This window comes from Mastacembelus armatus, chromosome 13 (assembly GCF_900324485.2).
Source record: "Mastacembelus armatus chromosome 13, fMasArm1.2, whole genome shotgun sequence".
NCBI classification, from domain to species: domain Eukaryota; kingdom Metazoa; phylum Chordata; class Actinopteri; order Synbranchiformes; family Mastacembelidae; genus Mastacembelus; species Mastacembelus armatus.
The window spans coordinates 3,121,687-3,265,865 of NC_046645.1; the positions used below are offsets into that span (position 1 = coordinate 3,121,687).

General features: G+C 39.9%; 3 protein-coding genes and 1 long non-coding RNA gene across 4 annotated transcripts; all 4 read left to right on the forward strand.

Annotated features, from left to right (window-relative positions):
• The first annotated feature begins 3,931 nt into the window (after positions 1 to 3,931).
• Positions 3,932 to 5,664, forward strand: LOC113135641 (uncharacterized). The gene is made up of 7 exons (XR_003296199.1): positions 3,932 to 3,991; positions 4,479 to 4,527; positions 4,654 to 4,715; positions 4,797 to 4,854; positions 4,950 to 5,059; positions 5,416 to 5,520; positions 5,604 to 5,664. It is a non-coding gene; the product is annotated as an uncharacterized LOC113135641 (long non-coding RNA).
• Positions 5,665 to 5,755: 91 nt separating this feature from the next.
• LOC113134088 (cylicin-1-like) lies at positions 5,756 to 7,742 on the forward strand. The gene is made up of 8 exons (XM_026313319.1): positions 5,756 to 5,764; positions 5,841 to 5,912; positions 5,991 to 6,056; positions 6,347 to 6,457; positions 6,543 to 6,632; positions 6,710 to 6,811; positions 6,904 to 6,948; positions 7,129 to 7,742. Exons 1-8 carry the CDS (start codon positions 5,756 to 5,758, stop codon positions 7,480 to 7,482), a joined length of 849 nt encoding a protein of 282 aa, XP_026169104.1. The 3' UTR covers positions 7,483 to 7,742.
• A 467-nt stretch (positions 7,743 to 8,209) lies between these two features.
• Positions 8,210 to 9,897, forward strand: LOC113125288 (nucleolar protein 58-like). Its single transcript, XM_026298654.1, has 4 exons — positions 8,210 to 8,357; positions 8,654 to 8,745; positions 8,918 to 9,103; positions 9,726 to 9,897. The coding sequence occupies exons 1-4, from the start codon at positions 8,342 to 8,344 to the stop codon at positions 9,729 to 9,731; spliced, it is 300 nt and encodes a 99-aa protein (XP_026154439.1). The 5' UTR covers positions 8,210 to 8,341; the 3' UTR covers positions 9,732 to 9,897.
• A 3,312-nt stretch (positions 9,898 to 13,209) lies between these two features.
• On the forward strand, positions 13,210 to 94,071 carry igsf11 (immunoglobulin superfamily member 11). Its single transcript, XM_026294604.1, has 8 exons — positions 13,210 to 13,760; positions 38,581 to 38,610; positions 81,876 to 82,039; positions 89,405 to 89,612; positions 89,940 to 90,095; positions 91,248 to 91,370; positions 92,154 to 92,301; positions 93,161 to 94,071. Exons 1-8 carry the CDS (start codon positions 13,700 to 13,702, stop codon positions 93,714 to 93,716), a joined length of 1,446 nt encoding a protein of 481 aa, XP_026150389.1. The 5' UTR covers positions 13,210 to 13,699; the 3' UTR covers positions 93,717 to 94,071.
• The last annotated feature ends 50,108 nt before the right edge of the window (positions 94,072 to 144,179 follow it).

A 144,179-nucleotide genomic window follows, 5' to 3' on the forward strand; every position in this document is an offset into this window, starting at 1 on the left:
TTAGCAGCAAATATTCCAAAAACCTTGTCTGTGTGATATTTACCACCCATGTTTATGTGTATTCTAAACATTGCAAAGGGTCTATTAAATCTTACCTTTACCTTTAAACAGGTGATGTATTCACTTGACAGCTCTCTGTCCTCCTCGGAGAGCGAGGATGAGGGCATTGGCAGGAAAGAAAAGAAGAAGAAGAAGCTGACGAAGAAGAAAAAGAAAAAAGTACGTGCCTCACAAAGCATATCTCTAACAAACCAAGGATTTACAGTGTGCGCTCCAGCTTGCAGAAGCTAGTCAAGCAAGAATGGAATTATTAATCATCTAACTGCCATTTAGTGAACTCCTGTGTGTCTTTTTTGTTTTTTTTTGGTTGCTTGTGGAGCTTCCATTGTTGTTCATGTGCCAAAAAGCCCCTCCCTTCTGCTGATAGCTGCTCTACATTCTCAAAAGTGGCTGTGACAACACCTCGCTTCAGGGTGTTTGCAGTGACTCATTCGTCACATTCACCAACAAAGGAGCACATAAATAAACTCGATTCATGTGTCGACAAAGTTGAGCAATAAAGTTCCCTCCTCTTTTGTAACAGGATTCCAGCTCATCCTCATCATCTTCATCTTCCTCCTCTTCGTCCTCTTCCTCTTCGTCCAGTAGCTCTTCAGACAGTGACAGTGAGGTAAGTTGTGGTCATGGGATAAGTAACTATAATGCTTAGGTGCAACTTCTGTCTTCCGTCACACACCCATTTCTGTTATCACATACCAGTCAATGCCACAGGGCTCTGCATGAGAACTACTCATGCCTACTTTGTTTACACTGATCATATTAACAGGTCTTGAGACTTCAATCATTGCTCCGAGGTTATATAGTTTTGATCAAGCCAGAAAATCTGTCTGTCTCATGGGTTTACAATGTTAGTTTGTTTGTGTAAATCCTTGAGAAATCTTCCCTGCAGCATTGCTAAATTTAGTGCTTGGCCAACATCAGCTCATATGTAGATTGATAGTCCCTTCTAAGTCACTGCCATAGGTGAGGACACAGGAATTTTTTGAGAGGAAAATACAGGCTGTTAGGGGCACATTTGGGGTGGGATGGCTGCCAAATTGACTGCATTTAGAAATATGATATGACTATCAAGTCTCTCCAGACCAGTTTTAACTCTAAAATGAGCTAAAAAAATAAATAAATGAAAACTTAATATGTAAAACATTTCACCCTTTGTAACATTTGCCTCAAGTGATAACAATCACATGATGGCCTTTTGTTTTCCACATTCTCTGAGGGTGTGGAGGAAAAATCATGAGACTGAGGAACATTGACAAACTCAGCTCTTGCAAATTTTTAAGACAAACAGACTCCAAGTCCAATTGATAAGACTGAATGGTTCCAAACCACTGAGCAAAACAAGTAAAAAGTAATTGTATTTAACATTGGAATGCATTTCCCTCTGGCCACTGGGCGGAGGCTCTCATTAATATCCTGAATCTGTTATCAGACTGTATCTGACACCAAAGGCACACACCCCATTTTTACCACAGCAAATCATGATTAATAAAGTCATTGTGATTTGTGTAGCTTCTGTGATATGGAGATATCGCATACATCACATACAGTATATGTGGGTGTGTATATTACTACATGCATGATTACACTGTACACTGATTGCACTGTACTGTTTGTGTATGAATCCAGTAATGTGTGTTTCATGCATACACACTGTGCGTGGCTTTGGCTGCATGTCACCAGTAGATGTGGATGTTTTATTACCTGACTGTAGAAATTCCTGAAACATTACATGAATCGAACTAGAAGGGAACACTCAATCATGATCCTGATTATTTTATTTTTATTTGTCAAGCAAATGTAACAAGCCTTATGCATGAGCACACATATAGACTACTGTAACTTGAAAAAAAATCTAAAAAAAACCTGCGGTTATGAAAAATTCACTTGCAGGATGACAAGAAGAAGAAGACGAAAAAAAAGCATAAGAAGCCTAAAAAAGATGAGGCAAAAGATCAAGTCTGGGAAAGCGTCGTCTTATCCCATCCTGGTAAGTGAAAGACAGTAAGTAAAACTATTGTATGTTTTCAGATGACTGCTGATATTAAGTTTCATAATATTAGTACATTTCTAAGTCCTGTGCCTGTAAGCGTATATATGTTGTATATAATATTCCTACCTGAAGTAATATGGTTTGCATGTAAAAAACATTTCTATGGTTCTTTCAAAGAAGTTCTAAACGCATCTTTTTTTTCTCTCTAAATCTCTGAGTTATTTACTTTTCTCAGATTACTTTGCCAATATGCAGTATTTAAGACAGCCGAAGTGCCATAAGTCACAGAGAGACGAAAAGACATTTTACAGCTTGGCACAATTTATTTCAAGTTTCTTTCTTTCTCATTCATTTCTTGGCCTTGAGGGACTGATAGTTTACCTACATAGTTACAGAGAAAAACGTGGGCCACCAGTTGGGTTGTTATTCTAATTTTGACAGGCACCTCCTGATATTTATTAACACCTATAGTGTCTATAAAGCTTTGTGTTCAAAGCAGCTCATGATAACTTCATTGTTCAGATTTTAATTTCTTTCATTTTTATAAAACTTATTTTAGAGGTTAGTTGCGTTTTTTGCACAATAAACAATGAACAATATTTAGAACTGTAGGATTTTCTTGATTTTCTTCCCTTGTTATCAGAAGCAGTAATCATATGCAATCTAAATCAAATATTAAATTAGAGAGATGTCTCAGCTGACAGTGTGTTTATTTTTCTTTTATAAAATACATGCTTTATATTTCAATATGTTTAATGTCTACAGGTCCAGAGTGCCAAGTGGAACATCTGTCAGGAGAAGATCTGAAGGTGATCCAGATGAGAGAAAGAACAAACAACCAAACATTTTAAACATGTGCTTGCTGTCAAACTTAAAATTATAGAATTTGTTTCCTTTTCTTTCTTCAGGATTTGAAATCATCAGATGAGGAGGATGACAAGAAGAAGGACAAGAAGAAGAAGAAGGACAAGAAGAAGAAGAAGGACAAGAAGAAGAAGGAAAAGAAGAAGAAGGTTTGTACAAATTATACAATAAGTAATAGTTTTATGGAACTGTCACACATCAGTTTAGAACATAATGATTCAAGTCATTGTAATGAAAACAATGAAATATTAATTAGCTGATAAATGGCATCTATTTCCTCTGTTCCAGGAATTGTCATCTTCCTCTGACAGTTCATCATCTGACAGTGAGGATGAGAAGAAAAAGAAGAAAAAGAAAAAGAAGAAGCAGAAGAAGAAGAAGAAGAAGAAGAAGAAGGTCAGATTTAAAATGCAATCACTCTAATACTGTTCTACCTCTGTAAATTATAAACGATCAAATCTGAAATGTTAATTCTTTTATTCTTCTTTTACAGGAATCTAGCTCCTCTTCCTCCTCTTCATCATCCTCTTCTGACAGCGAAGATGACAAGAAGAAGAAGAAAAAGAAGAAGAAGGACAAGAAGAAGAAGAAAAAGAAAGACAAGAAAAAGGTATTTATCATTTGTGTATATTTAAGATTGGAAGGGTTCTGCTGAAAGTGAATAGGAATCTCTGGCACAACTTTACCTCCGAACAGTTCATGGGAAAACGAAGACAATCTGTATAAATAAAACTCCAGCAACATTTGATGAGGTATAAAAAAACAACCTTTTTGCTAGACCAACATATTTCATCTTGTGGCATTCAGAAAGTAAACGATAAAACTTTGAGCTATAAAAAAATAATAATAATAATCACAAAGGAAGAAGGTTTGCAGCTCTGTAATTACACTGCAACTATGTAAATATTTTATGTTGTCTTAAAAAATGCATTACAAGATAAATTGTCGCTGTTTTTATTGGCACAGGATTCCAGCTCTTCATCTTCATCCTCATCTTCTGACAGCGACAAAGATAAAAAGAAGAAAAAGAAGAAGGATAAGAAAAAGAAGAAGAAGAAGAAGAAGGATAAGAAAAAGGTCAAATGTTTGTTTTTGCTTAAAGCCTATAAATTATGTAGTAGACTTTCAGGTCGGGCTGCTCATCATGTGAACCTGGGAATCCACTTGTTGTAGGAATGCTGAGTCAGGTCACAGTTTTCTTTTTTGTTTTCTGCAAGCTTAGTTTTTACTACATTATGCATCAAATATTATCAGTAACTGGGTTACATTTTTTATTTCTCGGTTCACGGTCATAGAAAACTGTTTTCACTTTTGTGTTGAAGAACAAATCAGGTTTCATTACACTATACAGGTCCTCTAACAAATGTGCATTATTCTCAAGAGACTAATATTGAGACAACAAATGGGCCTGTACATTCGGTTCTATTCATGATTTGTCAGCATGTATGTTTTTATGTGTGTGCATTTACTCTGTGCTTCCTGGCATATGAGGATTCGTAGGGGAGACACAGGGTACGGCATGTACTGTGAGCACAAGTGTGACTGTGTATGTGCTTTTTCACAGGATGAAAAGCAGAATGAGCTCAGCAGTACTGCTGCTTTTTCAGAAGCTGGTGAGTGTTTCCACTTTTTGGAGACTAGAAATGACAATAACCGATGGAAATTATAGCAGCAGTCCCTACAAACACTCTTGTTTGTGATGCTGATGCTGTATTGTTGGACTTTCTCTACTTCTGCAGGTGGTGAGCTCGCAGGCCCAAGTGCTGATGGGGATAAGAAGAAAGATGAAGATGCTGGCAAGGTGAAATACTCACCCATACTGTAGGCAGTCCACACATATATGCATAAACATACTAAACTTATTATTATTATTTTATAACAGGCCAAGGCCAAAGAGCTGAAAACTGCAGAACAAGGCAAACTGTGTTCTGCCTTGGATGGTATGTACACAGCTGCTCTTAAACAAACAGAACTGTGAACGAGTTTAGAAAAAAAGTATCTTATTGTTTTAGTTGTTATGGTTTCTGTCCCACAGGGGGAGCCAAGGTATTCCCTGATGCTACTGAGGAAGGCCACCTGAGTGATGATGAGGGAGGAGGCAAAGAGAAGGACAAGAAGAAGAAGTTGAAGAAGAAAAAGAAAAAAGTAATTAGTAAACTTTAAAAAAAAACTTATTTTAATGAGCATTGTATTATCAGCGCCCTGTGATGCTGGTGACCCCTGCCTTTCACCCAAAGACAGCTGGGATAGGCTCCAGCAGATCCCTGGGACCCTGGTTAGGAATAAGGGGGTATGGATGGATGGATGGATTATCAACATAATGCACTAATGCACTAATTTACCTGTTGATGTTTTTCAAATCTCTGTTTGTATTGAGGTTTTCTCTTTAAAAGGATGGCTAAATTAAAAAATACAGTTTGAAGTGTGAATACGAGTGTTTCTGTCAGATACAATTAAAATAATCATAGGTATAAATGTTTTTTGTTCGATTTGATCCCTAGGACTCCTCAAGCTCGTCCTCATCTTCATCTGATAGCTCCTCTTCAGACAGTGAAGACGACAAGAAGAAAAAGAAGAAGAAAAAGGTGAAGAAGAAGAAGGCTAAGGTTGGTGTCTTCCTAACATTTCTGTATTTATATTTTATACTTGTGTCTTTACTGAAATCATTCATGGTGTTCTCTTTTTACAGGACTCCAGCTCTTCTTCCTCTTCTGATAGTGATGATGACAAGAAGAAAAAGAAGAAGAAGAAGAAGAAAAAGAAGAAGAAGAAGAAGGTGAAAAATATGTAAACACTTGTAGTTATGGTTGGTGGTGGTTAACTGAGAAGCAGAGTTTATTCATGGGTTTAGTCCACAGTGATAAACTCTGGTTTGCACCAACAGTCTTGTCAGTTTCTCTAACTGACTTACTGATATCTTATCTAGACCTCCAGCTCTTCTGATGATAGCTCCTCTTCTTCGTCATCGTCCTCTTCCTCTGATAGTGATGATGACAAGGTGAGAAAAACACAAATAAACAATTCACTTTTACCCAAGTTTACAAAATGATCATGAGCACATATTCTCTAACTTCAGAAAAAGAAGAAAAAGAAAGATAAGAAAAAGAAGAAGAAGAAGGATAAGAAGAAGAAGAAAAAGAAGGTGAGGACATGTCCTCCTTTGTTTTCAGTACCAGGTGTTTGGTTTTTGGTCAGTGGCAAGTTTGTATATGTGAAATGTCCTGCAAAGGAGCAGGATCAAACAACTGAATCACAATGTCAGCATTGACAACGTTATATAATGGAACAGTGACTAAAATATAAAGTGTCACATCTTCTCCCAAAATATTTTAAATCCATGAAAGTAACAGAAGGAAACACCAATACTGTGTATTTGGTTCTACTATGAACAGAATGTGATGTCTTCTATTATCATTTCACTTCTCTTTATAGGATTCGTCTTCTGATTCATCCAGCGATTCTTCTAGTGATGATGAGAAGAAGAAGAAGAAGAAGAAGAAGAAGAAGGATAAAAAAAAGAAGAAAAAGAAAGACAAGAAAAAGGTAAAGCAACGTGAACATGGGTGTATATTTTTATTTAAAATGGAACGAAAAGCAGTGCTCTAGCTTAACGTCTACATCTACATAGAAGGACTCAGATTCTTCTAGCAGTGATGATGACAAGAAGAAGAAGAAAAAGAAGAAAGACAAGAAGAAGAAAAAGAAGAAGGACAAAAAGGTAATTTAGCGTTTAAAGTTCACTTATTGCACATTTCCTTAAGAAAGATGATGCATGATTGCATCCTTTCTGAACAGGACTCCAGCTCTAGTTCATCGAGTTCATCTGGCAGTGACAGTGACAAGGAAAACAAAAAGAAGGACAAAAAGAAGGACAAAAAGAAGGACAAAAAGAAGAAGGTAAATAACTTATAAGACAGTAATGTCTTTATTATTATTTCCCAGGTAAAGCGAAAAAACTAAATTTTATTGGTTCCATGTTTGTGTCCCAGAAATCAGGCTCATCTGGAAGTGAAACTGACAAGAAAAAGAAAACTGTAAGTCTGATTCTAGTATAAAAAGATTCTGGTCGATTAGAAGAAGTGTTAATTCATCAAGCTGATATTCCCTCAACTTTAGAAAACAACTACCAGAATATTTCGACACAGAAACCTTCCCCCTCTGTAGGTTAACCTGTTCTTATTGACAGTATCCTCGTGGTGTTTATTTTGTTCTAGGAAAACCTTGATGCTGAGCAAAGTGGTGAGCCGAAAGAGGAGTTTTTAGGCACAGGTGGTGGCAGACTCTCTGCCGCCAGTGGCAGCACCTATAAACCTGGTGGTACTACTGTGTCCTTTGTGTCACTTCCCTCTAAACCTGTTCTGAATCTGGATCCGCCAAGGTCTTCATTTTATTACAAGCCCCCTGTCACCAGCTCATCGCTGAGTATGGGAGACAGACCCCCCAATCGCAGACCTGTCAGCCCCATGGAGTTACTGATTGGGAGTCCAAAAGGGTCTGGAGAAGGAGGAACCCGTTCCACCACCCATTTCACCTCTACTGACCTGAGAAGCTCCAAGCCCTACCAATGATGAGATGCCCTCGATCTAAACAGATGTTACTCATTTGAGCAGAAAAACTAATGTTGAATGTGATTATGTTCTAATGATGCTTTCAGTGCAGTCACATCCAAAACCAAAAACAAAATGTTTTTGCTGTGTTTTGTGACAAAAACCTCCAAGCTAAGAAAAACAATTATGCCATGAAAAATGATGAGTTCTTAAATGTCATTCTACAATCACACGAACTAACTCCAAATTCTTGCTCTGAAGAATAAAGCAATGTGATTTTATTGTGTGTGTCTTTTATTACTGCTACACCACAGTACTGTTGTAGACCCTTTAGATCCTGATCCATCGTGCTGCGCCACTAGAGATGTGTCAGATCTGTCCCAACAGGTGGCTCCGGTTGTTCGAGCTCTACCTGGATGTTGTACAAAACAAAGGACAGTGATGTCTCATCCAGCGTCAGATATCACGTCACAACCTGCTGTGTCACGTGACCCAGTGCTCAGAAAGTGAGTGAGTTTATTAGAAAGCCAAACACAATTTAGATCAATCATTTTATTTATTTGGCCTGTTTCTATGTACAAATTAAATAGGGGGGGGGGGTGCTACTTGTGCTACTTAATTAATTAATGATACGTTTTGCATGTTCATATAACACTTCAGTAAACCTTCCACATTGACTGACTGTCGTGTTGAGGTGTGTCGTTACCTGCACAACAGCCTGCAGCTGTGAGTGACGTCACGGCGACACAAACACACCTTCAACTCAGCAGGGGCTGTGGTTGGTTGGCTAAGGTCACGTGGATGCAGTTTACATGCGAGAAAAACAGCCTGTTGCTTCCTGCGCGCACTTGTTTGGCTGAGCATACAACCAGGTGTGACGATGGACCTGTCTGAAGGTACGTTTACACTGAAGATGACTGACTTTAGTGGAGAGACTTTAAATATAATGTCTTTGGTTGACGCGCGTCTATTTTCCAAACCTTGGTACCTAAATTATAAAGCAACATCTGTTTTATGGGCAGGTTTTCCACCTGGCAAACTAATCCAGTGTCCAACACAGCAGACTTGTTAAAACCAAAGTGTCTAAAGAGAGACGGTGTATTTCATTTGGAGCTTATTCTTTGACATCCTGTTCCCTCTCAGTGATTCATATTTTTATGACTCTAATTCTAACTCGGTGTCTCCTGTGCAGCTTTAGGTACAAATGAAGATGTAGTGAAGAAGGAGGAGGCTCAGAAGGACGAGCTGAACTTTCCCTGGAGCAAGAACAAGGACAAGAGCAAGGTAAGGACTCAGTACTGAAACTATGGATGCCTTTCATCTTTGGCCTTTGGTTGCCAGTTTGTTGGCAAAACAGACTGTTCTGTATTGATGGTGATTATTTGACTCAAGTGAAACCTGTAAGACTAAACCAACACAATCAACCAACTATTCAGCCAACCTTTGCTATTTTTAGGGTGACAGCAAGGACAAGTCTGACAAGGACAAGTCTGACAAAAAGGACAAGTCTGACAAAAAGGATAAGTCTGACAAAAAGGACAAGTCTGACAAGAAGGAGAAGTCAAAGGACAAAGACGGCAAAAAGAAAGACAAGAAGAAAAAGCACAAGGAGGGAAGACACTCCTCATCCTCCTCCGATGAGGTAAGCACAGTGCCGCTTGCATTTTGATTTCACATAGCGGTTTCAATCTGGTCTTGTTGGACTTTAACTCGTTAAAGGTACACAGATGAACTTTTCTTATTGCTCAGTATTAGGTTCATGAAAGTTACACTGCAGTTTGTAGTTGTCATGATTTTATTTAAGAGCAAACTACAATAAAAGCAACTCATCAGGTTACATGCCAGTTACACCTTGTTTCAAAGGTTGTCAACTCTAGTATCAGCCCACTGCTGCATCCACAACAAGTCTTACCAGCAAGACCAGTTTTAATCAGATCGGACACACCACACCCTCGTGTGTGTGTGTGTGTGTGTAGTTTTTTCCAGCCCAGCCCAGGGGTGGAGAGAGAAGAAACTGGTCAGATAAGAGTCATAAAGGAGGAGTTGTTATCTGAATGAATGCATGGAAGTGGACATGCCCTGACTCTAAAATATTTTGTCTTCCAACATGTAATTCTGGTTCTTGCTGCTGTTTTTTTTTTTTTTTTTTTTTTTTTTTGCTGCTTGCCAGAACAATTCATACATTAAAGACTCAGAAAGAGTTGTTGGTTAATAAATCATGTATCCTTCCTGCATCAACAGCATTGTCCTTTTCGTCATTTCAGGACTGATGCCTCCTGGGGAACCAGACGTCTCTGTTAGTGCGCACTTATCACTGATCTTGGGTGTGTAGTAGTAGGAACCTGTCACTGATGTCACTGAAACATACTGTAATGGCCTTGTGTAAATGTATTTGCTAATTCCTGTAAGTAAATGCTCTGACTACATGGAAAATGACCTGTTTTGTTTTTCTTTGGTTTATAATATTTTGCTCTGTCATGTACTGGAATAATAGTAAACATTATAATCAAGCGCCCCCCTTTAAGTGAAGTATTTAGAGTACTCCCAGCGACTGCCTTAACATGCAGAACAAAACATCCCTGGTTTAAAGAGAAGTCGCTCAGCTTTGTGTGCAAAAAACTCAACCCATACGTGATGCAGCACTAAAAATAAATGAGTGCCCGTTTACCTGATCTCATCATTCAAGTTACTGTAAAATCCAGCAAGGACTGTTGGGAGATGAGAATTACAGCATTTAGCATCATGGGTCTCCTTCACGTCTTTTGAATCTTTTATGGAGGTGCAGAAAAAAAGAGAAATGGAGCAGTTTCAGAAAGGAATCAATAATAAATCAAGCATGCATCTTTCGGGGGCTGCTGAAGAAACCCAATTTAACCCATCCATCATGTTCAGAGCTTCATTTTATTTTAACCCATGAGGGAATATTGAAGGGAGAAATCGGTGCATGATTTATAGGAACATTTTCTTGGAGGATTGATCTGGTCAAAAGGTACAAATGTACAAGGTTGCATTTATGCCTAAATGTGTGAGTCTTTTCATGGCACCATCTGTCTTCTGTTCTTTTGACATGTTTCCTACTGTTGTCCAGTGTCATGACTTCGTGGATTGCTTCTGTTCTGGTCTCTCATCTCTGTCGTGTGATTTTTGACACACCATCTGTGTCATTTGCATTTGACCATGGCTTTTGGTAAATGGAAAAACACAGATGTCAGTACACATTAAAGAGTTAGTGTTTGTGTTTGGTAATATATCCTCTAAAACTGTAATATATTGGTTTTGGACTGTAAAACCTGCAATTTGAAGATGCCACTTTTGGCTGAGATCGTGAATTAATTCATCACGGGATTCACTGATTTAAAAACAGCAACCACCCAGTCCTGAACAAAAACTGAAGTAAAAAACAAAAATTGAAACATAGCAAAGCGCAAAGCAAAACACAGTACGCGCTAATATCCAGGTTAAGGTTTGTCTTTGATTGTACCTTTGTGCTTAGGATCAGTTTTCTCTATCACTGAGGGACTAAAGCTGCAAATGTGCAGTCTAAAATCATGTACTGTCTTTGGGTGACACAAAGAACTCCAAAGACCGCATACCGCTTCAAACTTTCAAGATCTGACCCTATGCACCGAGGGTCAGATTGTTTTCCCTTTGATGCACATCGGATGAATACAATATCACAAAAGCTGTATGACATTTATAAGAAGGGAGCTGAGGGTGCATGTGAGAAAAGTTTAAAGTTCAGGCAGAAACAAGAAAAGAGTGGGAGATGAACAAAGAGAGCGAGGCCCTCGGGCATCCTTAAAGATCTTCTGCTTGACTGCAGTGAAAGTTAAATGAATCCCTGCCAACAACTTCAGGGCAGAAGAAAGAATGGAAGGATGGGTGGTGGATGTATAGGCCACTGCCCTCACTCCTTTGATTTTTTTCCTTCTCAAAGTCTAATAATCAAATTAAGGAGGGATATTCACAAAAATACTTCAGTCTACACTGTTTCTCTTTTGATGTTTTCATGCTTTTCCAGCTAAGAAAGTGTGTGGAGAAAAGATTTAAGCAGCCATTTAGTGCTGAGGTGAGCAAGGTGTGATCACTAGATCAGGGTGATTAGAGACCTGAACACTGGTTGTTTGATGTATTTTGTCTCTGCGCTGCTTTTACTCCCTTTAACCTGCAGTTAGTCCTTTTTTTTCCTGCTGTGCTTTACTGAAAAGTTCTTGTCTTGAGGTTAATGGAAATTACTTTGAACATGTTTTCACTTTTAAAGAGGTGTCACCTTCTTTGTTAGCTTGCACAGAAATTTGGAGCTTGGTTTTGTGTTTGGGCAGCACGGTGGAATAGTGGTTAGCACTGTTGCCTCACAGCAAGAAGGTTCCTGGTTTGAAACCCATCAGTGGCCTTTCTGTGTGGAGTTTGCATGTTCTCCCTGTGCTAGTGTGGGTTTTCTCCAGGTACTCTGGTTTCCTCCCACAGTCCAAAAACATGTATGTCAGGTTGATTGGTGACTCTAAATTGCCCATAGGAGTGAGTGTGAGTGTGTGAGGTTGTTTGTCTCTATGTGGCCCTGTGATGGACTGGTGACCTGTCCAGGGTGGACCCCTGCCTTTCACCCAAAGAGAGCTGGGATAGGCTCCAGCAGATCCCTGGGACCCTGGTTAAGGACTAAGGGGGTACAGATGATGGATGGATGGATTTGTGTGTGTCTGTGTGTGTTGTGCCTGTACACACTTGGCCTGAGTGACACAGCACCTGATGATGAAAAGGATTCAAAAGTTTAGTCTGAAGCTGGTGAATTGCAATATTATTGCAAGACATAATGTTTTGATATTGATTACATTATTGATTATTATGCATATGTATTATATAATGTTAAAAGGCCATGTATCCATAAGGCATATGGGAGCGTGTATTCTCTTCTCTTCTCTTCTCTTCTCTTCTCTTCTCTTCTCTTCTCTTCTCTTCTCTTCTCTCTTCTCTCTCTTCTCTCTCTTCTCTTCTCTTCTCTTCTCTTCTCTTCTCTTCTCTTCTCTTCTATGGGTCGTTCCGTGAACGCGCCACAGGGGGGCACGAACGTCTCTCTCTGTCGACTGGCGTCAGTTGTCTCCCAGCAACAGCAGCGCTCGAGCTCCTGTCGGTCCTCCGGTGCTGAGCGCACAGACGCAGTCAGACAAACAGGAAACCAGCTGGACTTTGCCTAGAAAATAAAAGCACATTGATTCCAGGTGAGTCTGCTAAGCCTGTAGTAAAAGGCGCCATAAGCTTTTATTCTCCGCTTATTTTCAACTTCATAAAATAAATAATAGTTTACGTAAACATTTGAAGAGATATTTACTCCATGGGTTGTATTCTTTTTGCTTTATAAGGTAAACAGTAGAGGCTTATCATTTGCCAAACTTTTGCATAACGTTACTGTTTACAAATGTGTTTTACTATTTTATTTATTTTTTCGGATATTTGCTTATTTTACTGAGAAAAACTCACTAATCCGGAAAAGGTTTGAGAGCACACAGAAAACAAAGAAGATCCGGATTCAACTGCGGGTTTGACCTTTTCCATTTTAAGCCAATGGTGCTGTCACACCTGTAATTAGTAGTCTCTGTCTTACAGTTTCACACGTACACAGTCTGTTAGGTAACTACTCCTTCAGGAGTTTTTCTCTTTATTTTGAAAGATGTTGATCGGAAGTCGTGTTGTGCCCAGTACTGCCTGACTTGTACCCAGGTTCGCTCAGCTGCAGCAGATCAGACGAGAAACCATGGAGCGCAACAAGACGCGTTGGAGAGACTCACTGAGCGGACGGGAAAAGTGCCAGTTTCTGATCTGTTTTTAAGTCACTTTCCGCGACAGTGGGTGGATTTTCTTTCACCAGCAGGTGGACGCAGAGTTTTTCCATGCGTGCGTAAATCGACTGGAGACGTCTAGGAAAGAAGAGTCTTGGAGTGACAATAGCAGCTACCAAAGAACGGGAGACAAGGAGGAGTGGGAAAAGCGCCCGAAGGAGAGACGAGTGCCTGGTGGATAGAAATGTTCTCTGCGTTATTTTTCCCAACACGTTTGAACATTTCACGTTGTTTTTGGAAATTGTCGCTGGTGTGCGCTGCGTAAAACCGTGGACTGTTTTCATGTCATGCCCCTGAAAGGACCAGTTACTTTTCTTTAAGGCGACACTGAGCTTAGCTGAGATTTCTCAGAGGAGGAGGCACTGGGCTAAAACTGCGAACGGGTCCCCGAACCATTACGAATCATGGTGAAGTTTCATAACTCGGACCTATGGATAGCCTGGATGGTGGTCTTCTGCATGGAGGGTAAGTTGTGTGACGCTTGGAAACTTGTGTACTTATGTGTACTCTAATCTATCTCTACCTGCAAAATCTAATGATGATAATAATATAATACATTTTAAAGGTTAAGGTTATAGATTGTGCAAACAAAGTTATCAGGCTAAAACAGATGTATCTGGAATTAAACTGTGCCACGGGCTCAACCTCTCCTCTCCAAGAGCGCGTGCCACAGCCATTTGCCCCCCCCCCCTCCTTTTAATACTGTATGTTTGGATCAAGCTGACAAATCCTCGGCATTTTCACAAAAACTAAAGCTCCGATTTACCCCCAGTACTAGTCGCCATGTCATCTCTCCCCAAAGTACTTTTGATTGTGTACGTCTTATCCATAATGCGCTTTGCCGTGCTTGGTATTGTTTTTTGCACAACACAAAACCTTAAATGACTAATTTTTCCACACTCGTCCAAACCGCCGCATCAGAACATGGCACTGAAGTGGGAGAGTGTGTGTTTTGAAATAGAAACGAAGCAGACGGCGGAGTGTCGTGTTTAATCCGCCCGATTAACGACAAGCAGGGTGACCAGGCAGCCCAGGAGCAGGAAACTCCCCAGAAAAATCCTTAGATATTCCTGTAATTCTTCCATCGGGAATGATGTGTGTGCTCCTGTGTGGCACTTTGTTACCTTATTTCTTACTGCCAAGTTTCAGGAATTGGCTGTACTTAATATTTTATCTTATAATAAATTCCCTGACTACTGAATTCAGACTGTGATATTTTATCAAGCATGTCTTTCTATATTTTATGCTTCCTGAAGTGTAGAGAGAGAGAGAAGTTAGAGATTACACATCCAAACTCAGAAGAAAACATTGGTGACTATATTAAGTATGAGAAGAGATAATGAATAGAGATGGTTAAATGGATTGTGAGGCTGTGGGTATAAAATGAATTAGTTTTCTGAAACAGTCTTTAAAATAAGAAAAATAGCAGAGCAGTGCTAAATGTCAGCCCGACCCCTCAGAGCCTCATGTCAGAACACAAAAAGTTGCTCCACACACAGGCCTGACATGTCAATGTGGACAAACATGTTGTGTGAAGTTGAATTTGACCCAGATTGGCCCCATGTTTCAGTCTTCTGTGCACTTATTTATCTATTTATGTGGATGTATATTATATATAGTGTATTGTCAACTGGGTTACACACAAACACCTACACACACAATAGACAACATGATCTGATTTCCAGTCTGTCCCTTCAGTTAATAAGAGATCACATGTCTGTCCAGCTAGTGCCTCAGTTATTTTACTGAAGTGAGTGAAAATGACTTTCCAATAAGAACAAACTGTGGATGAGCCCAGCAGCTGAATTAAGAAGCAAACTTAATTCTTCTTCTCTCCTCTTAGGTTTTGGTGGGGAGCAGCCGGCGTTTCTATAAATATATTTCGATGCAGCGTAGTCAATATTGATTGTGGTTGCTTGTTTAGGCTGTGTGTGCTGACCTCTGCTTTTTAAGATTGATCTGATCTGCGTGATACGTTAGTGGACGCTGGTCTGTTTTGGTTTCTAAGGATGATGGTTTTGGCTCAGATGTGATAGACGCTGTGTTTGTTTTGTAGTTGTGGGTGAAAAGTAAACGGTTGAAATGAAAAATGAAAAGTTCTGAAAAACCAGAAATTGTGATTAGCTGTGCTAAGTGACTTGGACATGTGTTAGCCAAGTTCATGGCAGGGCCCGTTGTACTTCAGCACTGCTTAGAGGACGTGTCGTGTCTTTCTTCAACCATCAACCCTCCCCACTCACTCATGAATATTGCATCCTTTCTTCTCAGTTGACTATGGGCATCTCAAAGCTCCACAGTAAACAAAAGTTGAGTTCTTCAGATCTGTAGTGCTTCAAAGTATGGAAAAGTTAGAAGGATAAACAGAAGTGCCTTTCTGCTAATAAACTGATTGGTTCAGCCGTTGTCACAAAGAACCCGCTGGCGACAGCAACGCAGAGCAGCTCTGTCCATGATGCTCTGATTTAATGATTTGCTCGGAAAAACCCTCGACTGTGTGGCGGGGACTGATGTGGAGGTCTAATCAATTCAGGAAATTAAAATCAAGTGGAGGTGGTGGCTCTGAACTTTTTAACTACTGTTTGTTTTGGTTTGCATAATAAATCTTAGGAAACATTTCAAATTTGCATACACTGAAATGCTCAGATCAGCCTCCCTGTTTCAATCCCACTGTTTGTGTTTTTGACATGAGGAGCCCAGTGCGGTGTCAGGAGCGCTCAAGTATAAAAAAGGAAAGACAACATGGAGTGTTTCTTAAGTGCATTGGCATTCAGGGCATTTATGTCTGCATCAAAGCTGAACTTAGACCAGTTCCCTTCTCCACTTTCGCTGTTAGCTTGTTAACCTTTGAGGCCCTGCAGTATGAAATTACACAGCAAGCTGGGTCTGTTTGTTGTTTACATGGTCTTCTTTTCTCACTTTGCTGATTTCATTTCAATCGATTCGTCACTCAAATAAGATTCACTGCACACAGCTGCACTGACTTCACAGCAGCAGCAATTAAAGTTTTGATTTGCAGGCCAAACAAAACGTCCAGTGGCCAATGTGAGATAAAATGGGCTAAATTAGGTGAAAACATGATTTTTTTTGGCTTGATATCCATATAACCATTATTTCATCATCTACCTTCAATCACTACATTTTAAAAAAGTTTTACAAATGAACACAACTATATTTACTGGAATCTTTCTATGGCCTCTCAGTAAATCTCCAGGTAGATATTTTTTTGGCTGGTACTTAGCGTTAATGAGGGATGAGAGAGAGAACAGAGTGACAGGCACTTTGCAAAGAGAGAAATATGTTAAAAATGTTGACAGAAGCACAGATCATCAGGGGTTTTAAATAATAAAAGAGGTTACGGGAACCCACAGGTGATCTTACACATGATTTTTTATTTTATGTGCCTAGGATCCAACTTAGAGCATCTCTCTCTTCCTGCTAATGCAAAACGCATACGATTAAAAAAAAAAAAGTGTCCGTTTTTATCTGATAAGTACCATTTTTTTCCCTCCTCTTTCCGCCTGCTGCTAAAAAGGAGCAGCTGGAACAAGAGTGTTGGACAGATGGAACTTTCCACCTCGATTATTTTTCTCACTAAAAATAGCCTCTCAAAAATTAAAAGACCTCTGGGACCGCTTGCAAAGTGCATGTGCACGCATGTGTATGTTTGAGCGACAGAGGCAGAGAGAACTTCAGACGACGGGGTCTTCAGATGATGGCGGCAGCGGTCATCCTGGGATTGTGAATGAATAAATGATGGGCAGATATTTGGAAGAGAGAGAGTGCATCTCTTAAGCACACATTAAACTAGGTCCCACAGCGTCCACAGGCAGTTGGCCATGCATCTGGGGCAAACATCTGATGTGGTCAGTTCACAGAGGTTTTGAGGTTTTGGAGGTTTGGGCCTTTGAGGTTTTGAGGTTGGTTGTACCTTTATGCAGACTGGCTAATGAGAGAGCCATGAGTGTGTAGGGAGCAGAATCACAGTCAGCTGTGTTTTTAACTGCATTTGGATTAGATGATTTAAAAGAAGAAACTCGTCAATGAACTTGTTTTAGATCCATGTGGCAAACACTTCCTGCTGGAAGCTCATTTCTTTGACCTCGTCACTACTGCATCGCTGTGTGCGGAGGAATTTGTGGGAGAAGCGTCTCAGCTGAGACACTTCAGGTGTTTTATTAGTGAATCAAAGTAGCAATGAAAATCGGTGCTGCAGTACGATGAGAAGTAACTGGTTCTGTCTCAGTGTGTGTTGGATTTAGTTTGATAATTGGTACGCTTTAACTGCATGTAATAGCATTTCTGTCTGTAACATACTGTGACAGATCGTACCATTCGGATCTTTTAGTTTGATTTTGAGTGTGTGTGTGTGTGTGTGTGTGTGTGTGAAGAGCCCTCGGCTTATACATATTTAAAGCGGATGTCTTCCTCATGTCGTGGCACCTTGGAGATCCTCTCCCTGGAAATGAGCAATTTTGCTTTGCTGGCTCTTGAGGCTTGACAGGACCTTCGCTGACAGCACTTCCACATCACATCAGCAACTCTGGAGAAATTTGGTATGTTCAGATAAAACATTAAGGTGGCCATATATATAGAGCAGGGAAATTGCTGCGTATTAAAAAAAATAACTTTTTGTAACTACATTATCACTTAAGTTTTTGCTGCAGTTTACTTTCATGGAAAAGTTAAAGATTATTCAAATATATATTTTTAGTTTAGTTGTTGTGTCTGCACCAGAAGCTCAGCATAAGCAACGAGGGGGTGACTCCAATTCAATGAATGTGAGCAGACTCGTGAATCAGCAGTCTAACTGACAGTCGCTCATTAGGGGCAAAGATTTAACCGTGACAGGAAAATAAAAATTATTTCTTTGCAGACTCTTGCACAGGAACATGTGTATTATCATCACATCAGTATCACACAAGGCTGACCAGTTTAGACGTGTCTTCATGTAACAGTCCACCTCCTTATATACGAGCACTAAAAGTCTCCACGTTATTTTTAAATAAAACTTTTAATTTTATTTATCTTAAAAAACCCTGATAAAATGGTGCTGTTTATCTGCTCATCTTACATGGCTGTAATTTATTTATTTTTGGATGCTCGGCACGGTGGATCAATTGACCCACATGATTGACTTGGTTTTATGCCGGTTGCCCTTCCTGATGCCCTCCTCTCATCTTACACTTTGTTATAATCTATGGTAGTTTATACTTATATTTTAAAACCCACCCACACCATCACAACAGCCACTATTATTTCTTGTTTATGTGATATACTGAGTGTTAGATGGTGTCTGATGGTTACGTTATGTGGTACAACTAAGAATAGTTGGTGTGTTTATTACTGTAATCCTTTATGAAGTCAGATCAATGGTGAGCACATTATTCCCACAGACGTGTGTGTGTGTGTGTGTGTGTGTGTGTTTGTGTGTGTGTGTGCGTGTGCGTATGCTTGGGCTCTCCTGTTCCCCTTACTAATAAATTACAGTGGATCCCCATAGATCAAGGTTTCCCCTGTAGAGTAATGACCTTATCAGTTTGACCAACCAATCACCACAGATCTCCAGGGGTCAACACAGTCACATTGTCTGTTAGGGCCATATAACAGATTCACAATCTCCAGTGAGCTCACTGTTCACTCACTTCAGTCTGTTCCACTTCTAAACTGTGAAACGAGCATATTTCAGATAAACTCTCTGAATCCTAAAAGGTACCAAGGGTTCATGTATTTTGATTAAGTGTTATCTCAAATATCTCCCCTTGGGTGACTTGGTGTCTCTCTTTGAATTCCTTCAGGTTAATAAATGGTGCACTCACATTTCTTTATTTGTTCTCACACTGTTCCTGCTGTCCAAGACATGTTCTCCCACAGCCATTAAAGGATCTAGAGCACTGAATCTCATTGTTGAGGAACATTCACTTAAAGTATTATTTTATATATTAATACAATCTGAACAATGCCCTTAGATAGGCAAATAAGTTATGTCGTTAAAAACACAACCTTGCATCTCAGTTGAATTTTATTTAGAAACATATTTCAGAATAAAAGTGATAAATTAAATTGAATGGACAAGGAGTATAGTAATTTATCATCTATTTGGCTACTAGCAGACTCACAGCATTCAGTGACATCAGTCCAGCTGTTTTAGGTGTCAGCTGCTATTATTACTCTCTGATGACAGCGCTGATTGCTGCTGCAGCTTCTTCCACCACCCCAGCTTCCTCCTTATGACACTGAAACGTTGGTATTGTTGTCTTGTTAAGCTCCATCCATCCATCCATCCATCCATCCATCATCTATACCCACTTATTCCTGTTTTGGGTCACAGGGATCTGCTGGAACCCATCCCAGCTCTCTTTGGGTGGAAAGCAGGGGTCCACCCTGGACAGGTCACCAGCTCTCTTTATGTATATGTATTTCTGCTGCTGTTGCTACCTGGGCTCATAAAGAGTAGAATGTTTTTTTTATTTTTACTTGCTATAAATAGCATTTTTTCAAGTAAATAATGACTATACAATAGGAGAATGGATTATTGTAGTAATGTGACTTAAAATTTGATTATTCCAGGACAGTCCAAACTCCAAACAAATTGACAAACTCAAATCAGAAGGTGTTACGTTTTGTAGTTTAATAGATTTCACAGCAGTCCAGTGTTTCCCATAATATAAAATTCCCAGTGTATTACGACAGACAGCTACGTGAAATGTTGCAGTGGGGGTTATGGTTTACAGCAGGCCTAGAGCAAGGATGTAGCTTCAGCTCCGGGTGGTTTTAGGTCTGAATTTCCTGACACATATGAGCTCAGAAGAAAAACAAGAGGTATTTTCAGCTGTGCTCCCTAGGGTACTGTGGCCTTGCATCACTAATTTGAAATTGACTGTAAATTGATCTACACAACTACTAAAAGACCTTACAGCACTTGATGAACCCAGTGGCTGAACCTGCTGGTGTCATACCCAGCAATAAAGCAGATCCAATGACCTGCTTTGAACGCTTGGTGGTCCATTTACTTTTTTTTTTTTTTTTTTTTGACCAGATAATTGCACAAGCTCTAAAAATACGCTGTGGATAATTTCATAGTGTAGTGGAATGTAATTTAGTAAATTGTTCATTGTTGTACACAATGGGTTGTCTGCGCTGTCTGCTGTTTGGCTGAGAGCACCTACAGAAAATACTTTTATCCTTGGAGTTTTTAAAAGCCTCTGAGGGCCAGAGGTCCTGGACGTGATGTGGTTTGAAAAAGTTTAGAGAACTAGTCAGAATTTTCAAGCTTCTTTCAGCTGTATCTAAAGTCCTTCCTCTGTGTTTATGGAAATTTCCTTAATCATGTTTTATCCCTCTGACAGCAACATGCTACTACAGTGAAATACTTTGCCACTTTCATCTCCAAAGATGAATTAATCCTGCTGCTTTAAAAACAACGTGGTCAGCGTCAGCACATGAACTGAGCTTGAAATGCCTCTGTCTGTTTTCCTGATATATGTTTCCCTGCTAATGGAGTGAAAATGCAGAAAACTGCAAAAAGAGAGAGAATAGAGAGGAACAAAGTGAAAAGGGGACAGATTCTCCTGCATTAAATATGCCCAGGGCTTTTCACAGCCATAGGTAATTCATAAACTGGCTGTTGGGCTAAAACTGTGATGTTTTATTTGTTGCTTTGGTATTTTCAAAACCATATTAACTTTGTAATCAGCACCATCAAAATACAATACTGGTGCAAGCAGGGTAGGAAATAGTGGTTAAAATAAAATTTTAGTTTCATACATTTTATCTCAAAGTTAGTTGCAGTAATGTGGCAATGCAGTGACGTCGCTAAAAATAAGTCAGGTAAAGTGAACACATATGATCAGACAGGCTTTAAGTCCGGGTTGTTCAAAATCAGAAAAAATAAGAGCCTGCAATAAAATTATTATCCAAATGTCTGTTGTTAGATGTGATTGCACCTAGTCAACTGGCCAATGTCCTTTTACTTTGGTGATCCTGGTCCCATGCAAAAAATAACACGCAAGCCCTGGGCATGCAAATAGTGGTGTCTGTGTGGCCTATACTAGCAATGGCATTTTGTGCTTTTCCTGCACACCTGGATCGTCATCCTGCTGACTGCGCATACCAGCAGCACTTGAACGCACCGCCGACACACGTTTGGTGTCACGGTGACACCGGGGCTTAAGCAAAACAAAACACGGGTTTCAAGTCAGGAGAGAAATCAAAAAGTTTGGTTAACTAACCACAGCCCTCACCTCAAGGTGCTCAGAAACTGAGGTAACCGAACTTTAAGATGTTGATTAACACAGCGTCACTTTTAAAGCCAACAGGCTGTTCATAATGTTACGTATTAGCATCTCACAACAATCAGACTTTGGCACATTGCTTGCAGGTTGTGGTTTAGCTTGAAGGTCAATACTGGGCCTGTAGCCAGATGAATAGTTAACCTTCTGTTTAGGACTGAGTGATATTGTTTTGTATGTCCATGCAGGTAATAGGCTGTTGTACAGGATTGTTATTGACTTGTTTTCTTCTTCACACTTTATCTTGCAATGTTAAGATCACAGCTATAATGGGCACCAGTGTTGGGCTGTATTGCACTGGATTTGCTAAAGTTGCTGCATCTTTCTAAATGTCATTATTTTATCCTCTTTCATGTCTTAGATCTGTTTCTTAAATGAATGACATCAGATCAGACACATGTATCATGCAACCTGTCACAACACAGCCTATTTTCATTTCACTTTTCTTTTAGCTTGGATGATTTTTTTATTTTTATTCTGAAAGCACTTTGCTGATTGTTGGTCTGAACTAACACTAGATACAAATGTTCACATCATTTTTTTTTGTCAGCTGATCTTCTAAAAACAACCAATATATCAACTTTTATCAGCTCAAACTAAAATGTTTATGTTTTTCTTGGAGTAAGATGAGACTCAAATGTCCTGGCGACTAAATAAAGAGGACGATGCTGCCTAACCATGGCTGAAGCTAATATGCACTTTTGATGTCCAGACTAAGGCTCCTTCTAAAAATAGCCGACAAAATTAACATTAATGTGCACATCTAACGCCATAGAGCCTTTTGCTGTTGACCCCATTTGAATAAACCATTATTGTGTTATTGTCTGCTTAGTAAGGGTGTCCCAGCAGCAGTGGCAGGTGAGGTCTGTGTGCGACACACCTCGGCTCTCAGTAAATGTGTGTTAACTCCCTGAATCTCCCCCTGTAGCAGAGGTTGTGCAGCAGCTCTGTGGTTTCATTATTAGGCCCTGTTTCGTACAGCACCCTGGGGCCTCACTCTCTCACTGGTGTTATTATTCTACTTTGTCTCACTCAGATGTCATTCGTCCAATACACAACTCCAACTTCACTTTCTTTCTATCATGACCTATATTCCTCTACATTTCTCTCTGTCCTCCTTGAATCCTTATATTTGTCTCTGCCCTTTTCTTGCCTTCACGTCTATTTCACTCTACTTCCATGTCTTTTCTTCTTTACTCTTCATTTTACTTCTCTGTACTTTTCTATCACACACTCAGAAGTGTTATCTTTCTGTCGCTATTTCCTTGTCCTCCTACAAACTCTGCGGACACACAGCTGACTTTCCTGGGATGAGGATGAGACTGACAAGTGGCCTCCAGATATTTCTGTACATGTGTACAATGTACAAGCAGGTTCGATCTCATGCGTGTGAAAAGCCAGGAAGAAGGGTGAGTTAAAGCTCACAGAGAGAGGGAGATGGAGGGGATGCAAGAGATGCCATCTGTGCTTTGTTACAGCAGACTTCACCACAGCATTGTCGCTGTTGTATGTAACAGAACAGGGGGCACAGGTGAGATTTTCACACACTGGGAAACACACACTTAGACAGATGTGTGGACATGTGAAGACATTAAGACATGTCTTTGCCATATGTGCACACGCCTTCAAACAACATCCAAAAACACAGCTTAGTGTGCAGCTGTTTGATTTGTCAGGAGAGTGATCGGGCAGCGTTGAGCTACTGACCTTGTTTATAGGATTCATTATGTTCATTTTTGTTTTTAAAAAAAAGTCAATATATGATGTATGTACATATTGAAAATAAGATAAAAAAATTAGATAAAAAAAAAACTTATAGTAAACTGAGATTACATATGTACCAAAATTAGAAATCAAATAGCAAAATATTTTAAACATTTTATACTTGGTGTTTTTTTTGTTGTCACCTTGTTTTGTTTTATTATGTGGGAATGTTATTAGTTGTACTTTTACATAGAATACAGATTTTTAAGAACTGTCCTGCTTCATCCATTAACTTTGTTGAATTTCAATTTAACAAACATGCAAATTCAAAGTTAAAAATATTCAAATATTATAATGAGCTTTTAAATGTTATAAACTGTGTTCCATTTCATCCATTACACAAAACAAGAATCTTTTGCACATCTAACACATTTGTGTAGTTTATTCTGGTAGCTTTTATTCTTTCGTTAGGATAACATCCATCCATCGATCATCTACTGCTGTTCCTGGAGCAATCGGCATCATGGGGGAGCTGGAGCCAATCCCAGCTGACATTGTGCACGAGGCAGGGCTGATTAGGGTAACAGGAAAATCAGAAATGTAATAATATAGCCCGCCCTAGACTCAAGTCCAAGTCAAGAGCTGAACTGAACCTAATTTACTGTGACTGTTTTGTGATGACAAACAGCTTTTAGATATTTAAGTACAAGTAAAACCTCCAATGCAATGTTCTCCTCCTTTTAGATGTTTTTCTTCTTCTTCTATGTTGAATTTTTTTGAATTTGAATTTAATTTTAGTTCATCTTGATTACATTTTGTACACTTAACGTTGTTGAGAGTGCACTTCAAACTGATATTCTTGCATAAAAAAAGAGAAAACGTGATCTTTTTGCTTACTTTCTGAGAGACCTGCTTTTCGTGGTGACCGTGTAGGCGGTGTTAGTCTAACAGTATAAGGGGCATGGATATCAGGGGGCACCATATGCTGCTTTGCCCCTTCAACCCTTAATCCATGCCTCTACTGTCTTATCTGGCTGCCTTCTCTGACAGCCTGCAGACTGGTGGTGGGGGCAGGGAAACTCTGTCCAGTACACTGCATACTGTTTCGTGTTTTTACTGGGCTCACTATGCAAATCCACTAGGGCCACAATAGTTTTGCCAAAATATGAGAGGCCAAATTCACCATCACACACACGCACACACACACACGCACACACACACACACAAACCATGGTCATACCTACCCACCCACACAACCTGACAGACACACAAAGGTCTTTCACCCTACCCTCCCACTTGTTTTAATATCACATGGATATTGCACAGACTTAACTGATAATGCCAGATAGTAGTATTGTCACAAACCCCACTGACACAGCGTGTGTGTGTGTGTGTGTGTGTGTGTGATGGTGTATCAGTCTGTTAGCGTCCTATTTGCCCACTATCCTACAAAAAGCCTTTTAAGTAGATCCCGGGTATTGGAAAAGCTTTAAATAAGCATAACGCAATAATGGAAGGTTCGTCATTGCACGTTTGCCCCACATGACACCGGCCGTGGGCAGGGTTGAGGGGAGCAACACAGAAACACTCTATTCAGGAAACAAGACAGCCTTTGAATATATGGACACTGACTTTGTAATGACAAAATGATCTAAATGCTACTAGATCATATAAACTGTTCTGTGACTAAAAGTACTCAGTTCAAGCTAAACCCAACTCATCCAGATCGCTGACATGGTGCTAATGAGCATACGCAGCAAGTGACAATGGCTGGCCAGATTACGAGGTGTCTGATACGACAATACAGCTGTTACACAGTCACTAGGTCAAGGCTAAGGTCTCATTCACACCGCTTGTTACTCTGCGTGGGGAAAAAAAGACAGTCCTTCACATTCGTTTGAATAAAGTGGTGAGACGGTGTCTTATCTTTCCAAAACGATCCAGTGTTGTAAAAAAGAAAAAAATTGGATCAACTATTCCTTCAGTGTGTGACGTCAGCCGACAGGGTGCTGCTTTGACCAGTCACATGCACATTCAAAGGCACATTCCCATTCTGCTCTGTACTTCGTCACAGTCGTCATCATTAATGGTACAACGTACATGTCAGGCAATGATTAAGTGTAACAGTTTTTTTTCTGTAGTGTAAAAATAGAATTGATTGCAAACAGTATTTCTCAGCTGAAATAACACCTAGTGTATACTATAATCGTACTGTCAAACATTTTGATCTGGCTTATCATTAGCATAGTGAAACATCTCTCAGAAGATGATTGTTTATTTATTTATCTTAGCAAATGGATTACATCTGCTTGTATCCTCAGCTTTGTGTAATGGGGTCAGTCTTTTTATTAGTAGCATTTTTCATTTTTTTTTTCCTAATATCTTTTTCCCTCTCATATTGCATTTTTCTACTCTGCCGTATTTTATTATTAACAAATTAAACTTCCCTTATTGCTCTTTTGTGACCAAGGAGGCTGTGATGAGCTGCAGCTGCTGATCTCTACCCAGCTTGCCTGCTAAGAGGTGATTTGTGAATATGGAACAATGTGTAAACTATTGAGCCAAGGCCTAAATCATCTGCTAAGATGGGCTTTGCCACAGATTATGCCTGTCATTTGGTCTATGAGCGTGGCTTATAGATTATAGATATCTTTGGCTTCACAGTATGTGATCAGTTTAGTGACACAAGCAAGACCTTGCGTGTGAACACACATCTACATACCCACACAGAGGTTGGACATGTGCATAGGCAATCCATGCTTTACAGGGATTTACACTATCTGAACTACTGTTTGTCCTTTTACGTTTCTGTCTTTCTCAGTGTTTTAACCACGATTTGTCAGGAGCTTTTTTGTTTTAATGGAAATCCACTTGGACAAGAAGAGACTCATTTTAAAACTCTCGAAGTATGTCTCTGCAGTCTGTCTATAACAGGGAACAGTCCACTTCTATTGAGTTATAATTGAGTCCAGTTTATTTCCTCAGCTCTACATCGTAACCATGTCTCTAAGGGCTTCATATCCACTGCCAGGTGAAACCACTGCGTATGAAAGTGTCTGGGCAAGCAGGGAGACAGACACACTGGAAGCAAACATGTTTAATTCCGACCGATAGCAGGATAGTAAAAGAGCATAATGATGCAGCAACAATACTTTTAAAATTAATGTTAAAAGAAGAGAGTGTGTCTTTCCCCAAATAAACAATGGATAAGATTTGACGATTTCCACAGGTTTATCCTCCCAAGGGGATTGTGGTTCTAAAGATATGTAGCTTGGTGGGAAATGCTCTGCTGCCTGCTAATTTACTCTTGATTGTCGGCAACAGTCTGGCAGCCAGCATCTTGTGATCGAGAGGCGTGACAGGGTACATAAGGGATGGTGAGAGCAGATAAATATGATTGTGTGAGTTTATTGCTATTTATATATGAGAAGAAGCTATTTGAAATCAGATCTGGTTCAAACTGGGAGCCAAGGTATGGGGGTCAGAATATTTGCAGTGTGCATAAGTCTCCTGATTTGATTCAGTATTGTTGGAGCAGCATTTTCTGTGGAAGGTAGACCGGAAATTATGACATGGTAGTACAAGAAGAGGCAATTTTGTGACATTCTTGAATAATAATATATATATATATATATATATATATTTTTATTAGCATGTTGATCAGCTTCTTCAAAGTAGAAGCTGGCTCTTAGGGGTCTGGTATCATTAAATTATCTGTCTAAATGAATTATATGCAGTAATGATGGATATAACTGCACAATATCCCAACATGTAATTTGTGCATAAAATAGCAGTGAGCCTGGGAATGAACCTTGTGACACACCCAGAGCTGATATCAATGATTAATTTTAAAGGAGGAAAACTGATTAAAAAGTCAGTTATTTATAAAAGTATGGTGGTGACACTATGAAATTATTTTGATTTAAATGTATTTTATATCACCTTTTAAGACACGATCCTTTAATTTGGTTACTTTCTCATGGATTCAAAATGAAAGAGGTGTTTTGTAATTGTGGGGCAATTATTGAGTCATGGAAAACAAACTAAACAATTAGGTATGATATGACATGTGCCAGTGAAATTCAGACATCAGAAAGGTGGTACGCTTTTGTCCTGCTGTTCCTACATTCCTACAGTGTCCTGTTGTTGTTTCTTGTCAACTTCTCCCATATACATACATTGACATGCACACAAACACATACACACATACGTGTAGACACACGCACACATGCAAAGATGTACACATCCGCATGATGTCGAACAATCCAATTAGCTACAATCTAGTTGATTTGGGTAATTACCCAGAGACTATTAAGTCCTTTTCTCCCTGTGTACTATCACAACTGTAATTATGGCAATGCAGCAGTGATGTTCAATTACAGTTTACTGTATTTGCTCTGTAGTGTCGTGATGGAGAGAGAATCATGTTATAAAATAACGATAACTACAAGTTGGAGAAAAAGGGCAAGCTCACTCATGGAGTGCAGCATGGAGAGCACCCTCTGTGAGTTTCAGTCTAACTCTTCATAAACATATCTCATGATCAGTGGCAGAATATCAAGTGATCCATCTTCTCTGGCCTGTAAATGGTTGACATTTTCCCTTTATTAAAACTGTGAGATGTAACGCAGGGATTTAACGATGACATGAGACGATCAATGACTCCATTGTACTCTGCTGGAGGGTGCTTTATTAACACACGGCATTGTCCCATTTCAGAATGATTTCTCTATGTTAACGGATGATCACCCCATTGGAATTGAGGTCTCTGGTGGCCAGAGTTGAAGTGTGGCTCTTCCTCTTTTGTTCACTGTAATTAAGTAGAATAGGGCTGCGTAAAGCAGGAGTGAGATGGAGAAAGAGTTGTAGCTTGTCTTTATTACTGTACCACACAGTGATGATGGGATCGTAGAGATGTGTGTTGCATATCAGAACACAATGGAAAATATTACCCTTTGTTAAAATGAGGGTACTGTAGAATAGGAAGGCCCATTGAGACTGCCATCAGTGTGCCTGCACAGCCGCATGAGACGCTAGTCACCATTGTTACAATAAAACGCCGCTTAGATAAAAGCTTATGAATACAGGTTGCACGACAGAGCTGTAGCAGGCACTGTGTAATGGATCACACTGCTGCCACACACAGCAGGAAGAGAAAAATGACTCCAGTTTTAATTAGTCCTTGTTTAAATTAGGATGAAAAATTAAAACTGCGAATTGGCTATGCAGATGAGATGAGGCGTATATGATGCAGTGTCTGACAGAGTTATCAAAGCATCATAGACGTCTAGAAGACGGAGGAGTTTAGGAGCTAAACTCTTGAGTGGGAGAATAACTGGTTGATTGTGCTTAAAGAGGTTAAAGGAAAACTGAGCAATGAAATCGGCCACACAGGCAGATTTCACACCTAGTTTCACAGTTAGCCTGAGGCTAGATCTGAGGATGAGGGAAGAGATGCAGAACTCAGGAGGCTACAGAGGGATAGACGGTGAAAGGTGATTTCAGGTGCCTCCGAAATTTAATTTGCTTGTCTGTGGTTGGGCTTAAGCTTCAAAAGCAATTTGGTTAGAGTTCTGGTCCTGGAAAGGTCCTGGAAAGGTCCTGGTGTTGGTTTAATGTTAAGTAAACTAAACAAGGTCTGTCTTGCGGGTATAATATACTGTTGGCTTTGAATATTTGACCAAGACCAAGATCTTCCCTAACCTTAAACACATTCTGAGTGCTTGAACAGAACCATCCATCCATTATCTACCGCTTACTCCTGCTTTGGCTGGAGCCGGTCCCCGCTGACTTGGGCGAGAGGCGGTGTAGATTGCCAGTCTATCACAGGGCTGACACACAGACAAACACTCACATTCATGTCTATGAACAATTTAGAGTCACCAATTAGCCTAATTAACCTGTGCATGTCTTTGGACTGTGGGAGGAAGCTGGAGTACCCAGAGGGAACCTACGCAGACATGTGGAGAACATGCACATGCATAGTGTTAATCACCTCGGAACCATGCTGCCTAGAATATAACAAACATAACAATATGAAATGAAATCATACTTTAGATACTACAAGCAACTAAAAATCCATAGTCACTGACTGTGACATGTAAACCTTAAAATTTGACCTTTGTGATCGGATCTATTGCAAGATCAAATATTGTTGTGGCAATAAACGAAATGTCAGAGAGTACATGTGCAAAAACATTCAGGCTCAACATTTTGGGATTTGTCAGATATATTAACATTTCTCTAGAGACTCTCCTCCCAAGAAGAACAGCATCAGTCATTTCATCAAGTGCATCAATATGACACATTCAAGTGCTAAATCCCTCTATTGGCTGTGTAATTATGACAGGAGCAAAGGAGGAAATATGATGTTCTAAAGTGACAAAGCCTGTGTAAGCGTGGAAGAATAGGTCAACATCAGGCTATCACACAGGAGAGTGCTGTTTGCTTCCTGTTGGAAACCAACAGCCAACACTTTTTCCTTTTTTGTTGTTGTGGACATGATGCTGAAGCTCACTGTGACAAAGTACTTACTTCAGCCAGAACCATTTAAGATGATGGACTGGTGTTTCCTTAAGTTGTTGATTAAAAACATGTATTTATTGTTACAGTATTAGTTGTATATAAACTGTATATAAACTAAAGAGAAGTGCTGCAGGTTGAGACTGGAGAAGAACAACCGCAGGGCCGAAAACAAAATGAAAAGTTGGAGAGTTAAAGGGAGAAAAGGAATAAAACTGAAGGTCTGACAAGTTTAGCTCAATAAATGGCTGATATGTCAAGCTCATATACTTTTGTATATGTTGTATGTGTTTAATTTTTGAACAAAATGCCTTGTTGCCTATCATCTGCTCTGGTTCCCTTCAGCTCAAAAACATCTGGAGCCTAAATCCCCCTTTGACACTTGTGTGCTTTGTGCCATCCTTCGATCTTCTGCTTTCTGTTCAGAGGGCAGAGGGCTCTCATCAGCCCTAATGCCTGACTTCCCCTCTTTTAATTTCCTTTCCTTTTTCCCAGCTCGGGGAGTTGTGAATGAAGATGAAAAAACAAAAAAGAAAATCTTTATTTTTACAGTTCATTTGCACTGCATTTTCTTTCCCTAGCCTGGTGGAGACTCAGGTGGGCATGAGTATTAATAGCTTCCCTCGTTTGTGACGTCAGCTGAAATCACACATGCGCCTCTTAACACTCAGATGGTGTTTTATGTTATTTAGACACATCCCTCTCAGTGGTTATTTAGTCATAGCTGTAAAGCTCTTGTCAGAACAGAACAGAAAAGACAATCTCATTTTTCTCTCCTCCTTGCTGCTTTTCTGCCTCTTAGCCACAATGATGTGTTTATTTCAAACCTGTTCTGCCTCTGTTTTGTTTTTCCAATTTTAGTCATTTAGAAACTCATCTCAGTGCTGCTCACCTTCTGTCTGCTCCAGTCTTTTTCTCTCTATCACTGTTTATTTTCCACAAATCATTCTCTTAGAGAAGATTGTCAAACCGTATTTCATTTCCTCCTTTCTCTCTGTTCCATGTGCTCATGTGACTAATCTCACTTTCTGCTTCACTCCCTCCATTGAAAAAGGTCTGTATGCTCTGCCTGAAAGCTTTGTGGGGTCCTAAATGCTAAATGCCAGTCTGTCTCTGCCAGGCGCCCGCTTAGTGCTGGTCTCCTTGGTGATGAGACCGGCGATCAGGCTGTTCTGCACCAGACACTGAGGGGTTTGTGATTGAGTGTTCATGATTGTGTGACTGTGTGTGCGCCTGTGTCAGTGTACAGTGGATTTGTGTGTGTGTGTGTGTGTCCGTGTGTGTTTTACCCCCCATCTGTGTAAAGACATATACTGTATATAATGCAGAGATAGAAGGGCAGTATGAGGGGCATGAATTGACTGGCTCATTATCATGTGAACGCGTTATGTTTCCTGTCAACACTGGCTCTGTCGAACAAGGGAGCCCCTGTTCTCTCTGCCAGGTCTTGAGCGCCACAGCAGCCAGGCCCCAATGTGGTGCAGTTCTGTGATGGCACAATTCACCAGGAGTTTAGATCCACAGACACTGTTTCTCATTTCATTCCGTTTGTATTTGTATCTCCACAGCCAGCGAGTAGTCAGTCAAATTGAGATCTAAAGACTCAGTGCCTTGTTATTGAGTTGGATATAGGTGCTTTCACTATAGCCCTGATTTATTTGCATTAAATGAGTAAAGATGATCTGCCTTTGCATTCAGTGGGCGAGTACCTCATTGCTTACACTGTTTGATTGTCTTTGGTACATTAATATTTGTGCATTTTATTTGTTTTCTGTAATGGACTTAACGCTTTTGACCTTAATCTGGCGTCTCTGACCTCACATTTTAAACCTGTGATTAAAAATTGGGAGGTTTATTCAATAATGACTTTAAAATTGATAAACAAATTAACTCTGTGGTAAAGGCTTTGCCTGTTAACCAAGGTCAAACACTTTTTCCCCCAGTCGGGTTTGCAAAAAGCAATTCATGCATTTATCACCTCCCGACTCGATTATTGTCATGCACTTCATGCTGGGGTGAACCCATTTTCATTGTCTTGTCTTCAGCTTGGTCAACATGTGGCAGATTGCTTTTTAACCAACACAGGAAGATAGGAGCATATAACTCCCATTTTTAAATTGGTTCCTTTTCTTTTTGTGAGTTTTAGAAAAAAAAAATATTTAGAACATTTTCTGTTTTTAAATCTGTGGTACGGCACTGCCTGATCCAGGTAATCAGCAAAGGGCACAGCAGGGATAGAAGTTAGAATTGAATAAGCTGCTCTCTAAAAGAAATTTAAAAACTGATCATACTAAACTCTATAAAGGTGAAATTTATGTGCTTTGGAGTGCTTTGGATTGGTTTTAGCTTAGTTTAACCAATACCATGGCAGCTGAGTGTAAATATCAGAACTGTATTAAGACTAATAATATTTTAATCCATCCTTTTTAGACAATGGGTAGCTAATATGGCTCAAATTAAATTTATAATTGTCCCGTGTCTGAGACATCAACCATGTGACCATGTCTCTGTCGAGTGCTGGTCATGCTACTCCTTAAAGCTGATGACTTGACTCTGCTACCCCAAGACAACTTAATAAGCAGCAGGACTTCCCCTAAACTCAAAGCTGTGCCCTGAGGAGGGGATGGCCTTTGCCGTTATCATTATCAAACCATTATTACTCTGCGGCAGACTCCCTCCACCGGACCTGGGTCTGTAGCTGCAGTCAGAGTAAAGATCAGGCTGATGGAGATTAATTGTTTGATACACAGGTATAGAGTTAGTGGTCAGCCCTGTGGCCCAAGTTCTTATATACTGTACATCTCACTGGGACCAATTTAAAAGGCTAAATGCAGAGTGGCCAAACACCATGTACCTGCTAGGTTTCATTTTGTTAGAGCAGGTAAGTGTGTGTGTGTGTGTGTGTGTGTGTGTGTGTGTGTGTGTGTGTGTGTGTGTGTGTGTGTGTGTGTGTGTGTGTGTGTGTGTGTGTGTGTGTGTGTGTGTGTGTGTGTGTGGGTGTGTGTGTGTGTGTGTGTGTGTGTGTGTGTGTGTGAAAGAGAGAGACAGAAAGAAGAGGTTTCATATTTGTATGTATTCATGCCCGTGTAAAGTGCTTGTGCAAGCAGCATTAAGATTGAGATCGCATGCAGCTCGACCCCACTTTTTATGTATATATGGGTAGCTGATTCACACCCTGAAGCCTGTGTGAATGAGAATATCCTTGACAGATGCAGTTACCCAGAAAATTGCTCCACTATGGGGTGAGGCCTCATGGATTGCAAAGAGCCCCAGCTACTGTCGATGGTTTGAGCTCAGGGAGAGAAGTCTGAAGTGGGCCTTTAAGCCCTCCAGGAATTGTTTGCCCAAATCATAAGAGATGAAACACTGAATTAGCTTGGACAAAGATATTTTGATCAACGAAATAATTTTTGATACATCCTAAAAAGGAGAGCTTAATTGAATCTCTTTATCATGGGAGCCCCATCGGAGGTATAATGGAACTAGACGAGCAACATATTATACAATGAATAATGGATGGTCTTGCTGCCTCTTAATTAAATAATTTTGTTGTAATTTAAGGACTTGAACACATTGTTCCTGTTAGGAAACACACAAGTTCAAATCCATGAGGCAAATTAATGAAAAAAAAAAAAAAAAACATTTTACCATGTAACACTCCAGAAACAGTTTGAATACCTTATTTTGCTTTCTGATATGTGATGGAAGCCCGATTGAGAGAAAATATAAAAATAATCTGGCTACCTTCACTTCCAGATTGACTGTAAAATGACCTTATGATAAAAGCATATGTGAATCCACTAAGTTGGCTCCAGTAGTCTCATGCTCTAACGCATCTCTGCCAGACTGAGCCACTCGAACGGCTCTTATTTCCTTCACACTTACTCCAATTAAAATATGACGTGATTAAAGTACAGCAGTCTGTTTGGTAATATGTACAATACGTGTGATATTAAATGTTAATAGAAAAAAGGGAAACACTGTGTGTGTGTGTGTGTGTGTGTGTGTGTGTGTGTGTGTGTGTGAGTGAGAGTTGAGCAGTGTTGGCAAGTGTTTCTGTGTCATGTCTTTATTGTCCTGCACTGTTGGTGTGCATCTTGGCTTTGCTGTGTGTGTGTGTGTGTGTGTGTGTGTGTGTGTGTGTGTGTGTGTGTGTGTGTGTGTGTGTGTGTGTGTGTGTGTGTGTGTGTGTGTGTGTGTCTTTATTATCTTGGCTTATTGGACGTTTGTGCCAAGAGTTCATGGTTCACTCACTGGGTTAATTGACCTCTGGAGACATTTTTCTCCTCAGTGATAATGAATCTCTGGATTATATGATTGTTCTGCGTTTGCCTTAGATGTGAGATTTGTAAGGGGATTTACGTTCTGATGTGGCTCATTATTTTTTAAACGAGACCTTTGAACTCATTTTTTAAATGTTGTTTAATGTCTGTGTCTTGCCAGATGCTTGTGTGACTGGAAGATAGAAATGAGAGTGTAGGGTTTATCTTTTTTAATTTTCAGATAAGTATTGCAAACAAAGAATATTTAATACCCCCAATGACACACTTGAAATGACCAAAGTGCATTGATATAAAGTATTTACTATACTAGTTGTCCAGAAAAGCCTCGGGTAGGCTCAGGTACTAATTCCCCAACAAAATGAGTATCCGGGGTTTTAGAACGGAAGTTAGTTTATACACATGCAGATAAATTTTATATGAGCATATATTAAAAGGTCTGATCATTCATGATTAATAGTCTTTGTACTGTAATGTAGGTTAGGGCCCAAGAGACTCTCCAGATGGAACGTAAAACAAACAAATCATTCTCCATAAAGGAAAGCATCTTTTAACCCCCCCCCTTCACTGCAGCTTGCATCGTACCGACCCGTATTCCCAATAACACGGTGAAGTCATGTGGTGTTTTTGTTACTTGTGTTTAATCTTGTCAAATGTATTCTCAAGGACAGTCTGTGTTTTAGATGCTAAATAGATACACATGAGCAGGCACACACACACTCACTCAGAGGTATTCACACATACACAAAACAGAAACACACTAATGAAGCCTTTATGAAACAAACAACTTGATTAAGACTCAGGAGAAGAGAGAATCAGGTGTGAACACCGTGGGTCATGAAATCATGCGTGAACGTATGCCAAGGATGTGTTTTTAAAGAAGTTTGTATGGTTTTAAGGAGCACTTCACATCCAGTGGGAGTTTTGTTTGGGCGTGCTATTGCAAACATTACTGCTCACTACCTGGTGATCATCTTCTGGCTGAACACACCAGCAGGAGAGCTGAGTATAGGTTTGCCTCTGGGATGCACATGCCAGTTTTTCTTGAAGCAGCATTTCTTCAGTGTCCACTGAGCAGATAGTTTTTTTTTGTTGTTGTTTTTTTTTAAGTTAGTTCTTTCTTCAGCAAGATACAAAAGAAGTTGTGAGTTACGCAGATTGTCTATACAGTAATTGGTAATTTAATAAAAACTGAAAATACTGCTGAAGGTTGCCAGAAGCTAATATTCACCTTAACACCAATGCAGAGCATATACATTAATTTGTTGCATCAATTTAAAGATATTTCTTCTTTTATTAACCCGTTTTTATTTAGCAATAAATCTTCAAACCACGGTTTTTGCTGCTCACACAGTGGATCCTCAGGAATGCCGTAAAATTTAAGGGACTCCAGAGTGACTTGTTCTGCTGGTGTCAATGTGCAAAAAACAAAGAGCTGCTGCGTCTACATCATTATACTATGACGACATAGCAAGACCTGGGAGTTGCTATAAAAATAAAGTGGAATTGCCATCGATATGTTTTAAGATCAAACTCAAGACCATTGTGGGTATATGTTAATGTCTTCTTTATCAAACTTACATGATTTTTTTTATGTTGATACTGTGCAGCAGTTTCTAAATGCCGGTCACAAAAAAAACCCTTGGTGCATATCGGTGTCTGTAAATATGTGCAAAACACTAGTTTTGGTAATTGTCATATTTATTCTGCAGGGACAATATGTAATATATTTATTGCAGCAGATGGCCTCCTCCAAACTTATTACACAGTGGACAAAGAGCAACGTCATCGATTCTTTTAGCTCTGTATTGTTCTCCACCAACTGTTGATTCTCCAGCTGTTAGATGTTATTATCAGATGATGTTATTATGATTATTATCAGCAAGCGGCTAAATGTGCTTAACTGTGACATGTTCTGTTTGCTTTCACCTCTGAGCATTTTTCCTCCCGACTTAGTTTCTGACTTTCTTTAAAATTAAGATGCATTTCCATTTATTCCCACAAATACATCTCGGAGTCCAAGGGAAACTGGCAAGGAACCGCAGATGAGCAATTGCTAACAGGGTAAACACAGGAGCAGATGTTTGAATTGAGAACAAAGATGCATAGATTAACACAAACTGCAATGGCAGGCAGACAGAGAAAGGCCAGAACAGTGCAAACAAGAAAATTACAGAGAGATTTGTAATATGTGGCTGTCAATAGGACTTTACCATTTCTTTCTTGTGGTAGTGGTACAGGAGCTACAGCTGGGGGTGCCTTTGGTCACCATGGAAACTGACATTCCCTTGAAGGTGCTTGGCAGCCACCGCCAATTGTTGAGCTTGGGTAATGGTTCGAAGTCGTCTGTAAAGTGCTTCAGAAGTTGAGATTAAATTCAACCTGCCCGGGGTAGATTCACGCAGTGACTAATCACACTGTTTTAGACAGGAAGAAGGTGCCTGATGGCGTTCAGAGCAGAATATGTACCCTATTGCTCACGTCGAAGGTCCCTTTTAGGTGTTTTGTTTTTAGCTGCCAGTCATTGTATAAATAGAAATAAATAGACCACATCCTATTTGTTAAATAGGCACATACATATTCCTGATAGGAGAGGCATAGCCAGCCATGGTTACAGTATTTGTTTTGATTCAGCCCAGCACGGCTGTTCAGTCTAGGCTGTTTTACATTTGCATATTTCTATTCAGACACTCCTTTATTTCAGATGTGCTGGTAAAATAACAGCATGTGCAACACTTGTCTCTTATTTCTGCACGACCTGTGTCTTTCCCATGAGGCTTTGCTCCAGCTGGCAGAGTTATCTGAATGAGAGGGGTCAGGCACCGCTGCTTAACAACTGATGAAATGATTACACCTCTGCGTCTCCAAGTGCAGAACACTAGAGCCGTCTATGGCAGGTAGTGTGAAGGCCTGCTGTTGATGGGCCAGTGAACGACGGCAGCTGGAAGGAATCAGCCAGGCAAAGCGTCACCGTCAAACCTCAACCCACCCTGCCACCTCATGCAGAAAATATGCAAGATTATTCATGTATTTCTTTAGTACCACTGAGCACAACATTAAAAAAGTACTTTTACCTGAATTTCTAACTGGGTTTACCTAAACAAGTGCAATTCTGTTTCTTTTTTGTAGTGAAAAAATGTCTGCAGAGCAAGTGCAGGTGTATATGTTTCCAAGGTTATAAACACCCAGCGCTCAACAAAGTGCCCAGTGTTTTCAGTGAAAATAAACAATCTCAAACACTCATTGCAGCTTACAGAAAAATAATTAATTTTTGCAGCCAGTGCTGAACCATCCTCCTATTATCAGACAGCAGATGTACTGTAGTGGCTATCTGTAAGCACATGTACAAACATACTGGATGACAGGACATTCATCCAGCATATTTTGTGCATCAGCTTTAGACGTGTAACTAGTAATTGAGGGCAGAGGCGTTTGGGGAATTTACCACAGAAAATGTTGGTGACCACAGTTTGTCATTGGGAAACATAAAAAACATGAGTTTTGAATCTGTTATTTATTATGTATCAACATGAGAGATGTAAACTCAAGGTATGGAATTATTTTCTGTAACACCTGTGTGGCCACTGAGCATTTCCAAAAGGGAAAATTTATATTTCGTACTGTAACAATGTCTCTAGTTACAAATTTAATTTTTTAATACGGTATCAGATCAAATAAATGTATGGTGCTGCCATTCAAATGCATTCAGAAGGCAAATAGGTCGACTGCTGCCAACTGTAATGATGACAGCATTAAAGATGATATTGGCATCAATGGGGTCACATCTAATTACCATCTGATTTTTATTTTGCCTTGTAGAGAGAAAGAAATAATGTTAGTCTGGGTGTATGTTTTACCAGGAAGCAGCTGATTGTAATGAAAAAATGTCCAATCGTTTTGTTCACACACTCACAAGACAAGGCGATGATGCAAAATTGTGTTGTTGGTTTGCAATCTGAGTGCTGGTGTCGGTGTGTGCAGGCGTATATAAGGGGTGTTCTTTTATACGTACAGTGTTTAGCACGTGGATGTCGACTTCTTTGGTAGATATGTATCAAAGCACAATAATTACTTTATACTCACTAGCAGGGAAGGATTTAATTAACTGTCCCTTGTCGGGGCAGATAATCGGTCAATAACTCACACTCACACTTTCTTTGTTATATAAACAAACAGAGTGAGTCAATATGGTTACCATCCTAATACAATACTAATGCTAAGATAGAATGCCCTAACAATTCTTTGTTGTTGCAGGAACATAAAGTGCAAGTCTTGAGTGATGTGGCTCAATAGGCAATTACAGAGGGGTATTGAGAAATGCTGCAGACAGGAACTGAGCATAGTGTGGGTTCTGTCTGCCTACAGAGAGAAGCTGATGTTGTTGATTTTTGTTTAAATTGCTTCATCAGGCTGGTAGTGCACTGTATCAGCTGCAATTTTACTTATGCATACACAGAACAGTAAATATGTTTTCTTCGGTTCTTTCTGCAGGTTCAAGATTTGATCTACACACAGGAAAAGGTAAAAATGTCTTTAACTTATTTTGAAATCACACACAGACCTGCAGTGTTGTGTGTTCAGGTTGTGTCTGGATCTATTTTTGGATTTTGGAGAAATTGCTGAACCAGTTTCCTATTTTCAATGCACACTCACATCCATGGTTACTGTTGTAAGCTGTTGACCTAACCATAAATATGGATTAGGGGTGTGTTATAGTATAAGTATTCATCGTGCACAGACACACATATGTATGTTCTGTATATGTGTCTTATGGCTCAACTGGATGTCTCTCCAAACTGATTTTCATAAACACACAAGTAAAAGTACATCAGAAAACCAACCGTCTAGTCGTTATTGAGGACGACAGTTATAGATGTTTTGTTTTCCTGTTTTTTTTTTTTTTTTTCCTGTGGTTTTGGCATCTAGGGAACATTTAATCATCGTGGCAATGGTGAACCCGCAACTCTTTTTGGTCTATTTCCGGCAGATTGAGTCTGTAATGGTTTATGTCTATGGCCTTCCCCCTGTAGATCCCAGAGTATTTTAGTCCAGAATAATCCCCACCATCTGCTGCCTCTACTACATTTTAGTCATCAGTATCTTTCAGTCTGTCCGTCACTCTAGGTTATTTGCTTATTTATTTTTCTTTCTATGTAGGAACAGCTTCCTGTGGTGTAACCTGTTTCAGTTGACTAATGTGACAATCTACATGCTTATGAGGTCATGGTGCAACAAGACTAACTCAAAGCAGGTGCAACTGGATCCTGCAGCGCCCGAAATGTAAAACTCATTCACCCAATGGAATACCTTGGACATGATTTAGCATATTAAAACAAAAATTAACAACAACTTTATTGGCATAAGACACTGTTCCTTAACCAAGTTTGTATTGCTGAAATGTATTCAAGCATATCTCACAATAAAAATGTCTTATTTAATCCCGTAATACTCACTGTGATCCAAATTCTGCATAATGATGCTGAAACTCCATGTGTGACCTGGAGAAATGTTAAAAATATACCAACCTGACAGAGCTGTAGTAGATTAGAGGTTAGACAAACAGGGTTATGACTGAAATCACAACTGTAAACAACATTACGCCTGCCCCGAAAATCTCATTTGAGACATGGAAGGCTCTTATCTTCCCTTAAAAGCACCACCAGGGTGCTCTGGGAAAAGGCACTTGACTCTCACCTGCTCCGCTGCAGTTGTTTTTTTTTTTGGCAGATGGTACATACAGTATCTACTGCAAATATCTTTAAATGCGCACAAATGTATGACTTCTCTGCTCTCCTCTCCCAGACTGATGCTGTAAGTGAGGCTGAGCTCTTTGTCAAATTGTTACAATAGAGAACATGACAACAACATTTCATTTAGTGCAGACACACGTGCATTTGTGACAGGAATGATCTCCATAGAGAGAAATTCTGTGTACTATAATGTGCAGGGCAGAGTACAAGGTTTATTCTCCTTGACAGATTCTCATGTAGTGTGTGTCCCTGAGTGGCTCACAACAGCAGTGACATCAGCACCTCAGTGACACGGTTGTCAGACATGTACAGCACATCTCTGTACCAGCACACAGCTGGATTAACAATGACTTGAGTGGATTAGTGCCTGTATGTGTGTGTATGTAAAAAAGAGTCAGAGACAGAACGATAAAACAGGATGGTGACTCCTGTGTCAAGTGGGTATTTGATAAAGCTGGATACCTCAAACAGATACCGATAATGCCCAGAGATTATCATCATTTTGGCTTGATTGTTAATGACATTACCACACAATGTGCTCCACATATACGTGTTAGCTCTCACACACACCCACAGTTCTGAGCAGATAATATACCCGTGCACTGACCCATATCCATTAACACTAGGAGTCACGACCTCATCCTGCGTCACCTCTCCCTCAGTTTCCTCCTCCCTCTACTTCTTCTGCTCTTGTTCTTTTGCAGACATCAGGTCCCCCATGTGGGACATGTCCTCGACAGACAATATTGAAACAACATGCAATGAGACAGGCGAACTGTGAGATTAAGGATGTGGGTGTTCACTGCCCTATGGGCAGTTATGCGGCAGGTAACAAGCAAACGTCTCTTCATGCAAATTGAAATGATAAAGTTATCAGTTCATTCTGCAGTTCTCTGAGAGCAGACAGTCATATAAAGTCTATACCAAAATAACCACAATATTTACAGTTTGATTCCTGGCTGAGGAAACCTTCTTACACTCTATCTCTTGCCCATGTTCTCTGTCCATCTAGACTGTCAGGCCAAAAAACTGTATTTTGAGGGTTAAGGCAAAACAAAGAAGAACAGGTGATCATGATGATATATTTTGAAATAGTTTATTTGTCTTGTGTACCCAATTTTGTTTTTTGTTTTTTATTAAACACCATACCCTGTGTGTGTGTGTGTGTGTGTGTGTGTGTGTGTGTGTGTGTGTGTGTGTGTGTGTGTGTGTGTGTGTGTGCGCGCGCGCGCGTGTGCGTGTGTGTCTGTGTGTCTGTGTGTTTGTTTGTCTTTATATATGACATTTGTAAGATTGCCAGCTGGGCCATTTATGCTAAAACTTCATGCCTTTCTGCTGCTGCAAATTGCTTTAGATTGCTGTTAATAGCTACTTTTGCCGTTTCCCAGAGAGTCCAATATTAAAATCTGCTGTGATGTCATTCTTTGGAGCTCTTTCATCCTCACTGCTGCAATATGTTACTTGGATTACTTTATCTGAACGTTGTATAGCGCTCTAAGAATGTCAGTAATGAATTTAAGGCATGCAATCTGCTTGACTATTCAAAACGCTCCTAATTGAAATGCTGAAAAGGCAGCCCTGGCTAATCAGCTTAGAAATGTAGTCCACAGTTGACGGATAATAAAGAGGATCTTAATGCTGAAGAGTCTATTACCACCTCTGTGATTAGAGTTCACATTATACGATCTGAGGACAATGCAGGGATGGGTGTGCAATGGGTGTGTACGGAGAGAGGGAGCAGGATAAGTACTGTAAAGGCAAGAGGATGGAGAGATGACTCCACTGTTCAAAAAGAGGGTTAGAGAGAGAGAGAGAGGGTTAAATACCTACTGTGAAACTGAGTTTTAAGTGTGCTACTGTGTCATATAGCAAAGTCAACAGCAAACAGGGGTTTGATGCAGGATCAAAGTTGAGTTTGGATACACAAATGCTCAGAAATGTCTAATCCTGCTTGTTAAGGAATACACACTTACTTTTTCAACTAAATAGCTTGTTTTATAAAAAAAAAAAAAGATCTCTCTCAAGCTTTCTACAAACTGTTAGTTGTGTAGCTACAGGCAGCACTTTTTGTGTTTATAGCTGAGTGCACCATGATGAATGCCTTCCAGCAGAAACTCTCTATCAGTGTGCTCAGTTGTCCTAATATTTAACTGATATTGAAACTATCTGTATAATGGCTGGCTTTTCACTCCACCTCTAAGTGTGACTGTTCAGATCAGGTGTAAATGCTCTTTCCTTCTGATGTGATCTCACATCCAGTCAACTACTTTCAGTAAAAAGTATCACACAGTTTTTCCTTCTGGATTAAATCTGAATGGTGCACTACAATACTCTGAAATGCTTGAGGGTGCAGCAGAAGATAATCTGAGCCCCCACATCTGACATCAAGTATGGTGGCTTCCTGTACCTAGATAAATATAATGGCATCTTTACTGTATACTGAAGGGTTTTGTTGTTTATTATGGCATGTATTTTTTATACTAATCTCATCATATGCAAAAGTAACAGTTTCTTCATGCTGACTAGTTTGTTGAGAAGCTGCTTTGTGGACCTTGTTAGGCACCTTGTTTCCGACAGGAGGTATCTTGGGAAATTGTTGCTGCAAAGAGTACAGTTAATGTCACAGTGCACAAAGGTGCACTGATGGGCTTCTGAGGGAGTGACCAAATGTCTCCTGGCTGTCTGTCAGTCACTTTCTCTCTCTGTCATACTCTTTCTGACCTTTCAACCTTGCCTTTCCACACACACATACTGTACACACACACACACAAACTTTCTAAAGCTGTTGTTGATGAGGCAAACAGAGGTCAGGGATGTGCAGTATGAATGGAATGACACAGGAGTGTGTAGCACCTTTCCAAGCAGCTCCCTACTGCACCAGATAGAGCTACTACCACAGTGTGACATGACAATCTCACCAGTGACACTCAATGTAAAGTTCATCTGCCAATTATGTCGAATGTGCTGTATAATCCTATTGAAGTTGAAAGTTGAAGCAGACACCACTTGGAATTAACAATGCATGCCACTTGGTTATTGAGGGGCCTTAGTGTGATCAGGTGTCCAATTCAAATTAACCTGTCCTTGTACTCACTGTCCTCATAGTTCCAATTATAACATTATTTACTATACTCACTATCTTGTCTTTTATATGTACTGTATTTGCATCTTATGACAAAGAACATTGTTCTTCGCTGCCTTGTGATTGACATGTTTTTAAACTGTTTGTCAAATGAGAAGTGAAACTCATATCAGAAGTTCTCAGATCCTCTCTCGCCTGAATCTTAGTGGCTGGACAGTGAGACAGATATGTTCAGAGACTTTGGTTGGAAAATCCCCCTGAATTAATGTGGGGGACAAAGGGAAGGGCACAAAAACAGGATTTCTAAAAGTGTGGCAAACATGTCCCCTTCATCCCCCAGTGGAAACGACTCCCTCGATGGCACAGACATGACTGTGGGATCTTCTCATCCCAATATGTGCATGAAAGTGTTTTAAATGTCAAATATTTTGACTTACAGTGAATTGAGTAACTTGGATACAGATCTCACTCCACACATCTTCCACATGGCTTGAAGATAATCGGAAATGTTGTGCTTTATTTTATGATGTGCCAAGAATATAATGTATGTTAGCTCTCTCTGCTCTGCCCTCCACCCAGGGAGAGGACTACTTCCTCCTTATATGTGTAAGGTGAGCAGATGCCAGCCAGAAGGATAGAAGAAAAAGGGCACAAAGTCCCGTTGCTCATTACCGTCAACAACACCATCATTAATCATCACACCTTCCAGCATCTAAGAGCTGCAGGATATAACCTGTGGGCTCGGTTCAATGGATAGTAGCAATTTGGTGTGGACTTACAATTATATAGGCCACGACAAAGTGTCAGCAGCAATGTATTTGACCTTAACAAGGTCAGTGACTGTGTTGCTGTCATCGTACTGTCAGTTGAGGCTGAAAATCAGAATCGTTTACTGTTTTTTTCTTATTAATTACAGTTGTACAGTTGGTTGAGATTTGGATCGTTTTGACCTAATGGGGATGTTTTATTTTCGGGTGTTAGATTTTTATGTCAAGATTTCTCCTGAGTCCCAAGCAGAGACGTGTGAAGTGAGGGAGACATTGTGGGTAAAGTGTGAGAGCAAGGCCTGAGGCTCAGGCAGTGGTTAGTGTCAGCCAGCTAATTTAGAAAGTGTTGTGTCGGAGTAATAAGAGCTGAGAGGAACCGCCTGATACATGTCACACAGACTGCCCACCTCTGACTGACTAACTACTGACACTACAGTCTTGACCCATTTGCCTGAATGGAACAATTATTCATTGTACGTAAATAAAAGAAAAGATGTGTGGAACAAAAGGAGAGTAAGGTTTATGTATGGTTTATAAGGACAGACAACAGATGGGAAGGAAATATGGTGAGTTTAGAGATGGGGTTGAGAAGGGAGAGTTAAAAGTGTGTCTGTGATTGACAGAGGGAAGGCTAGGAGTGAAAAGGAAAAGGGGAGGGAGGGGAGAGGAAGAGCAGCTGTCCTTAGATGTCTGTCTCTGAGGGCTCAACCAGGAGACATCTTGTAAGTTTCTCAGCCTTTGCATTTGGACACCAAGAAGATATGAAAACCGGGTCCTGAAATAAAGTTGTGTGGACAGTGGGGTGGAAAATAATGTCTCAAACTTTTCATACAATGAGTAAATATCTCAAAATGGTAAATTTATGTTCCATAAAACAGACGTTTTAGAGGTTCTTAAAAGAACTAAAACCTTATTCTCTTCGGTTTTTGGTTTTTAAATGTGGGTTGCAGAACTACACAGTCTGCTTCTTTATAGGCTAAAGGAGTTTCACAGTTCCTCAAGGCCCATTCAGAACCAATTATTGCATAATTTAAGAAATAATGGTGACTAGGGGAAATAAGCTAGTTTTCTTATTGATTGACTTTTGGGGAAAAAAGAGGTTTTTGTACACCTGAAGCTGTGCCCTCGTATAAGCGGAGCAACATGATCCAACCTACCTGTGCTCCAACCACCTGGAGTGGTTGTCATAATCACAGGAGCCATGATGAGGAATTGGCTTGAGTGTGTATTGATTTCTGCTCAGCCTGTTTTGTAGGCTGAGGACTCCATCACCGTGGACGTGCCGAAAAGACGAGGTTAATTCATCTTCCTGTGACTGGCTGCTAGAGCTTTTGATGTCTCGCCACTTTCCATACACCTCTGTGCCAGTATGTCTTTGAGTGTTCTATGATGTATCACCTACACGTGCACCTCGCCATCCCATTGATCATGTGATCATGTTTGTATAGAAGGTGATTTGGGCGATGTCTTATTGCTCATGCATTATGCAGAAAATATTGCACTCTGTGCTGCAGGAGAAAAGCTCTGCTAGCCTCTGTTCTTCTTAGAAGAATTGATGATAATATTTCTCAGTTATTGTTTTTTGATAACATTTTGGTCATCATTGCAATCACTGCAATAGTTTGGTTCCAGCTATGGTTTTTTTTTTTGATTCGGAGAAATGGCATGTTTTAGTCCCATAATCAAAAGCAGCTATATTGATGAAATATTCTGTTTTAAATCAAGCAACATAGCTCTCTCCATGGATATCAAGGTGAATAACTGAATTTTGAGGCAAGGCTTTTTTTTTTTTTAATGTTGCACATCCGCTTACATGCCATAATGGGACTGATCTCCTTGAGAAGAATTCATTACTCAGCATGACAGCTATCTTGTTTCTGATTTTCTTTTTTAGGTGAAGGGCACTGGATATATTTTATTTACACCTCTGTGAATTATTCAAAGTGTTTCTAGATGGAGCTAGCTAGCTAACCGTCTGTTGTCTAGGAATGGTTGAGTTATTCTAATGATCTCTCCCGTATGTGTTAGTGTGTGCCTGCAGGCTTTACCATAGCTTCTCATCAGAGAGTTTCTGGATTGAGAGAGTGAGGATTCTCTATCAGCAAAAAGTTGCTGCTTTTGTTGGGACTTGCACAGAGGCGAGAATTGGTCTCCCAAACCTTTTGCTAATGTCCCAGATTCAACTCCCCAGGTGTGAGGATGTGATTTGTGTGTGAGCATGCACATCTTCACATGCACTTCATATGATTTCAGTGCAATCACTCACACTTTCTTTCATCTTAGCCATGCTTCGCCCCGTTTCATTTTTCCACCGTTTGCTCCCATGTTTTTATCCCCTCTCATGTCTCATTTCTTCCTCCTCGCCTCTGCTTTTCTTCCTTCCATCTCTTTGCCCACTTCTTGATCTCTGCTTTGAAGTGACCACAAGGCGAACCTTATCAAAAGGCACTTTATAAGGCCCCTCAGCATTTTCCCTGGAGTGTTTTCTTGTGTGTGTGTTTGTGTGTTTTCAACAAGCAATATTTGTCCCTGATTGATCTCTGCCCTGGAACCCAACCCATCACAGCTGACAGGAAGTTCAAACAATAGCCATTTAAGAAAAGTCTGACTCCAGGCATCACTGGGGTTGCAGGTGAGGAGGAAATAACATTTTTGCAGAGCAGGATGCTATTTTTTTTTTTTTAAAACAAAAGTATTAAATGTATAGATCTGTGTTTTTTTTGATGCTCACTTTGTTCTTGTAATTAAGAGACTTGAACTATTCATCTTGGACTTCGGCCAGCTGCAACTAGGTCTCTAAAAACAGCAGTCATCAATCGTTCAGTGCAGGCTCCCTGCTTCCTCCTCCGAACACGCACATACTCATGCACTCTCTCTCCTAATTCTCCTCTCTCCAAGCCTCCGAGATTCCCTCCTTACTTCCTCTGATCTTCTGAACGTCACTCCCTCATTCCTCAAAGCAAAAACGAGGGTAAGGGAGATGACAAAAATGAGATGACAGATTATCTGCTATATATAGAGCCAGTCTTATGCTGCTTCCTGTATTCATCTTCTCCCCGCGCCCCAAAGACATTGAATGCACCTTTTGGTTTGCGACTGGTGATGCAAATAGACCCTTTCCCTCATCACACTGCTCTCAAAATTCAGTGTCTCGGGCCGCATATTTCTGTAAATTATACCAGGCCTTGCGGTGGAGATGTGGTAGCAGGAGGGCGAACGCATTCACAGATTCACAGTGAGGGCGAGGATCACAGATGGCCTTTCAGCGAATGTTGCTGCAGTGGTAAACTCCACTCCAGTCCTTTGTCTTCAGTTTGATAATATGACATGAAACACTGAAACGATTCATAAATTGATTTTTTTTTTCGTTTGGGGGACAATTTAACAGTAGTCACATTTCCCCCATGATACAATAGTTTGTTTGTCACACTTAGTGCCAGCAGACTCATGGTAACATACTTATCTATCTAAGGAAATAGGGACAGATTACTGCGGTCCACAGTTTAATATCCTATGCTCTTTTATCAAGTGTTTCTATAGACTGCTTCATACCGCAGATTTATGCCCTCTGGGCTCTGGGCATCAATATTGTAAAGTATGGATTAAAACCCACAGTGAAAGGTCACAGATAATCTGACTCTCTTGCTTTTTTCTGTCATGCTCTCTCTCTTCCACCTTGCTCAGCTTTTTCTTTTTTTTTTGGTAAAACAAATCATTTCTATCCTGGATGTAGTCACTGTAGCAAACAAACAGCAGACTTTGGGAAGAGGAATGTGAGGAAACTTCTCCTCAAGAGTAGCAATCCTGAAAAACAACACTTCAAGACTCAAACTGATCAGAGCTTTGACATGGGTGAAAGTGCACAAATCCTGGGACCAACAAACCCAATACACACTGTATTGTCTGAATAGGAATTAGCCCACTCACAACAGAAGTAAATCCTCATGTATTTATGACAGCTATAAATTTCAGATTCCTCACTAACCATGGTGGATCAAATCCACCAACTGGAGTGAGTGAAACTATGAATTACGATAAGATGACCCTTCATACTATATTTATTTATGGTGCTCCTTAGATATTGAATCTTTCATGAGCTAAATGCTGAGACTGAAAATTTGTTGCACCATTGATCACACTGGTCTACAAATTTTGGTAAATCGTCGACCTCTGAGATAAAATGTACTAATTCTTACAGATTTTGATTAGATCACTTAAAAAACAGATGATAAAGGTGCTGGTTGGCTAAAGTTTTCAAGATATTTCCATCCATCTTCTATACCCGCTTTGTCCTGAACCAGGGTCACGGGGATCTGCTGGAGCCTATCCCAGCTCTCTCTCGGGTGGAAGGCAGGGGTACACCCTGGACAGGTCACCAGTCCAGTTTTCAAGATATTTCATGATAAAGATTTATAATTGTCTATATACTGGCGAGTATATTTGCCTACAGCTTCTCGACAAAGTACGGCAGAACAGTGAAATTGGTTCCAAAGTTTATAAAGTTATATCTATGTTCACTTGGATACTAAAGATTACCTGACTGTAATTTATTGGTCTTTTATTAGCAAACATTATGTTATTGGTATCAATAAAAAGATACATTTATAATAAACCAATGGGTTTGTTTACTTCCTGCCTCCAGAGGCCTTAGTAGGCTGTTATAAATGTAAAATATGAAAGGCAAATAAGAACTGTCACTTACAGTCATAGACAAGCCTCAGTGCATATTCTTCATTTAGAGTATTACTCCTTCTCTTGCACTTTTATCTTCTGTCTTACTCATCACCATATCATCAGCATATTGCTGTGTTGCTCTCTTCCTTCTCCCGTCACATCACCTTTATGCGCCTTAATATTCGCCGAACAGAAGGAGGGAGAGGAGGTGGTACAGGCTCCCTCTTGGGACATGTTTTATGTTTACTCATATATATTTACATCAAACCAAAAGGTAGGCCGCTGACTGTAGACATGAATAAAGATTCTAAAATTTCATTTCCCCTCTTCTACTCTTCATGTCTTTAACAGTAGCATAATTTTTCCACCTCTTTTTAGATTAAATGTCAAAATATGTGCCAGTGAGGCCACAGAGACAAATTGGAACCATGAAACTGTTCTTTTTCGTGCTGGGAGGAGAAGGAGGCCTCTGTTAGCCTAGTTGACATTCCACTTAATTTGATTCATTACTGGAGAGTGATGGCATTGTCGTCACATGCAGGGAAAGGGGCCAGTGGTAGAGCTTTGAAATATCCTGATGGAGGACAGTACAACCAGCACACTTTGATAAGATGTGACTCAACTTTGACTGGTGTCGGTTTTCCCTGTCCCAGCCTGAACTGCAAATTGCCTATACCATGATTTCACACTTTATTTGTGAACCAAATGTGACAGCAAACTGTGAAAACACATTGTTAGAAAAAAAAAATCAGTGCAACCAGAACCAAAGCTTTTAAAAGTGCAGCTCCTGCAGAATTAAGGATTGATGCTGTGAAGTACATTATGGGTTAATTGAGTGCCAGAGAAAAAAAAGCTCTACAGCCAAATGTCATAAGGTGCATCTGTAAAACTGCAGGGGTTCTACTCTGGATCATTATAATACATAACCATTCTGAAAGAAATCCCATAAATAGAACAACACTGAGCAATGTCTTAGTTTGTCTATACTTTAGCACCACACCTATTACTTTTAGTGAGGACATAAAGCTTGAAAAGCAGCTTGCAAATTTATTGTTTCATTTAAAAAAGATTAAAATTATTTACTAAAACAGTTTGACACTAAGAGTTTTGGCAAACATTACTCAGACAGGAGTAATAGTGTTGTGTTGTGTTGTGTTGTGTTGTGTTGTGTTGTGGGCTATTTTTAGTGCCAGATTAATAACCATTTGATGCACTCCTGAGTATTTATGGCAGTGGGAAGGTGTGCTGTGTTGGATTGAGTTTGTGTATGGAAGTGTGGCTCACTGATGTGTTTAACAGTTTTTTGATAGGAATGGACCTTTGGAGGAATAAGATATGTCAGTAAGTAATTTTTTTTTCTTTTGGAACTTTGATCAACAGATTTCCAGTTTTACACCACAGACAAAATGTTCACTGGGAGATGACAGAGCAGAGCAACAATATGTGACTGTGGTATTGCTGACATATGAGTGGACTCAGATGGAGAGCAAAGCACAATCTGTCTGTGTGTCTTGCTCTTGTATGACTCATACAGTATGCATACAGTATGGACAACTGGCCGCTGGTGGTTTTGGCCACTGCAAGTTGCTCACTTGCACTGTAGCAGTTCAAACACACTACTGTCTGAAATCATTTGCACTAATATTTATTAATAACTCCTAAAAATAAAAGATGAATTTAGTAAAAATGTGTTTTGGCACTCTAATTTCTAGAGTGGTGTGTTCCTATAATAAAATGATGTGAAATGTTGAGAGTGATATTTTGTACAGTGTAGCAGAAAATTGAACATCTTCCTACTGCCACAGTAAATGTCCAGGAGCCACATGCTGTTTTGTATGCTGTGCAACACATCCAGGTTATTCAGTGAGCCGTAGGGAGTGACTCTTTACTGAGGGGCCACACATCACAGGGGTTCGCTGCTATTTATATGTATGATTTCATTCATATAAAATAAACATAGTGCAACATGCATTAGCATACAAGAACGTGTTCCTGTCTTTCCTTATGATAGCAACAAATACATGCATTTAAATGAGTGATACATATTGATCCAGAGCAGGTAAAAGACAAGTTATTATAGCCCTACTACTCATTATATTTGATGATTGTCTCTTTATAAACTGATCCTTACTGACCGATGTCTTGAAGAGAACAGTAAAGAACAGGGTTTTATTTTCAACAACCCATCTTTCACCCTCAACATCCGTCAGACTTTTTTTTCCATCAATGATGTTTTCTTCCTCAATGACTCCTACACAATCGGTTGCAGTTGTCAGCTGACAAATTATAGTGTATATCCTAGAGGGCATTTCAACAAAGACGCGTTTGAGTCTGCCCACTGACTGGTCAATTTAGAGTTTGAGTTGTGGCTTGTTTTTTTTAGGATGCACTGAACATTGTAAATCAAAATTTTCCAGAACAGTCTGTTTCTTTGTATTATTATGGTTATTAGGTGCATTACTGGGGGCATTTCAAGGCTTTTGCTGTCTTCTCTGATTCTTAGATGAGGCTGCCTGGTTTCTTCCATGCATCTTTATTCTTGCACACAACAGACTTGAGTGGAGAAAAAAAAAATCATCATTAGAGCAAGGTGAAGCTACCCAGAACCTCTGGATGGATTTAAGACCTGCTGCATGCTAGAGAGAGATCATTTTTGATTGGCGTGATAGGACTGCATCCATTTATCATGTAACGCCACGAGTGATTTTAAACCCAGTCATCCACCAACCTCATCTCCCAAACCCCTGCTTTCCTCAGCTATAAATCTTCATCTAGAAACATGCTATTGGGTGCAGAGCAAGGTGACACTGCACCTTGCTACTGGAGGTAGGAAGAAGAGAGAGAGAGAAAGTAGGGAAGGAGAGGAGGACAGAGGAAATGACAAGTTGAAAACAGTGAGAGAGGGAGAGAGAGAGAGAGTGTGTGTGTGTGTGTGTGTAATCACTACTCAGTTGTCACAGTGGGTAGAAAATATTTGATGTAAACTCTATTAGTTCTTGGCATGTAGAGACACAGCTCAGACTTGAGTGAAACCCAGGGTGGTTCATGGCACCACAGGAAGAGGAGATCCTGACTGGAAGACCACACCGCTCAGAAATGTACAGGCTGTTTGGCTGCACATACGAGGGTATGAATGAAAACTGGTGCACCAATATATTTTTTGTATGATTTTCCTAACATGGATGGCTAGGATATTAATTAGCATCTCAGGTAAACGATCGATTGTCTAACTACAAATTTTACATGTATTGTTAGGAAGCAGTATAATTAATTTAAAATTGGAGATGCAGGGACCCTTGGATAACTTTGTTTGAAGTAATAGTTTTACATTTAGGAAAATAATTATTTGGTTTCTGGTTAATAGGTAGACAAGAACAATGGTGCTCCTCTCATGTCTGTGCTGAATATGAAACCTAACTTTGTTCTGTCCAAAATGAGAAATAGAACTTTTTACAGCAGATTCTGTGCTAGAGGGGCTGCTCCGTAATATCAACTTTGGACAGAGTCATGGTAGCTGCTTCCACCTATTTTCAGTGTTTTATTCTAAATTAGGCTAATTGTATTCAATTCTTTCATCTCTTCTTTTGCATTTAGCTGTTTTTCCTAAAATGTCAAACTGTTCTTTTCAATTAAGTCTGTTTTTTTTTTTTGACTTTCCAAAAGAAGAAATAATTCTTTTTGTGTGAAATAGGAAGAAATGTTTTGTTCATAGGAATTTCCTGGCACCAAGTGTTAGTGACTAAAAAAGCCCAGAACCCCCTTTATTATTTACACTTATGTAATTTATTGGAGAAGAAAAATGGTGACTGCTGTAGGTGGTGTGTCTGTGCGGAACCAACCTTATATGTGCTTTTCTAGTGTGATGAGCACATCAGGAAGCCTATGGGTTTAATTATGAGCCAGTAGACTGTTAGGAGTGTACCGTATGTGCCTGTGTCTATTTATGTCACAGCATTAAAGCAGGTTTGTCCGTTTACTGTAGACTGTTTTCTATTTGACAAATAAAGTCCATGGTGGTTTATAATGTTGTTTCAAAAGGAAGATCTTATTTTGAACTGCAAAACCGTTTTTCTTGCCTATGACTATACAATGATTTATACAGTCTTCATTAATCAACTCTCAAGTGTAATGAGCTCATCCACGAGGGAGCAGAAGGTTATACTAGCAGCTTAACAGGGAGTTGGCTCACTTAACCTGCGCTGCACTGGGTCTTATTTCATGTGAGATGGTATAGACAGAAAATCTAATTTCATTTAATTAATTGCTGCAGCTGAAGTTTAATGACCCTTGTGTATTGGAGTAGAGAAACTAATGTTTCTGCTGTCACCGAACTTGGCACAATCAGACGACACGTTATTGCTTGTGTCACATTGTCTCGCTGAAACTGCGATGAAGCTTTTTACAATCTAATACTTGTCCGTTCTCAGCTGAAATGAAACGGGGAGACTGGGTGTAATGGTTTGAGGATTGGCCCAGCAGGATCAGTGGGGAGAGTTCAATACCAGCATAGTGTAGTTTTATTTCCCAGTTTATGAAAAAGAAGGAGACGACGGTGATGCCAGCATTTGTCAAGCCATCAGTGGTATTAGGCTGCCCTGGTGCTCGGCTGAGGCAGACAGCAGGAGAGGGAAGAAGAAGACAATGCAGGCAATTCCTCCACTGCTATCACTTCACTTACAACAGTAATGGCAGGTGGAGTCTAGTTGGTGAGGAGGTCTCACTTATTTTGAACCTACTGAGCTGTCAGTATGTTTTCTTCTCACTTGTGAAATCATATGAAAGACTACTGAGTCAGTATAAGTACTCTACTGTAGATAGTTAGTATTCATCGCATGCTGCCGCAGGTTTTATGTCATATACTTCATTAGTACTAGTGAGAGCGATAGTTATTGTGGTAAACATAAAATAATCATGATATACAGTCAATGCCGCTGCCATTATTTCTTTTTCTCATTATGTATATATTCAGGTGGACTAATAAACAATACTATCAATAATATCTGACTTTTTAATGTTAACTATGCAGCAACTCCTGGCACATGAGCTGGTCAGCTTTTTAAATTGGTCACACTCATCGCTGCAGCCAGGGCAGTGATTGGCTCCCTGAGGAGAGAATTAAAGTGCCTCCACTGAGATAGTTCGACCCTGATCTTACTGTCGTTCAAATGCAAATGACACTGAGCTGATTGATATTTTCTTTTTCATCAAGAAGGGAAAGGAAAAGCACCACTGCTTCTTCATCCCCCCCGCGGCATTTCTGTGACATAGACTAAGGCAGACACACAGACAGCATGTGAGCAGTGATTTCCTGATGTCAGCTACAGATGGCCCATGCCATGCTAGATTAATGGTGATATTGGAAAAAAAAAACGTATGTAGTACCCAACACAAAATGTTCAAGTTTACCCTGAAAACAAACACAGTTTTTTAGGTTACGAGAAAGTAGTTTTTGTCAGTGCTGCAAACACTAAAACGCTGGTTCAGGTTTTGCATGTTTTTCTGACATACATGTGTCTGTGTTAACGTGTTGTGGTTTTCCAGGTGACTGTCTGTACTGTGATAAAAATATCTGAAGACAACAAGCTGAGTATTGATGGATTGATGGGTAAATGGCAGAAGAGATGAATGTTTTTGTTGCTGTCAGCCTGGTATCAGCTCATGCACCAGTCACCCCTCGCACACCAGTCGAGAGTGGTGCAGAAATTAAAATTTCTTAATTGCCCCCTACTATAGCAGTTAAGTCACTTGTGTTAATAAGATCCAATACAGGTGCTGTCTGAGGTTAATGTCTGTCACAACACAGGCTTTTCACTGAACATTTGCAGACTCAGAACTCTAGTTAGATACCAAAAACAGGAGCTATGCTGCAGTATCAGTGGTCTACCCAACACACACACACACACACACACACAGTTGTCTCTTGCGCTCCAGGCAGTTCTTCTGCTTGGCTTGCAATGCTTGTGCTCTTGTTGGTTAAATGGCTCAGGGTAGCCTCCCTGGTTCAGACTATAATAGCAACATTTAACTATCCCTCCAGTCAGATTGGCATCATCCATTCTTTTTCTGTGAGGCCACTTACATTTGGACAAAGACAATTGCACATAAAGCCAATTTCCCATGCTGTTTTCTTTGCAGCTGCAGAAATGTGGCACCTGCACAAGCATTCACACATCTCCTGTGAACACACTGGATGATTATTTTATCTAGTGTAGCTTTTTGATTTCATCGTCACATTCATCCCCCACTCGATCACACCTACTATTCAACAGTTTTTTGTTTTTTTTGTTTTTTTGCAATATTTAATAGAAGTCCCAATGATAAAGCTTAGAATAATTTCCTCAGCAGGTGATGCAGGAGTCTGCATCTTGGGGTGATATTGAATATTCTTGGTTTTATATTGAATCCATATATTGTGAGCACAGTGTTGCAGGTTCTCCAATACCCAGTGGTAAAATTAGAAGTTTGCACTTTAAGCTGCACGCTGTCATCAATTTGTATGTGCTTAGTTTTAGTCCCTGGGGCCACAGGTGCTGGAGTCTATTTGTGGCCCGTCCCTTGTTAGTCGCCCAACACAACAGAGATCATGTGTGAATTCTGCTTTTAACTGGTCTTTAGTGGAAAGTGTATTTGAAGGGGTGTAACACAATGCATTACACTAATAGAAAGTCAAGGTGTAGCGTAAATTACTATGAATCACCAACTTCAAAGAGTAGGTCTCGTGTGTTAGACACACAACCAAGTGAAGAAATTGAGAGAATTATTTCTGCTCGCTCACGGATTTTGCTGCTGTTATTTGGGTTCAGGTTTTTAACGTAAGCCTAGGGGAAGGGACGGTTGGCTCAAACTAACGACATACCATACATTTTATATGTTGACTGAAGCAGTAATTGGTTAACTAATCAGGCGTGACCAAAATAAAATATTAAATGTGAGAGAAGTCGTTTTCAGAATATTTTGGTTCGGTTTTGCATAATTATGATCTATCAATAAAACTGGGATCAAAAAGGGGGTTTGCATAAGGAGGTTGGACAGAATATTGTGCAGTGAGTGATTTTTGGTTATTTTTGCCTAATCCTGTATTGAAATTTTGGGCTGTCAACTTTATAATAATTTTATTATCTTAAATTGAGGTTATTTTATATTGTTTGTGCGTCTCTCTTCTATGGCAATGGAAACATTTGTAGAAAGACACAAGGCTCAGCACAACCAAACACATTTTACTAAACACATGTCACTTACACGTATGAGTTTACCACACATTTCAAGCTGACTTATGATGCAAATCTCCCCTTAGTAAATATCAGCATCACCATCATAGTGTTTTAATAATGTCAATGGTATTGAATTGTAACACAACAATGCTTTTCCAAAAATATCACAGAGTTTTTGGGGTTTTTTTGACTGTTTTCCTCATGACAAGGCTAAAGGAGGTTGGGGTTTACCCAGATTTGGTTTGTCTCTACCTCACTACACGTTATATAATATTATGTCGTGATAATATTGAGAAGTACAAATCAGTCCCATGTCTGTCCAGCTGACTGAGGTCTGGCCTCGTTTTAGCCTCCCTGTGGTCTAACTGACCAGCAGCGTGACTGTGGTGCTCTACTCCACTGTGATTTATCCTGTTCTGCTTGATATTCACAAGGTCCTGGTTTGCCATAGACTGTGTAATATAAAATAAAATATTTAGTCTGATAACACTGAGCTTGTATAAACACACAACAAAGCTCTAGAAATGTTTCTTTACACTGTATATTGTGCTGCATTAAAACATATTTGTTTATTCACAGGAGGGCAAGGATACTTGCTGTGATATTTGGTGCTGAAATCAAAACAAAACTAATGAAAGCATTTTTCAGCAATAGAACACGTCTTTATTTATGTAAGTTGAATCTCTGTGATTGAGAGCAGCTCTTTATGTCGACAGTTAGACAACAGAAATGTTGAGGCTTCTTTTGGTCCAGGACGGCATGTGACACAGAAGCAGAGGATAAAGAAAACGTGTTATGTTGTTATGTGATCCACACATACAGCACTAAGGAATATAAAAGATGCTTACAAGTCATAAATAAGTTCTGCTTGACATTTAACTAAAAGGTTCCACATTGCCTCAACCATCATCAGGATTTGATTCCGGCTTTGCCTGTCTTTGCTAGGCAGTGGGGTGTAATTAACCATTCATTTTCCAGGCACCAAGCCTTATCACCTATCAGCACCTCACATTTGACTTAATGATTTCTGGTGAGACATCTCAAGATGATGGAGCTATTTTTACACAACGGCAGCTGTGGCATTTGAATGATGAAGGGAATTGTATCGGTGGTTATTTTGAGAGTTTTAAGCAGCGGGCCGGGACATATAAACCAATTCTGTATTGAGTGTTGGTGACTGAGATTTGTGAGAAAGAAAAAGAGAAGGTGAGAAAGGCTTCTTTGACTTCAGTGAATGTGAAGAGGGTGTCATGTTGCCGGTGCCTGTAAGTAAGGTGGCTATTGAAAGAAGCGGTGTATGGTTTCATCTTTGTCATGTTGAAATACCAAGCCTGGACCTGGTATGTCTGTGTGCCTGCCTTTAAAGACACTGTGCTAATTTCGAACCGTCTTCCAGACGCCTCTACATACCGCTGGATTCACGTGTCAAGAGGTCTTATTCTGCAGCTCAGTCTGAACATACTGTAGGTGTTGAGGGACGGTGAGTGTGGCTGTTTGTTGTCAGATGAAGTGATCCCCTACCAGGACACTGCACTTGTGTCAGCCATTATTTGTCAGGGTGTTCTGTGTGCCTAATTTTGGTGTGTATTATGATCACTGCAGCTATATGTTATATCAGGCTGCTCTGGTGGTCCAGCTGTAATTAGCCTCTAATAGCATAAACCATATCCATTACCTGATATCTCCAGATTTACGGCACCACAGAGCCACTGAATGCATCTCTTATCATTCTCAGATGATCTTTTCCTTGATTAGCATTTCCAGTGGCATACTATTACTTTGAGACATCCTGCATGACTTACTAATTGCATCCTTAAGGCTCATTTAATAAGGTGTATTTTCTGTGCAAAGTTTTCTTTAGACATACTGTATAATCAAATAAAATATAAAAATAGTAGTGTAGTAAATATGTTTTTAAAAATGTCCTGTGGTGAAAACACCAAAACCAGTGGACACATAACTCGTCAGCACGCCTAATGCTCCTGAAGCAGCTAACGGGCCAAAATAATTTATCTTCACCAGCGATCACCATGCTCATTAATCAGCTCAGAGTGAACCATGAATACATAAATCTCTTTCATACCGTAGAAAATTACATGTATGTACTTATCAGATGTATTACACGGAATATACACGTCTTTAGGTGTTACTAAGATGCTGTATTTCACAATGTATTTCCATTGCCATCATTTAGAGAGTATGGCAAAGCATTAGTGAACTTGAAAGCCATCAGTCAAAGGGGAGTGCAGTATATCAGCGGTAATCAAGCTGCAGGCAGTTTAACGAGCAAACAGGGTCGCTGACAAGTGATGAAGGCTTCACTGTACTGTATTGTGTGGATGTCTAACAGGTTAAGCATCTGTACGTAGGTTAGGTTCAGAACTGCTCACAGTGGAGAGGTAATTGCCTTGACATTTTATACTCTTTGCAGGCCAAACATGTTTTGCTTGCACTATATGTTCGGCGTGATTTATGATAGAAGTTAACCTGCTCATTACTACTCGGTTCCAAACGAATTCACGCAGACAAGCTCCCTCACTCCTCCTCTCTGTTTCTTCCAGCCTCTCAGGCTGTTATAGTGTGAGGTAACTTATTTGCATGATTTGCTGATGCCTCTTAACTGCTTTTCTCACTGCATATCGATGGGTCTTCCTATATGCGTATGTGCACGTACACATTCGTTTTGTGTAATTGTTATTTTGTTGCCTGTTTGTGTGAGTTAATAGGTAATGTGTGTGTGTGTGTGTGTGTGTGTGTGTGTGTGTGTGTGCTCTAGTGCTGTGTATTTTAAATAAAGGTAAAGGAGAGTTAGCTGATATTATGCCGGTCACGTCACAGCCAATTAAACCCCGGCTTACTGGAGCCCCTTTAAGTGTGATTTTTCACAGAAGCGAGTGTGAAATCTCAAGGATTGGATGGAAATTACACCAACTCTATATTCAGAGATGGAGCCAGGCGGCTAACCCCTCTAATCTAAACCAGCTTCTCTAGGTTACACACCTAATGACTGTGTTTAAATTCTAGGTGATACAGCCAGACCTGGAATCTATATTTCAACACACAGAAAACCCAGAACATATGTTTGGTTTTCTGTCATTTAATCAGTCTGGGGGAAAAAAGTGGAATTGACTTGATAAATATACATGGCCTATTTCTAATATTTAAAGCCTATATTTATTTTATTTTTAAGTCCACTCACCAATTGTCTTTGTTAAATTAGCAAAAAACCATTGCTCTGTGCCCCCCTCATACATATATATATATATATATATATATATATATATATATATATATATCTAGTATATTAACTGTATATATATAAAGCTTGGATATGAAAGACCTCGCACATTTTTACAGGTACCTTATCTAAGTGCTTGTCTCTGAGCAGACTTCTGGTGTCTTCAGTCTTAGCCTTGGATCTGACCCTGTTATCATACCTAGGAGTTTAGGATGCTTCCTTGGAGCTATCATGGGATCACTGCGAGGTGGAAGTCACCGCCAGTTTGTATTTTTAGATGTTAAGTTTGTTAACCAAGTATCTGGTTGCTTAGTTTGCAGTTTTAGCATCCCGACAGACATTAGATGTCTTTAATAAATGTCTTTTTGTCATTTATTTTTATAACTAAAAGCACAAACGGAGAGATTTCCAAGCAGCTTGAATTATAAATGTCTTTGTCTTTCTATAACAAGGTGCAAATGTACCTGTCATATTTTTCTGCTTTTTAATTGTGGCATATGTGGCAGATAACTTTATCGTTATAGCACTGAGTGTCTTAAGTAGTTGCGCTTGTCTGGAATAAATACATGTTTCTAAGCTCTAGAGTTGCCTAGACATGAAAATATCACCCAGCTGCATCTGTCAACCAACAAATGTGTCTCTTTATATGTTTGTGTGCACATGAACTTGCTTCTCCATCTGCTTGTATGAGTGTGTTTATGTCTGTGTGTTTGAGTTTACAAGGCGTAACCTTGTCAAATAGGGCTGTATCATGTGCTGATCATTCCCCATCTGTCCCCAGGACAAATGTCTCCCTCTCTCCAGCACTTTGTAAAGCTTCTCTGTCTTCACTATTAATTGGGTTAGAAGATTTTGTCTTTGGATCTTTCTAACTTTGTTAGAATCTGGCAGGGCTGTTGCATTTTGAAATCAGTTCACACTGATGCTATGGCTGCTCACATGGGTAAATACTTACATTTCCCATCAGATTAGGAGCAGTTTACCAGTGAGATTGCTTTGGTTAATATGTGTTTCATGAGTACACAAACCAGGGAGGTTCTTCTTATTTGGCTTCAAAATTCACTGCTTGCATTGCGTTTTTGTTTTTGTTACACAACAGCCAACTGCTTCCCCAGACGCACAGGCTGGCAGTAGTACAATGTTACTGTGTAGTTGTCTTTTTGGTTTGTGTGGTTTTATATAGTAAGTTTAAAAGTTCCTGAATAGTCAAAAAAAGTCAAACGTGTGTTAGAATTTCAACTCAGTTTACAACTTCTTAGGTCCATGATTTTTTTTTTCATAATAGTCAAAAACATGTCCTTAATGCAGCTGATCAAAGTACAAATTGTCTTTGCTCATATAAAGACCTCACTGCACAGCCTGAGCAAATCACCACAGAAGAACTGTATCTGCTCATGCTTCCTAAGCTCCATACTGCCTTTTATCTTCAGCGCAGTCTGTTCTTGGTATGAAAATAATCCTGCATCACCCCGAGCAGAATTTTTTAGAGAACTGGTTGATACTAATTGATATTCTAAACTTGCCTGCCCATCCCTGAGGCAACTGTCTCTATTAAACGATACAGGATAACCAACAAAACTTCTTTTCTTGTCGAGCTAAGCAAAATTTTTGAGCTCACCACCATGAAAAATGGTTTTTGTTTCTAGCCCCACAGGTCGTCCATAATGTCCTGTGAGAGCCCGATCCCGTCAGATCTTGGAAGCTAAGCAGGGCCAGGCCTGGTTAGTACTTTGATGGCAGACAACCTAGGAAGACCAGGGGCAGTTAGATTGAGGTTGCACAAGCCAGTGCGGTCTTAGTGTCAGTCCTAAGCCTGAGTAAATAAGGAGGGTTATAATACCTCAATTGAGCCACTGTGGCGCCCTCTAATGGGAGCAGCTTAAAGAAGAAATAAAATTATAGACCCTATTAGATACTATTTGCGTAATACAAAAAAGTAGTCCTTATTACGAACCATAATTGTGACTATTCTTTCACATTATAACTAATGTAATTTTCCATCTCTGATGTCGGTATTGTGTGGACGACTCTTTGAGCCAGTTATCTTGGGGTAATAAAATGTCTCTTTGCATTTTGCCTCATCCCTCCTTTCCTCCTCCTAAGTATTTTACCTCTGTCCTTCCCTTTGTTTTCCTTGGCGGGGACCAAAGGTAACACTGTCTTTCTAGGCCTATCCCCAAGACAAGATGTGGATATGAGTTTCTACCAAGGTCACTCATTCATTTTCCAGCCTGTGACAGTTCTGTGGTACAGATATGGGTCAGAGCTCTCAGAGCGTAGCCATACTCCCCCTTTTTTCTCCCTGACCCACCACAAAAGAGCTTTAGGAGGAAAGGGAGGGCCAAAGATATCGTACACATATATAGTTACTATTTCTTCTGAAGCGTCTCAGTGGAGCTCAGGCGCTCCCTACCAACATTAAGTGCTGAGAGGAATCCACAATGATCTTTCATTGATTCTGCTGCGCCATATGGAGGCCCATTAAATTGATCGAGGTGGCAGCATCGGGAGAAACAGCACGCTCCATGCTAGTAGATTTCCTCTGTGTCATTGCCATGCTTCACAAGTCTGAATTTTATAGGTGAAGGATGCCCATAATACCTAGACTGATTGGTTTACTCATTATTTGTTAATCGTTCAGACCACAGACAGCTAAGTAATCATGGCTTCATTAGGCGTAGTCGCCCCATGGGACTAATGTGAATAGAAATGAGAGAACAGCGAGGCAGAGATACACTTTGGTACCATTTACAGCTCTTACTATAGCACTGTATACGGTATATACTTCAACTGAAGGGTCCCATAGGACAGACACTTGCAGAATTAAGCCTCTCAGCTATCTCAGTTCTTTATTCTCCCTCTGTTGAGAATGATGAATGGTGATAATGTTGGCCCTCAAAACACATACTGTCCTGGTTTAATTCTCACTGTCTTGTTTATAATGAATATACAGTAACAGCCAGCACATACAGCGCCTTTACCAGCCTGCATGGTTCCTAACAATGAATCCAGCTTTATAACATCATATGAGCACAGCTTTTAAAACTCATGCAGTAATTCCCCACCATCATTCTTCTTCATTCCCCGATAATCACTGTGAGGATATTCAGAGCAGTCTATGCAAATATTTCCTTTAATTACCCCATATGGCATTGTCCTTGATGTATTCATTCTAAGGTTAATGATCACATTTGCTTATGTGGTTGCCAATGCAGGATAAATGAAATTAAAATACGAATGTTACAGGACAGACGTTGCTCTCGCGGCTCATAACAAATTCCCACCCGAGACATTTTTGCTGCTGGGAAAGCAGAGGGTTGTGATCCATTTGAAAAATTGAGAGTTCTTCAAATATCGTTAAAGATGAGCGCATTAATCATTCATAATGTGAGCCTCTTTGAGCATGATGGGTGCCTCATCACGCTCTATATTTCCCTCCCCCTCTGTCACTAACTCCCTCCTTTTGCCCCAACATTTTCTCTGCCTCGCACACAAACCTCTCTCATTTTTCCATTCGTGTGTTTATTTATTTGCGTTCATTTATTCCTAACAAAGTCATTCAGGTATTCAGCAGTTAGAGCACTGTAACTGGTTTCTATGCTGGTAACACACACTGGGTCAGTAAATGCACACTCTCTCTCTCTGTAGCACTGGTCTTTGTCAGATACACACTCACAGCAAAAATGCAGCTCTGAATGATTTTGCTAAAGGACCAGGCTTGACCTTCTGAGTTAAGTGTTTAACCCACATAGCCCTATTTCTGCAGTGAAATGTCAAGAGTGCTGATGATTAGAATAACAAGCTTTAAGGTGGTACCACACCCTGGTATATGACCCTTGGTGTATGGCTATGCTTCCTAAAATAGTCACTTTTTGATGCCCACTGGAAAATATGTTTTCCTGGGAAACTTTAACATGCTGCTATATCTAGTAACAACATTTAGCACTTCTGTTTGTTTTATTTGCTTGTGTTTTTGTTGACTTGGGTCTCTCTTGACAAAGAGATCTCGACCTTAGTTAAATACTATTACTAAACAAAGAGCCATGACAGTGGGGATACATGTTTTTTGTCTTGAGTTTGCCTCAAAACTCGGAAACAGATTGCTGCAGCACGTATATTTACCCAATATGTAAAACATATTCAAATATCTCTATCACAGAGAAAAAATCAGCATAAGTTTACGTTTACATTTTTTTTCCAAGATAAAAATATTTAAAGGTCCAATAGCATCTAATTAAATGAACATTACATCATTTTTTTAAGGAGTTTGATGGGAAGTCTCCATTTTCCAGCTTAGAGGAATCATTGGAAAAATACAGCAGCAGCAGCAGCAACAACAAAGCTAAACCTTAATGCGCCTCTAGCTCCTGTCTGAGTTTAGATTTTACTCCCCACTGGGGAACAGTTGAGGTCACATGTGTGAAAGAAGGTATTGCTGACTGGATCCCCAGTGGAATCACCTACACCTCTGTCCAGTCTTTATAAATAGGAGAAGTTGTCAGTCTGTATGTAGTGTAAGCTGATTCTTGTTTGTTTGTTAGTGTGTCTGAGAGAAAAAGAGGCAGAAAGTGGTACAGAGAGATTCAAAGACATGTCAGCACAACAGAAAAGACGAAAATGAAAAAAACCCCAATGACATCCCAGTGAAATTGAATCTGTAATAGTTGTGCTGGGAAATCCTCAGGAGGTTTTTGGAGTAAAAGCACAGAAAGCTCTACCTCAAGATGGACTTCTGAGTTTTAGAGTTATGAGCAGCAATGACTCCGTACAGATAATATTTCAAATGCACATAAATGTTTGACTTATGTCCATATCTGTGGAGAATAAGAGGGACTCTGCTTTATTAAAAAAAAAAAAAAAGTCTTTCATTGAGTATTTGTGTGAAGTGAAACGAGACAGTAAATATTTTGTAAGAGCCCCCCCCCCCCAAAAAAAAATCCCTAGATCTCGTATGATGCGCCAGGTCGGTGTTGCATGATATATACATATGGCTTAACTTAATATATATATATTTAATAAGGCTATAAAATGTCATAAGGCTGCAATGTGAAACAACATACTGTCATCACAGCTACACCTCATGTCTTCTGGATGAGGGATATAAAAAAATTAATACATTGATTGATATGCTGAAATAAATTATATCACACATTGACTATATCTCTCAAAGCTTATTCTGGCATACTGGTGGATATCACGACTCATTTTCTCATAAGAAACTGGACTTGGGATACAGCAGTTTTGTGATATATTTGCATTGATTACAATGTTCATGGTCAGAATATTTGCTTGTTTGTAGAGTTTATTTAGTGTGTGTGCTCCATTACCATGCAGTAGGAGGTTTATGTATGTGTCACATACATGATTACAGACTTTCCTGGTGTATGTGTCTGTCTGCACCTGGTGTTACTCACTTTATACTGTACTCATAGTCTGGGGACTCGGACTTCCTCCCACCATGTAGCCCACTGAATTTTCTGGTGATGACTTGGTGTAAGGTTAGTGACTTGGTTAGGTTCAGGTTAGGGCTCAGGTTAGGTTTAGGCAGGAAGTGGTTATGGTTGAGGTTAGGTTACGTGTCCAGGAAATGAATGTAAGTCGATGTAAAGTCCCCACAAGGAAAAAACACACTCACTCTAAGCACATGTCAAAAATAACTTGCATATGTGTCCCATTATATCTTTGTGCATGAAACTTCTCCTGTGCATGTGGGTACTTGTGTCTGTGTGTGTGTTTCCTCCTACATGGACCAGGTGGCATGAGGAGGCATCCCTTCCGGCTTCCTCGTTGAACACGCACACACACACACAAACACACACACACACACACACACACACACAAGCTTGCTCCGGTGGATGACTGCACGTTTCTACGGATGATTAGATTACATAAGGAAACACTGCAGAGCCCTAATAGTTGGTAAACCCAGATTACGCAGGATTGTCATCCCTTTTGCTCCGCCTCAAAGTTTGTGTGTGTTTGTTTGTGTGTTGGTGTACGGGGGGAGAGTGGATGCCGAGGGATGAAAGAGGAGGAGGTGGAGGGGTGGTTAGGGAGGGTGAATGATGCTGCAAACACCAGAGCCAGATGGGACAGAACCCCTAAGCAGCTTAGAGTCACAGTAATCACGCAGGCTAAGTTGCCATCAATGGTGTATGTGCATGTTTGTGTGTGTCTTGTATAGATGTGCGTTTGTGCATGTGCATAGTACCACATGCATTAAACTGGCACAACACAGATGCATGCTCTTGAAAGAATAAGAGGAGGAGCAGACATCCTCATGCAGTCAAGATATTAGAGGAGACAGGGAGAGAGTGGGAAGGAGAAGACGCAAGTGGAGAGTTTGTTAGTGGTGTAGGAAGAAATCATAGAGAGGAGCAGGTCAGAAAGGTGGTATTACTTAATCTCTGTGTCTGTGAGATATTACAGAAATAATGGAGTGGGAAATTACATTGTGTATGGTTTGCTATGATTGCCTCGAGGGATCAGGAATCAATAACCCTCTGTCAATAGCAATCATCTTTCACTTTATGTATAAAATTGACCATTGAGGGTCAGCAAAGTAAAGAAGAAGTCTACAAACAATCATGATGATAAAGAGACTTTAAAATCTGCACACGTGTGAAGCATAAACACCAAAGAGAGTTCTTGTTGTGTTCCTCCCCACACAGTAACAGAACACTCAGATTTAAAACTACAGAAAAAAAGCAAACTTTAAAACCCAGGAGAGAGGCTTGCATGAATGTATTTACCTACATGAATATTCAATAATGGCTCTGCAGCACTTCACAAAAGGGAACTAATCACTGATTTATTTATTAGTGTTTTTGACATGCTCTGCAATTATGCCACTGCTGGCAAGCTGTTGGACTGTTCTCTGCCCTGCCCTGGAGCTCTGTTTAAAGCTCTAATATTGATTTAAGTGGATCAATAGTGATGATTGGCCCGGTGCAGGCATAATAACCATGATCAGGGGGTGATGGATAAATGTTATTCTTTCTGCTGCTATGTGCAAATTAGTGACACTGTTTTCTTATTAGTACCAAACCTCTCTAATTGAGTCAGTCATCATCAATTTGTGAGCTTCTTTGTCATTATTCCTTTCAGATGCATCAGATGACAGATCTCTCATCTTACCTTAATTTACTTTCACCGTATCGACCACTAGTCCCCTTTCCTGTTTTTCCACTTCCTCTTACCAGAGAAGAGGGTGATGACAGCTAGCCTCACTCTCTGCTCATTGAACATTCAGCTTTGCTTTTGATGGAATTAATTTGAATGTAAATGATGCTGTGATGGAAAAGCTTTCATTGGCCCCAGCGCAGAATTTCACACAGCGATCCCACCCGCACTAGCCCTTGATGTGTGAGCTGTTCCACAGAGAGGGAGACACAGACAACAAGACACAACAGCAATACGGAGCTATTACTTTTTCTGGTGCCATTAACAACCACGAAACATAATGAAATTACTCTGTCACTCAGCAGATTTAGTCAATGATTTGATCAATAAATGTCTCATTTTTGATTTGTAATTTTCACTCTATGCCAGTGGGACCATTTTTTGTCATGACTAATGGCTCTTAAGGGAGAGGGATGGATAAAAACAATGGAGTGTGTGTTGTTCTAAGGGGAAATGTTAAATTAAACCCAAATGAGACAGGAAGGCAACCAGGGAGACTCAAATGAGCTAAAGGCAAAATGAAAAAACGTAATGTAAAGCAAAACCAGTGGAATCTCTTCTTAAAAGTGAAGGTCGACTACTACGTACAAGACAAGGCAAAGCCTGGTCAAAACAGGCAGAAAACTGCTCAGTTGAAGCATTGTGAGTATCTTATTATTATAATACCTTATCTTATTATTGTAATGGCTGTTTGAATGACTTGGCATTTGAGAATCGGGCTCTGAGTACAGCTGAAGTCCAGGTCACATGGAGTGCACCTCAGCAAAATGAGCCTAGAAGGGTTCCTCTGCTTTTATTAATGTACTATAAGTGGGGAACCATGTAGGGCTCATTTTAGGGAAAGAAGAAAAGCAACCAAAATTATCTCCTGTCTAACGCTACCTTCTTTTCTCTCCTTCTGGGATTTGCTTCACTCATCTTCATGTCATGTCAAGGTGCCATCTAGACACACTCAGTCTAACTCAGCTCTTTCTCTGCTTCACATCACAGCCGTTCTCCTCTGTAGCTTTTTATTTTTTGTTCTCCTACATCTGCTGTAACTGCTAACAAAACAAATACTATTAATATATAATTTTGCTCTGAGGTGAAGGCTATGTATCTCCATGTTTGGTGATTGTCATCTTTTTTTTTTTTTTCAATATACTGAATGTTTAAATATTCCTTTTCAGGTTAACGTCATTTTTCTGCCTCCTAACGATTTGCTCATGTCATGACAACATGGAGATACATGGTGCTGTCTTTTATCTTGTTTATGACCAGCTGATTTTGTATTTATATATTCTACGAGTGGTTCGTGTTGTCTTTGTGTGTTTTACGTGGCACCTGGTGTATATGTATGTATACGTGTGTCAATGTATCTATGTATAGAGAGAGAGAGAAGTGGTTTATGATAAGCGGAGGTTGGGAGGAAAGCCACAATAAATAGATCTATGGATTCATACTTCCCAGTCTGTGTTTGACCCATTTAGGATCATGTAGCTCCACAATTTATACTTTCCAGTGTCTGCACTTGACCCCCCTCACTAATCACTGTGTTTTATTTGGCAGCTCCAGCTCCATTTCTGTTCACAGGTCTAATATGAAGGTCATCAATTCACATAGTTTACGCTGTCATTGATTTCCAGTATCCTCTCAGTGTGAGCCTTCGGCCTGCTCCGCCTTCACGTCATACATCACCTTACATTAAGGCTTCATTTTTTTATATATCTCTCCTTATATCGTCATATCCCATCAAACACCTCTCTCTTTACGGCTCTCTCATTCTGTCTGATTTCAAACCGATGGCTCTCTGAATTGCCACTTATGCTCCCCTGTGAGAAAGACGCTTATATTTTTGCTGATATTTCCCCCGTTCCTCCTGGAAGCGTCGCTAAGATTTATCAGCTCATTCGATCAAACATCCGTCTTGCTCGAATCCTTCTCTTTCAACTGCATGGCCTGGGCGTAGATGTGTGAATCCATCAAAATGTCACTTTGATGCTTTGTAAATCCTGCGCCTCTCTTTTGACTTCCCTTAGATGGAAGTATAAGAATCTCATAATATCTTTTGGAAATCTTATGCGTTCACTGTTCTCTGCGGGGTACTTTGAGACAGGAATAGCCCGATGAAGTGTGTGACTGCCTCCACAGTAATTATGTGATGAATGCGTTCATTCTGTCTGCAGCCCCAAGCAGTGAATAGCTCAACTGATTATTGAGGGGTGTGTTCTTTGCATGTGTATCTAAGTGTACTTAGAGGAAGACATGAGAATTGATAGACTGAAACAAAGACTCTCAAAGAAAGAGGACAACGGGTTTGCTGTTAACTCATCTCGACTCTCCTGAGATTACATCCAAAACTCATGTCATAAATGAATTCCCACATAGAAACACTGCAAATAACCTGGAACTCCTTGTGAAAGTCTTGTTAGCCAAAAGGTGAGCCATTTATTGCTCCGCAGCACCCACTGTGCCGTTTACAACCACACATTTAGAAAATATTGAGCCAAGTGCCATTTTGCAACTGTATTGCTGTGACGATGCTATTTCTCTGTGCTTTGAGTGAAACATTAGGGCTAACACATCAAGCTTTCAACATTTTAAACCCACTTGGATAAATGTTAAGCTCCATTAATAACACCACGGCCGTGCTGCACAGCTCGTATAGATTTTCTTTCACCAGCGTGATATAATGCAAGAGGCAGTGTGACAGAGCTAGAGAAACAGATTGTGAGGTGCTGTAGCTTCCACATATAGTCCTACATTAATGTTCTCTATAAGGCTGGACTAATGCAGACATGTCTGTGTTGTGCTGGGTAGCTGTGTTTTAGTTTCAGAGCCAAACATCTTCTCATCTTTGCAACTTTAATATACAGTTAATATAGAATTTTCTCAGGTACAGTAATTAAATGTAATGTCATTTAGGAAGTTAGTATTTTTTATTTGCATTTGTGTTACATTTTACATTAAATTACACTACTGGGTGTCTTGCCTCGGGAATCCATTTTCACTTTACTTAAAGTCTACTAAAATTATAGTCAATCTTATGTTTTCACCCCGTCACGTTCATCTCACAGCTGTAGATGCTCATTATTTTGCAGGTGACAAAATTATATTTGAACAAATATCACTTTGTAAACAGCTTAGGATTTGAAATCTTTGCTTTCAGATGTTGTTTTTTTTATTGATTGGACTCTGGGTTTGTTAGCTCCTGACTTCAATTAGCTTTTGTTTGTCATTAGCCTAAGGGTTCACATTTGTTTTCCAGCCTGCATTGTGAATGCTAAATTATGGACAGGAGAAATACGATGATATGTACATGTGCTATTATTTTAAACAGATTTGTTTGTTTAAAACTGTAACTTAGATGAAGATCTGAACATTATTTAAGACCTATCTGTGCATAAAAACATGTAATTCCTCATTTTTGTTGCCACTGTAAGGAACATTTTGAAGGAGGACTTAAGGACTCAATAACTTAAGGAAACACAGAATACTTCTCTCTCCTCTGGTAATATAACAAAGCTCTAACAGTTTGTATACAAGACTCACATTTACACACACACACACACACCCTCACACACACACACACACACACACGTGTTTATGCACACCCAGTTTTCCTCTGAGGCCCAGAACCAGCTCCCTGCCTGTCAGTCAGACCCTGAGAATCTCAGTGGACCTGTGCACACAAACACATGCAGAAAACATCAATGGGCCTCCTCCCTCCCACACAAACACACACACACCTTCAACCCACCACCACCTCCCCATCCCGGCCACCAAGTCTCTGACCTGCCCCTTGACAGCTGATGTAGTGAAAGTATTGACTAGCTCATATTAACACAGCCTTCATGAAAGGCCTCAGGCAGCAGAGACGAGAGGTTTAGGAGGATGGGGGGAAAAAGAAGGCAGCTCAGGAGAAGGGGTGTAAATCACTTCCTGTTGCCTCAGATGTTGTATGTCACCATCATATATAAGAAACTATGTACATGCTCTGGTCATTGAAATCTTAAAAAGAAGGTTGAATTGTACTTGATGATGTATGCATTATTGAGATTAGATGCTAGTTTGGGAAATATGTTTTTGACTGCATTTTCTCAGTTGGGTGTTGGAAATGGTTCATTCATTGTTGTGGTTGTTTTCGCCCACTGCACACACAGAAAACATAAAAATGACCTTAATATCGTGCCGTAATGCTGTTTGATGGCATGTGGTATAGTCTCTTTTACTGCTCAAATCAGTTTTAAGAAGTGAACAATTAGAGATAATCAGAATCTGACCAGGACTGGTGTTGAAGATTGTCATTGTGCTGGGATGTTTAAAACGTTTGGACATGAAGTGGGTCTGTCCACTCATTCTAATGGGCAACACGTGCAACTCCTCACTCATCAGCTGTTACTCTCATCCGACTTATTTCCCTCATGCTGTCTCTCACACGCTTTTTTGTCTGTCGTGCACGCGCACGCATTTTCGCTCATTTTCTCTTCTCATTGCAAACATTTCTCTTTGTGCAGAAGGAGTAGGAGGCGTGTTTGCCAGCCATATGGCAGTGCCAGGGGCGTCCGGAGCAGATGTGTTCAGCATTGGGGCTCTGCTCCATCAAGCACATGCACACACACACACACACACACACACACACACACACACAAAACAAACACAGAGGCTTACGTAGCGCCTGTTACAGAGGAAGAGGTCACTGGCTGATAACAGCATTATCTAACTTGCAAAAATGCAGCCGCACAGGCTGCAGGAGCGACCAGACCCTACACTGAGGAACCTCTAAATCCTCCATGGGGTTTTAAAATAAACTCAATGATATTATTCAGTACGTCATAGTCAATATGTAGTGTTGTGTTTCTTGTTTAAGGCTGTTATTGTTTATAAAAGTTGAATGCAAACCCATGTTTGATCCAGGCCACAGTGCTGCAGTATGTATTACCTTTGTTATGCTGAAGGGTCAACAGGATGTCTCAGTTTGTCAGCAGAGTTATGTATTATAAATACTAAATGTCAGACTTTGTATTTTACATATGACAGTGCTGAAAGCTGCTCAGTGACTGGTCAGCATGCACGAAACCTTTAGTGATCAGCGTTTGACTTTTTTTTTTTTTAGCTGTCTGGTAAAGAGCCTCCAATGCTTGAAGAGTGCCAACTCAGCATGTATCTGCTGTTTATTTTTAGAGCCGTATCTGCTGAATAGTAGAAGAGCAATGGAAGTGTGTGTGTGTCTTTGTGTATGCATGTGTGTGTCTGTTATAGCACATGAAAGTTTCCTTTGAAAGAAATGGGATGTAAATTTGTCCATTGAGCAGAATGTGAATCAAGGTAGGATTTGCTGAGCTAGTGCTTGACCTACATCAAACATCCAAAAGAAGAATAAGTTATAAAACATCACCATGCTGGTCAAAACCTAGACATAAGCACACATCAAAGGGGTGATACAAAAAACTCCCCACACACTGCACTTTTTTGAGTTTTTCCCAAATTACCATTTCAAATGTATCTCAGTTTATTTGATTAGGAGAATTAGATCTGAAGTGGTTGAGACAAAAAAAATCAAAGAAAACTGAAGCAGTGTAGTAATGATTGGTGTGGGGTGTGTTCTCGCTTGTCGCTGATGTTTGATGTCCATATTAGGACATTTCTATTTCAAACATGAGCTCTGATGTAACATCATCACATACTCAGATCATTTCTTTCCAGTAACAAAATGATGTGCTGCAATTACACGTAAACTCACTTTGTGACGCAAAGAGGAGCCTGAGCTTTGTTATTATTGGAAATGCTTATGCATTTCCAGTTATGTAATGAAATAGTATTATATTATCCTTGCTCTCATATGACTTGCCTTACTGTATGTGTGTATTTACTACTGCAAAATATGATCCAGGACTTGGTGCACTATTCATCATGAGTGCATATTTACAAAACTGGAAATGGGAAATTTTTATTACTTTGGGGGGGAAAAAAGAAAATCAATGTCAACCCATCCCCTGCTCTGCTGATCTATATGTGGAGTCACTAAATGTGAAAGCAGAGAAAACAAAAAGATTTTTATATGAGATTAAAATGGGATTTTAAAATAGTTATTTATTCTTGAATAATGTGCATCACTTGGCTGGTCATGTGTCATGGCAGAGTCAGCTGAAAGCAGCTGTCTACAGGGAGATCACAAAGTTTTGTGACACTGGGGGCAATGAAGTTCAGGAAAAGGAGGTGTGTGTGTGTGTGTGTGTGTGTGTGTGTGTGTGTGTGTGTGTGTGTGTGTGTGTGTGTGTCTGAAAGAGAGGAGGAGAGAGACAGCTGTTGACGTGCAGTAAACAAGTTGTTAGTTGTTTCAAACATAGCACAGGTTTACCGTAGACTGATCCTACATATAGAATGTGTTTTCTATGTAAACAAAGGTTTATGCATATCTCTGTAAGACAGTAAAATAGTAGTAGCTGCATGTTGTTTTCTGCGATGAATGATAAAACCAACATGCTCAAATTTAAAGCAGAGTTAAACTCAGCTGAGAAAGCAGTGATACCACACTAATGAACCTCAGACTGTATGATTTCTCTTTGAGATAGTTTTTACCAGTTGAAAACATATAGAGAACTGGCACAGACAGCAACAGCACAGAGGGTTATTGGTGCATCCTAGCGTTTCTTATTCCAACCTTCTTCCATCTGTATTTGCCCAGACTGTAGCCTCCTACTATTAAATTCTTACATCACACTGTTTTCTGTTGCAGAGATTTTAAGATGAATCAGGCACATGTACACATGTACTGTATGGATTACATTTGAAATTAATCTATACACTCAGTCTACTAAACCCAGGATGTGATCAGTTTCAGACACACTTCACTCACATGTTTGAAACAAAACGATAATTAATCTTAAAGCGTGTAAAATATGTGAAATGAGCTACAGGACTTTGCACCACCACAGCCTCAGCTGTACCTTCGCTCTGACTTTGATAGTTGAGAGGGGGTTCGTGCAGTTTTGCCACACAGGTACTGGAATGGGTGATAAATCAGTACAGGATCTTATTGCTAGAGAACTGCGTTGACCAAACCACCTGCAGAAGCTGGGTTGTTCCCAGGTGGCCTGGCCAGTGTTGGTGGGCTTAAAATCACTGTCTTCATTTGGAGAGAGAGGAATGTATGTGTGTGTGAGAGAGGGAGCTCAAACAAAAGCGAGCAAAACGAGTGGGGAAACGAAACAAAGAGAAGAATAAAGAAGAGTAAGACAATTTGGAGTCTCTGCCTAGAAGCCAATTACTCACTAAAGGGCATCAGACGAGGTTACCTTAGGCTAAATGCTAGTTCCAGGAATAGTCTGCTAGTATTATCTGCTGGCTGGTGCTACGAGGTTCTGGCAGGCTGACTGAGAAGCTTAGGCTGTATTTACATTATCCTTAGCTGTGCAGACAGTGGACAGAGTGCAAGGAGTCTAGCGTTACTTGCCGATGTATAGTCCTAGTACAGAGAAGGATCTGGGACAAACCTTTTTACAACACAACGGTTTCAGCATCCAGTGGTTTCACTAAGGCGGTTTCAAACATCTGCACAAAACGTAAAGATTAGATTTTGTATGGTTACATTTCCAAACAGTCTATGTTGTGCTTTTTTTAATTTAAGGCCCTTATGCAATTTATGCATCAAAAATCCTCTTTTGTGGGAGTGCTGCAACTTTTGCTTGTTAATGTGTTAGGTCTTACCTGTACGCCGGCTTTACCTCCAAAGCAGTCACGGAGTCTCTCTCCACTACTTCATTTGGATGTCTTTGGCAGATCCAGGCTGTTGTCACCCAGTTAAAAGGGACTTGAGTTTCGCAGCTGCCAAATAGCAAGGCAGAGGCCCTTGCCAATCATGTCATCTTACTGGCAGATCAGTATGCTTGCCAGGATGTTAGATTTACGTGCAGACACTATGACAGGTTTGCCAAACATGCAAGTCTGCCAGGGAATGAAGTTACTACACGCAGAGATGGCATAAAGGCTGTGACAGGAACGTAGTTTGTTTCCTTGTGGATATATCCAGGTTTGGTTCCTCAGCTGTCATTTGAAACAACACACTGAGCAACATGTGCTGGCAATTTGCAAAACAGCACATTTCATTTGCTGTGTGCACCATGAGCAAGTTTGTGAACGTATTAAGTCGGAGCTGTAGATTTATGATTAGTGCACTTTACTGAAGTTGGTATTTGATGTTTTTTGGGCATTGTGTGCGTGTGTGTGTGTGTGTGTGTGTGTCTAGGGCTGCATGTGCAGAGCCATCTGGTTGCTGCTTTAACAGTAGTCTTCCAGTACCCAGGCTTATCTGTGCACGAGGGCAGTGGCCTACTTTAACCTTCTGCTTGCTCAGCGCACACAGTCGGGCACAATAGTTTGGTTGATCACCCGTTTGCTTGTTCACTGTAACTTTCCCTCTGTTTATCTGCATCAGTGATCAGTCATGGACTCGTGAATCATAGAATAATACTGTATGTGTTGAACCTTTTGAAATAATACTCATCTTTGCTCATCCTTACAGACATGAGATGAATTCAAATTATGGTTTAGCTAAAATGAGAGTGAACTGGAATGGAATAGACCAGTGCTACGGCCTATGTGCTTGTCTGTGGGCTATGCTGCCCTGTGTTTATAGTTGTACTACATTAGGAGTGTACTAAGCTGGGCTGGTCATACCATCGAGCTGAGGAGTTTAAGCTACAGTATGTAGGTTAGTCAGTGGGCCCTGTTTAGAAGTTGGCTGTTGTGGCTAATAGGTCATCGAGGATGGGCGGGGCCGGGATGAGGGGGATTTTAAAGGCCCTTTCATTGGGTGAGGGTTTGGTCAGATAGGCTGAGGAGGGGAAAATGGAGGGGGGAAGGAAAGGAAAGGAATGGAGGGATTATTTTGTAAGCAAAATCTCTGGCAGATGTTAAAATGAAATCGTCACCTGCTGACTCACCAAAATCCCTCACCCAATGAGAGTGAATTTTCACAAATAAGAGGAAACATTGAGTGTTTTCAGGCAGTTTAACATGTAGACACTACTAAAATAAAGTGATTCTTTTACCCCTGTACTCCATGCGTCATATTCTTGTTTATTGTCAGTAGTTCTGAACATAATTACAATAAAAATAGGCAGAAGCCTGAGGTTTTTCAGCTTCAGTTCATGTAAGTGTGTTAAGCACAGAGGTTTGTGTGCTTTGTGCACAGTAGACGGAAGTAAAATTTGTTTGTGAAATATGAATGAGGACTTTTTTTTTACAATGTGGTCCCTGTGGATTATGTTTCTAAACAGGCCCTTCATCAAGGTTCAGTTTATTTACTGCTTCAGGTTGTTTTTCTTAAGTATGAGGCCAAAGCTTCCACTGCAGGTTAACTTGGCTTAAAGTCTGGAAATAGCTAGGCTAGCTCTGTACAAAGCTAATAGAACCTACCTACCAACACCTCTGAAACTATTTATTCTGGACATAAAAATGAAAAGTAGTGAAGTAGATTTGCAGTTTTGGTCATTTGGTCACATATTCTCTTTTTTTCCAGTCTCTACATTTATTTTAGAAACCATCTACTGACTATAGTTTCCTATAGATCTTCTGAGTCTCTCAACAAAGACTAAGAAAAGCAAAATTTCCAAAATCTCTATTCCATTAAATATTTTATGGATTCCTCAAACTTAATTATTTTCACAAAATAGAGAACGATTAAAGATCTATAACTTCATATTTTTTAGTCACACACCATTAAAGCTAACAAAGAAACGCACATTAGTTTCCGACTTTATCTTGACCTCAGCAGCTCTTTGATCGTGGCGCTTAATAAGTTGCTATTGAGCAGCTGGGCACACAGCTATGCCACCTGAGTTTCATGTGATGTCTGTAGCCCTGGTGCCTCTCAGGCAATGGAAACATCACAGGGTTTGTTACGTACACGAATACACCTCATCATGTAGCCTGTGGGCCTGCTGCAAGAGAATAGGACACAGAGCTCCGTTTGTATGTGGGCACAGGTGCCGATGCACATGAATCCACTTGTAGATGTATTCATGCTTGGCTTTAATTTAATTCTTTTTGTAGACTGAGAGGGTAAAGCATTAAAGGAATGCCAATTGGCATTTTGTGTCCAGAGGAAAAAATGTAAAAGCATGCAGTTTAAATGTGAAGTGTGATCAGAGCTACCAACTGTCACGCCTGAAGCAGGAGATACGTGATTTTCTGCTCGATCTCTCATCTTTCCCTCTTACTCTTCCCATCTCACTTCAGAAGAGACTCACACTTGGAGAAAATGCAGCTGACAAAAGGTGGCTATCATGGAAGAAATTGGTCAAGTTTTACATGTTGAATTCTGATTTATTTCTGGACTATTGTTGGACAGAAGTGAAGATGACATTTAAACCTAAAATCAAAAAAAATTCTTTAAACAAATTCTAAAGATGGAGAGCGTGGACTCTGATCGCTGCCTACACAGGGGAACTTTGGTAAATGTCAGAAAAAGAGAATTTAATATACCTTTACAAAATTAGTAATGTGCTTTGTCTCCCCTTAGTCACATTTTCAGGCAACGTCATCAATCACCCTACTTAAACAGATGTATGTATGTCTGTTTGCCAAATCTCTGTGTGTGTGTGTGTCCCAAACCAAAGCTGTGCCAGAGGCTCATCACATCATAGCATCAGGGGCATTCGTTTGAAACTGAAATAAAAGTACAGCCTATGAATAAAAGAGTTACATGAATAAAAAACAGGATGCAAATGACTTGCCAAGCAGGGATTGTCTGTGTGTGTGTGAGAAAGTGTGTGTTTATGTGTTTGAGTGAGTGAGAGTGGAAGTGTTGTATTCAACCTGCATTTGTTCTCTATTCCACCTTAGCTTGACTGTGTGTCGGCCCACGCTCACACACACACACACACACATATTTCCATGCTCTCCGAGGTGTACGGTTTGCTCATGCATTAATCAGCAGCAGTTTTGACACTTGGCTCCCGAATGAGGAGAGAGAACTGTTTTAACAGAGCCACATTGTTGGTTCTTTCCTTCACTCCTTGAGAACTACTTGCACCGCCTGAGGTGACTTTATCAATTAGGCCTCTCTGGAAACAGCAGCATCCTCGCTTCTTTCTTCTCTCCTCAGCCTTTGTCACTTTCCTCTGATTTATTCTCCACTATACCGCCCCGTGGCACGGTGATGCAGACGGCATTGTTGCTTCATCAGAAAGGTACTAGGTTCAAATCTGGTTTGACCATGGGGTCTCTCATGCATGTTCCCTCTGAGATTGTGTGGGTTTTCTCTGGGTACTCCAGCTTCCTCCCACTGTCCAAAGACATGCAGGTTGGGGTCGGGCTAATTGGTGACTCTGAATTGCCCATATGTGTGAATATGAGTGTAGTAAGTAAACAGTTTATCTGTCCAGGGTGTTCTCCATCTCTTGCCCAATGTCAGACACTGTTTGTCCACCACTTGGCTCCTCTTGTCTCTGCCTCTTCTTCTTGCTTTGTCTGTTTTACTTAAATATCACCTGTCAAAAAGTGAACAGCTCATAGCTTGTCTGTGTCCAGTGGGAACTATCAACACTCTTGTTAAAAAATATGGGGATAGTTGGCTAAATTGGATCAATATCAAAGGAGAATGTAAACGTAACATTGCACACCCGTGTCTACTAAAGTTGCAAATGTATCACTTATCTACTCCAGGTGTATATTTGGGCATTTAATGGTCAGTGTCAGAGAGAGCTAGTACAGTTAGTTTTCACTTTCCTGCTGTGCCTCAGGGCAACTCAGAGCTAAAAGTGAGAGCAAGAAGGGAATAAGATGTTTGTTGACAGAAAAATGGAAAGACTTGAACGCTGAACCCAGTGAGCTGATTTATGCCACATCTATGCAGGAAAGCCTGGAGATATGATGAAGATTGTATTACTCTGTGCTGCAGAAGTGAAGAAACAGACTAGAAAAGATCAACCAAGAAAAAAAAAACTATGCTATCAACACCTGGATTGTCTCAGGAAGTATTTCTTCTAATCAGTGTGGGTTGTAGTAATTGTGGTCTTCTGGTAATTAGAGAAGGTAATTAAGTCAGCAGAATCACAGTGACTCATTTTTCTTTGTAACATTACTACATCATATTATATACAGTACGTCATAGTATTATGCCTATTTTTTATCTTGGGTGGCCATGTTTGACATATTAATTTCTCACATATCAAACCTCTACAGTATGTCTTCTAGAAGAGCAGTTGTCTACTGGACGTGAGTGGAGCTGAAGACTGTGTGTGTGCAAATCTTTGGCAGAAGTGTGTGCAATAATGAGGCAATGCCAAGCAATGGCACAGTGTAGTTGGTGAGTTGTTGAGCCGTTCCCCTCTATTGAGAGACTGGTCCTGCAACACCGGACTCAAGTGTCTGAATTTCTGGACTCCCTGCAGTTTGCATATCAGGAACAAATCGGAGTGGAAGATGCCATCATCTTCTTAATGCACAGAGCAGACCCCCATCTGGAGAGGCAGGGCAACACTGTGAGAGTCATGTTCTTTGACTTTTTAAGTGCTTTCAACACTATTCAGCCCCACCTGCTAAGTGCAAAGATGCAGGATATGGAAGTTCCCGCAGACATGGTGGAGTGGATCAAAGACTACCTCACTGGGCGGCCACAGTTTCTTCACTTAGATGGCTGCATATCTGATGTGGGTGATGAGCAGCACCGGTGCACCCCAAGGTGCTGTACTGGCACCATTCCTGTTTACACTCTACACCTCTGACTTCCGCTACAACTCAGGAACCTGTCACCTCCAGAAGTTCTCTGATGACTCTTCAATCATTGGATGCCTCAATAATAACGATAACAATGAGAAATACAGACACTTGATAAAAAGCTTTGTTGATTGGTGTAACAACAACTGTCTAAAGCTCAATATCAAGAAAACCAGAAAACTGGTGGTGGACTTAAGGAGGTGCAGGAAGACCCCAGTCCGTGTCTCCATCCTTGGAGACTAAGTAGAGATTGTGGACTCCTACAAATACCTTGGAGTCCACATTAATAACAAACTGGACTGGTCAAACAATACAGATGCACTCTTCAAGAAAGGACAGAGCAGACTGTTCTTCCTCAGGAGACTCTGTTCCTTTGGCATGTGCAACAAGCTACTGAAGATGTTCTATCAGTCTGTAGTAGAACGTGCACTGTTCTTTGCAGTTGTGTGCTGGGGGTTGGCATCAAGGCTGGTGAGGCCAACAGACTAAACAAGTTGATCAGGAAGGCAAAATCTGTTGTTGGACTGGAACTGGACAGTCTGGAGGCTGTGGCAGAGAGGAGGATGGTGGACAAAATCAACTCCATACTGGACAATCCTGCCCACCCACTTCATGAGGAACTGTGGTGAATGGGAACATTTAGCATCAGCACTTAACATCATTTAGCCCCAGACTAATTCCTCCTAAAGCCAAGACTGAGAGATTCAGGAAGTCTTTTGTGTCCACGGCCATAAGACTCTATAATTTTTATTATACTTATACTCATATATTATACTATTTATACTTTATTAATTACTATTAATTAATATTATTTAAATAATATTAAATTTAATAACTTTAAATTAGAATAACTGCTGTAACAATTGAATTTCCCCTTAGGGATTAAAAAAGTTCTTCTTCTTCTTCTGTCCGTCTTGCCGTGTTAGCCGTGTCCCTAAAAGGCTACCATACATGTCGCTGTTGACATACACACTAATGGGTTTGAATCTGTGTGCATTGTCGTTGGTGGTATTTTGTGCGTTTCTGAATCAAGATGGCAGGTTGTGTGTATTCGGGCATGCTGTGTACGCTGTGTGCATATGTTTGTTAACGTGTGTTTGTGTGCTCCTTTCTGATTTGTGTGTGTGTGTGTGTCTTTGGTTGAGGGAGCTTACAGGCTCTGTGCACAGAGGTTCCCTAATCCACTGTTTTGAAATGAGCCCTCCAGCTGTTAGGGGCTTGAGAGACTGCTGCCTTGGAGAGGGCTTAGAAATGATAAGATGCTCCTTCTATCTTCATTCCTCTAGGATCTTTCTTTCTTTTTCTTTCTTTCTTTCTGCATTTGCATCCCACCTTCCTTTCAAAATCTAACACGTTTAATATCTATGTGAACTGAGAATAAACATGCTGCTCCGCACATTCTGTTAAGGTTGTAAGCTTTTGTAGCAACTTGCTCTTTTTCACTGTTAATCCTCAAATAAAAAATATACAGTAGGTTGATTCTGTGCATGAAGTGAACAATCAGATTAGAGTATTGACTTAAGAGTTTATTTGTTGTATTTATAATCATCGTCTAATATTGCAGGTTGGATTAGTGCTAATGAAAGCTCATTAGATACATTTTAATGCACATGAGGATGAGTTTTTTTTTAAACAGCCAGAGTTACAGTGAGAAATCATGCTACTATAAATGACACATTTCAGTCCAATATAATTTCTATAGGTGAGATTGCTTTCATAATTTCTGAGAAGTGTTTTCTTCAATATATCTCTTATAAAACATAACGGAGCGGTGCAGTACGAGCACAGCCTATTTCCCCTGTGCCAGCAGTGAGCCTGCAGGGCGTGTGGTGTCTGCCAACAGAAGGGAAGCGTAGGAAGTCCAGCAGGTTTCGGACAGACAGAAAGGGAGCAACAGGCAGTCTGTCAGCTAGAATGTGATGGTGATATTCAAAACCCAAATTCACCAGACGTACTTAACACTCGAGGGGTGAAATTCTGGAAAATAGAAAACAAACTCATATTTTGTGATGTATAAATAATACAAATAATTCCATAAGAAATATATTTTCTTGTGAGGGGGAGGTCTCTGCTCCTGCTTGACATCTGGCTTCACTCCTACATATCACACAAATCATGTGCTGGTGGTTTCTACTATTGGTTTATGGCAAGATCATCATCTTGCATTATCACTAACAAGGATATGGTCAGGTATCTGTAATCATATTAGTGCCATCTTCCACCTCACCATGTTTAGATTAAGATTACTTCCCATTGTTTTTTTGGACATGGATGCATGCTTGCGGGTGCGATATAACTTAATTTTGGCTGTAATGTCTTTAGCTGGTCTAGAAATAGGACACTGCATGTACATATTTGTCTCTTTGGGTCTGTTATGGCTGACAGCTGAGTTTAGATGAGAAACACACAGCTCCCTAGTTGCTTAGTTTGAGAGGGTAAATCTTTGTTGTAGTAGAGAACAAGCCATTATGGTTGCTTAATATGTGGCATGTGGACAGGAAGCAGCAGCCATCATCCAAAATAACCATCACTATCCCCACTTGTCATGTTCATTTAGGATGTATTGATACATCCGTGTTCCCATGAAAGAAGCAAGAAATAAGTTGTTTTAGGAAATGAATGACTCAAGAGACAGCTTATCGTGTTTCCCCATGTAAATATTACATATTTCATGTGATCCTTCATAGTGTGGTCTAGATGTTTGTTTAGTTGCTGATAGCATTTCAAAAGAGGAGCTTGGTTCAGAAATCATGCTTGTATTGCTGTGAAGATGAAAAGGATGCACTGAAACATTAAACATGACTTTTTGCTTCTTGAATATTGTACATTTAGATGTACATGGCAGAGGATTTGCTCATTATGCCTTATACCGTGTATTTATAGACCTACATCTGTTTCTCTGTCCCAGTAAGGGCGAGTTTTCCAATATCACTGATACAGGAGATCAAATTGCCTGCAGAAACACTTTGAAACTCAAGATGCAGCTTCTACAAAGTGCACAGATTCATAGGAGAGATTAAATGGGATGCATCGTTTGGAGGTTGTAATGTGCAGTGTTTTTGCAATGATTTTCTGCTATACACTTTCTGTTGTCATGGTTTATATATTTACACCTCTGTACTGAATGTGCTTGTCTATTGTAAATCAACCCATTGATCATGGCCTCCTTCCTTCCCGCAGCATGTGTGCAGGCACTGGATGTGACTGTGTCTCAGAGCAGTGTCCAGGTGGCCCGCGGCCAAGCAGCCATCCTGCCCTGTTCCTTCACCACCAGTGCTGCCCTCACAAACCTCAACATCATCTGGATGGTGATACCACTCTCAAATGCCAATCAACCAGAACAGGTACACATCGCTCACACCCACTCATTCACAGTGACAGCAGTCCCTCCGCTTTTACAACAGTCAGTGCTGAATTTAATTAAATGAATGTTATAAAAGCCAGAGCTGATGTGCACTGTTTTCTAGACTCACTGAGAGGTAGTGTATTTCTAGCGTAGCACTAGATTTATGCATGTAACTGATGTTCTATTACTCAATTATTGTATATGCATCATGGGGATGGCCGCACCGCTTGCAAACACCAATCTTTCAGTCAAAGCAGGTACACAAGTCTTTATTCTCGATCTACACTAAGGTGTGCTCAGATACAGCGCAAAGAGAATTTTAGAGGTTGCATAAATGCCTTAACAGTCAGTGGACCAACCCAGTGATAATCAGGTGGGCACAAACTGAGTGGCCCGAATTATTATGATGACACTTTTTTTTTTTTTTAAAGGGAGACTTGCATAATGCATCAACAAAAAGGGGACCATTGTACCTTCAAAGCAATTATATGAAACAACTGGTCTTACTCATGGTTATGAGCCAACAAGATTCAACCTGAACGATCATATCGTACAGGCCATTTGCCCCAACCCTCTGATGTGACTCATAATAGTGTTTCTTAAAATAGCGACCATATGGCAGTGGGAGATACACTAAAGATAATCCATTAAAAATCTTTGTTGAAAAATAAATAATTTAATGATGTTGTAACCGGCGATCTCCTTTGTTTTTGACGTTAAAACAAAACCTCTCCAACCTCTTCCCACCTTGGATTTTCTCTGCAACTAATGTGATCTGACTTTCTCCATTGTTCCCTTGACAATTACTACGACCACCAGAGTATTTTGTCACTTGGATGTTAATGTGCCATTTCGGGCTATTTGATGAAAAGGCTGATGCTGTGTCACATGATTGCTAGATACAATGCAGCTGCGGGTCATAAGTGGCTTTCACATTTGGTCAGCCCACGTTATCGTGCTATATAGAGCTGTACATGTATGTGCAATGGCAGCAAAAGCATTATGGTCAAATTTGCACAAAGACGCAAAACTTCTCTTTCCGGTGCATCTGAACGGACCTTTAGGACATTAGTTGTGTACATTTATAAACCCTAGATTACTATTCTAGAGTCATTTAGAAATAGTAGTAAATTTAAGGTGTGTAGTCTAGACAAATGAAGCACATTTTAATTTCTATTGTAGCTTTCAGGACTGCAGCCTGAAGCTCATTTTACTGTTGTGACTGTTATTTGGGATAGCAATTTAATTTCCATACAGCACTGCATAATTTAGACTTAAGAACTTATTGAGATTATTTTTTATCTCACTCATTTTTCACTATCATGCCTTTTTTTTGGCCTGCTTCTCTTGCTTCTTTCTGGTTTTTTTTTCCTCACCTTCCCTTCCTCACTCCTTTCCTCTCACTCTTCCTCCCCCTTGTGGGACTTCTGTGATTCCATTTGAGTTGCTTAACATGCAGCTGCAGGGTGTACAAGCTCACCTGCCTCCCTTTACTTTGAACCCCGGCTCTGGTCGGCCGTCCAAATAATACAATCATCTTCTGCACTAATTACCTCACGCCCACGACAGGCTCTCTATCGCAGCTGTTCTAACCCCACACACACACACACACAAATACACACACATACACAGACAAGCATTAGACAGACTGCTGGGCAGAACCATGTGCATATATTCTGGCTTATGTATATTTATTGACTTCACACATAAGTGCATGCAGAGAGCACACCGAAAGCGTGAAAGCTAGCATGCACACATCCAGAAATGTACATATGACATGTGCACACCTGTGGATAAAGGCTTATTCTGTTGTTGTCATCCGCTTTTAGACTTTTAGAAGCCAGATAAGTGATAAGAGCTGACATTAAGGAGCCTGTAAAACATCTATTGTGTTTTCATGTTATACCTTCTCACTGTACTGCATTATATATGACATGTATGTGGTAAGAGCCACACACAGCATATGTGTACCTGGGAACACTGGGGACAGACACAATTATGTACACACAAGTTTGGATTGTCAGATTTTACCCACTCACACTATGCAAAGGCACACACGCACCATCTATTCACACACAAGAAAAAAAAAAAATGCTGTTTTATAAATTCATTTCTACCATCAGATAGTGAGTATGTATTTGGTGAGCAGTCTAAAGAGTCAGTGATGAAATAACGTGTTGTATTGGGTGACAGTTACAAGTACATGGCCCTTTTAGAGGATGACAGTGTCATAAATGATTACGGTTGATGCTAAAAGCCATTAAGAATTACTGAACTGAAGTCTATGCGCTCGCACACCCTGGCAACCTGCGTCAGCACTTTAGTGAACACACTCAGACCGCTCATATCTGTCTTTTGTCAAATTTGAATATCATGTTAAGATAGGGACTCTAAAATTGCCCGTAGGAGTGAGTGTGAGTGTGTGTGGTTGTCTGTCTTTGTGTGTCTATATGTGGCCCTGCGACAGACTGGTGACCTGTCCAGGGTGTACCCCTGCCTTCCACCCGAGAGAGAGCTGGGATAGGCTCCAGCAGATCCCCGTGACCCTGAGCCAGGAAAAGCGGGTATAGAAGATGGATGGATGGATGGATGGATGTTAAGATAGGACTGTGCTAAACACTGCAGCTTATGTAGTCTCGTTAGAAGGCAGCAGCATGAGATGTGTCAACCTGTGTGACAGCAAAAATACTTGTGTTGTAGATTCATTCCTTTGTATATCTCTTTGCCATATTGTTGAGACTCTACACTTTGCTGCACAGCTTTAAGACTGCATGGTTAATTTCACATTAAAGGCTATAAAACCTAATCAGTTAACATATGTAATGATTATGATTGGAAAATGTTACTGTCTGGTGCATCTGGAATCTGTTTAAACTCTTGATGTCTTAAATAATTAATATAAACAGACAACAACTAAACAAACAAACAAATTAATTAATTAAAATTCATTTAATTTTTTAAATGGCTGCAGTCAGTATTAGTATACACAGTTTATGTGTATGTTATTGTATCAAATGAGTATAGTGAAAGGAGTTGCATGATACTGTAGTTTACCTCTGCTGTACCGAAATTTATAGCATTAATTAGCTCCTGTCTGAAATGTTCCTGCTTTCTTTCACAGGGACCTGTTTCAGTGGAAATTCTGAATTTAATTATCTTGAAAAGCACACTTTGGCATTTCCTTATTATTAAAGGCAAAGCAGAACAAAATTGCTGGCTGCTGGTAATAGCTTTGTATTTAACAGATATATATGAGTGTGGTATCAACCTCCCCAACTCACAGGAAGAAAGCTAATAACTATATCCCACAAAAGTTGACCTTTTCCCATTAGCACGATAGATTGGAGTTTTCAGAAAAGTCCCTTGTGTAATTACATCCTGAATTTACTAGTTCACCAATCAGAACATGCGATTACATTAACTCTTATATGATCGCAGTACTTTCTACTCTACTGCAATAACTAAGTAGTTTAAAAGTATCCTTGCATATGTTACAAATGCCATATTATTTATTTAGTTTATTAAGCTGCCACTGTGGAACTTTAAAGGAATAAAATATGTATAAATTATATTCAATAACCTTGAAAAGCTCAAACAAATAACAAATTTGCTGTAGTTGTATTCCTGTTTGTTTACTCTGATTACCGGACAATACAGAGCTCCAGATTACAACATGGAGCTCAGAGTAATGTACGTGTGTGTGCAGTTTATTGTACTGTTATCTGTGTATATAATCTGTCCATCATGCTGTTGTTGCGATCAAATGTCCTGACCTCTTTCCTCTGGCTGCTAGGTGTGAGATAATCCTGATAAACACAGACCTGCATACACACACACACACACACACACACACACACACACACAACTAGACAATGGTTTTATGTTTCTGAGCTGTTGTTTATCCTCTTTAAACTGTTTGCTGCATTATTTATGCTCTAATAAAAGCCCTGGGTTCGCTCTCATCACTCTTACGTCATCTGTGAAACTAATTCTTCAACAGGTTTTGTAGTTGGAACAGAGTAGTTGATGTATCCAAAATCCGTATCCCACTCTAGCGTCATTACTACATTTTGCAATGTCATTTATAAATTAGTTTGGTAATTGAGAACATCTGTCATAGTATTTTAGATGATCAGATTCAGATCCTCAGCTGAAACAATCTGCCAGAGCATTGATCAAACAGATGCTGCATATTCACATACCCTAAAAATATTCTCCCTTTGTTGACCCCCCTAACCCCATCTGACCAGTTTTTTCTGGCCACAGTAAAGAAAACGATTTTGGACAAACTCGCCTGGCACTGTAGCTGTTACACTGCAGCTTATAAAATCAGCTTCAGCTCACTTTCTCATATAAATGTGATACTTTTCATTGATCAGCACAGAGGAAATCATTTTTGTATGTGCTTGCCTTCCTCCAGGGACTTTATTTTGCAGAGTCGGCAACAGTATGTAATCGCTTTCACTTGTAGGGTGTCGGTGTCTTCCTTCCATTTTGTCAATGAAGAATTGTTTGGTAAATTCAGTATAAAAACTCATTGTTGGTGTGCCAAGGAACATTAGGGGCCAAAGGACGGCTCTACAGCACCTCCTGTTCACAAGTGGGGTTTCTCTTTGAATTTTCTCTTCTGATGCTTCTTCTGTTCTTTGTTCCCCTCTCATGGATTAGAAGGTGTTTAAGTTTAGTTTTTTTTTTTTTTTTTTTTTTTTTTACCCCTGTCTTCTTAGATAGCTGCTGTTTGGTTGAAATGTGTTATTGATGTATACTGGAAAAACCCACTGAGGAATGATGCTGGGCTACACAATAAACCTGACCTCCCTTGACCAACAGTGAGTTTTTATTTTTGTTTTTATCAGAACTCCCATACAAGTTGAAATAAAATGTAACTTCAAAAGAAACAGCACCATTGTAGTCTCCCTGAATGAGCCACAAAAGCAACAGGAGCACAACAACTGCTGGATCCTTCTAAGCAGTGGAGGCTTTAGGAAATGATTGCATTTTGTAGCTGATGGGCTAAATGATAGAAAATCTGCAGTTTGAAGGGAATATACTTGTGAGTTACATCAGGACCCATATTGTACAGAACATGTCTCAGAGGATAGAAACTGTGGCAGCTTAGACACAGTAAAGTGTTTCAGAAGTTTATTCAGGCTGTACTTGAGGCGATGGCAAGGTCCTTCTTGTCTGATCCAACAGGGTCTTTAGGGTTAATCAGAACTGGGATGTAGCCGTTAAACTGGTGCAGTGATGGAAAATATCTGAAATTGTACTGGGTGCATCCAGTTGTGACTCACATTGACAGACCAGATCAGAGAGAGAGAGAAAACTAAATCACAATCAATGGATGTTTTTACTGTCTCTGTGTGTAGGATTTTAGCAGGAAAAGGATGTAGCAGAGGTTTTCCGCTGGGCCAGCAGTGGGGCGTCCAGCTAGTCCAGCTAGAGTTCTTAGGGCCATCCGCCATCTGAGTGCCAGCCATGACCTCTTTTCTCCCTGCATACAGCTATAAAGCCAACCAGGTCACGTGAGAGGATGAGGTGATTTATACAGTCTAGAGTCTAGAAAATAAGTGGAATCTAACACAAAGAGTCCCAAGAGTATTTATTTGACCGTTACAGAATATTTAGAGATATTATATTATCAAGACCTTTATTTATTCATCATTGATGGTTAATAGTCATAAAATATTAAAACCCACAGAAAGTTAGAAACATGCTAAAGTAGGGACAGGTGTAAGATGCAGCATTGGTCAGGTCTGGTTTAATCATCTGCTCATTCATGCACACACCAACGCAAAGGCCGATTGATGGGATCAGTTTTAGTATGCATGCAGATTATATTGTCAGGTCATCATGAGTGTAGAGTGGAGGGAAACAGAGATGTAGGCAGAGGCGGACAGTGAACACAAAAACTCTGGGAAAAGATTTGACAGGAAAATAGTGACCACACAGTTATTAGACTGAGAAACTGTTACTGTGGCAGAACAATCACACACACTTGCACAGACACACAACTCAAAACTAATACACTCCCTGTGAGTAAATGAATCTACACTGAGACACACACACACACACACACACACACACACACAGACAGGAGATGCAGTTGCAGGCTCTCATCACAGCTGAGGAGCTGCCCATTCATCTGCACATAAGAGGACAAAGCGAGCGTGCTGCACTCAGGAAATTGCAGCCGTGCAATTTACAACCGTTAAGCAGTAGTGGAGGACACAGCCACATACACACTCCTGTACTTTTATCCAAACTATCACTATCATACGCGCGCGCACACACACACACACACACACATATACATGTATTCATGCACATGCGCATGTGCACTGGTTGTTTCCCTGCCTAGGCCTTTGAACAGTTCAATGAGGGCTTTTTATATGAAAGTGAATAGTCCCTCTGATTTCCCTTGCATGCTTTGTGCATGTGTGTGTGTCTGTGTGTATGTGTCTGTGTGTGTATGCATGTAAGTGGCAGATTTGTGTGCACATACCATGTGTCTATGTGTGTTCTCTCTCTTTTGTGTGGGCCAAGCTGAGGGGTGAGAGCTTTTTTGCATGTGGCTGGGCCTCACAAACGAGCTGTTCTGTCCAAGTTCGAAGCTTGAGGACAGCTTTTGAACCAATTGATCTTTCATTGCTTTTTAATTTAGAGACAAGCTTACCTCAGCGTGTAAACATGAATTCAATTTTACAATGTGTTCTCACTGTGCTTATTCTCAAAGGTCACTGATGTAATGACAAAAGGTGTGATTTGGGTTTGATTTCACTGGATTTGCTTCTTTGTGCAAAACACAATCTGCGATACTTCTATTGGATTAATCAGTTTGCAGTTCTTTGGTTAGTTTAGCTCCAAGTTAAAGTGCTTTCAATTATGCATAGCATTTAGTGGAGGCTTTTATCTGAAGGACTTTATAGTACCATGAAAGCATACTTTCAGCATAGCCCCGTTACCGTGGACTCTACCCAGTGAGCTAGAAAGGGCCACTTACAAATAAAAGGTTTTTTGGTTTCTCTGTCTGTTTTTGTTTGTTTATTCCTGGGACACAAACGTCTGTTCACTCATTTTACTTACACTGTTCACTGTCGAGCTGTTTTTCAACTAGGTCTCCCTCTGGTGAAAGATATTTGAAATTACATTCATATACAGATCCTGCAAAAAAAAAAAAAAAATAAAGGATCTTTTTTAAAAATGGCATTAAGATTGAAAGACTCAAAGAATCTCAATTTTGATCTTTTCCCCCTGTGACATCTTTGTCACCATTGTCTCTTTCTACTTCCACCCTCTCCCACATGCATCTCTTATTTTACCACCCATCATCCTTTTCCTTCCCAATGACGTCCCACTCCAGGTGATAATTTACCAGGGCGGCCAGGTGTTCAGCCTTGCCAACCACCTCAATGGTCGCGTGGGCTTCGTGGCCACCATGCCAAGTACAAGTGCCTCCATCTTTATCAACAACACCCAGCTGTCCGACACTGGGACCTACCAGTGCCTGGTCAACAACCTCCCAGACAGAGGGGGCCGCAACATTGGTGTCATTGGGCTCACCGTGCTGGGTAACTACCTGAACTTCCCCATAGATTTCTTCTCTGAGCTTTAACCCTAATAAAGGAGAATAATATGTCTTATCTTGCTTGCACACAGTCTTTTGCATGAACTGGCTTGAAACCTACTAATTTACAGTATTTTAGTGTCTTAAAGTTGTTTGGCCCTTTAGGTTGGAGGGGTTAAAAGACATCCACTTCAAACACAATGTCTGTAATGTCAAATTAATCTGAAACTTTGTTCAGTTTGTGATGAAACACTTTAAGGCAGAATAGGAAAGTATTAGATTGCTTTGTGAAGCAGTTAACACACCGCCACCCACTCTCTCCATCTGCCAGTGCCCCCCTCGGTGCCAGCATGTCGAATCCAGGGCACGCTGGATGTAGGCAGTGACATCATGCTGATCTGCAGCTCAGAGGAAGGTATCCCCACACCGTCCTACTCCTGGGAGAAGCTGGACGCCCTGCCCAAGCTGCCACACAACGCCATGCAAGGTATTACAAACAAGCTGGCCGTCGGAGTTCCTTTTTGCCCCACCTTCGCGGGTAAATCTCACACGCATAGCGTAGCTTAGACTCAGCAATTACCCCACCACCACCGCCATTTGTCAGGTCCGAACCACTGCCCGCCCAAAGGTTACCCACTTCTGATCCTGCTGATGGGTGAAAATGGGTAGATGTGAGTAAATGTGCGTTACCTTAAGTGCTGGTGTCGTGGTGTTGTATTGTTTTTCTCCTTCTCTTATGCTGAAAACTATTATCTCCACTTTCATTAGACAGGTGCACCCCCTGTGGTTCACTGCTTCAGCCTTTGCTAAGCAGTGAACCAACTCACACCCATAATCTCAGAACAACAGGAACCTGGAGAGTTGTTTGGTTTCAGCATCAGAGATCTGTTGTAGTGGACTCTCCTTTCTTTTCCAGCTCTGTGCATTGCACAGTCAAATAATCTTCATTATCATTCATTATCTGTACACTACTGATCAACAGAAGACTCATTTCCATATGCAGTCCAAAGATTTCCACAAATAATAAGTTTACAATTCTTCTTAAAGAGGCAGATGAGTCAAAATGAGAAATGGCTGTAAAGAAGAAGAATTTGAGAAATTGCAAATTCAGCTACAAACATGGTTCTGTTAGTTACCAGCATTTATAAGATGCTAGTTAGCGTATCTGCCATTCAGCCCTTTGATATGTTAAATCTAACAGAGCTCCTGTGAATGTTGGATTCTAACATCTGGGCTGGATTTGTTGAAATGTGTGAGGTAAAAGTCGCATTCCTTTACCTTAAATATATGGGAAATGCTAAAACCTTTTGAATCATCGCTGCAGCGTGCACCCTGGTGACTCTAAACACATAGATCAGCCCATTTGTTAATAGTGAAAGAAAGGAGCCTTACTTGTTAACTGCACACTCAGCAGTAGCTTACCTGCACTTGTATTAAAGGTATATGGCACCCTCTGTTGGTAGGTGGTAGAAGTTCAGTTGGATGCATTGTCTTATAAAAGATCAGTGTAGAACAATAACCGAACTTTCAGAGTGTATGTGCATGTATTTGTGTTTTTGTCACTTGAATCAATGTGTGTGTGTGTCATTTGAATCAATGTGTGTGTGTGTGTGTGTGTGTGTGTGTGTGTGTCCTGCAGACCAGATGCTGGGCACTGTCACATTAAGAAACATAAGCACCAGCACGTCAGGACTCTACCAGTGTACGTCCAGTAACGCTATTGGCAAGAGCACCTGTCTGCTCAACGTGCAGGTTGTAGCACGTAAGTACGCTCAAAACATTCTGCTGCTTTTTGCTGGATTGGTGCGACACTGTTATTATCATTTATCGATGGGTGTGACAGACGTGTTTGTTTAGTTGTGCACGTTGATAGATACATTTCCTCTTCTCACTCTTCTGACTGACAGACGGGAACGAAATCCTCGTCTTGACTGATAATTGTCAGAGAGATAAACAGGACCACAAGCAAACAATGCGCCCAAAGGGAAAGCAGCACTCACACATCTGACACTAATCAGAGAAAAAGACAGAGTCGCTTCAGGTTGTATAGGGTCAGACAGTTTGGACAGCTTGACAGAAAAGACTCTAGTGTGGTTTTTAGTCTTTTTTATCATTTGACAGTGTGTGACAGGCAAGTGCTCACTGTCAGAAATATACAGGCGGAGTGCTGAGTCTGTCAGAGACAACTGTGTTTAAAATCAGGAAATGCCATCATGTAGATGTAAATAGGCAGAAAGTGCTATTCCATTCCTGTTTCCTCAGTATAGATGGAAAACATCCTGGGTCATATAGGCCCTTAAACTGTTTTATATCCAAATGATGCGTCACAACCAGGTTTAGATGAGTTTCTGATATTGTACTTTAGGAGTCAAAATAGCTTGATGAAGGTGCACAAGTGGGCTAGAAAACAAGTTCATGACCTTAGTGTTACCATTACCTTCTGTTATTTAGTTTTGTCTTCTTGAGAATATTGCTGCATGGCTTACATTGAACTCATTTGGCAAACATTTGGGAAACGTTCTCCTCATTTCTCTCTGTCCTGCAGCTCAGCCTCAGAGTGTAGGTCTGATAGCAGGAACAATTGCTACAGGAGTCCTGGCTGTGGTCATCTGTTCCCTGTTAGTGGTAGTCACACTCTTCTACTGGAAGAACAAGAACAAATACGACGAAGAGGAGATCCCCAATGAGATCAGGTTGGTGTAACTGGTTGTTTGCAACCAAAGGCTTTAGTAGTTTCCAGTGCACGAAGAACCGAGTTCATAATTTCATAATAGTGGATGTGTAAAGGCTTAGTGTCTCTGGGATTGTTTACTAGTCAGTGCATATCACACCATGCCAGAGGACTGTATTACAAGGTGATAAGATGCAATAGCAGCTTTGTGTTTCCTACTATAGGCTAATAACTGTCAGCAGTGCAGTCACAGAGATTCAGCTTAGAAAACCGAGATCAAATTGGATTTAAAGTTTGAAGCATTCATCTTAATTTATCTCCCGCTAGCAGATTTCTTTTATAATCACAGGCTAATTTGTCCTTTTAAACAGTGCAGATCTCTGCCTGTTATTCAAAGGGCTGTAGTTTTCCTCCAAAATCAATCCATGGACAATTTGGAAGATAAAACAGTGTTCAGATAACTAATACTTTAGTTGACGAATAAAATCGGCTTCATTTTGGGCTCAACTACAATCGCCCACACCCCCCACAGCGCTGCGTTTCTCCACTAACAGGAAATGATAATGAATGGAGTTAAACACATCTGGTGCCAAACTATTCTGTATCAACTGACACCTCATAGAAAACAAAACAACAAAAACACACCAACAGTGAAGGATCATTTACTGTATATAAGAAATTATTGAATAAACGTAAATGTCATTCCAAACCAGTAAAAACATATTTCATGAAAATGTATCTAAAATTGAGTGATTATGAAAGAAAGTTTGACTCTGGGGGTGAACACCATATTAACCTAATTTATAATAAAATAAATATAACAATGCAGCTTTCTGTCCAAACACCCTGACTCACCTCTATTTGGTATTGCTCCGCAATAGAGAGGATGACCTTCCTCCTAAGAGGTCATCGTCAGTAAAGGCTTTCCACGCAGACGCCTCATCCTCTGAGAACGACACACTGACGTCTACCAACACCTACAACAGCCGCTACTGGCACAACCCCAAGCCCAACTATGACACCAACTCCTACACTCGCTACAACGGAGACACACGCCAGACCTTCGCCAGTGCTGCCCACGGTGCGCACGGTCACGGACAGGCCCAGAGTGCAGGACACGGCCACGGCACCGTGGTCACAACTCCAGGCTCTGCGCCACTGTCCCGCCATGCGCAGCCCACGGCGGCACCGACAACATCGTTTGCCAACGGCAGCCACACGCTCCCGCCACCCAAGACTCTGGTGGTCACCACAAACTCTGCCCCCTCCCCTCCCGCCATGGTTCGTAGCAATGGCTCTGTGAGTCTCAAACCAGCGGTGACATCTACACACGGGCAGCACACGCACTCGTATGCCGTGAGCCAAGCCACGCTGGAGAGGATGGGGGCAGTGCCTGTCATGGTGCCCGCCCAGAGCAGAGCTGGCTCACTGGTCTGAGATATGGTTTAATAAACTATTAATGTAGCTTTGAGGACAAGACAAATGAGTGTTTGGTTCTGATGTTTGAATTTGGGCTGAAGCAGCCCTCTGCCCTTTACAGCTGTGTCTTTCTCTATGTCTCAACCTTTTTATCTCTAAACAAACTGGGATTTTACACTTCAGAGTTCATTTAATGCCAATTTCTTGATGGACTGAACCCTTCATTTTATAGCCAAGCACTATGTGAAATTTGATCATCCCCTTGTTGGATGGGTTTTCTTGTCAGGCACAATGGGAGCTGTTTTTCCACTATGGATGATTTCACAAAGCTGAAGTGAAATTTCGCACAGAACCTGGATTGCCAGATCTTATTCAGGGCTGGATCATTGTGGTGTTGTTTGTTTGTTTTTTTTTTTTTTGGACTCAAAGCAACACAAGGCGTTTTTATGTCAGTGTGTCCATATTGCATGGTCAGAGCAGCGAGCTCTGATTCTCACATGAAAGCATGTGTCCCTTGTTGTAGGAAAACAAATTAAGTCTATATTATTTCTGCTGAATTCACCCTTGTAATTCTGATCGACAGCAGTGATAATGATGACAGGGAACATGCACTTTATCAGTGCATGTGTCTGTTTTGGTAGTAGCCTAAAGGATGAAAGTACATGGATGAAATGATGGTAGTTGAAAATGGCCTTAGGAGCTTAGAGAGAGATGTTTCATTGGGTGCAATACGTTGCATAATACACTTTACTTTATTGAATGCAAACATCTTAATTATGTTTTTGCACTTTTCAGAGTAATTTTATATCAAAACTACTGTCTTTCAAACGCCGTCTCAGTTTTACTGAAAGGCCTAACCATAAGAGTAATTTCTGCACATACAACAAGTGGAATTGGACAAAATACTGGTGATATTTGTCTGTGGAAAACTGTGCAGACAACACTTTCTACAACAAAAAACCACAGTAGTGTTCCCCTGATATAAACTTGAACCTTCAGATACATCTTGTAGTCTTTTCATCCTTGCTGTTGTTCCACATCAGAGCTGCTTTGGGGAGACGTGAGTAAGAGGATGTCTTATTTCATAAATGCTTTATAAAGAGACAAATATATTTAAAGGTAATTTTCCTTAACAAAGGCTAAAACCTACTGCTTTGTACTGTACATATTGTAACTACAACAGTAGGCTAGATTGTGAATCAAAGACAATACGTTACATGTATGACTGATATATATATTTTACAACCCGCGTCTTAATTTTAACAGTTCTTTTTGTAACGTTAGACAACAAGCTGTGTTATTCATTTCACTGAAGGGATGTTGTTTTCCTTTTTATTTTCTAATCAGTATTACATTTCATTACAAAACCTGAAAATTCAGTACGGTTTCTCACTAACGGCCATATGTTTTACTATAAATAATAGACACCTATGCTGTATATGGTAAAAAAGTACCACTGTGTTTCTGAATTACTGTATTTATCTTCTAACCAAATCCTACCAGTGGACATTATGTATGGTGTCTCAAAATTTAGCAAGCTAAATTTCTGTTTGTGTATCACCTGAATACACAATACTAATACTTTCTTGTAACTATAATGCAATATTTGATACAGTATTTTTTGGTGTGTTACCTGATGTATTGGAAAGCGTGGACTTTTCCTTGAAGCAGGTTCTCTCTATGTCTAAATCATGGGTTTTAATTAAATATGCTGTTTTCAGCATTTAAAGTCTGAGACAAATTTATGTTCTAATGTTACAAAACGTGCACAAACATGCGATCTCATAAGTTTTTCACTGTTATTTGGTCCAGAGGATTTCACTGCTAGAAACACTTTTTGTATGTGAGGATGACATTTTGGTCTTTAAGTGTTTTATACACCCAAGACTGACTGAGTTAGAACATCAAATACATACAGAAAGGCTAAAAGAGGTCAAACAATTAAATATCCTTTATGTCTAACAGTGTTTTCAGAATAAAAGCTTGTAGTCCTTGTATAGATGTTTCACTCCATGCTCTTATCACTGACTGACAACATTAAAGAAGAACGTTTCCAAGATCTCTGGCTGTTTTCTCTCCAGAGAGAATGGCAAGTTGGAAATGCTAAACTGAGATTATTTAACTCTGACCTTCATTTGCAGTAGCAATGGGGGGGGGGGGGGAGAGCACAATCAGTAGAAAACTACTGAGGTTTGATCCCAAATGATCCATCTTATATAATTCCCTGGCCATAGGTAGCCATATGATAGACCATGTTGTGTATATAGATACATAATGGCATGTGATATATTGCCAATAATAAAACCAAACTGTAAATATGTATAAAAATACATTTTGTTCTTACTGTTGGCTTAAAATGAAATAGGAAAATTAACACTGAAACTTGTAGTGAATAAATATTAATACATTGTAGAGGGATATCCAGCTCCTTTGTTTGTGTGTATGTTTACATGGTGTGATAAATTGTATGCATTTAACGTAAACTGTAAAAAAAAAACAAAAAAAACAAAACAAGGAAAGACAGAATTATTCCTTCGAGTGAATCATTAAAAATGAAAATATTTTTACTGCTATTATGGTCTCTGCATACAGTAAAATGCTTCATGCATGTGAATGAGTAACACATTTCAGGCTTTCTATGAAGCTCGTTCATTGAGCCTTTGGTGCTGCTGCAGGCTGTTAAGACAAGCAGAAAGAAGGGGAGCAGCACAGAATAACAATATGAAAAATATGCTAGTGTGCTGCTTTCTTCATGCACTTGTGGCTTCTATTCCCAAGGTAAATTGTGTAATATTGCAAAAATGAAATGCCCTCGAAGAACAGAAACACAATCTGGCGCGGACCATAATACAGAAACAGAGATATTTTTCAGTATTATTGTTTCTCTTATTATACAACTTCTCTGTGGTGGCACCTCTGGCTTTCACAGTGTTTTTGATTACGTTCAGAACAAATAACTAAGTACATTTTAGTGTTCTTAGTATGTGATTTGTTTTCTGAATACTGCGCCAAGTGTACTGCACCACATTGCCCTGATGCTCATGCAATTTATATATTTGAGTTCAGTAGGTCTGCTCCTTATGATCTGGTTTCTAAATGTGTGTGTGTGTGTGTGTGTTTATGTGAGCGTGTTGTTCGAACTGTAGTGTATTTATTCTTTATGTATTCATTCATAGACTTATTGTGATTTACTCCTTAGCAGGATTATTTCAGCTCAGCACTTCCTGCGATGTACAAAAGCAACTTAGTCTGAATAGGAAATCCAGGAACTGAAGTTCTTTAATGAACCACTAGAGGGCAGTGTTTACACACTCTTTGCTGCCTTGACGTGCAGCGAGGTGCTCTTTAATTTGGCATCACATCCCACCATAAGAGTTCAAGACAGCAAATTCTGAACCATTCATTAGAAAATCCAAAGGTAGCTGGTGTTAATAGGTTGAGCGTTAAAGGGCTCATTTGAATGTGGCTGAATAGAGGGGGAATAACGCTATGCAGACAGAACACTTGTCTTAATGCAATATTAATTGATGCATTTTTAATCTAAATTTCTGTCAGTATTCCTTTATTTCTTCTCTAAACCATTTCAGAATTAAGAATTAACATGAGTGACCTTCTGAAAAGAAAGCGGAAAAAGGTCACTGGACCAGAGCTTCAGTGACTAGACCCACAACTTCCTCTCTGTGTTGAAGCATGCACGCTATGTTCAGGCTCACACACCTATAACTAAGAATAACTATCTTCTTTCTTATGATCAGTCAAATGAATCATCCTCCCAATATTCCTGATTTTCTTCTTCTTCTTCTTCCCAGAAATGACTTCCTGTTTGTAGAAGTCAAAGGTTAAAGCCTCTGCAATCAAAGCTCTAAAACAATAAAGTAAAATCCTGTTCATTTTATGTATAACTAATGTTTGTGACATTTCAAATTAGGTGACGCTTCTTGGTATTTTTGTGGATAAATTCAGTGTTTTGCAATTATTTTTGTTTTAGAAAGTGCTACCTTAATCAATGTATTATTATTTTAGGTCTTGTGCAGCTCCATTTGATGCCTTTACAGATGATATTTTGCCTTCTCCCACAGAAAGCTTTTACATTTATTGACCTTTAATAATGCTACTAAGTGCCTAATGGTGGCCAGAAAAATGTCCAGGAGCAGGTTTAAAAAAAAACAGACTCTATGATGTACTCGACTCTGACTCCAGCTTTTTCTTGTCAACAATAACAACCAACAATAACAACTACAAAAACCCTAAACCATCATATTTCCATCTGCTTTAAAACACAATCCTCTAAAATGAAAACAGTTTTGTATAAAACTCAGGGTTTCAAAATGAGTGCCGAGTATTTCAACTGATCAAAATAATAATCAAAATAATAATGGAAATAATGGAAACAGCCAGAAAAGCAGCAGTGGACTTTTTGTGTGTGTTCATGGAGGAAGGTAGGTAGAAAAAGATAATGTAAAACCAGCATGTGCAGCTGTGCATTTATCTTTGTGATGGTCCATTTGTTCATTCTGTTTCACTAACTGAAACTAAAGGGAGCACTCTCGCCAATGAGATGGGGAACAAATGAAAGAGAGAAAAAGAAAAAGGCAGAAACCCATTTCCTAGCGGGACAGACAGGTGGCCAACTATAGGGCTGAATATGGCCAATCAGGCCTCTCTGGTTTCCATGCTGAATGCACAATGCTGTTTCTGAGAAATCACTTTGGACATCCATTACCCCGTCTGAAATGTTCTCTCCACTCAAGTATTGTCTATTGAGAAGCCATCCCATAATAGCCCCAAGCTGTGGACCTGGCGCACTGCCTCTCTGTCTGTCTCTCTGTCCATTTATCCATTTATCCATCCATCCATCCATTTATCCATCCATCCATCCATCCATCCATCCATCCATCCATCTCTGCATGAAAATCTCTGAAAGTGCCAATACTTATGTGAGAAGCTGAAGTGATATGCACCACATTTATATGTGTGTGTTTGTGTGTGTGTGATATTACTCGGTTGGATGGTCCGTAGTGTATGCGGCTAATTTATTCATGGCCATGATCATTTCAGCCAACTCGGCATTCCTGCAATGTAGAAAAGTAATTTAAAGTAATGTGGAGTGGAGATCTGAGGAACTCAGGTTCTCTAGTAGGACAGTGTTTACACAGCCTGGATGTGTAGATAGATGTTCTTTAGTGCCACATCCCATCATAAGAGTTCAGGATAATATATTCGGACCCCTTCATTGTAAAAGCCAAATGTAGCCAGTGGAACCAGGCTGAGCTTTGAAGGACTTGTTTAATTTTCTGAACAGTTTCTGATATAATTTTGTCGATTTCTGCATTTCCTATGTTTCACATTAGCCAGTCAACTTGAATGTCATCTGAAAAAATAATCTTGTTATAATCTTGGGGGACAGTAGCTCCTGGGTTTTCTTAAACACCCTGCATCTTCTATTAAGATTATTAAAAATAACTTTTCGGTCTCTGTTTTACTACTGGGAAACTATCGCCATCTATAGGTGCCCCCTGACATCTTCATGCATCATCATGTTACTTTGGTGTGGTGTGTTTCATTGTCTGTCACTGCCAGTAGATATCCAGCTAATTAACTATGGGCCTAGGAATGTTTTCCAAGAGGAGTCAACCCGATTCACTACGCACAGAAAGTGGTTCAGCCTCAGCAACATCGACCAATGAGCAGCAGATGAGTTGGTTGAGTTTCTTACACTTAGTCTATATAAACCATCCGATTTTCATAGACTTACACTTTTTATGGCCTTTTCAATGCACGTTTTAAGTTTTAACGATAGGAAGCAATAAAAGGAATAAAATGGTGAATGACACTGATGAGAACAGGAGAACAAAAGAAGGGAGGAATGACGTAGCAGTGTTGTCCTCTGGTCTGATAGAGTTGCAGAAGTTCTATAGATCTTGTTAACCCCCTGAGTTAGAGGTCAGAGCAGTCCATCTGTGAGAGAATCAATGGAGAATGGGAAAGAGAAAAGAGACAGAAAATGAGGTGATGAAAACAGATTTGGCACAAGGATGGGCTGGTCCGTGAGTTTAAAGGAGGAGAACAGTTCAGAAAAACAATTTCAACTTTGAGCAAGAGTAAAATGATGTTAGCAAAGTTTGTTTAGTGAGAAAAAACTAACTCACACTCTTTTTAGAACTTATAAATGCATATAATACAACACCGAACTGCTGCTCATAAGATAAAACATAGAGCAGAGATGTTGTAACTGATATTAAAATGCATTGTTCTAGTCAGAGAAAAAAGCCAGAAAGAAACAGTAACAGGAGATGAAGGGTTTAAAGGGATTACATTTAAAACCACTGACATTTAATTCTCTGCTAGAGTTTCTTTGGGTTAGCTGACTTCTCAAGAGCATCTAACAGGCAGGACAAGAACGTAAAGGTTAAAGGAACAAACGTTGCTTCTTTCAAATATTGAAATGAAACCCTGAAGTAGCTGGGTGATGGCAGAAATGTTAAAAATGCCCAAACAAATGGATCAAGAGCAGAAAAGTGTCTCCTAACCATAAACTAGATTTGAATATTTGAACAAGTTGCATTGTGGGTTATGTAGGCCAAAAAAAAAAAGATATTCCCTGTTCTGTTCAATCAGTGATTATTATTATTATTTTTTACTTTTCCATTGTGACTCCAATAATGTTACTCTTTTAAGAAACTTCACTCTGTTGAACAAAATCAGGTCTAATGTATCAAAAAGTAGTCCAGGTCATTATTTCCATTTATGTCTGTTATTGCACTTGAAATGCTGATTTTTGATTATGGTGCTTATTAATATTTAGCACATTGAAATTATCAGTATGGCAACCATCCACCAACTTTACATCCTTGTCTACACTTTCATATTCCACTTGCCCCAGCATTTGTATTAGAACATGGTTCTTTTGTCATGTTTTTAAAAATCTTTCTCATATTACCAATAAACATAAAAGTGTTCAGTGTGCATGTATGCTAGAAGGAGTAGACTTTTGGGTCTGTATAATTTCTGGACTGTTATCGAGATAGAAATGTAGTTTTCATAAACTCGTAAATTAGATGAAATGGTGGTGCGACATGAAGCAGTATGACCCCCTTTATAAAAATTGGTCTGTCAAAGGAGCAGAAATATGGGATCAGATTTCGGAAATGCAGCACCAGGTAGGCGCTGGCTTGCAGGACTGAGGGGAACTGCAGAGCTTTCATAATAATTGGGCGATTTAAAATGAAATCAATTACATTACCAGTAATATGTAGAGTCTAACACTAAGGAATAATTTAACCTGCAGACTGTGCCAAGTGACTTTTCCCAAAGATGTAATGTGACTTTGCTATTTTTCTGATGATCCTAGAAGATGAGATATGGTGTTAATACCTCAATAAAGACCCAAGATCTCAGCTTTGACCTTTTTATTTTATTTTTTAACCATAGATATGTGCCCGGCGCAGTTTGCTCAACTTTATTTCCAAATTTAGTCTAAGTCCTTGGTTTAAACTTGGTCTGATTTAAAACCTTTCTGGTTGTCTGATCCTTTGTGTTACTTCTCACATAAAAGTGAATTATATTTAGGGAGAAAACTGAAGTGAAGAGGTCGATTATTGCTTCCTCCATTTTCTCCCATTTACATGTAAGTGCTCCTACGGTGGAGTGCCAGTCATCTCTATTGCTGCATGTTACCTCCCTACGAATGCTTTCCAGTTACATTGGGAAGAAAGAGAAAAGTATGATTGTGTTGCAGGGAAGAGATATTGCAACTGTCTGACAGAATCAAGTTTAAGCTTTATGTCAAGGCTGTGCCACCTATCACATAATCAGTTTCCTAGCTGCTGGCGAGGACTGTTCAGTCTTCTCCTCTGTGTCCATTCTCAATCTATTTCTACTTTTTTTCCTGTCTCCTCTTTCTTCTTCTTTTGTCTCCTTATCTTTTTACTGGCAGCAATATTAGATTTGTCCAGAGGGAGAGGCGAAGAGATGTGTTGGACATTAAACAATATCTCACTTTATACAATTGTCAATAAGACAAGACACCTGCGTGCTGCTGGATATGGTTTTTGTCAGTAAGGCAGACCGAGAGTCTAGAGGATCATTGAGAATTTGACTGAAGTAGCATTATTCTTCCTAATATTTCCATTTTGTTCTGGCCTTTTGCCTTTCACTGTTGACAGAATACCGAGAGTGTTTTTGAACACAACACGCAAAGGCAGCAAACTAAAGCTTTTAAACAATTAGGAGTTTCATAAGTGCCTCTATTTTTCCAAACAGGTTTCATCCCAGGATTTTCTCCCACATTTTTCACAACATGTCTTGAACACCTCCATCTTGAGGCTGTTTATAAGATTTGTGCTGTTGATAGAATTCACATTTTCTTTTCCATTCTCTCTCCAGTTTCCTTCATTTCCAATGTCTCCCTTTGCCTTAAGCCAAAGTCTGAAAATGCACTTCTGAGAGAGCCATCACTTTATTCTTGGAGCTGGTGATCAGCTTGTCCTTTTTCCTGATTGCCATTTTCAGCCATCTCATCTGCTTCTGACACCTTTTATAAAAAAAATTTCAGCTCTTTTTATTATATCAAAAGCACCCTCAGCTATCCCAATCTGATTTGATTTCCCTCCAGCTGTTCTCATCTGGCTGAAAGGCAACTCTGATTCTTTCTCTTTCACCTCCTTCCAGGCAGCTTCAAACTTGTAGTTTTGGCCCTTTGGAAAATCCTCTCAAATCTTTTCCATCTGAATATAGAGAGTTTGTGCCTCCATTTCTTTTTATGCTCAGTGTCAATCCAAAAAAAAAAAAAAAAAAAACTGCAGTAACTAATAAACCTGCTAACGATTGCAAATTTTGAATGTAAGCAGTGTTTGACATGCAGCTAACATTATTTATATCCATCAGACTGGCGAAGCTTACTCAGTCCTGCCCTCTTTCTGCATCATAACTGTCAGTTTCACTCCTTCTCAAACTTTCAGCATGATTCCTAGGTATTAAGATCATCCAGGCACTCAAGAAAACCACATGAGCAAACACCAACTGGGCAGGACTTGACAACATAGACAACTCTGGGATCTCAGGCAATCAAAGTGTCACAAAAACCTCTCTATGTAGTGAGAGCATTAATAAACAAATGCCGAACAGCTGTGCTGGCAGGTGGCAGGTGACACAGTCAATCAGGTGACAAGCAGAGAAACAAGAGATCCTTGTGAATAAACACCGAACACGCAGAGACAATGAAAATAGAAGGGCAGGCGTGCAGGAAGACGGTAGACTTTGCAGGCATTGTTGTGTCTCATGCAATTGAGTTTTGTGTATGAAGTAGCTGCCTACAGGGAGCAGGTCCCTTTTTTGTCTTTTTGAAAATTTTCAAGGGTGTAGTTGATCAACAGTCATCTGCTCGGCATACTGGACAATACAAATGAGGTGGTCGAATGCCAGACTGTGAAATGTTATTAACCAACAGGGTTTGTTTAGGATTTTGATACGATGAAGGTGATGTGCTCCACCTGTGTGTAGTTGGACTCTAACCAAAAGATACTGTCGTCTTATTACTCACATTGTAAAGAAAAGAAATAGAGTTTACTTGTACTTAATTTCTTAACATCTAAATCATCAATTTTAAGAAATTGTTGCATGGTATCTTTCCTACGCTGGCTCTGAGGTGAGGATATAGAGTGTAAAGATGCTACTGGGCGAATTTTAAACCATGTTTTTAAAGAAACAATATTTTAAAATAATAAGGGGCATTTTAATGTCGGACATTCATTTTATAGGATGATCTTTAATTATTGACAACATATCAACATGTCAACATATGAAAATGCTTGAATCCTGACAACAAGGACCAGCTTCTCTTTAGCAAAGCACCAGAGTGCCATGTTTATCAGAGCGGACGTGAACTGACTAGCTGTTCGGACACACACGGTGCCTGTGTGTCTCAAAAGATGGACTTTTGGAGTTTTTACAGGCACACAACCATGAGGATGTTTAGTGGACTGAGTCTTGTAAAAGCCTGTGTTTTGGATTTATTTACAGTAGCCTCTTTTTAATTCTGCCACTCTGCCCCATAATCAGCATCGTTCTTGTTTAATATCGTTCCTGTAGTACAGCACCATAAACGGCTGATGATGAAAGACAAGATATCTGTAGAAAGAACTTTAAAAATACTGTAATGAAGCTGAGTGAATGAAAAAGTAAAGTCAATGGAACCTCAGTAGGTGGAGAAGTCATGTCTTCTCTAGCTGTGAGCTGAAATTTTACTGTCTCTGTCCATGGTGCTGAACCACAGGCTGGATCGAGTCGCTGCTTGTTTCTGAAGGAACAGCGACCTTAATTCATCTGCTCTGTTCAGTATCTGTGGATTTGAATGTTTTCCATCACACTGACTTCACAACAACAAAAACACAACTCATGGAGGGTGTAACTTTCCAATAATTATGATTTCCTTTATTAAGGCTGCAGAAGAAGCTTAAGAAAACACTGGACTTTTGATGTGATTAACAGAAAATATGAATCACTTTTCACCTGTACTAACTAAATACATCAGAATGCTTTGCTGTGAATGCAGGTATGAAATTAAATAGACCATTGTCTTTGGGCATACTAGTGGACCCTCATGCAACTCTCCCAGAGTCTGTTTCTCACATGCACACAAGTGATTATTCATTGGTAATAATAAATAATTTCGTACTAGGAAATGATGAATTCTATTCTACAGTTTCTTGGAGTTATCATGTTGTCACAGTAAATGTATGTTTATTTTTAATAGTGGAAGAAGGAGGCTGTCAAATTTGAGAATAATGATCCACCCTAGTTGAAATAGTATTATAGCTTGTTACACAAGGCCTAGTTGAGACAAGTCTGATACATTTCCACTGTTGCTGTACTTTTAGATATTCTGCATTTGTAAAAATAACATCCACACACATATGCAGACAGAGAGAATAGTGGTGGTGTCATGAATAATGGATGAAAACACACAGTTTGTGTGCTAAAGAAGATTTTTAGATGTCATTCATCTGATCTGCGGTTGCTAAGGTTGTGACTCCAACATGAAATGAGACTTAAACTACCACTGGGAATTATTTTATTCATCTTGGAGTTTCATGTATTTATTGATTTAATTCCACCCAATTTTTGTGCTCTACTGTCATAGCTAACTTCCACCTGTTTCATGTCTTTCCATTTTGGCTTTTTGAATGAATATTTTTGCTCCTTACCTTCTGGCCAACCCTACGTCTGTGTTTGTCATGTCCTGCTCAGCACACGTGCCATTCTAACATGGGTTGCAAACATTGCAAATGAAATGATTAATTATGTAATTGCTGCAAAATAACATTTACCAAAAGAAACTTAACATGCATGGACCCAGTAAACTTTCCCTTATACACCTAAACAGTACAACAATAGTTTAGAGTCATCCAACCACTGTGACATTACTGAAGATGTACTTCCTCTCAGCAGAATGACACGGCTTTAATCTGTTCTGAATAATTCATGACTTGTACAGTTGTCCAACATTTACAAATTGGTGGTGGTAAATGTTCAACTCGACCCTACACTGTTCTTGGAGATGACTTGTGCCATTTCCTTGTATTATCTGAATTGTGAAGTGTTTGTCACTTCGGAAATCTATTTCTTGTTGCCATCTCTCAACCACAAAGTATTTTCCTTAAGGGGCCCAACACAGCTCAAGAAAAAGACATAAAACAAACCAAGTGTTGTATGTATACTGCTGTATGTTGATGGGGATATAGACAAAATGTGAATTCTTGCAAATGTGCTTGTGCTTCTTCAAGTGTAATATTTTGTAGAGACCTAAGTTCAAATGTAAATGCAGACATGGTGCAGCATAAAACTGACACAGAGTCCTGCCAAATTTGTGAAGCATCAAATCCATCCCTTCATGAATCCAGCCATCCCCAGGTTCTAACCTTGTCACTGAAAGTGACAGTATGTTGCAGGAAAATTTTCCATCACATCCAAAGAGAATAAAAATTCAGCCCAAGTCGTTCCATGAGGTCAGACCATTCGTCTCAGCTGGAAAAATCAATCTGTAAAAACTTGTGAATAACTACTTGTTTGTTTTCCCTCTTAAATCTGGAAAAATGTCTGCAGAGAATTTCTTAACGCTCCTCTATGTTCTGCTGTATGTCTGCAATCACACTTGCCACCGTATTTGGTAAGTGTCACTAACACCAGAATATATTGTTGTATGATTGTTTATTCATTCCCCTGCAGGGTCACTCGCACACTACGATCTACACGACAAGGCCACTGTGAGCTATTTGATCTACAGCTTAAGTGTCAATCACTGTGTACACACAGAAGACTCTGGCCTAAAGGCCTGTAGAAAAGCTGGGATCAAAGCTGCTTCTGAAACACTTTATGGCTCAGTAGCATTGGAACATGCTGTAAGTGTCAGAGCTCATAATTACACAAAAGCTTCCTCGTAACTGTTTGTGTCAGTGTTTCGCTTTAGGGCCCCTTAGCAGCATGGATATTATAAAACTATTGAGTTTAAGTAAAGATTTGCAGATATGCTGGATGTGTGATTATGTAGAGGATGTGCATTAGCTCTCCAAAAGCCAAAAAGTGAAATCATACATGGACAACCCCCATGTCAAAAGATAATGTTGGTGCCTATTCATTCAGTCTATTGTTATCACACAGGCTTAATCTTCAGAGAGCTGCTTCAAGAGCTTGACTGATATCAGTCTGGAGATGATTATGGAGTGTATGGAGAAGTTCTCAACACGAGCCTAAAGGCCGGATGTTTTTATGACAGAGAAGCTGAGATTCACACACAAGGTACGTCAACAATATTGAAAAGTAGTCAGTAGTCAGTCTCTGCCAAAGGAATTACATATATACACTATAGATATAGAGTATATAGATATACTGAAGAGATACACTATGTAGCTGAATACAGTAGGTAGTCCCAGACTATGCAGTTCACAATTTCCTCCTTCTGGTCTGATTGTATATGGGCATATTTGACAATATCCACAATGATGTGAATGTTAATGTCATGATGTATTGTATTATAAAGGCATTGGGTACACTGAGAATGACCTTTAGTGACCTAATGACCTTTAATCTACAAGACAGGAAGTCTTTTGATCTAGGTGCTCCAAGATGATGGTGGTGGATGGAGGAGATCAAATGAACCATACAACGCCTTGTCAGAATAACAGTGATTAAAAATATTTCCTGCACGGACGCTGTTGATGATGGCAGAGGGACGACTGACAATTTGCAGGTGGCTGCTGACTGTAACCACAGTCTTTTCTGTAATGTAGTGGAGCCCAAGAGCTCGTCGACAAGGAGCAGAGAAAACTGATCCTGTGTCTGACAACCTTCCACACATTCTCACACAATGGTGCACAGTGCTCAGCAAGGCCGCCTTTTAATTATTTATGGATTACAAATCATTTGGAACTCATTAATGAATATTTGATTATGTGCTCTATTTCCAAATGTTCAACACTGATATGCAAAATATTAGCAAGAGGTTCAGAATAAACCAAAGGGCTCTATTTTTTTTAAAATATTAAAGCCTTGTTAATGATTAATGGTTCAGATTATGCCATCAGTATGTCACATTTTGTCATCATATGAATTATTAATAGGGCAGCATATGACTGTCCTCATTCTGAACAGATTAACCATGGGATATTCAGATTATTCAAACTGAATAATAAGATAATGATCAAATAGTTTGTTTTGTAATTTATTTATATAGCCTTGCAGGGAGACTGATGTCATATTCATATATCAGATGAATAGTATTAATCATCACAGACGCCTTGAAAAGCATCTCCATGGTAACCTCAATTAACCTTAATTTATTCTAGGCACAGTCTTCAAAACTCTGCTGAGACAACAGGCTGCTGTAATGTGCGTAGCGGCTCCTTGAGCTCAGCCTCCGTGCAAAGACCCAGTTCGTCTGCAGACACTAGAGGGCAGAGCAGGCCAAGCAGAGGCCGCGCAGCAAACAGCATTTTACCAGACTCAGCCGGGGTCCAGTCTTTGCTTCTCCAGCACTTGTGCGGTTCGCGTCGGCTGCTGCTGCAGAGCTGCTTCACTTTGAGACTGTATTTCCTGACGGCAGCTCTTTACCTTCGAGGTCAAGCTATTACCCGTGGACACCCAGACCAAGTTTCATCTGGAGGAGCGCTGAGCAGTTGGACCTGACTGGAGCCCATCATGCATTACTTCTGGATTTACAGCGTTTGGATCCCCGGCGTCGCCTTCCTGTTCGGATTTCAAGGCAAGGATCTGCACTTTCATTCATTTCTTTATTTCCTTTCATTTAAAGGCAACTAGAGCAGAGAAGTTTGTGCGTAGTAACGTGGTTTAACGCAGTTTGGACTCTTTGGTTGTTGTTTGGGTCAGTGTTGATTTGGCAGGCAGAGGCTGTTCACACAGGCTCTGTCTCATTTCTGGCTCTTGGACTTGTGGTTGTTGTAAATTCTGCGTTTGTTTGAAGGCGTGTTTGAAAAGATTTAATGTGTGAGATAAACAGGGTGGCGCGCACACACACACACACACACACACACACACACACACACACACAGAAAGACACAGACTGATGAAGTCCTCCTGTTTTGTACAAAGACTGGGATTAAACTGAAGCACCTTCCTGATGTAAAGAGCAAAGCATGAACAACATGGGTGTCATCCTGTGAAGCCTGGTGGTTTATTTGGCAACTGGCAGTCAAGGCTGAGACTTTGTACTTATATCCTGTTGGTCAGGTTGGATTAAAAATATTGCTAATCTGAAGATACTGAGAAATATCTCAGTAAGGTTGGTCACATGCCAGTCACCAACTGATCATGCCATCTGCACCCACTTCTTGGTGACTAAATTGGTGACCAGCTGCATATTATTACTTGTGTGGTCTGACAACATGAGAAAGACCAGAAAGTGGTAGAGTGGCTTAAATATTCTATGGGGAACTCCCAATGGGATATTTTATAAGGATTCAATGTTTTTAAATTCTCCAGAGTGACTCTGCAAAACCGATGGAGCTTGGATCTGTAGAAGTGCAAATTCAACTTGCCCAGAAAATCACTAGAAAATCAAGTAGTTGCTGCATTTTAGTCTGCAAGTCTTATTTAATCAAGACTGAATCTGTTTTCCATTGGTTTCCATTGTCTGACCTCACAGGTCGTTTCACTCCAGCTGCAGTATGACTGTACTGATGGAGCTGATTTGGTCCATCCCAGGGAGTGGAGAGTTGAATCAATTAGCTCTTTTGTCTCCCACAGGAGCACACTACAGAGAAAATTGTACACCCTGACCAAGCTTATTGAATTCACTTTAACACTGTTCTGTTGCTGGAGAGCTGCCTGGGTGGTGTGAAGTGATACATAGGAGAAAATGTGGGAGACAGCACAAGGGAGGAAATGACAGAAAGGGAAAAGGAGCCAGGAAACTGTCATCAAATAGGATGAAATCAAGATTTTTGTCCTTTTTACAATCGTATTTAAATATCAGCAGTAGGTGATGCTGTCCTACGCTCTTGTGGTTCTCCTGTTCTGTGTTTGAGGTTCCTCTGTGTGTTCCACTACCATGCCAAGTTTATGTAGGGTTTTGCTTGTGTGTCCTAAAAATGAATACAGGACTGAAGACCATACATGACATTTTCAATGCCAACTCAATTGCATTAGCATTTGTGTTTTGACATAGAGCAGATGTTTTTGTATCCCCTCACTGTTACCCAGTACTGTAAATCTCTTTATTCCTTTCTCTCATCCTTCCTCACCCATGCGTCTTCTTTTTATTCAGCTCATGTAGAGCTTGCTGTCCTGAATTTTAAGGTGCTGCTGGCTTATTTTTTCACAAAGCAGAGAGTTATAACTTGGCTTTTTGACTTGGTGCTGTTCTGAATTGTTTTACACAGTAAAAACTTGCTACCCACTTTCTTCAAGCAGCATTTAGTAAACTTACAGCTTGTCTCGTCTGCCTGAATGAATCTGACCTTTGACCCCTCTGATCCTGGTAATTCCTACCAACAGAAAACTTAACATCCTTCTTTCAGATCAGCATAGAGTCCTGGTTGGTAAACACCAGGTGAGTGCAGTTCCACACAGACAGCTGTGTTGGAATATGCATCCAAGATGATGAGAGGATGATAGCTGTAGATTGTGTGTTTCATTCAGACACACCCCTTACATGTCAGATTCAGCGGCAACATCTGCTTCCATCTTTTAAGCTGCATTTCAATCCTTTCCATCGTCTATAGCTTAGCAATTCATCCTCATACAGATTGTGTGTTCAGTATGTGTCTGCATGTGTGTAACACAAAGTGCGAGTGCATTGACTGGGGCTTTATGGGAAACAGGATCTGCACCATTTGTCGAGAGAACCCGTGTTAGTAAAAATCCGGACATGCCTCACCAAAGCAAAACCAAAAATGCTCACTAGCAAAGTAAAGTTGACAATATGCATCAGCAAAGCAGAAAGACAAATATCACACTGTGAGAAAGGAAACAAGTAAACACATACAGAAAGACAAAGAGAGAGAATATGAAAATCCTAAGTTGCAGAAAACATTAGTTTGTTGACAAAGATGTGTAAGACTTTATAGAGAATCTAAAAGGAAGAAAATCCCAGCAAAGTATCCACAAGAAACATGAAAATGAGATGCTGAGCAAATGATTGGAAAACCATCCATGACAGTCAGAAACACATTGCAGGAAATGTTTGCCATAATTGCTGCACCACAGGTAACATCTTGGATTTATGCAACCACTTAAAATGTAATTAGAAATATTGAGTGTGTACAACCTCAAAACTCATAATTGAGTTGCGTTGACGTGACTCTTTGAACTGTACTTTAATTATTCCTTTTTGTTTTGGGGATTTTTAAGTCCAGGTGTTAATTAGTAAATATATACTGTATTTAATATGTGCTGGTCAGAGCGTATAGTTACCGCTCATTTGAACAGTGCACTGCAGTGTGAATCTCATGTCTTTTGACTTGGATATTTTCTTCCACGTTCTGATGAAACCATAAGAAATAAGTTCACACCAATAGACAGCTGAAGAAATATTACACAACTGCAGAATAACTTTTTCAAAGAACGAGTTCCCTTTATTTATTGCTTGAAAGACACTGATCCTGGTCTTTTAATAAATTCTTATTCTAAGTTTCTGCAAACTTTATGTGAAGGAATAAAACAAAAATTATGTCTCAGCGGCAGTGTTGCTATCTTGCTTCAATATCTTATGCAGTAGAAACAAATGCAACTAATATAAATGTACTCAATTGACGATAATAAAACACAGATTAACATTTTTTTATGGCACACAATACTTTTCCCCTGGCAGTGATGTTAGTTTATTAATTTTCTGGCATTGATATCACTGGACAACAAAGATTTTCTGCTGTCACTTCAGGGTTCTGGTCCCAGAAAAACACTTTTAAATTAAGTTGGAACTTTGTTTTATTGAAACGCTGTTTTCCTGCAAGTTCACATCAGGTTATAGCACGAAGTTTAAAATGTCAGTGAAGATTCATTTTCAGGATTCACACTTGGACTTTCTGAGCATCACAGTTGTTTTTGCAGGCAGTAATCAACATTGTGAAATGGAAAAACAGTATCAAGGCAGCTGGGCTCCATCGATGGCCATTTGGAGTAATTAACACACGTGCATAGCCAAATCTATGGAAAAAGTTGGCTGTGGAGTTGAGGAATTGTTCCTGTGTATAAAAAGAGAAGAAAGAAAAGGGGAAAAAAAAAACAACTTTTCTCCAGTGGTTAAAAACCTTATTCTGAGTAATTGATTACAGAGGGATTTATTGTGTAAGAAGAGCCCACAGGTGGGACATGTAATGACATCGGGGAACTACTTTGAATTAATTCACCAAACGCCACCAAAAATTTCTGAACATCCACACTTTGATCTGACATTAATTAAACTGTTGTCAAATAAACCTGGAAAAGGCTTATGGCTACTGGGACTTCACAGCACATGTGGTGCACACCCACATACAAAAACTGGTGTAACACTCTGTAACACTCTGTTATCACTGGTATCTAAAGCTTAAAGTCACAGTTTCTCATTCTAATTGGCACTCGTGAAGAACAAAATGGATTTATGTTAAAAAGTATGTTATAAAATAAAAACAGAGCTGTAAAATTATAGAATAAGACATAAAAAACTGCATTAATTTTAGCTGGGTATGCGTAATAATCCACCATGTCCTTGTCTCTACTGGTTGCATGGGACACTAATTGCAGCCCAGTCAGGTTGCACAGGTAGTCCAGTTACTCTAAGATGGCACATCCATGCATGTAGTACCTAGAAGGTTTACTGTGTCCCCAGCACAGTCTCAAGAGCACGGAGGAGATACCAGGAGGTCAGCAACAGCCCTGCAGTGGGACTGTAATCAGCTCCTCAGTGCAAGGAGGAAAAGGAGAAGCACAGTGAGAGCCCTACAAAATGACCTCCAGCAGGCGACTGGTGTGTACGATTCTGAACTGTCAGAAACAGACTTAGCGAGGGCCCAACGTCTGATGGTACGACCTGTGCTCGCAGCCCAACACCACGCAGCTCAGTTGGCATTTACCAGAGAACACCAGAATTGGCAGGTCTGTTACATTAATTAGCACTGCTGTCATATTTACTCATGAAATGAAGCCATGTTTTGGACCACGTCTCCTGCTCCACTCCCTTCTTGTTTTAAGATAGAACCCTCCATGGTTTGGTGTTTATCAAGTGCTGATTTGAGATTTTAGGGTTCTGTCTATTTTTTGAGCAGTATGTTTAAATTGTGAAACCATCAGTGTGTATGAAGGTTCATGGTATGTAGGAAAGATTTATGTAATTTTTATAAACATCATCCAAAAGAAAAGAAGCTGGTCTGGAAAAACATAGCGCTGAACAATATGTCATAGTTTGCCTTTACCTTGTTTCTTCTTCTTTGCATTTTATTGTTAAAGATGAACAAAGGTATTTTGGAGTGTGTGTGAATAGATGACTATACAGTATTTGGTTGTAAATGTCCACTGAAGAAATGTGTTTGTCAGTGCAGACAAAGTTAAAGTGAGTGATCAGTCCTAAAAGTGACGCCTCATATAAACGTCACTGTCATCGTAAGGCTCGTTGTGATAGTCACACTAAAAAAATGAACTTTTTAGTGTAGAATTTAAATTGTTGGTAAAACTTCACATGTTTAGAAAGAATTTTCCAGCAAACACTGTTCACCACACCTTCTGTTTGGTGTAAAGATGGAGATTTTCCCCAAGACTGTGCAGGAAGCTGCTTCTCAGTTAGGACTTGAATTACATTTCACAGAAATCAGGCACGTTCAAGCACCAGGCTCTGCAGCAATATGGGTTCAGGGGATAAGAATCAACATATAAGTCTCCTGCAAACTTGTGTCTTCCCAGGGGAAGACGTATACACCGCTAATCATGTGGAAAATCATGTTTAGCAGCTAAGAATAATCCTAATCTTTGCACATAAGTAAGTACTTATATAGTTAAATCTAAACATATCAGTCTTATGTTTACTGAATTAATGTTTTACTAGAGACATTTCTGATGATAATGTCATTATTAGCCTATTAAGCATAAAGGAACACAGCCGAGCCTGAATGTTGTACGTTTTCTTACATACTGTAGATATTAGATATTTTTATATACATGTATGTATTACATATACATACATTATATTAGTGGAGTATATTATATATTAGTATATATATTAATAATATATATTAGTAATATATATTATATTACTATTACTATTACTAGTAATATATATTATATTACTATTTTTGGACCAATCTGGTGAGAAATAGTGATCGTCAGTAAATGCTGACGTAAAAGGTTGATTAAATTTCCAATATCCCATATGCATATGTGATGCATATTTAAATGCTAACAGAAGACGCTAATGATTTTATAATGAAACCTCTTTTTAAAATGCTGTTTACTGATCTATGCCAATTTCTAGGGAGTATTTTTCATGTGTTAACATCATCATTACTATAACATGTTGTTGTTGCTTCTACCATGATATGATTTTTGTTTAAATTTAGATATCAGTCATTATAAAGGGACCCCAGAGTAGATCAATTGTACTTGCAATATTAAAGAGAGCCACTGAATAATTTAGCTGCTTGTAGTGTGCAGTGATTTCCACATGAGGCCAGTCCCATGGATTGAGGACTAATATGACTATTTACAGGCACCACAGAGAGCACTTCACTTCACCAGTAATCCATAGCCAAATGTTCAATGTTCAGATGTGCAATATTCTCTTCTCTGCTCATCCCTATGCTGTATCTTAAAATGTAAGCTTACAAAAATCAATATTTATTTATAAAGCACTTTTCATAGATCAAAATGCTGTGGAAGACTCTTGGAAGATTAAGAGGAATAAGAAATCTCTTTTTCCATAAATCAGCTTGAGTCAGAGCTGGAGGAAGATGTGTCAGAAGTGACTCGGAGCTCTAAGCTGCTCGTCAAAGGACTAGGTTGTAGAAAAGCTGCACCAAACTCCAAATTATGTGCCCCATCATTAAATTACAAATACTTTTTATTTATATTTGTAAAATACTAGATTATACTGTCTCATCTGGCTGTGAAATTAAAATAGAAGATCCCTACTCTTTGATACCATGTTTATTCATTTGTTTTAGACATGAGATGCGATGATTGTTCACCATGTCAAACAAATCACCAATCAATACATAATATAATCAATATCAATGTCATTATTTGTAAGATACAAGCCATGCCTTCAGTTTCTGAAAAGTTGCAGTATTCTCACAGGAGACATTTAGCATTCATGACAAACCTCCCACACCTCCTCCCACTGAGGAGGTCAGTCTCTGCACTGAGGCACATTACGTACATTTCTTGGGTTTCTGTGGACAGGCAGCATCAGATCTGAGAGATGAGGTGTGAGTCCTGCTGCAGGGGTGAGGCTGATAAGAACCAATAAAACACTCTGACAGCTGTTCTGTAGTTTTAAACCTGTGAAGAGAGAAGAATGAGTCTGACTCCCGGGTCAGTGGCAGCAGATAGCAGCACATCTAATGATACATCTGAATAATTTGGTCTGTTCGTGTGGGATGATGCTACACTGCCTGGTAAATCAGAATTCATTGTACACAGATCCCTTCTAGCCCTAGTCTTTGTTCAGCATAGATTATCAGACATCACAATAGATTCTAATAATGTCAAGTTTGCAGGGAATGAGATTCAGAATATCCACAGAAACTTTCTTGATCCACTTTTCTGTTTCCTATGTTATGTAGTAAGATCAAAATAAAGCCTTGGTATTACAGTACATGATAACTTGTAGAGTCAGAGGTTAGTGCGGACCATGCACTTTTATTGTATACCCTTGATGCTTACTAATGATACTACACTCACACCTGCGTCATGTGGCACAACAAGGTTAAGAGAGACATAGCAGGGAGGGGACCAGGATAAAAACAGCTGTGACTCCCACAGTGACACAGGCACACACATGCTGTGCTGCAGTTTAGAGAGTTTGAACACAGTCACTGTTGTTCTCGACTGATAATTCTTAGCAAAACTGTCATGTTAGATGAAAATGTAAAACAAGCTGTCGGAGAGCTGTCTTCCTATTACTGCTGAATTATTTAGCTTCTATCTGTGGAATATATTCAGGAGGGATATTTGTTTTCTGCACAGCAAAGTTATTTGCTTTACATCTGTAGAAACAAAGCTCAATTTCTTTAAAGTGCCTGAAAGTGAGAATTTCAGAATTCCACCGATTTAAAAAGTAAATGTATGTGAGGAAGTGGTTTAGAGCAGATATGAAGGTCGGAGGAAGAAATTTATGCCTGGACTGGAGAAACCTGTTGATCATCGAGACACACTTTGGTCACCTGGTGTTCCTGTTCCTCATTCTGTGGTCAATTCTTTCTTTTTTGTCCTCCTGGGCTCATTAAGGTTATATCATATCCAGTTACTAATTAACAGCAGTGACAAACCCCTGGACTGATTTGTTGTCCCACACAGAGACACCAAGGCAGATAAAGGAAGAGACCATCTAATAAGATGGAATAGATTTTAGTACCAAGCTCTAATGAAAGTCAGGTATATTCTCTATCTCTTACCGTTTCTCTCTCTTTTTCTTACCACTGGCCTTTCAAAATGAAGCTTGATAAGCAGTGGCAGTTATTTATATGGTAATTCACCAAAGAAACACATCACACATTCAAGTACCCACAGTTTAGTCAAGTGGAAATTAGATGTTCTTCTTCTTCGGGTGTGTGTGTGTGTGTGTGTGTGTGTGGTGTGTGTGTGTGTGTGTGTGTGTGTGTGTGTGTGTGTGTGTGTGTGTGTGTGTGTGTGTGTGTGTGTGTGTGTGTGTGTGTGGGTGTGTGTGTGTGTGTGTGTGTGTGTGTGTGTGTGTGTGTGTGTGTGCGTGCGTGCGTGCGGTTGCTTCACATTGACCTTGAGCCTGTATTGCCTGGGATCCAATGCAGCATTTGAGGCGAGTCTTTAATATGAACTCTTCCTACATGAGGCAGCACTATAGATGATGTTATAAATAGCTGAAGAAGGGAAGAGGCACCTCGAGGTGTGGGAACAGTCTTTAGTATTAAAAAAAAAAACAATCAAACAACAAAAAAAGTCTTGGTTTCTTGTGCTTCCGTATCCTCTGTGTGATAAGCAGTGAAAGTTATTTATATGGTAATTCACCAAAAAAACAAATAACACATTACCTGAATTTCAGTTAAATGCAAATGACATTTGCTGTTTGTTTTCATGTCGACCTACAGTATGTGCATTTAGTTTGACCAAAGCAAAATCTGCTGTCCAGTCCTCAGTTCCTCACTATTGTCACACATGTTTTGTAGATACTTTTACTGAGTTTTAGTGTGTCAGTTAAGTTTTGTCTTACCCAAAGAGCTTTATGATGCTGTTTTCATTACTGTCTCTCTTTTTATAGAATATGTTTTCAATGTATGCTCAGTACATGAGCTTCACTACAAATTCAACTTTTTGGTTGCATAGTCAACTAGAAAACATTTGAAGTGTCTTTACATCAGCAGTGAGCGACTTGGTCAGAGCTTCATCAGCTTCATCTGCGAGCCACCGACAGCTTTGCACTCTCCAAGCTGTTGCTCTCTGCTGCAACAAGTGGGGACACGGTTGAGATTTGGGAAGTGTAACTATTTCTGCTGCATTTCATGTCCTATAGAAACTTTTTCAGCTAGAAATGCCACTTTACATTTCTTTACACAATCACAAATCTCTCAGACTTTTGGCAGCCGTGTCCCTGCAGTAACTTGAGAGCAAACATCAGACAGTGACAGGGCTTGTAGACACACTGACTCGAGGTTCACTCCCCACTTGTTGTTCAGCATCAGGGTCTGTTGTTTCAATGTCATGTGTCATGCTGGTGGTGTCAGGAGAGGCTCCAGGAGAGGACGTCACCCACAAAGAGGTTAAGAGAGACACAGCAGGCAGGAGGCCAGGAGAGAACAACAAAACACAATCCACTGCCAAGGTTACACACCTAACACAGCTACACACAGCTGAAGATAACTCAGCTGGCTGGCGTTGGAGATTCCCACCACTGAACCAGGCAGCTGGCATTAACAACCTCTAATCACGGCCAAGGACAAGGAGCAGTCTGTCACAGCAGGAGAAGCCAGGAAGGGAACAGTGAGGGAGCAAAGAGCCATAATCTGTCCCGAAGGTAAGATGCAAGACTGGCACAGGCAGTGATGGAGGTTTAACATGTCAGCTTGGCACCGTGGAGCGGACTCAGTCCCAGAGGAGGGTGAGGCAGAAAGAGCCACATGTTCATGGAACAGTACTTTTTATTCACCACTCTAGCATACAGATTGATGTGCTGTGGTCACTGAAATCCATTCTGCTTCATACTCTGGTGTCCCACCTAGAAGTATGACACACAGACCAGAATGGTATAAGCAGTTTATTGTACTGTAGGTTTTGTGTTGTTGTGTATATACAGTGGGTACGGAAAGTATTCAGACCCCTTTAAATTTTTCACTCTTTGTGTCATTGCAGCCATTTGCCAAAATCAAAAAAGTTCATTTTATTTCTCATTAATGTACACTCAGCACCCCATCTTGACAGAAAAAAACAGAAATGTAGAAATTTTTGCAAAATTATTAAAAAAGAAAAACTGAAATATCAAATGGTCATAAGTATTCAGACCCTTTGCAGTGACACTCATATTTAACTCACATGCTGTCCATTTCTTCTGATCCTCCTTGAGATGGTTCTGCTCCTTCATTGGAGTCCAGCTGTGTTTAATTAAACTGATTGGACTTGATTAGGAAAGGCACACACCTGTCTATATAAGACCTTACAGCTCACAGTGCATGTCAGAGCAAATGAGATTCATGAGGTCGAAGGAACTGCCCAAGGAGCTCAGAGACAGAATTGTGGCAAGGCACAGATCTGGCCAAGGTTACAAAAGAATTTCTGCAGCACTCAAGGTTCCTAAGAGCACAGTGGCATCCATAATCCTCAAATGGAAAAAGTTTGGGACGACCAGAACTCTTCCTAGACCTGGCCGTCCAGCCAAACTGAGCAATCGTGGGAGAAGAGCCTTGGTGAGAGAGGTAAAGAAGAACCCAAAGATCACTGTGGCTGAGCTCCAGAGATGCAGTAGGGAGATGGGAGAAAGTTCCACAAAGTCAACTATCACTGCAGCCCTCCACCAGTCGGGGCTTTATGGCAGAGGGGCCCGACGGAAGCCTCTCCTCAGTGCAAGACACATGAAAGCCTGCATAGAGTTTGCCAAAAAACACATGAAGGACTCCCAGACTATGAGAAATAAGATTCTCTGGTCTGATGAGACCAAGATTGCACTTTTTGGCGTTAATTCTAAGCGGCATGTGTGGAGAAAACCAGGCACTGCTCATCACCTGCCCAATACAATCCCTACAGTGAAACATGGTGGTGGGAGCATCATGTTGTGGGGGTGTTTTTCAGCTGCAGGGACAGGACGACTGGTTGCAATTGAAGGAAAGATGAATGCGGCCAAGTACAGAGATATCCTGGAAGAAAACCTCTTCCAGAGTGCTCAGGACCTCAGACTGGGCCAAAGGTTCACCTTTCAACAGGACAATGACCCTAAGCACACAGCTAAAATAACAAAGGAGTGGCTTCGGAACAACTCTGTGACCGTTCTTGACTGGCCCAGCCAGAGCCCTGACCTAAACCCAATTGATCATCTCTGGAGAGACCTGAAAATGGCTGTCCACCAACGTTCACCATCCAACCTGACAGAACTGGAGAGGATCTGCAAGGAAGAATGGCAGAGGATCCCCAAATCCAGGTGTGAAAAACTTGTTGCATCATTCCCAAGAAGACTCATGGCTGTACTAGCTCAAAAGGTGCTTCTACTCAATACTGAGCACAGGGTCTGAATACTTATGACCATGTGATATTTCAGTTTTTCTTTTTTAATAAATTTGCAAAAATTTCTACATTTCTGTTTTTTTCTGTCAAGATGGGGTGCTGAGTGTACATTAATGAGAAATAAAATGAACTTTTTTGATTTTGGCAAATGGCTGCAATGACACAAAGAGTGAAAAATTTAAAGGGGTCTTAATACTTTCCTTACCCACTGTATAGTGGTTAAGGACTATAGCAACTAAACAGCATCAGGAGGTCGTTGGAAAACCCACCTGTGATCCTCATAAAACAGCTGAATTTGTTCTTGAAGTTTTACATAAGACATGAAACCTCTAGTCCGAACTTCATGTTCTGAAGGAACCTACATTTGTCAACTTTTGACTGACAGTCTTATGAATCAAGGTGAATCAAGTTGTACATATTAAAAAATAAAGAAAGCAAACTCTGCTAATCCTGTACTGTATGTCCTTCATACTGTGTGTGTTCAGAGCGTGGCTGCCTCTTATCAGGTATATGTTTTTTTTGTACCAGCATAGAGATTATTTCTTTTTGTACAGTTTATTCACAGACACTGATCAGCTTCTGTCCTACAGTTTACCAGAGGGAATGTTTGATAAATAACGTTCATGTCTCTTCATGCAAAATGTGTCTGAAGACATTGAAGGTATTTACATGTTTAGAATTATAATATATTGTTCTTCTTTCTCTTATCTTTCTATTATCCCCCTATTAACACCAATGTATTTGACATTTGGAATTACTTGAGTTTTCTTAAGTACATCAAAGTAGTTCTATGCAAATGTCCTGTACACTATGTGGACCAGTACCCTGCAGCTGTCAGTTTAAATGAAGGCCACATCCTCACATGATGTGGACTCTGTGACCCTGTGAAGTCAGTCTTTGTTCTCATGGGCAGCCAGAGGCATGATGTGTGTCCCCTCACTGTACAGTCCTTGGTCCTGTCCTCTCATATCTTCCCATGTTCCCCTGTAGCTGATCCAAAGCTGGACAGCCAGTCTTCTGTCAGAGCCAGAGGTTCTGAGGCAGCTCTCTTGTGTCCAGTCAGTGATTGGATCTCAGCTCTACGTGTCTGTTCTCCACCAGACTCCCCAGACAGATCAGCCACACAAAGACTAACCTCCATCTTCTGTCCTTCAGTCTACGAGTAAACCTAATGTCTCCTTCAGTCATGTCATTGTCAGTGTCCAGCTGGTTTTGTTGACTGTTTGACTGCAACAAGCTACAGCTGGTACTTTGATTCATATAGTAATGAGCTGCTTAGACAGCAGGTTATCGCTTGGCTCAGAGGCACAGCCAGTGAGCAGGCTGATCAACAGCGTGTCAGTAGGTGGATTTGCTTCGTGGTGATTTTTACTATGAGCAAATGCGTGTTAAGGAAGTACAGATCAGGAAAGACGATACTGCTCGTGTGTGTTTCCAGTAAAGCATCAAGGAGACAAAGTCAAGTCAAAGTTAATGACGGCTGATGACACCATTGATGTCTGGCTAACACACAGTACAGGGCACTTGAGCTGAGTTGTGGAGTCTTCGCTCTTTGGACGTATGCCCACGTTATGCTTCACGTCCTGCTAAAGAAGAAGACATTTTATAGCAATATTTAATTTTTCTGTCATAGACCACTAGACTCCTCATCTCAGTTTGTGTCCCCTATATATACTTTAGGTCTGTTTTTTACAGACCTAAAATGCAAATAGCAATATAGGAAACAAAGATGTTGCACTGCTCATGCTACACATTTTCAGCCAAATGTGGAATTTATTTATTCCCAGACAATCTTGTCAGCTCATCTTCTGATCTTATGTTTTATTGATGACTATAATTTTTTAAAGCACTGTAATGTCTCTATAATATCACTCTGTGTCCTGGGACATTATTGCACTGCACAAAATGTAAAAATGCAGACCCAGTGTTCACTGTTGGGGTGATTCCATTTTCATCTCCCTGTGGGATGAAATGAGGTCAGGTTGGACCAGCTGCAGCTTGTTTGTTTGCAGCCTCAGTCATACTGTGTCCTTTGTGTTTGTGTAATAATTAGTGTTGGAGAACATAGGGGAAAAGGTAGAGACACGTGACTCGCTACAGTTATGGTATACAGCAGGTCACGTTAGCCGAGTCTCCATCTAACACTCTTCTACCCACTTTGTGTGTCTGGTTTGAGATTTGGGATTTAGATGTGCTTGACTTGGCCAGACAGAGAGGACAGAAATTTTAGTCAGGAATGTGGATGACATGATCAGGAGAAGGTTATTGACAAGCTTACATGTCTGCGGAGAATCTTGGAGAATCCTCTGGAGAAGACCTCAAGTTTCAGCAGCAGGAAGGAAGGTTATAGATTTACAAGTCGGCTCTTTGAGCTCTTTTCTTTTTCCGTTGAGGCTTCAGTGACTCCACCTTGTAAGACGAACAAGAGTTAGTGACCCTGTGGAGCAAATTCACAATTTCTCTACTAATGAAAGTAATGTGTCAAATTTTAAATCTTCATCAGAGAAATAGTCGTGAGTTAAACCCAGTGTTAGATGTTATTTTGAGACTTGAGTACCTTTGTGTCTTTACTGCCTTGAGACCTTGGGGACTTGGATGTTGGGTAGTTAAGGGGTTTTGTACTCTGTAGCATAATAACAGCCTTATGAAAGGATTGTAGAGTATTGGAAAAATCTGTTTCTTCTTAGTCTTCATTGACAAATAACAGACATATTTCATAAGGATGACAGTTTGACCTTGGAAGTCTTTTGTGTGTGTGTGTGTGTGTGTGTGTGTCTCATTAATAGTTCACCTTATGAATGCAGATCAGCTCAGTAGTACTTTATCCTCAGAATAATTAAAGTGTTTCCACTGAATCTTGCAATTAAATAAGATATTTCACCCATCAGCAGCGTTATTATTTGAATTCAATGACGCTCAATGGCTGGACACGGTCACAATTAAATGAAATTGTCAAATCTTTGTTAGTAACATATTATGTTGAGGTTTCTGGGATGAAAGCAGTTGTCAAGCAGTCTACAAGGAGAATGTGTAATCCTAATAAGTATTCACATCACAGAAGCAATAGACATCAGTCAAAGAGATTAGGAGGTCTGAATGACTGATTATGTCATGAGCTGCATGTAGTGCACCAGGAAGTCAACAATGTTGATTTTGATTTTCTTGTACAGTTTTTTTTTAAATTATAGGTCTTAAGACCTTGAATTGTTCGATATTTCATTACTTCAATAGAACAATCCACTTTATATTTCCTCCCTTTCCTCCAATATGCCATGTGCGGCTGTGATAGATGTCTGATTATGACTTCTACAATATGGGTCTGAAGTGGCACAGTATAACTGAAATCTTTTATTAAATCTTCAAGACCTCAGCTTGTGTTCCCAAACAGGTCTTACACTTTTAGTTTTTACATGGTCTGAAAACAGGATGAAGAACTGATGATGTTTGTCGTATCCTCTTTCTCCAGTGTTCTTTGAAAATATGCATTAGAAGTGTCCATTTTTGTTATTTTGCATTAGGTGGATATTCAGAAAGATTTGAGAGCGATTCTACTTGTTGCTTGTGTTTGTAGTCTGTAAATGATGTTTCTTTGATGTAAATGGTGAAACTCACTCACTGGAATCATACTAAGAGGTTTGGTTGCTGGTTCCACACACGTCTAAAGTTTGTTTTAACGTGAGACAGTGTTTATGTGTGTGAAAGACTTTTATTCAGTATTAACTTTGCTGGAGTGACCTCATCCTTTCATCACCTGCTCTCCCTGTCACAGTAGAAATACCACCAATATGCATCTGTCGTTCGGAGACAGAGTTGCCTGGCTGCTGAGATTGTACTTCTCTGAACGTTAAGCAAATGAAAAGGTCATGCGTTAACAGCTTCAGAGTTGTCTTTAGCACAGCCCCTGAGCTGGAGGCCTGGCTGCTTCCCTCACTTGTTTGTCATTTTCACTTTTCTTTCTTTCTTTGCTTTTAAAGTGTCTCTTTGATTAATATGCATGAGAAAATAATTGGCCTATGAATAACATGGCTATTGTCTCTCTCCTTTCCTTTTCTGTTAGCTGGAGATTTCTGCGTCTACCTGAAGGTTTGTTCGTTTTATGCAAACATGTTGCTGCCACTCTTGAACTTGTTCCCTAACTCTTGTTAGCCTGCTGTGGTGTAGACACACAGGGTTTTGTGTTTCCACTGTAAGTTACATCCCCTGATTATTTCTAATTATGGACCAAGGTTAATTTTCTTTTTTTTTTTTACACTAAATCTTTTATCCATATGCTATGCACACATTTCCTCCATCTGTACATGACCCTGTCTTTGTCTAGTAATTTTTAAGTTGAGAGTTGTTTGCATACTAATGCACAGTTCCCTTTCACTCACTGTAAACTGATGAACCTGCTGCCTTTCTTCTTTTGTTGTTGCTCGACAGGGCTGAATGCTGAGTTGCTTTAAATCCAACTATTCTGTTTTGTCAGCCTATTGATCGTCCTCTCTCCTCCTCTCTCTCATTAATGAATAGACACAGTTAATGATGATGATGATGAAGCACGGAAAAGCAAACTTTACTGTGTATTTTCTGTTAAGTCGTGACACATTTTTGTGTTAATACAGGCTTCTTCTCATCTCATTAAGTCTGATATCTAGTCAGGTAGAGGCCCATCCTCCCTGTGGACTGGGAGCCCAATGCCAACATCAATGATGCCATTTTAATTGAGTCTTAACCAGAGGGCACGAGTCAGGAGCTCTTTATTCAGAGCAGAGAGGCGTCAGGAGTCATTTGCATCACGATACAAGTACCACCGAGTATTTCTAACTTTGTGTACTGTAAATGAGCCTCTTCTAGAGGGTCCCAGCACTGACTGGAGAAAGTGTAATGCGGTGTCATTATTTAAGGATTTTAGATCAAGAGCTACTTGATAAAGTGTACTGATATAAGGAAAGTCAAGTAGCTAAATTCTCTGCGACTACTTCTGGCCTTTAATATTGTTGGTGTACTAAGTGCATGTCTATGACACGCTATAGATTGGCCTTAGTCACCGTGTGAAGATGAGGAGGTGGAGATATACTCTTACTGGAAGAAAGAGGGCAGCCCTTAAGGGCATCATGATTTATCATTCATATGCAATGTCTAGTGACCTTGATGAAAACATCTATATTGTATGTGCATGTCAGTCCAGGCACGTGTGCACATGGAGAAGGAGAGTGCAGAATTCAGACTGTTTTTCAATAAGAGAAAGGAGAAAAGATTTTCTTCTCTCTATAGTGTCTCTAAACTGCACATCAGTACAACATATAGACAGTCACGACTGTTTGAACCAAAGAACGTTATTGCTACAGAGAAAGTAGATTTTGATTTTATCACTGTACGACGTGTTAGCACCTGCGTGATCACAGATTTATACATGTGGAGCTAAAAGTTCAAAAGTAACACACTGATTTTTCAGGGGACTGTAAGACACAACAGTGGAGATGGATCAGTGCTCACACAAACATGTGTGTGCTGCTTTGGGCAAGAATGAGCAGAGAGAAAGTATCTTGATGCATTTTGATGTGCACAGGAAGAGCAGGGTGTACTCCCTTTTATTCCTAGACTAAATCACACTAACATTTTCTCCACTGCATGTCTCCTCTTTCAGTGTGATGAATTGGCACGAAAAAGTCTACACTGTGTAGTCACACCGCGCTTGACTGAGAGCTAGAGGAAAAAAAAAACAGAAAGGTTAGTGACTAAATCAGTCTATGAAGCAAGACTGAATAAATTAAAGCAGAGCAGCATACAGCACAATATACTGCAGTGAGATGAACTCTGTGTTGCAACTGGTTGTTACTTCTTAACAGGCAAAATAAGAGGAGACACAACTGACACTCAGATGACTACTGCTACATTTGAATGTAAGAAATAAATAAAAATAAATAAACAATTTAATTATTCACTCAATGAGACTGGTAGATTGAGCAAGTCATTTGGCGGACATAAACATGTTTCTGATACTGTTGAACTGACGGCTGATTCTTATCTTCAAGCTGCTGAATTTCAACAATCAAGTTACTCATCACAAACAGTCTATGGGAAGTTTGGCATAATTGTGCTTCTTGTTGCACTGAGCTGTGATTTAAAACAGATTTTATAAAACTGATTTTCTGCCTAAACAATTTCATATGTTTCCCTGCTGTGTGCACATAAATGTTATGTGAAGGCTCCGAGGTTAAGAGCAGCTCCGTGATGTTTTTAATGTGCGCTCCTCTGCCTGAGATTCCATACTCTCTCAGAAAGATTGATATCATGTGGTACTGTCATGAATAATACATGAAAACATCCAGCCAGGATGTCAAGACAGCAATGATTTACATTTCATTTGTCTGACCAATAGCCTTGGCAGTTTTGACTCCTGTGAGAAACAGGTCTTGACTTGTCTTTGAGATTCAACAGTCTCATCTTCTGTGACTTTGACAGAAAACTGCAGTTTTCATTGGATTGTTTTGATAAGCTTCAATCTGACCTTTGCTTTGTGTCTCTGACATGTTGCTGCTGACATTTCAGAATAGAAACAGTGTTTTTCCTTAGGTAAAGCCTAAAATACTAATGAACAGTGTGTCAGAGTATAAAGGTACTTTAATAAACTCTTGGCACCACGAGGTCTAGTGTCTTCAACCAAAAACCTACAGGTAAATACAATTAATGTTCCTGAACAACATACAGCTGAGATAAACTGAAAATAAATGTCAGCAGCACAAGATATTACTGCAGAAAGATGCTGTATCATGCTGTGATTTAAAATGTGATATCAACATTTAAAATCATCCTATTAAAAAACATCTAATTTTGCAAATTATTGCCATGAACTGGAGATAATCACAGGGATGCAGAGTGTCATTATCTCACCATAGTAGCAAAGTGTTTATCAACCCACTGTCTTTTTCTAACAAGTTTGTTTGTAAATGTATGATCTCTGTTGTTTTTCAGCAGAGATGCTTCAAGGAATTGAATTAAGCCAAAGAATTAAATGATAAGTTGATAAATCAACTTCCGGTGTTTCTCTATAACAGGGAGCTTCCGATACAGTAGATTTATATAAATGTTTACCAGCAGATACTGTCATACTTGTTTATCATGTTTATGGAGACAGTTTAATTACTGTGGGTCAAATAGGTTAGGGTTTAATTATTGTGAAATTAATACATTCGAAGGATTTACTGATTCATATGAGAAGTTACAAAGTGAAAAAAAGAAGCAAACAGCACCTCCAGATATATACAAAAAAAAAAAAAAGTAAACAGAAAAATGGTGTTGTTTCTTGTTCATCCCTGCAGTTATACAAATTCTTAATCCCAGTGGGAGCTCTGCCCTGGAAATCAACAGAAGAGATTTATTTTCAGTCCGATAACAGAAAACAGCAGTAAATATTGTTTAATCTCTGTTGCTGCTGTTCTCTCACTGGTTGATCAGATTGTATGTTTTAGTGGAAAGAGCAGCAGGACGATCATTAGGCTGAAAAGTGACGTCTAAAACCTGCAAAATAAATAAAACCAGATAAGATATGACAGAGTGCACATTGCTGAGGAGCTCATTTCTGCAGAGCCACTTGTGTGCTGTGAATAATGTCTTATGAACGACGCTGCTTACAGAGCAGGTGATGTGATCCTGTTGTCTCTAACTGTCGTCTGACAAGACATTAGTGTGTTTTATATGTGTGGGTGAAAGTGGTTTTCTGGTGAAACACTGTATTAATTACTTGTTGGATTGGCTTGGCTGCTCCGTAGCAGGTGTGTGTGTGTGTGTGTGTGTGTGTGTGTGTGTGTGTGTGTGTGTGTGTGTGTGTGTTTAGTATCTTTCTTTCATGCACAGATCAGTATCAGCGTCTGTAAACCTAACTTTTTGTTAGCTTTTTCATTTTGTTGTTAAACAGCATATTCTTTGCTTATCAAGAGAAACCTTATCTATAGTCAAATTTATTCCACCAACTCTCCACGGTATTGGGCTGGAGCTCCTCTCTCTTTTTAACACCAAACTAAAGATGTCAGTCAAACCTTTCCCCCCCTCATTCTTTCAGAGTAGGTGTCTACCCTTCGTCAATATCATATGTACAAAAAGTGAGTGAAATGCTCTGGAGCTGGAGTTGACTAACAGATGATTTACTGTTGAGTCTCCTGCCGTTGTGCCTTTAGGCAAGGCACTCAACCTCATGACTTCAGTGAAATCCACCTGAGGAGATTAATAACGTTATTCAAATTCAGACTGTGGTGATCAGCCTCAGGTAAAGGCATCTGTGGCGGGAATGCAAGAGTCAGGGAGAAGAAGACAAAAAGCAATAGTTTAAACAATCATGCAGAGGTTAGCAATTTAAAGTCAAGAAAGAAATTTTTTATTGACAATATAAAAAAGAAATGCTCATTCTATGACGTGGTCATGTAACAAAAAGCTTCAGTATAATGTTTTGAATTAATTTAAATTAAATGAATAGAAAGAAAGAATATTTTCCCTTAGTGCCCAGAGCAACAAGTCACACACTAACATTACAGTGTCTTCTGGCTTTTCGTTGCTGGGTAGGTGAACTACAGTTTATGTTTAATTTTATTTATTCTTGCTGGAAACACTTCCTTGGTGCTGTTGGAAATTAGGTTAATGAGAACACTGCGGCTGTAGCATTCACTTCAATTCTGGGCCTTAGAAACGAATAATGAGATAAAAGAGGCAAGAAATGAATTTTTAATTTCAGTCATTTTTTTTTTTCCTCTTTTTCTTTTCCATCTGCCTTGAGGGGAGACCCCAGGTTTTTTGCCATCCAGCTCATGAGCCAGAGCCAACAACAGTTCCTCTCTGCTGGTGTGACTGGACACTTTAGATTTAGATAGACCACGGATTAGAAAGAAGCAAAGTTATTCTTATAAATTACTAATGTACTGAGTTAAGATTAATAATTGTAAGCAGCAAACTGGCTGGGGATTATGTGATGTGGGCATAGAGGACGTGCACTAGTGCCCAAAAACCTTAATAATAACAATAATACATTTTATTTGTAGAGCATATTTTAAACAGGATTTGCAAACACACAGTCCAACTCTTCCTTTGTGTTTTGTGTGTAAAGTAGTGACTGTACAGAAAGAAAGAGTCGATTTCTTTGGAACAAGTGCAAAACTGATGATTTCAATACATGAAAATGAATTGTAAGTGTTATGTTTGCGGTGCCCTGATGGTCGTGTTTCATCAGGAATACAGTGTTTCGTCACAAAGCTGATTATCCTGGATTTGCAAACAAAATATTCAACTAAATCTATATCTTTTTTTTTTTTTTTTTTTTTTCTTTAAGTTCTTGGTAAATGTTTAAAATAATATTCTTTATCCACTGACCTTCAGTCAAAACACTGGTGGAGTGGTTCTTCAGTAGTACCTCACTGTTGATTTGAAGATCCAAGTAATATATAAGCACATACAAGATGCATAATTAGATAAACGCGCAGCAAATCATACAAACATCCTTCTCCCTGCTCTGTGGAGGAAGCTGCGTCAGGGCTGCCGAGAAGCTCCAGGCTGTTCGGTCTCAATGATCCACTGCACTGGTTTTCCCAAGCTAACGCTTCCTTCATACCCCAGATGATTTCACCTGATCTATTTCCTGTCCACTTTTCTGTGCTCCGACCAACGTCAGTGAACTGCAGTATAAACATTTTAGTGAGAAATGTGGTGGTGTTTGCTAGGAAGTGAGTTAATGATCATTTCTGCAGTGTGTATATACTGGACAGCCACAGCAATGAACAGACGGGTGGTAATTTATTTGCTTTCATCTGTATAATGTTTAATGGCAGAAATCATCATGAGATGTATATTTAATATATTGGACAGGGGATATAAACCTCCATGCTGTGAATCACATATTAATGAAACATCTGCATAAACTGCTGTAAAATGCTTACCTCAGCTGTAATTCTGTGGTAAAGCAGTAATGAGGCACTTCTATGGGTAAAGAAAGTTTCAATTAAGTATCTTATACATTATTAAAGGATTAATCCATTGTCTGTGCCCCGTCAGAAAATTAAATGGCTTTGCTGCTCTTGAATACGAAATAGAATATTTTTTAATAAAAATGTTCTTTTATAGTCAGATTTAACTCCTAAGTAGTTAAATGTAGGACTGTTATTCATCATTAGTACAAATATTGCAGATTTGCCAAATGTTATGACAGAACTTTTTGTAGCTCATAAAGTAAAGTAATGCCAACAGGGCAGAGTAAAGATTAATGAGTAATTCTTACCAAACATTTTCCATTTTCACCTGCTATTTGAAACTCAGTCAAGTATTTTTATTCATTGTCAGCATTTTTATTACATCTTGTGGAAACAACATAAATATTTTTTATTTAACTTTTGAATATTCAGAAGTAACATTGTGGGGCAGTTCTATTTTGGATTAAGAATCAAGTTTGTGTAAAACTATATTTATTTTCTGAATATGGGGAATATGAGCAGCCACAGTGCTAGAAATTGGTTTACAAAGAGTTCGAATCTACTTTAATAATTGAAACTTATGACACCAAATTGCATTTAGAGTTAATTTCTAATAATTTTAAGATATCACCTAATCAAAAATGTGCAGAATAATAATTTGAGATGTCTCTGAGATGACTTACTGACAAAGGTCTATGAACCTGCCAGCTCCCATTCAGTATAATTCACAATATATCTTGTAACCTTCATTTAAACCCAATCGAACAGCTCATACAGACCTCAGACCAGCCTACTCTCTCATTTTTCAAAGCTGACAAAGGCCTTTAATTTAAAGACGGCAGTCAAAATGTTTTAACAGCCAGGAAGAAGTTACATATTGTTTATTGATTATTATGATTAATCACAACAAATAAACTTTTTTGGTAAATTTTCATGTATTATTTTCCCAGAGGAAGTATTTGCTTTAAAAAGGTGATGAAAGGAGCTGATGTGATTTACTGCTATGTTGATGGTGATGGTGATGGTTTGTCCTCTGGGGAGGAAAGCTGCTGCACATACATGGATTAGGCTGTGCTGGAGCAGGTTGGTGCAATAAATCAAATATAGCTGTCCATGGAAATGATTTTCCACACCAGGCTGAAATATTTCTTTAGGATGTTGTAATTCCTGGTTATAATTGTGCCAGCGGCTCTCACAGCGTGTCCTTGGTTTTCTGCTTATCAATACAATTGACCTACATGGAGGATGTGGATTTTCCCAATGTGCATTCAGCAATTAGTCAGTGTATCATTCTGATAGTGTATGGGCTGCTTTTTGAGGTGGATGCCAGGAATCCTTGTCAAAGCTGTTTGTGACCAGCCTGTTTTCTTTGTATGTGCTGCAGAGACATGGACTTATAGAAACACCTGCTCCCTGTTGTCTGTTTTTATTGTTTTGTCTTTCCCCTCTCCTCACAGAGAGGTTGTGAGTGCTGCACACTCTTTATCCACTTCCATGTTGGATTGCACTGTAGTCCTCTCTACACTGAACGAGTCTTTATTTGAACTTCTACAAAGCACCAGGAAACAAACACACACACACACACACACATCACATAGTGGCTGCTGTGGCACAGATGTGGACAGGCTCTGCTGTTGTGATGATAAGGGTCATGCTGGATGTGTAGTGGGTCTGACCACAGTGTCAGGAGAGGCTTCAGGACTGGATGTGAAGTACAAAGAACTTAACAGAGACACAACAGGCAGGAGTCCAGGACAGAGAAACACAACAACATCCACCGTCAACAGAACACACACACACACTCACACACTCGCACTGTTTGTGTTTAGAGAATAATTGTACGGTAACTGTTGTTGACCAGTTTGTTGTTTTCTAGTATTCTGATGAAGCCTCTGGTGTAGGTGGGCTTTTCTGATGAGACAAAGAGTGATATTAAAAACAAAAACTGTCTGACAGGCTTAGACCTGAGAGAATAACATAACAGGGGCCACCGTATATTTCAAACATACAAAAAACACAACACAGGACATTTTGACATGTCACAGTGGGAAAAGCACAGGTGTCATTAATAAAATGAATGAAGCTGCTTCAGCCTCAGGATCCTGGTGTTATTCGTGCCGGCTCAGCCACAATACAACAGCACCATCATTAATGTCGTCAGTAACATCTGTGCTTTTTCTACTATGACAAGTCAGGATGTCTGCAGCTGTCAGCCACTCTCCTCTTGACATATTTCACTTTATGTGTGAGGTTTTCTACCTTGTGTCTCTGGTCGTCTTCTCCCAACAAACTTTAATGGTTTGCTGTGAGGTCCAGTCAGGTCAGTACATCTACAGCTTCTTGGTTTATGTCCAGGCTGCTCCATCTTTCTATGAGTGAGTGCTGCTTTGGATTTATGTGTTTCTAACACCTGGATGTAATTGATCCAAAGGTAATTTATCCTCTTTTCAGTTTTTGTGTTTGACCTATATAAGATTAAATATTTTAGATTAAATATTTTGAAATCAATTTCTGTACAAAGCTGTAACTCCTGCAGTCTTAACTTTACCATAGTTTGTTAGTTTATGGGAGTTACAGTATGTTGTGTAGCTGTGGCTCAGGAGGTCAGGCAGGTCTTCCACTAATTGAAGAGTTGGTAGTTCAATCCCTGGTTTCTCTAGTCCACATGATGAAGTGTCCTTGGGCAAGACACTGAACCCGAAGTTGCTCCTGGTGGCCGTTCCGTTGAATGGCCAGGACGTTGCATGGTGGCAAAACAGAGCATGGTAAACACTAAAATAATAATAACAATAATGACATAAACGTTCATACAAATATTTGAAAATAATTGGTGAGGTGATTCTATAAGCTGTTTGCGTAGGTGAATGGGAAATAGTGTACAAGTGCTCTGAGTGCACTTGAGCGTGGAAAAGCACCACGTAATGGAAGTATGACACCATTTACCATGTAGTTTAAGATACTGTGGAAATCAACAATTAGTCACTGAATGTTCAAAAATGTGTTTTTTTTTTTTTTCACTGAACAGTTTTTATTGTCCCTGTTGTTTTTCTCAGGCATGTCTGTATAAAATAGACATGTCAAGAAGAAAGAATGGAAAGTTTTCTTCTGTGCTGTTATCAAGTCTAAAAGGCAGAGAGGTACAGACACGCAGAGCAACAGGCCAAACTCATCTGCCCGTTTATAATCTGATATTCCCTTAATGCATGTGGCTCAGTCCTGCTTTGTGCTTAGGTTTTTCCAGTTTTCTGTTTTTCTAATTAACCAAAACAATAATTTTGGAAACTGTAATTATAGTCTTTTTGTTTAGTAAACAATAAACCAAACTGTACAATAACCCAGCAGCTTGTTTACTAAATAGCCTGATTTTGGAAGAGCGCAGCATTACCAATAGTTCAAGCTGTTACACACAGAATCTGGTGATAAAACCAAAACTCCTCCAACTGTGATTTTGTGAAAGTAAAAAAAAGAAGCGCTGACAACAGAAGTGTACTAAGTATTAGATGAGATCATTTCAGTAGCTGTCTAAGACACTGACAGGCACTTAGAGATGGATCCATGACCATGTATCTTGTATCTTTGACACGAACCCGAGTCATGTGCGCTCCTGACCTGCAAACAAGCCACAGTGAAGCTGTTAGCTGCAGTACCTGCTCCTTAATAAAGTGCCAGGTTGTAGGGAGGACTTGTGGGGGGCAGAGGTAGGTCATGTTAACTATAGAGGAATAAGATGAAACATTTTAAATACAAACAAACACCGACAGAGAACAAACACTGTTCTGATCATGATTCATTTACAGTTCCCAGAAGCCTGAGCCCTTCAGGATGTTATTGTTTCAGCAACAAGCAGTGAAGGATAAAGGGTTCTGATTTTATTTCTGTCATTTTACAGGAAACTGGAGATCCATAAACCTCAGTTATTTCTGCTCCATTCATATGGGCCAGTGCTTCAGATGTCTCTCAGGTTAGATTTAGAAATAAATTTTTACCTCTCCTGCTCAATATTACGTCTTCAAATCTTGGTGCTCCTTAAAAGCAAAGAAGAAAGCTGTGTGCACTTTGTGTGGAGAGACTGTGTTTTTCTCTAGCGAGCCTAGTTACTCTACGTGCACCACACCGTGTTCACTCTCCACAGGTTGCGTGACATCAGGGTCTGTTGTTTCAGTGCCAGGAAAGGGATTGGATGTGACCCACATAGAAGTCAAGAGAAACACAGGAGTGATCAACACAACCCACGTCCAAGTTTACACACCTACACACCGCTGGCTGCCAGATGTTAGCAGACTGGTTTGTAGAAATGTTCTTACTTCTAGGGCAACCTACTGGCAGTATCAGCCTCCAGCCCTGGCAAAGGACTAACCTGTCACAGCACGAGCGGCCAGGATGGGAACAGTGGCGAGGCAAAGTGCCATAATATGTCCCGGTTGTTAAATACTAGACCGACATGACAGTGATGGAGGTTTAAAATGACAACCTGGCACTGTGGAAGTGACACTGAGCCTCAGGAGAGGAGGGTGAGGGCGGATAAAGAGAGACAGGTCTAAGAAGAAGCTGGGGCAGGTGTTCAGGTGATGTAGTTTATTCTGTGGCTTTACAGATAACGCTGTGATTGCTGCCGTCCATTTTGTTGCATTGTTCTGAAGTTTGGTGCTTTAAATACTTGAGCCCACAGCATCATGAGCCAATCGCTGCAGGACAGCTGTCTCTCTTTCCCTCTCTGCCTTTTTTTTTTTTTCTGGTTTTTATTTGTTTTTGTATTTTTGCTTTTGTTTTGCTCAGCTTGTGTAGCAGCCCCAGTGACCTGCTGTATCTCAACCCTTACTGACAGACACACACACAGATGTAATACGTTTTTCTTTGACTCTGTACATAAAAAAACGTTTCTTCTCACACAACAAACATCGTCCTCAGCAGGTAAAGCATTTCCAACAGGTTTCAGGAGAAATTCTGCTTCAGTGGCTCCAGCGTGACTAATTTCATGCTGCATTTCTATTTGGGAACAACCAGCAGAGGAAAACGTGGGAATAGTTGATAATCAGCAACCCCTGAGTGTTTGGTGGTGGGTGGTTAAAAAACAAAAAACGTGGGTGTAGGAGAAAAGCAGTGATCCACATTACAAAGCCACACACGTTCACTCCGCTCATTAACATTGTGGCAGTGCTGACGGAAACTCTGCATGCTGCTCCAGCCTAACGAGATTAATATAATTATTCACTCCATTCAGATCAAATGACGAAACGCTCATCCAATAGGACTAGAACACCAGTCCATTTGATTCCTATATTAAATTTAGCTCTCATAACCCAGATCTCATTCTTTCTTACAGTGATCCAACACTTTGGTCCAGAAATGTGGTTGGAGTTTACTGACACTGGCTGACAGTTTATGTGGAGAATGTCTCCCTCTCACACACTTCCTGTGACACCGACTGCGTACATGTGTATATGTCTGTCTCTATGTACACAACTGTGCTACAACTGTGATAGTGTCAGCGTGTGTGTCAGTGTGTGCATGATAAATTTGGCCTGAACATGTACTGTAGCTAATCTTGAAGAAAAAATGTTAAATTTATGAGTGAGGTTCCACTGATTTTTGACTAATAAACCCCCTTCATACATGGAGACGGATAACAGGGTTTAAAAGGGTTTTACCTCTGTAGACCTGTGAATCGTATTGTTTTAGTACTGATATATTTTCGCTTTTACTTTGTGATAGCTGGATTAGTACTAATCCCAAACTGAAAGCATTTCTTTTGGAGTCACACTAATGGACGCTGAATAAACAGATGCAGAAAAATGCAACCGTAAGGATGGAGGACTAGTTGATGGTGAATTTGTGAGTGTTTCTCCTGATGAGGAAGATGAAGATGAAATGAGGATGCAGGAAGGAGGGAGGTGAAAGCAGCAGGGAGAGGGAAGATGTAAGAGGTGTGTGTGCGTGTGCGTGTGCGTGTGCGTGTGCGTGTGCGTGTGTGTGTGTGTGTGTGTGTGTGTGTGTAGTCTGCTGTCTTAGCCAGATGATAGGAGCTATGTGGGAGATGCAGTTCAACTTCCTGGAAGAAGAAATTGAATCTGTTAGCTGAGATAATGGTTCTCCACCTTCATGAGACACCTCTTTCTTGAGCCAGTCATTGTAAAGGTATTTTTTACAGTGTAGAAGTGGCTCTTCTGCTCAAACGGGAAGTCATTTGATAAATAATAACTAGTCATCACTGATCCTCCTCCTCCACTGCTGATTGACGTGGAAAATCGGTGAGAGTGGAATGTGTCGTAGATTGGACTTGGCAGGGGCTTAACTCAGTGGACCATGTAATGAGAAAATTCTACAAAAAATGATTGAATGATGAATGAATGATATTATAAAGACTGTTTTTCTCTGTGACCCTCCATTCAGTTTTGCTGTGAGAATACAAAAAACCTTATGTGCGCTGTGATCACAATCTACAGTAACCCCTTTGTACATCTCATAGCGATAGATTGGGACAGACCACATATGAACCAGTGGAAGTTGCTCTCCCCTCAAGTTTCCCTGGAAGCTGTACACAATTGAAATTAGATGCAGTTTTACTTCCTGAGAACTCTGCAAGAGAAAAGTTCGATAGAGCTGTCATTCATTTCATATTTAAGGCACTCACTGATATACAAAGTCTATTTCAGCTCATTGCTTTTCCAAGCACGCAGGCCACATTACAGCGTGTTAGCTATTACTCCTCTACATTAGTTAGAATCATACATTTGGCTTTCACCTTGGAAAACTGCTGACTTTTTACAATGATGAGAAATCCTTTAAACATAGTCAGTGAATTGCTGCTTTTGAGCATAAATCTCATATCTGTATTATTTGCTTTTCTAGTTTATAATATCAGCTCTTTCTCCTTATTGCATCATATTAAACCTGCTGTAAATCAGAAAAGGAGTGTGCTTCCCTCTTGTCCAGTATTTGTTTGTTTTATTATAAGAGGTTCTGCTTATATTCAGGTAGTCAGTGATGTTTAATCAGTGTATGGTAGCACTGGCTGTGCTATAAGTATGGCTGTTGCTGAGAGGAAAGCATTTAGAGAAAGTGTTTGCTCAGAGTTATTTTTAAAATTTTTAAATGCATGTATTTATTTTTTACCATGTGATTCTCATCATCTGATTTTAATGCACATGATGATTCAGTAAACGCTTGGCTAATCAGCCTTGCTATGAAACCAGCTCTTACTCTGCAATGGATGTTCATATTAGCCATTTAAACCTGCAGCCATTATCGCTGAATAAATAATCACGTAATAAGTACCTCAGTATGCGAATTGAAACAACAGTGTGCCATTATTGATTAGTTGGTAGAACATTTCTTTCCAACTTCAGACTCAGACAGGATGTTATCGTCATGTGCTTTTGTTTGTATTATAAATTCATTTGAAAGTGCTTCAGTCTGTTTTAGGTCTGGGTGACTGCTATATAGCTGTAATAAGCTGCACCCACAGTAGAAACAGGTTATGTATGGCTCTAATACTTTTTGATGAAAATGCTTCTATCAGTCTAATGGCTCTGTCTGCGTCTGTAATCTCTGTGTGCCGACTATGTCCTTTGCTAAGAGTCTTAAATGTGAAGTGAATATATTGTCTGTCATTTTCTCTGAGCACAGGGCTAAAGAACTGTGTGCATTCACTGCACTACCAGCCTGAGTTCAGGTTACTGAGATTCAACAAATTTCTCGCCATGGTAGAGTCACATTATAAGCAATATTGAAGCTCATTTATGTACTCACCCACTAGAAAAGTATAGGAAGGTCAGCCAGAGTTACAAACATGTATGTTACTGTCGACACCAAGTTGATTAGATATTGTGCAGGCAGGTTTCTTTTAAGGTCTTAAGCTCACACTAGTACTACTATTACTACTACTACTACTACTACTACTACTACTACTACTACTACTACTACCGCCGCTACTGTGCACTAGTAACTGTTTCTATCACTGATGGATTAGAGCTACTGTCAAGGTCATCCTGTCTGCCCTGTGACTGATATGGGTGTTTTAAACTACAGTGAAAAGTTTCCAAGGTCTGAAAACTGTAAACTTAAGCTCACAAAATCCAAAGCATAAATAGGGGACCCTGAAGTACAAGACTCACCAATAAGCCAAAGACCTAAAATATAAGATATTTAGTTTGAATTTGATACTTTAGGAATAGACACTTATTGTTTACAAATGTTATTACGGTGTAATAAACATATTTAGTTTTCTATTTCACAAAAGATTCACAAAGTGAATATTTTAAAACCTGCATTGTCGACTTAGACGCATTGTTTTCTGCCATGATAGAACCCTAGTGAGAAAATCCATAATATGTGATTTAGTAGTTCTGTGTATTACAGTACCAGCAGGCCTTTTTCATTGCAGATAGTTTGACAGGTAATAAAAAGTGTAGGTGTAATTAATAACTTTAATGTTAGTTGCATTATAGGTGTCCCAGTTTAGATATTGTGCTTACTGACTCTCTGTCATGGCCTACTGGGACACTTAAATGGAGCACAGTCCTTGGTAATGTTATTAGTGTCAACTGTGATTTTCTTGCTATGACAAGTCAATTTCTTATTGTGCAGGCTCTGGTTCTGCACTATGCAGTATTATTACTATATGTTAGCTATGTACAGTAATACTTTTAGGTCCTGATAGGCCTTTTTCACAGCAGACGAAAATATCTAGCATGAAAAACAAGGGCAGACCGTTAGACAATAACAGCATTTAGATAAGACGTGTGATGATGGTGAGGGCAGAATATATTTGATAATGTACAGTAGCTCTGCATCAGTCTGCCACTTGAGAATCTTACCTATTTGTGTTTTCTCATGCAACTTGATGGATGATGTCAATAATAATAACCAATCTCCACTCTGCTCTGTACGTCTCATCATCAGTGCACTCTGTTCAGTCCTAGTTGTTAAAGGAAACTGAGTTGATTTCTAAGCAGTAAGTATATCTGTCTGATGGGATAAGAATGGCAGACTGAAAAAAAAATGTAGTATTCAGTTTTTTGACTTGAGTTTTAACTCCTGCTCCTGCCGAAAGAGAAGATTAATATTAGGGAACAAGCTTTCAGAGAAAGGAGAAACGTGTATTTTGCTAAACTTCATTTTAATGAATTGTGCATTCGTGAAGCACTAATGAAATTATTTCACTGCTGCGTTGGAGTAAAGTGGGACACACATTTCTTTTTTAGTTGTTGCAGACTCTTCAGCCATTATGAAGAATGAGAGAATCAAAAAATACATTTGGCCTTTGATGAATGTAATTATGTGTCTGTGCCAAATGCCTCCAACTCTGTGTGGAGCAACTAGTGTGATGTATTTTAGCTGTTTGCTGTGGAACAGAATATTTTTAGCTGACTGGGTGGATAGAATACAAAAGAATACAACATTTTTTGTGCAGACAGATGAGACCTCTAAAACTCATATTTTAAATTGTCCCTCCACACACACACAATTGCCCATACAAGTAGTAATAGTTCGTCTTATGTCAAGGCAGTATCAGGTCGAAAAGGGCTTAATTCCATATAAGTCATAGATGTAATGCAGATTTCAACATCAGCATTGCAGCATCAGGAACAGAAAGAGTTAGACAAAAATAGTCTACTGTAAATTACTGTTTAATTTCATTTTGTGTCGATCATTATTTAACGTTCTTTTTTTAAAAAAATCTGATAGATTTTTATTTCTATGTGCATCCCTGTTATCCACAACAGCAGCAAAACAAAATAACACGAAACAGATCAATACAACACCTGAATTGCAGTACGCCCTGTGTTCTCCAGGCTGGTGTCTGTTGGAACACTATGTTTTGTTTACGGAGCTGACAAGGTGATCTTGTTGGGATGTATAACACCCTTGCCACAATTTGAGAAACACTGGCCATTTTTTGGGAAATATAACTGAATGTGCAGAACATGTGTCCATGTTATTAAAATCATAATCACGAGTGCAATAATTAATTAATGTTACTATCTTGTGCAGTCATATACAGAAAATTTTGAAAAGAAAAATTTTGTGTCGTCGTTTGTATCTTTTAAAAATGGCCAGTAAAGATGTAGTAAAGGTTTTCACTGCAACAGTTGCACTTTATTATTATGGCCACAATTACACCTTTAAAACCGTCTCACAACATATGGACTTATTGTTAATGTCTCCTTAAGCTGCAGGGGAAAGGTCTGAGGTAATGTGGAGCTGCATTTGCTCTGTGAGTGAAGATGAGCTCGGCCTCCTGTTAGTCCTGATTGGGCTTTAACTTGCTTTGCTCATGTCTTTTTGCTGGACCCTGGGAGTCAAGATCATACTAAATTCTGTAGGACTGTACTAGCTGCATGTGTGTGTGTGTGCATGTCTTGACGACATTGTGCAGACAATTTTATTTGATTGATACATTAGCAGATCAAAATGACTTGAAGCGGGTCACTTCAAACAACACACGACAGTGTCTGTATTTCATCTATTGTCGTGACAGCATGTTTCCTCTGAAGCTTTTTGTATGTTTGCCTCAGTCCAGGAACCAGATGTATGAAAAGCCAAAACAAGAATAAGGAGGAAAGGATTGATAGGTCACAGAAGGTTACTCACTGTAGGATTTGTGTTTGTTTGGTATTCTTGCCTTATTTTACCATCTGCTCCATAGAGCATGTTATAATGGAGCAGAGGAGACATGACCGAGCGAGTGTTTTCTGTTTCTCCACTGTTTCTGTGATAGTTGAAGCTGTGCTGGTGAAAGTTTCTACATTATAAATCATAAGAGCTCCTCTCTACATAAAACACGCTGCTCTGATGAATTTATTGCTTCCTCAAGCAGGGACATTTTTCATTTATTTTAAGCAGAATTGTGTGCCTTCAGTTTAATATTTAATTTAGTGACAGTATATTTGTTCCAGAAAATCAGTTTAGTGCCTATTAAATGACTTAATTGTGGTGCAGCACATCCAGCTTTAGGATTGGCAGGAAATTTCTACTTAATAGGTGAATCATGGATGAATTAAGTCTCTGTTTAGTCTAAAATGTGCACAGAAGTAAGCAGACACCACTCATCGCAGACAAACATCTTGCAATCTGGATCTGTGAATCTATGGATGTAGGAGAGATGTGAGGTCAAGGACCTACTGGAAAAAATAGTGTATGATGTTTTCTGGTTAGAATTAAATTGTTAAATTTTAGCTTGCACTGATAACTAATGAAGCTAAAGTTGACTCTTTAGTCCTAGTGCAGGATATGTAAAACTGGATCATCTACTATGCAGAAAGACCAAAATGAGAGTTAACAGAGCATGGTAATGCTTTGACACAAATTATGTTTATTAGGCAGATTTATTAGGAGATTAGTGGCGGTGTTACATTTGCTGGAAATCATTTTCTTACAGTGAATTTTATGTTGGCTCTAAAGGGAGAGTACTGTTTGATATTGGGGTTAGTGGTTAGCACTGTTGCCTCACAGCAAGAAGGTTCCTGGTCTGAAACCCATCAGGGGCCTTTCTGTGTGGAGTTTGCATGTTCTCCCTGTGCTTGTGTGGGTTTTCTCCAGGTACTCTGGTTTCCTCCCACAGTCCAAAAACATGTATGTCAGGTTGATTGGTGACTCTAAATTGCCCATAGGAGTGAGTGTGAGTGTGTGAGGTTGTTTGTCTCTATGTGGCCCTGTGATGGACTGGGGACCTGTCCAGGGTGGACCCCTGCCTTTCACCCAAAGAGAGCTGGGATAGGCTCCAGCAGGTCCCTGTGACCCTGGTTAAGGAATAAGCAGGTATAGAAAATGGATGGATGGATGTTTGATATTGTGTCAACATAAGAGTGACTGTTTTGATTTAAGTCTAGAGCTTATTGTTTTTATCATGTTTGGATTAGGACTCGGTCGTTGAGGTCTGTCTGTCTGTAGTAGTGATCTGGTTCACTGGTGGAATCTCTGAGGGCTAAGACAGTTATTGATATTTGCAGCATTGCACTGTACAGTAATAGATACATACATTTACCTCTTGCAATTCTCATTTCCTCCATTTTTATATATTTTATTGCTTGACTTATGCCTTTGTCTCTCTGCCTCTTATTGGTTTTCTCCACCTCCTTGTCTGTGCTTGTGTCCTACTGCTACATCAGAGATGAACTTTCTCTCTACCCATCTGTTGAGTTGCTAACCTCACCATGTCTACACAGGGGGAACCAGAGACAGGTTCAGCCCCTTTGACAAGTTCTCCCCAGGCTTCACCATTCAGCTACGCCTGTGTGTGTCTGAACACACAAGACACACATTCACATCACTCTTCCAAGTCCTTGGCAACGTTAGCTGGAGAGTACAGCTTCTCTCTTTCCACCCATGGAGAAGAGACTGCAAGTTCTCACTGACCTGCTGTTTCTGAAAATGCTCTGTTTCCACCCTCAGCTCTCATTCTCGACTAACGACTCTTAATAAACGTTAGATCAAGCTCACATGTAATTTCCCAAACAAGGTAAAGCCAAATAATGTGGACTGTGAAATAAAAAGCTAATGCTTATTATACAAAACAGCAAATGAGCATTACCACCTTTTAACTGGTGTTACCTCCACCCAGCATCACAAAGAAATAACTAGATAAAAAAGACAAATGCATGTAACACGTTTTATTCAGTAAGTGCAGTGAATGGTGGCATAACTGTGCTTCTTAGAAACTAAAAGCCATCACATTAGATCATTATAAACTACTGTAGCTCCTTCCTGACTGGTGGCTGAGAACCAGCAACCCTCTTCCAAACCAGGGGAACTTCTCTGGAGTCTGGAGCTTCTCTTCAATTAGGCCCCTTTTTGGTGGTAGAGTGATGACTGTGCCAGAAATGACAGCTGGGAGAGTAGCCAATGCCATTAAGCAGTGACTGTAAATAATCCACTTCTTCCTAAAAGCCTTAGGGTCACTTAGGGTCTCACTGTTCTGCCAGTTTGCCTTTCTGGTTGAGGCCAAAATGTATAACTTCCATTGAAAATCAGATGAATATAAACTTCAGGTCCCAAGGAAAAGTCCCCAGTCTTTGTTATTTAACATGCTGTTTGTTTTTTTTTTCTGGCACCAGAGAAAAATGATATGCAAACATTGTTGTATGTTTGCAGCTGCTTAAAGTTGACTCACACTTCTTATACACACAAGATATAGAGATTATTTTACTACTATCTGTTGGTTCTAACTGTTTTTTTTTTTTTTTACATACAGTCCAGTATTGAGACTGGTAGTCTAGACTGCAACCCATGCACCTCATTTCTAACTTTGTATATTCTGTAAGGGTAGACTGTGGAAAAGGTAATCTGTAAATAACTAATCATGAAGTTACATAGAGAATCTCTGAGAAAACCCCACCACAACACCTGAACACAGGAATAGAGAAATCCACACTACATATGAAGGTCAACAATAAAGACATTCACAGTGGGTGGTAAACAGTAAATCTGACAACCATCAAATTGATTAGAGATTTTAAAAATAAACCAGTGTTGCACGTTGTAGCCTGGGTACTTAAAAGAAGATGCATAAAACAGACATAAATGCAAGATAAATCATTAAGCATAAATCAAAGTAGTATGGATGTGATTGTGGTCGCTCACTGGTTCTGTATTTCCATTTTTAGGCAGGTCTCTATCTGAACAGTCTTGACTCTCAAACTGTGTTTCCTTTTGTGCAGATTTCTCTTGCAAATGCAGCTTCTGTGGAGTATCCACTTCAATTTCAGATGATTCTTATTCAAAGCAGTTAAATTGATAATCCCATTAGACTATAGGAGAGTAAAGCTCTGCCTCTTCAGCACAGCGTCACACCGGCTCCTTGCAGGGTTATCTCTGTCTCTGAAGATGACTGCTGAGCTCCAGCTGTATGACTTCATAGTGAACTCAGAGATGTGAGCCTGGGTCTACCCACACTTTCTTCAAGAGTTTTATATCATCACAAAACCTGCAGTGGAAAGAGATTTTCACAGATTTTGCCAGGTCTGCTGAAAACTCATTTCAGCGATGTTAACTATTTTTGCACAACCAGAGTAGTGATACTGTAGGAGCGCTTACTCAAAATATAAAACTCATCTAAAAAACACAGCATGACATGCTTGCTCTTATCGCTATAGTTCATCAGCAGAAATTATTTTGCTCTATGGGTTATAAATTTACTTAGTGGAATCTTCCAACCAAGAAAAGACATGCTACCTCCCCCACACTGAAAGAATCTATATCTTTAATATTCTAGCGAAGTGTGCACAGCAGGCTTTCTTGCCCTTGCTTCCATCTCCCACAAGGTAAAACGCTGTTTCATCCATATGCAGAGACAGACACACCCTGCTGTCATTTATAGGATTACAGTATACTGAGATTCTTTGAAACACATCCCTGCTAAATGTCAACCCATCCAGACCCAGAGACCGATATCAATCTGTGCGCTGAGGCTCATCACATCCCTTTCTTGAGTTTTAGTGGACAAGCAGCATCAGATCTCAGTGATGTGGTGTGAGTCCTGCTTCAGGGGTAGAAGTCTGATAAGAGCCAATAAAACAGTCCAGGTAGCTTTTCTGCAGCTGTAAACCTGTAAAGGGAGAAGAATGACTTGGATAAGAGCACAGTCATATCTCACAATGCAGTGGTGAGAGACAACAGCAAGACCCCCACTGTTGGCCATACAGGAAAGGCCTGCTTACCTGAGAAAGATCTCTAACCTTTACAATGGAAATGTACATTTACACCCACACACAGCAAAGTCTCCGATGGCTTTGAATGTGTCCCTGACACAGTCAATACATCCTCTTCAATCTGTCACGGCGACAGTTAAACACAGAAACAGAGATGGTTTTCTTTACTCTTATTGTCGGATTTACGAGGATGACAGATTCCAGTGTATAAGAGAGACCCATAAAACAAAGGACAGAAGAGTGATTAGAAACAGAAAACAATATTCACTGGTGGCCTAATGGATAGGGGGTCGGACTTATAACTTGAAAATTGCAGGTATGAGTCTCAGGTCCGGCAGGAATTGTCGGGGGCACAGAATGAATAGCCAGCACCCTGTCCACCTTCAATACCAAGACTGAGATGAGACCCTTGCGCAAGGCACTGGAGCTTCAACAGTGCCGCAGCGCCCTCCCCTCTGGGTGTGTGTTAACTGCTGTGTGCACTTTGGAATTGGGTTGAATGCAGAGCACAA

What these genes read in the sequence shown, in the direction of transcription:
- igsf11 (XM_026294604.1), top strand. Translation starts at nt 13,700, where the DNA reads ATGGTGAAGTTTCATAACTCGGACCTATGGATAGCCTGGATGGTGGTC. An exon ending in GCCACACAACGCCATGCAAG is followed by an intron (nt 90,096 to 91,247) that starts GTATTACAAACA and finishes TGTGTCCTGCAG; the next exon opens with ACCAGATGCTGGGCACTGTC. An exon ending in CAACGTGCAGGTTGTAGCAC is followed by an intron (nt 91,371 to 92,153) that starts GTAAGTACGCTC and finishes TCTGTCCTGCAG; the next exon opens with CTCAGCCTCAGAGTGTAGGT.
- LOC113125288 (XM_026298654.1), top strand. An exon ending in AGAACAAGGACAAGAGCAAG is followed by an intron (nt 8,746 to 8,917) that starts GTAAGGACTCAG and finishes TGCTATTTTTAG; the next exon opens with GGTGACAGCAAGGACAAGTC.
- LOC113134088 (XM_026313319.1), top strand. An exon ending in CTGATAGTGATGATGACAAG is followed by an intron (nt 5,913 to 5,990) that starts GTGAGAAAAACA and finishes CTCTAACTTCAG; the next exon opens with AAAAAGAAGAAAAAGAAAGA. An exon ending in AAAAGAAAGACAAGAAAAAG is followed by an intron (nt 6,458 to 6,542) that starts GTAAAGCAACGT and finishes ACATCTACATAG; the next exon opens with AAGGACTCAGATTCTTCTAG.